Source organism: Phocoena phocoena, chromosome 1 (assembly GCF_963924675.1).
Source record: "Phocoena phocoena chromosome 1, mPhoPho1.1, whole genome shotgun sequence".
Lineage (NCBI taxonomy): Eukaryota > Metazoa > Chordata > Mammalia > Artiodactyla > Phocoenidae > Phocoena > Phocoena phocoena.
Genome location: NC_089219.1, coordinates 58,912,873 through 59,057,051, shown reverse-complemented (window position 1 = coordinate 59,057,051; position 144,179 = coordinate 58,912,873). Strand labels below are relative to the sequence as shown.

General features: G+C 41.1%; 1 protein-coding gene across 2 annotated transcripts; it reads left to right on the top strand.

The window, feature by feature from the left end:
* Positions 1-30,509: 30,509 nt before the first annotated feature.
* On the top strand, positions 30,510-137,647 carry WLS (Wnt ligand secretion mediator). 2 transcript variants are annotated; one of them, XM_065878978.1, is made up of 12 exons: positions 30,510-30,856; positions 67,552-67,824; positions 96,216-96,340; positions 101,168-101,329; positions 103,048-103,184; positions 106,133-106,301; positions 108,421-108,518; positions 108,872-108,935; positions 111,243-111,386; positions 112,612-112,695; positions 119,279-119,432; positions 136,576-137,647. In XM_065878978.1, the coding sequence occupies exons 1-12, from the start codon at positions 30,751-30,753 to the stop codon at positions 136,683-136,685; spliced, it is 1,626 nt and encodes a 541-aa protein (XP_065735050.1). In that variant the 5' UTR covers positions 30,510-30,750; the 3' UTR covers positions 136,686-137,647. The 2 variants fall into 2 exon arrangements, with proteins under 2 accessions (XP_065735050.1, XP_065735061.1); XM_065878989.1 differs by lacking the exon at positions 67,552-67,824 and having other exon boundaries at positions 30,751-30,856; positions 136,576-137,515.
* Positions 137,648-144,179: the final 6,532 nt, after the last annotated feature.

Genomic DNA, 144,179 nt, shown 5'->3' with positions numbered 1-144,179 from the left:
TGGACCGCAATAAGATATTGGTATCGCACAGGAAATGCAACCTCACTTCCCTTATAAAGTGAAAAAGCAGCGTAACACACACAAACATGCCCTTTTTATTTTCAATTTTAATGTATTGTACAATCAATATTTTAATGACAAGGAAAAGAATAAATAAGCCACAGTCTTACCACCAAATGCAACTATTTTGCCAAGTTCTTTTCCAGTCATCTTCCATGTGCGTTAACTGTAAGCCCTTATTTTTAGCTGGTTAATTATCCAGCTTCTCTTGCACAAGGATAAAGACCAATAGGAACTGAAAGCAGTGAGAGAGGCAGGGAAGGGAAATAAGGGAACTGTGCCCCCTGTCTCCATGGAGGCTTGGAGAGAAGGTGTTAACGGTTAATTTATTTCTTCATTTATTCAGTCAATGAACATTATTGCAAGTATTTTAAGTACTTTCCATTTCTTAACATTCTTCAGCTGTGTAACTACTTGTTCATTGGTCTTCTGCCCAATTAGACTGTGAGTTATACATGGCAAGATCTGTTTTTATTCACAACTATTTTTCTAGCATTTAATATAATGCCTAGCACTTTGAAGGTATTAAGTAAATATTAGTTGGATTGAAGCATGGGAATGGCAAGTCTAGAGAATATATTTACCAAACCGGAGATGGAAGGAAAGAAGTAAGGAGGAATGGTGGTTGTTAAATAGTGGGTAAGAGCCTATGTATTAAAAGAAAAACATGCATGGTCTAATGTACTTTAAAATGCGGTCTATTTGATTAATGCTGCTAGTTAGGATTTGGGTCTTCTGGAAAAAAAATGATGAAACCATCTCCAGAGACATTGTGTATTCAGTTCATTTAATATTTATATCGAGCTTCTTAACGCAGCATCCTCAAGGAGACTGAAAATGATCATTGGAATGTGCACTGATACTCAGGAGGATGGGGTAAGAGCACTCCCCACTCTCCCAGTCCCAGATAAATCAACATAGATTGAGTTAAATTTAGGTACTTTCCTGAAGGGCGGAGGAAGCACTATAGAATATTCAGAAAGGAAATATCCTTTCTCATCTCTTTCTCCACAAGACTCTAGCAGAGGTTTAAAAAGTAGGTTTGCTATTACGAGGAATAAAAAATATAAGTTAGGGGTTTCCCTGGTGGCGCAGTGATTGAGAGTCCGCCTGCCGATTCGGGAGACGCCGGTTCGTGCCCCGGTCGGGGAAGATCCCACATGGCGCAGAGCGGCTGCGCCCGTGAACCATGGCCGCTGAGCCTGCGCGTCAAAATTCAGTGGCTTTAAAGAAGATAAACTTTTATTCTGCTCTCTCATAGTAGTCTACAGGTGGGCAGACCAGACCAGTAGACAAATTTGCTCAACAAAATAACTGACATTTAGATTTTTTTTCCATGGATGTTGATCCATCATCCGCTACTGAGGCAGTACTTCTCAAATGTTAATGTGCATTCAAACCACCTGAGGCTCTTGCTAAGATACAGATTCCGGTTCAGTGGGACCAGGATGGGGCCCAAGATTATGCATTTCTAAAAGGCATCCAGGTGATGCCGATGCTGCTAGTCCAAAGACCACACTAGGGGTAGAAAGGCTCTAGGGTGGCACTGTCATTATCTACATTGTCAAAGCTGGGTGGCTGGCATATTTTGATTCCAGTTTTCAGGAAAGGGAAAGAGAACAAGTCCAGGGCAAAAAGTTTCCTTAAAGTGAGCAATGTAGAAATTATATGCATACCATCTGTTTATATTCAAAATCAAAGTCTTAGTACGATGGCCATGCTGGGGTTCCAGGGGGCTGGCAATGTGCTTAGTCTCTAGTTGGCAGCTATGTTGCCAGCAAAAAATGTGGAGTGGAGGAGAAAATCACTGTTACCCTAGGAAAAGAGAGAATGGCTGTTGGGGAACTGTTATCAGTCTACACACAAAAACAAAGGAGGCAGGAACGTGTAATGAAGCAATAGAGATGAAATGGAACACCAAGAAATAGGATGTATGAGCTAGATATTACCCTGAAGCCTATGAAGACAGCTTTAGCAAAAAGCTATTGGATCATAAGTCTATGGACACTGACAGAATCCCATTTTAAGTTTTCAACCCCTGGCATGCTTTGCTTGCATGTCCTCTGTGACTTATTCTTGGGGGGTGCTGACAATATGATAAGTAAGTGGGAATGACTCAGAGACTATTCTATTTTATTTTTGGCTGCAGTGGGTCTTAGTTGCTGTGCGCAGGCTTTCTCTAGTTGTGGCGAGCGGGGGCTACTCCTTGTTGCGGTGCACGGGCTTCTCATTGCGGTGGCTTCTCTTGTTGTGGAGCACGGGCTCTAGGCATGTGGGCTTCAGTAGTTGTGGCTCACGGGCTCAGTAGTTGTGGCTCGTGGGCTCTAGAGTGCAGGCTCAATAGTTGTGGTGCACAGGCTTAGTTGCTCCATGGCCTGTGGGATCTTCCCTGACCAGGGCTTGAACCCATGTCCCGTGCATTGGCAGGCAGATTCTTAACCACTGTGCCACCAAGGAAATCCCCAGAGACTATTTTAGAGACACTGAGTAGACACTGACATCTGCCTATGGTTTGAGAAAATAGATATAAACAAAAATCAAGAACATAGCTAAGATGTCATTAAAGACATTAGGCTAAATATTAAGAAAATCCAAGCATAAATTAGGAACTTCTGGACATAGTTAACATGACTTTTTATCCCTGTGACCATCAGTTTACCCGGGACGTATTTTGAAATTTGCTTCTGACAGCATCAGAAACAAAATTCATTGCCTAGCCCTTTGATATGACACATTTTCTCAGAACATTCAGTTGCATAATAAATTTGAGAAGCTTCCAGCAAGGAAAATTACATAACCTTTTCTGATAGTCCCACCTCATTTCAACATTTAATTACCCTGTCTTACATAAGATCTTGTTTGGATCTAACGTCCTTAGAGTGACCATGTTGGAACACTTCTGAAGTTGATATGGCCATTGTTAACAATTATGCCAGAACAATAGGTATAAGCCAGGACTGTCCTGGGTAACCCAAGGGATATGTAACTTAGTCTAGGTAATACCTATCATATTTTCTCTCTCTCTCTCTCTCTCTATATATATATATATAATTATATAATATATAAAAATATATTATTTCTTCAGTAGAAGTAGGAAACATTAACTGTATTAATAAGGTTCTTTAAGATTGTAATGGATAGTCAGTTGCAGATTGTCTTTGGTAATGAGAGTTTGTTCCAATAAAAATAACAAGAAGGTGTGGCTGGGGAGCTGTGCAATCAGTCACTGTTGACTCTAATCCTATACTTTCAAGAATGGGATGTTCAATATGATTCAGGATATAGTCTGGGTTCCACTGTCTCTTCCTCTCTATGTGCCTTTGTTGGGCAGAGATATTGCCAAGTCCAAAGCACTTGGCCTTCTTCACATCAAGCACATTCAAGTTTGCCTTGTTCAATCAATAGTACCCAGGGAACAAAGACAGTTTACCTCATTGAAAATGTTGTGAACTTTAGGTGGTCTTCTTGTAGGACAAAAAAACAAATCTGTTGTGTTGTATATTTCCACTTATGTTTTTTTGCTTTAAATGGAGGAAGCATACAATTGATTGGGATATTCGGAAAGGAAATAACATTCTTTCCTATCTCTTTTTCCATGTGACTTTGTAGAGGTTAAAAAAGTAGATTGTGGATTGTGGTCCATTGTGACCATAAAGCTTATTTGGTCATTTGATTACTCCTTTGTAGGATTCTGTTACCAGAAGAAGTGGGGAGAGTGAATGTGATGGGCAGACAAAAATACAAATACTATCATGCTGGACAAGTGATAAAAGCTGATAGAGTGAAGTAGAAAATGTGTGGAACTTACCCCAGTGATACTGGCGATCTGAACAGGAGCTGCCCTCCAAGATGAGAGTTTAGATTGTGTCTGGAGAGGAATGCTATGTAGAAGGTGTGAACTCAGAATCACATAGCCCAGAGAGGGTTTCATAATGAAAGAACGCATTATGCAGGAAAGGGAGCTAAGGTTATAACCTGGAAAAAATCAGATGTTGCCTTAAGCCACAGAGACTCAATTGGAAGTATAAATATGGTAATGCATATGATAAAGACAGTTAAGTGAGGGATGAGGGGATGCAGTGTCAAGGTCAGGGATTTTTGTATATGGCTTCTTGAATTTTGCATATCTGGTAGAGAATATTTCTTTTAAATGTGGGTCCTAGCTTGTTTCATGATAGTGGAAAATAACTCTTAAATAAGTTGAAAAGAGCCAAATTAGATAAATTTCTCATTTCAAGGAAGTACAAAGCACTGAGATAGAAATTCCCTTCCATAGACACCCCACTGCCTGGGCGAGGAGCATGAAGCCAGCAAGGAGGCCACGAGTGGGCGAGTATGATGGTATTTTGGAGGCGAGAGCTCCTTGAGCATTCACTCTTTCCTTGTTGTACCAAGTGCCAACACTATCCATAGTTTTTAAATGTGCTGTTCCTCAACAGAGTGGAGACATGCAATAAAGCTTTATTGGATGAATGTATGATTGGTACTATTATTTCCCTTTGCCCCCTTCAAATACAAGCGAAGCCTGAACGTCCAACCTTCCCTTTCTCTAACCACTGTGAAGGAACCAAGCCTAGAAACAGAATCAAACCTAAGGTGTTCCTTTTAGTAGTTTCTACACACTAAATAAACTTTAACCTATTCAACTTGCTAATGTTGAATTCCTTTTTATAATTCCTAATTATATTCCTTTTCAGGGCCAACAGGACCAGTTACTAAGGTATAAGAAGGAGCATGTATAGTTAACCAACTTGAATCAGAGACAGGGATACAGAGCCCAGCTACTAATCATGGGTCAAGGGCTTACTATGGCAGAGACTGAGTTGGTACTCACCAAATCTATTTTCTCTTCTCCCTGAAACATTTTTCAGTCTTGTTTGCAATTAAATGTGATTATGTTTTAGCTAATAGAATGTGAAAAAAGTGATATGTGCAAATTTTAGATCTGCTCAATAACCTTCCATCCTTCCATAGCATACAATCTTTGTTTTCTTTTCTATTCCCCTGGCTTAGTGATAAGAAGCATGGTGACCTGGGATGCCATAGTTTGAAGACAACAGAATCGCAAGATGAAGGAAGTCCCAAATCTTCACTTGGAGGAGAGCCACCTGCCTATCAGATGTCTGTTTTGGACTTTATATGAGTAAGAAACGAACATCTTTTGTATTATGTCACTGAGATGCTGGTGTCTATCTGCTGTAGCAACTAGCATCACCTAACTGATTCCTATACACATGAAGAAAGAATCATGGAAATTAGAGCTGGAAAGGGCCTTAGAAATCATCACATCCAACTCTCTCAATATTCAGAAGTGTGGCCCAGAGAGGTAAAATATCTCCCCAAGACTAATGAGCTAGTACTAGAATCCATGTGTTATTTATTAGTCAGGATGAACTGTAACCGTACTAAACAAAAAGCAGTGATGTATTGGCTCACATAACTGAAAACTCATGGGTAGGGCTTCATCCAGAGGCTGAGACAATATCTTCAGGATTTGGCCTTGCCCCCTCTCTCTGTTGTTCCTTCCACTGGGTGAGCTCTGTTCTCAGGAAGACTCTCCACTTCCGGCAGCAAAATGTCTGCTGGCAGCTCCAAGATACACCCCCAAAAGAAAGAGAGTTTTTCTTTACTGCACTTTAAACAAAAATCCTGGGATAATTGCTTCTGATTGACGTAGCCCTGTCATATGCCAATCTCAGGACCAAATGCTGCAGCCACCAACCTAGATGACTTGCTAGGTGGCATCGACCCCACGCATAAGATCTAGAAAAGCCAGAGGTCAGTGTTCTTACCTTACATAACTAAACACACCATCTCTTCCTCACAAGAGCATTGACCATGCATTTACTCATTGTACATTTGCAGTATGCCAGGCTCTGTGCAGGATGCTATAATGGATACAAAGATAAACAAGGCACAGGTCCTTCACTCAAAGAACTACCAATCTTGTGTGTTTGATAAAACACATACACAAATAATTACCTGGCCACCAAGCAACCATACGAGCAAGCTATCAATCATAAGTAGGATATGCTTAGAGTTTATGATTGCAATTTCCTACCATGGGACAACATGTTTGTTAAAATCCACAATCAGTGCCACTAAAAAGAGGAGAAACAGTTGAACTAGGGAATTAAAGAAAGGCCAATTGAAACATACTTGGGGAAAATAGAATAAAGCTGGTTTTCCCTTGTAATTCCAAATTCCAACTTTAGTTACTAAAACAAAAGCCCAATTCATCAAAAGTAGTTTAAACAAGATAGAAGTGCATTTCTCTCTCATAGAACATTTTAACAATAAATGATAATAAGGCAGCTTCATAGTGTGAAAGGTCTAAATTCCTTTCGTCTGCATCATTCCTGATGGTGCTGTCTCCTCGTGCTTGAAGATGGATTGCCAACACATCTCCTCAATCAGCTTTCGGCAAGCAGGAAGACTGAAAGTTTCAAGGGAAAGACAGGCTTTTTGCTTCTAAAGGTACAACCCAGAAGTTGCAAACATTACTTCTGCTCATATCCCATTGACTACAAGGGAGATTGGGAAATAGCTTTTGTAGCTGAGAGTTCTAATAAGGGACAAAGGGAATGGGCACTAAGGGATGGCTAGCAATCATGCTACACAGTAGAAATAATGATTTAATCTATCCATGAATGATTAGGGAGAACTTGTAAGTATTATTTAGTCAACTTCTGTTATAGGAAACCAAGATTCAGAGAGGTTGAATGATTTAGCTAAGGTCACCCAGCAAATTATTGAGGGAGCCAGGACACAAGTTGGTGTTAGTTGACTTCAAATGGTAAATTGTTGTTATCACCCTGTGCTGCCTGGATTTTATTATTTTTTAAAATACATGCACTTTTTTTTTCTTTTTAATGCTTCTAGTACTCTTTGTTTCTAAATTTATTTATATTTTTGGCTGCTTTGTGTCTTCGTTGCTGCGCGCGGGCTTTCTCTAGTTGCAGTGAGCGGGGGCTACTCTTCGTTGCGGTGCGTGGGCTTCTCATTGCCGTGGCTTCTCTTGTTGCGGAGCACAGGCTCTAGGCGTCCGGGCTTCAGTAGTTGTGGCACATGGGCTCAGTAGTTGTGGCTCACAGGCTTAGTTGCTCCACGGCATGTGGGATCTTCCCGGACCAGGGCTCGAACCCGTGTCCCCTGCGTTGGCAGGAGGATTCTTAACCACTGCGCCACCAGGGAAGTCCTGTGCTGCCTTTAAAAGTGCTTTGTCACATAAAGTCGTAAAAAAGAAAGTAGTAGTGTAAGATGTCAATGAGAGCTTTTATAAGAAATGTTAAAAGACAGAAATACTGATTTTTTTTCATTGCATAGTTGATAGAGCTTATATAGATTTTAAGATATTTGGTTGTGTTATTTAATGCAAATTAATATGCAGTCATAAGAATTAAAGTATCACAGAAGTGGTTAAAAGTAAAAATCTTCCCAGGCATGACCGCTGTTAATTTGTGCAGAGATCTTCTCAGGTAGATTTTCAAAGGTTCTTGTGTCTATTCCCAAAGTGATGAGACTCCCAGCAATATTTTTTTAAGTAGAGTCAAAGGAAAAAGGCAAGTAGATCAGCAGAACCATTCCCAGTCACTGCAAAGTGGGGTGATTCTTTGGTTAGGAGACTTCGGAGGCACCTGGGGTCAGGCCACAGAGAAGTAAAGAGCCAGTATAAGAGGTGGGCACACCTGCAGTTGTCATCTTGCCAACACCAGGACTGGTTGCTTGGCATCAATTCCTCCCTCCATCTCCATAACCCAGCACCCCATCCAAGCTGATATTATCCCTGAGGACACTGCCTTCCTTCCTCCCCAAAGGCTGGCTTCCACAGCCACATTCACTTGGTGGAAAATATTAAGTGTAGGGGCAAAGGGAGAGGAAGAGCATGAGTTTTTTGTGTGATTTTCTGACCATTCAGAGTGACAGCCCAGAACTATATTCACGTTCATTCTGTCTGTCCAAGAGATAGTGTGTGCTGAAAGGCAGAGAGCTCAGTTCAAGACCTTGTGCCACTATTTACCATACATGTGCCTTGTAACAAGTCACTTAGCTCTCTGAGCCTAAATTTCTTCATGGTGACCAGGGACAATTAATCTTACCGGGTTGAGAAAATTAGTGAGATGCTGTATATGAACACTGTTGTAACTCTAAGCCTTTGTGGAAGAGAGGTTTAAGGCCCTGCTATCAATGGGCTACACTACCTTCTTTCTTGATTCAAGTAATTTCTGATATTAAAAAGAGTAAACATGTTCATATACCATTGAAATTTGTGTTGAAAAACCCACAAGTTCTAATTTATAAAAATATTTTGAGAAACAGGACATAACAACAAAAATATTAGACCAAAATCTAATACTTGTAATTCTTTAGGGACTTAGCAAGCCCCAGGTTATAGGTTTGAAGTGCCCTGGATATTTTTAGCATTAATAAAAGGATTCTTCTTAATGAATAGGCAGTAATTCTGTAACATTATTCTTAATCCCAGAACTAGATCAGAGGGGCTAGTCCTTTTATTTTTTGTTTTTATTGTGACTTCTATTACTTCCTTTTTTAGTTCTAAACTTCATACGAAGATTCTCTGGGCCATTACTATGTTGGCAACAAGGGAAATGGATTGAGGAAGCCTAAAAGATAGGGGTGATAGCCAGCAGGTACCATTAATTCAGGCTAAAAGTGGTGGTTTAAGGCTGGCCTTTCTTTTGATTAATACCTGAACCAGTGCTAACAGGGACCTTTTCATTAAAGAAGCAAATGTCAGTTTGAAAATCAACTCATTCTTGAGGAGAGTAGAGTAAACTTAAAGCATCTTTACTTTTGGGCAGAAAGGTTTAAATCAAAGGCAGATATGTTTTTTTCTTGGCAGATATGTTTTTCAACTCCCCAAACAAATGTCATTTACACGTTGACTGAATTGTGTAGATTTGCCCTTGAGATTTGGCCCTGTTTTAAACATAGTTTGGGGTTGCTTATAAAATAAGCAAACAAATGAATCAACCTCCTCCACCGCTCCCCTCTCTGCAAAGAAACCCAACAAACAAAATCAGTGGTGTCAGGAATGCACTAACCCTTTTTGCTCATAGACATAGCAGCATGTGTGTCTTTCTTCCCAAGATCCATTTTCAACCAAGAATACAAGCAAGTGCATACGCCTAATCCTTACCATTCCCTTGAAGATATTCCTGAATCTACATTTTCTGTTTAAATTTGAAAAGCTCTAAGCAGAGATTTTATATCTTCAACCCCAAAGTGTTTGAAGACAGCAATTTGTGAATTGGTATATCTGTTTTCCTTCTTTATTTCTTTCTCTCTTTCTTTCTTTTGAAACATTTTAAGCTAGTGACTAATAAAACTAAGATTTTCCAGCTTTTCAACCAAAGATTAGAAACCCTACCCATTTCCTGGCCTCTGATAATTTTGCTTCCATTTATAGGACACAAAGAAAAGACAGCATGGGGAAATCAGTTAAGTCAGAAATTACTTCTCTGTCAGTTGTGCATATTGAAATAAGATATATAGACATATAGAAACAAACTTATGAGGAAAACAAGAAATTCAGAGAACTCAATCATTTCTATTATGACTGAATCAAAACAATTATTTAAGCCACTATATCTATCAAGTCTAAGCATAGCTTATATAAATGAGGGATAAAGTTTGAATTACTCCAAACTATCAGGTTATTCTATTGATACTTTTCTACAATACACTGAAATATTCACTATCTGTATTTTAGATTTGCGATTGTGGGTGATCAATTGCTTTCTTTTTTCTTCAAAATAATTTTGACTCACATATACTACCAAAATTGGTGTTACTTTTTAAATTAGAAAAGTGAATAAAATAGTCAATTTTTATCATTAGAATACTCTTTTCTGTTCTAAAATGTTGATTCCACTGTGAAAAGTAAGAATTAATAGTTGTTGACTTTGCTGTTGTCCTCTACTGCTCAATTAATCTTAGAATTTTTTTGATGGAATCTTTGTTGGCAAGATACCACAATTCTGAAGTCAGTGTACTTTCATAAAATTGAATATTTCTCTTATGTAATAAGTCTCAGGAAGGTAACAAAATCTAAATTATTCAACCTAGAAAGAGCCTGAATCACCTCTAGTAGAAGCTAAAATTTATAATTTTGTTTAATTTTGCCTTATGCTTATTTTATGAACTTTAGTTTCACCTAAAGAAGAGTCAGGTACCTGATTCTGACCAGAAAATGAAACAAAGACTTAGGCACATTTGCCTTAAACAAAGTAAAGTTTTGAATTTCTGACAGTAATATAACCGTTAATATAATTTATTTTTTATATTTAGCAATCAGATAATTTCTAAAAAAGATTGACTAATGAGTAACCTTAGTCAGAGGAACTCTAATAGTCAATGAAAATTCCCTCAAAGGGGGCTTCCCTGGTGGCGCAGTGGTTGAGAGTCCGCCTGCTGATGCAGGGGACCCGGGTTCGTGCCCCGGTGCAGGAAGATCCCACATGCCGCAGGAGCGGCTGGGCCCGTGAGCCATGGCCGCTGGCGTCCGAAGCCTGTGCTCCACAGCGGGAGGGACCACAGCAGTGAGAGCCCCGCGTACCGCAAAAAAAAAAAAAAAAAAATCCCCCAAAGGAAATATCACAACGTTCTTCCTTGGTTTAATTTATGAAATTGATTAATAAACCTGAAATACAAATTTGCCTCCATGACAAAGATGAGCAGTTTATTGTGACCTCTGAATATTAGCAGTCAATCCACAGCAACATTAGACAAGGAACAGTTAAAACATGTTAGCTTTCAGCAATTTAATGTGTTCCCACCATTAAAATGATTATTTCAAACCAGTATCCCTTCTAATGTTTCAATGTCTTAGGAAAAAAAGCTTCTATTGACTATCTCAACAAATTCAGATGTTTATGATTTTTTCCCAAATTGAGGTTAGGAGTTATTGGAAATTTTTTAGCAGTAAAGATAATAGGTATGACTGCAAATAAATCATTTTTGTGTATGTGTTGCATTTTTTACTAGAAATGAATTCCATCTATGAAAAGCAGAACAGCCTGATGTTTAAGAATACAGATCTGTGTCAGAACCTTGGAGTCAAATCTTGCCTCTGCCAATTACTAGTGGTAAAACGTTCAACAAGTTATATAACCCACCTGACACTCAGTTTCCTCATCTGTAAAATGGGAACATCTCATTGGAATGTTGTAATGATTATACAAAATACAAAACTACAGTTTCTTATCCAAAACCCTAAGGCCTAATGTGTTTCAGAATTTAGATAGTATGTTTACAAAGGAAATGTGGTGAACATACTGTATATTATGCAATACCCCCACTAGAGTCTGGGGTGGCACTCCAAAATCAAACGTGTTGTGTTAGTCAGCTCCTGCCTCAATAATTCCTCATAACAAAACACACCAAAACTCAATGGCTTACAAAAGCAATCATATGTATATGTTTTTTATTTATAGGTCTGTGGGTCAGTTGGCATGACCACTTCAGCCTGTGGGTCACCTGAGCTCAGCTAGGATTGGCTGGGTTTGCTCCAGAAGGGAGCTTGCGGAGGCTGTTCTGCATTTCTTCTCATTCTTCTCGAACCAGCAATTTCCTGGGGCAGGCTTTCTCATGATGAATCATAGGAAGGCCAGAGGCAAATCAAATTCAAACCTCACAAGCAGATTTAAAGCCCCTGCTCTCATCACCTTCACTCCATTCCACTGGCCAAAGCAAGCCACATGGCCAAGTCCAGAGTTAGGGAAATACATTTCAGAATGAAGTAAGTGAATTATTTCTGTAAAATACTCAAATCTGTCATACATATTAACATTTCTTCAGTAAAATATACGAATATACTCATATTAAGTGGAATAAACACTAATTATAAATAACCTCATTATAGTCTGGTTTTCAGAACTTTTTGAATTTTATATTTGTTACTAAGACATTGTGGATCAGTAATGTAGGCAAAGAAAGCACTTTTACAGTGCCTGATAATAGATAGTCTTCTTCTGTGCTCACAGATGATGTATAATCTTTACGGTACCTAGGGACTTAACTATTGAAAACTTTTCCCCATGTCATGCTAAACATATTAAAATGTATTTCTATCCCCTCTTGCGTATATGAATAAAATTGAACTGTAACTAGAGGACATAATTCTAGATTGTAATGATGCCTAAACATTTATTAAGTTTAATTAATTTATTTTAGTTTTCTTCTTGAAGGTTGAAACGAGTAATATGTCTTTAAATCTCAAGTACCTACATGTAAACACAACATAGAGCTTACCATGAGCCAGGAACTATTAAACTTCACATGTAGAGCTAATTTAATCCTTATAACCACTCTGTGAGTTAGGCACTATTGTTATCCTCAGTTTGATATCCCCAGATAAAGAAACTGGAGCGTCTTAGATGCTCTAAAACTTAAATCAAGTTCACATACCTAGGAAGCTGCAGAATTGGGATTCAAATCCAGGGGGGCCCACTCTCTTCTCCTTTCTCTAAACCTTGTGCTAAGTGTTTTTGTAAACACAAAGAAGCTTAAGTTTTTCAACAGTGGACCAAGAATCCGTTGTGGATAAAAAAAGTCCCTGTTTGCACATGAATCTAGGACTTCTCCAGCTATCTTTTAAGATTTGGAAGATCTAGTCACTAGTTTACTTTTTGTCAATACCGTTTATCTGTGAGCTCCTGAAAGGCAGGAGGGCCGTGTGCTATACCATCATATTTCCAGCGTCTGGCATAATGTCTGGCATGTAATAGGCACCAAATATATATTTGTTGAACAAAATGAATGACCAAATGAGTAAGCTATACGTAATTAATGAATTTTAAACATGGACCTTTAAGGTAATAGTGTGTATAATTTCCATCAAATCACATGGTATTTCCACTCATCCTTTTACTCTGCAATTCCTACTCCTGAGACTAAGAGCTGCAGTAAGGATGGCCTCCCCTCTGCTCAAGGCAGGCAAAAGCTACTGCTGGTACCTGATTCCTAAAGTTCTCCATGGCACCTTGGCTCTTTTAGATATCATCTACTTCTTTTGTTGCTCTCACAGGGCCTAACAAAAGCTTCAGACCCACAGGAGGTCCGTAAAATAATGCTTATTCAATTGGATTATAACATCAGTGAAGGCTGTAGATGATGCAAGCCAATTGTGAGAAGACTTGGGGAGTTAAGCCCTAGGGATGTTCCTGCCGTTCAGCTAGTGTATCTCATCCACTCCTATTCTGTAATCACTCTGCTTAAAGAACATCTGAACAATTTTCAGGTGGGTTAATTAAACTTCACATTTTCCATTTATTTACTAATTCATACTGCCATGTTTTTAACCAGAATGAGATAGTTACTTAGACTCCAATAATATTCTCCTAAAATAAAGAAAACAAATCTTGGCAATAAAGTTATACTTAACATTTAAGGCCAGCTAATAATTAGTGACTATACCATTTATGTATTCCCTTAGTTTCCTGAGAATCATGTTTCTAAGGGGATTTGAAGTAAAGCTATGGACTTGTATTTAGAGTGGAATATTTCCCAGTAACAGTGCTATCTACCATATATTTATCCCTAACCCTTTTAGCCTAGATTGTAATTAAAAGAGAAGGTTATTACAACAGCATGGTTATTACTTGTTTCATGTTACAGTAGGTTGGTTGATGTCTTCTTGAAAAATAAAGAACTCAACTTTAAGCTGAGGGATTTTTCTAAATACCCTGATGCCATTCTTGAGTGCACAAAATTATGATTTCTCAGGTTTCAAAAGAAGATAAATAAATCCAAAGATTTATGAAAGAAAAACCATAGAAAACAATACTGCTGAATTACTGGCAATTGAACCAGACAAAAGAGTCAAAATGAATTACATTTATTTTTAAAGCTAAATCATGAAGAAATAGCAAATCAAAAATAAATAAAACGAGAAATTTTTATGCCCACAAAGGAGATTTCTTAGCATTTTTCTGGGACTTCAAAGATTCTCACACACATGCACAATTGACAAAAATTTTCCATTGCTTTTTATTTTTTCAAATTTATTTATTTATTTATTTATGGCTGCGCTGGGTCTTCGTTGCTGTGCGAAGGCTTTCTCTAGTTGCGACGAGCAGGGACTACTCTTCGTTGTAGTGTGCAGGCTTCTCATTTTGGTGGCTTCTCTTGTTGCGAAGCATGGGCTCTAGGGTGAGTGGGCTTCAGTAGTTGTGGCATGCAGTCTCAGTAGTTGTGGCACACGGGCTTAGCTGCTCCGCAACATGAGGGATCTTCCCAGACCAGGGCTTGAACCCACGTCCCCTGAATTGGCAGGCGGATTCTTAACCACCGTGCCACCAGGGAAGTCCTCCATTGCTTTTTAAAATTAACTATTTTATTACAATAGTAATATAGGCTCAATATTTTAAATATTAACAGAATAGAGAGGTATAGGTAAAACGAAATTTCCCTGCCTTCTGTCCTTCCTACTCTGTAATCCCACTTTCTGGAGATAACTACTGGTAACATTTTCTTCCTTTTACAGCCGTTGAAAAGGTTTCACTTTTACTGTTTGTATTAGTTTGCTAGGGTTACCCTAACACAGTACCACAGACTGGGGGCCTTAAACAAGAGAAATGTATTTTTTCACAGTTCTGGAGACCAGAATCCCAAGATTAAGGTGTTTGAAGGGTTGATTTCTTCTGAGGCCTCTCTCCTTGTGTCATACACAGCTGTTTCCTCCCTCTGTCTTCTTGTGGTCTTTCCTCTGTGCATCTCCATCTCTCTGAGTCCTAATCTCTTCTTCTTATGGGGACACCAGTCAGACTGGAGTAGGGCCACCCTAACAGCCTCATCTTAACCTAGTCATCTCTTTAAAAGTCCTATCTCCATATACAGTCACATTCAGGGGATCTGGGGGTTAAGGTTTCTACATATGAATTTTGGGGAGAAAGAACTCAGCCCATAACACCATTAAAAGCAATACTACAACAAAATTGTGAAATTCCTGTACATATATCTTCAAAAACCTTTGCAAGTATATGAGTAGGATAAATTTCAACATGGAGGTCAAAGGATATGCTCATTAGAAATTTGGAAAAATATCAATAAATTTCCTAAAATGGTTTATAATAATTTATACTATCAGCAATACATAGAAATATCAGTTTCCCTTTAGCCTTGAACTGACCTAATCTTTTAATTTTTAATTGAATAGAAAAAAATGACAATTTATTCTTGTTTTAATTTGTACAATTTAAAATATGAATATGGTTGGGTATCTTTTCATGTATTAATTATCTATTAAGATTTTTTTCCATGAACTCCCTTGTGCATTTTCTCTCTTGGGTTATTTATCTTTTATTTACTTATTTGTGAGAATTTCTTGTATATTATGGATGTTTTTTCATATGTATTACAAATATTTTTTCCAATTTGTTATTGTCTATATTTTTGCCCCTTTTTATTGCATAGTCTTAAAATTGATAAAAACTTAAAATATTAAGATATAAATTTGGATATTAAATGTTCTTGAATAGCTTGAGAAGTTTGAAAAATGCTTTAGAAAGGCCTTTCCCATGCCAAAATTGTTTATGTATTACTATTATCTCAAGTTCTCGTCCAGGTATTTTATGGTTTCTTGGTTCACATTTAAGTTTCTTTTCTCACATTTTAATATAGAAGGAGAAGAAGAATACTCAGGTTTATGTATGTCAAATGTTCAGCCATTCTCACCAACATTATTTATTCAACAATTCATATTTTCCTAATTTATTAAAGTTGGCATTTATCACTTATTAAATTCTGAAAATTATTCAAGTTTATTTATGAATTATCTCTTCTGCCTCATTGATCTGTTTGTCTAATCTAAGGTCAGGGAAATACAGTTTTAAATACTTTACTTGTTACTCTCCTCATGATTTTTCTCTTTTAGAATTTTTTCTTATGTGTACATTTTTCACATAAATTCATTTAGTTCAAGTTTAAAAAAAAAAACCCAAAACCTTGTTCGTATTTTTGATTGATTGATTCAAAGATAACTGATGTCTTTTTAAATATTGACTCCTCTATCCAAATTAAGGATGTCTTTTCATTTATTTAACTCTTTTTTTAGGTACCTCAGAGGAATTTTTAATTTCTGTGCCTTTTTTGTTATATTAATTCCTAGAATCTCAATATTTCATAGTAATTGTGAATGAGACTTTCCTTTAATTCTACTTTCTGATAGTTAATCATTAAGGTAAAGTAACTGTCTTTTATATTAAATTTGTGATTAACCATATTAATGAATTTTTATTGTGCTAAATAATTTTTATTTGAATTGTTTGTAATTTTTAGGTTTATAATTATATCAATTACAAATTATTGTAAGTTTGTTTCCTTTTTGCTTCTTTTTTAATTCTCTTGTCCAGTTGCACTGGCTAACATTTCCAAAATAAATATCAAATAATAGTGGTGACTTTTCAATTTTACATTGTACTGAAGGAATTGGCCATAACTATAAGGTAAGAAAACAAAATAAAGCTGTAATGTTTGGAAAGGAAGAAGTAAAATTGTCATTATTTGTACATGACATGATTGTTCATGAAAAATTCAGAAGAATCTACAAATAAATTATAAAAATAACTTAATTTTGCAAGATCACTGGATAGAAGGTCAATATAGAAATATATATATAGGTACCAAACTAGAAAATAAAATTTTTTAAATTACCATTTATAATAGCACCCAAAAAATCCAATATTTAAGAACAGATCTAACAAAAGAAGTGTAAGACCTCTTCCCTTAAAATTAAAATATGACTGAGAGAATCTAAAGAAGACTCAAATCATTAGAAGAGACCCCATGTTTATTGATTGGAAAACTTAGTATAGTAAGATGTCAATTCTTGCCAAATTGGTTCAATGCAATCCTCATCAAAACCCAGTGAGTTCTATTGTGGAAATTGACAAGATGATTCTAAAATTTATTTAAAGTTCAGAGAACTTAGGAGAGCCAAGGCAATTTTGAAGAGGAGCTAATCTGGTAAACTTAATTTATATCAAGTTTTAGCATAAAGCTTTAATAATTAAAACAATCTAGTGTTACCACAAATTGAGATAAATAGACAAATGACAGAGAATACAGATACCAGAAGAAGATCTGCACAAATATGTTTACCTGATTAGCTACACAGCGACTACTGCAATTCAGTGGGAAAGAAGTGGTGCTGGATCAATTGGCTAGACATACAGAAAAGTTAATTTGAGGTGAATCTTAATCTTTTACATGAAAATAAAACAATCGAGCTTATAGAAGAAAACACAGGAGAATATCTTCATAACCTTGGAGTTAGACAAGGTTTCTAAAAATGGAACGTCAAGACAAACTGTAAAAGGAAAGATTGAAACATTGAACTTAAGAATTAACATTAAGAATATCTATTCATGAAAAGCACCATTTAAAAAGAGAAAAGACAAGCCATAGACCAAGAAATGATATCTGTAATACAAATCCTGAAGAAGAGTCTGTATCAAGAATATACAAAGAACTGCAAAAAATCAACCAATTTAAAAATGGAAAGAAGACTTGAACAGACATTTCACAAAAGAGGATATCAAATGACCAAAAGTCAACAGCATTAGTCATCAGGGAAATACAAATTAAAACTCCAAAGATATACTCATACATCCCACCAGAAAGGCTAAAATTAAAGAGCTGATAATGCTAAGTGTTGATGAAAATGTGGAACAACTGGAACTTACACTGCCAGTATATGTTGGCACACCTACTTTGGAAAATTATTCTACAGTATCTGTTAACATTGAATACAACCATATATCTATAGCCTAGCAATTCCACTTTTGCTATATACCTAGCAGAAAGGAATGATTATGTCTACCAAAAGACATATATAAGAATACTTACAGCAGCTTTATCATAACAGTCAAAAACTGGAAGCAACTCAAATATTGTATAAATTGTAACATATTTACACAATAAAATGAAATAAAATACTGCTACATGCAATAACATGGATGGATCTCACAGACATCATTTGGGGGGAAAAACAGCAGTCAAAAAGGTAACAGCCCCATATTATGAAGTTCTGAAATAGGAAGAAACATCAATGGCGATAAAGATGAAAAGGGATTAGCATTGGAGGATTGATTGACTGGAAGAGATCACAGAAGAACCTTTTGAGATTAAGGAAATGTTCTATACCTTGATCTAGGCAGTATCTTATATATGTATTTTCTACAGCTGAATTATGTCCTCCTTCAAAGTCATATGTTAAAGTCCCACCCCCCAGTACCTAAGAATGTGACTATATTTGAAGATAAGGTCTTTAAAGAGGTGATTAAATTAAAAGAGACCGTTTGGGAGGGGCCCTAATCCAATATGACTGATGTTTTTATGAGAAGAGGAGAGGACACCAGGGGTACAAACACACAGAGCAAAGATCATATGAAGAGACAGTAAGAGAGTGGCCACGTTCAAGCCAGGAGAGAAGTCTCAGAGGAATGCAACTCTGCCAGCACTTTAATGTTATATTTACAGCCTCCAGAACTGTGAGAAAATAAATTTGTTACTTAAGTCACCCAGTCTGTGGTATTTTGTTATGGCATCTCTAGCAAACAAATACAGTATTCATTTGTAGAAATTCATCAATGCATATACCTATGATTTATGTAGTTTCCTGTATGTAAGTTATATATACATCAATCTAAATTAAAAAAACAAAGTTTCCTCTGGCAGACAACCTAACTTATCCCAAACACATCAGTCCTACTCATCATTGGAAACCTGTGTCATATTTTATCCAGGATTTTCTGCAGAGCTCATCACTCTATCTGATTATCTTTAGCTTCACCTTAGCCTTTTCAGCTACAATATTTTGCTCTATTTTTCCATGACAAGAAGAGGAATGGGGGGGGGAGAGCGTGGAATTAGCATGATCTTGTTATTTTGGACACTTCAGTGAGCTGCAATATAGAGTCCCATTTCTAGGTCCATCAGTAACTTTTCGTACAACCCTGGATTTCTGCCTTCCCTACCTTGTACTTCTGCTTTCCTGTATGGAAAATGGTGATAATTATAATTGGCCAGACCTCCGAGGTTGTGAAGATTACTAAGATAGCATCTTAAAATTGTACAGAATTGGTGCTATACAAACACGGAAGAAGTGTTATTATTCCCAGTCCAATAATAAACATGGTTTTAAATGATAGCTTTTAAAGATCTATAATCATAATGAGAACACCACTTCTCCACCCTTGTTATGTTCCTATTTCCCATGGCTATAGGTCTCCAAAGCAATATGGTGGAGACACAATGACACATTATACTACCTCTTTTGTATGAGCTTTAGGAGTTACTGTTCTCTGATTTTAATATTGCCTATCTATCTATATATTTTGCCTACTTGGAGAACACCTGCTCATTTTTAAAAACTCATCTAGAGTTATCTTTTTCTCTAAAGACTTATATGAACTCCTTTACTCATTTTTTGTTCTTGCTTCTCAATGCCCATGTTTCCTTATATGGTAATTCCATTAAAACAACAACTACTGCTACTACTACTAGCTACAGCTGCCCTTTACTTAGTGTTGCCATGTTCCAGGCAGTGATCAAAGTTCTTTATATATAGTAAAACTTAAAATCTTGATAGCAATCATATGATGTAGGCATAAGTAATTTAAATGAATTTCCTAAGATCACACAGGAGGTATGTGGCAAAGCCAGGCTTTGAACAAGCTCTATCTTGTTCTAGAGTCTGTGTTTTGTGTTTGTTTTTCTTTTTCTGGCCACACTGCAAGGCATGCGGGATTTTGGTTCCCCGACCAGGGACAGAACCTGTGCCCCCTGTGGTGGAAGCACGGAGTCTTAATCACTGGGCCACCAGGGAAATCCCTAGAGTCTGTTTCCTTAACCTCTTTGTAATTCTACCTGTTATACTTCATTGTACTTGTTGGCTTTAATGTCCTTTTCATTTTCTAGATTTTTATTTTCTGAAGAAAAGAAACATTCTCTGGAGTATTTAGTGTCTTTCATACAGTAGGTATTCAATAAGTGTTTGCTTAATAGGTAGATGGTTGACTGAATAAAAGAGACCCTCATCTCGTACTGGAAAGGTACATAAAAGTTTGTGTTAAATGATCTGAGAAATAGAAAATTCCAAGGAATTCTGAAACAAGCCTTTAAAAGAGTAAAAGTATACTCTTTTGCACTGAGTATTCACTTCAAGGTTTTTATGGGTTTCCAGTTTGAACTTTTATTCAGTTTTCTTTAAGTTTATCTGTATAGGTAATCAAGGAGAAAAATGACACCTACCTCACAGAGGGTGTTGTAAGGACTGAATGAAGTAATACATGTAATATATTCAGAGCAGTGCCTGGTACATAGAAAACCTTAAGGTATGCTACTATCACTGCTATTTGAATCAAAGGCAGAAGAGAGCATCTGTTAAGTGCAAGGACTTTGGTGTTATACTGATTGGGTTCACAGCCCAGCTCCAGTGTTTATTAACTGTGTGATCCTGGGTAAGTTACTAATCCTCTCTAAACCAGTTTCCCCAGTGTCTAAAATAGCATAATAGCATGTATCTCAAATGGTTGTTGTGAGGTTAAAATGTTCTAAGTGATACGTATAAGAGTACATTTAAAACACTTAATCCTCACTACAACTATTTGAGGTATATATTTGTATTATACTCTAGTAGTTCTAAGTGTTATATATTTACACATTCTATCTATCTATCTATCTCCCTACCTATCTCACTTCAAACAGGGTCTGTTTGATATACTCTGATATGAGTATTTTGTGTTATTATAATGATGCATTAGTTATGATGCCTGGCAGGTAATATTGTCAGTATCTGTTGACTACATTTACAAATGAGAAGTCTAGGATAATTTCTAGGTTTCCATTGAGTCTCTGGATAGCCAGCACTTTTAAACAGACAATGCAACAGGAAAAATACCACGAAATCATAGCTTGGTGACATCGCCTTAGCGGTCAACTAGTCTATCCCAATAATTATGTCACAAGGAGAAAGACATAAGCTAGACTGTGAATTATACACAGTGAGGTACAAAGAAGTGCCTTGGTGAGTCTGGGAACAAAAGGTAGTACAAAAGAACTATATCTTAGAGTACTCAGTGGAATTTTGCTAGACAAGGGCTTAAAAAGTAGGCTTTATTTGTAGGCAGTGGGAAGATACCATAGAATTATATTCAGAAAGTGAGCAAAACGGATCTGTGTTTTATAATGATCATACTTGGAAACTGTGTGCAGACTGGATTATCTAGAGTAAGAAACCAGAGATTGGAGAATTGTTAAGGAAGGTCTTCACTAGTCTCAATTTGGAGAGATAATGAGAGTCTGGAGTTGCAGAGAAGTGGGGAAGATGGAGATGAAAAGGTAGCTCATTTTGGGTAAGGAAGACAGAATCTGGTCTGGATAACTGATTGGATGTGGGGTAATGAATCAAGGATTGCCTTGAGACATGTAATTTGGGTAATTAGTTGGAAAGTTGGGCCATTAAGTGAGATACGGGACACCCGGTTGGTTTGGAGATGCATGTAGGCAGAGATGTCTAGGAAGTGACATCTATAGACTCTATGAGTCTATAGTTCAGTCAAGAGGTCAGGGCTGAAGATCCAGATTTGCCCATGGATTCTATGAGAAGAGATGAGGTAAAGGAAAGAATACTCAGGGATATTACCATTCAAGGAGTGGGCAGAGGAAATGGAGCTGGTGAAAGAGAGCAAAGGGGATGTTAGAGAAATAGGAAGAGACTCGAGAAAGCAAAGTTATTAAAGCTGAGGTAGGGAGAGCTTTTCCAAAAGGAGTGTTACATTTCAGAGGCATCAAGTAGGATGAAGACCAAGGAGGTCACTAGTGATATTTGTCAGAATAGAGAAGAGTAGAGTCAGTGGAATATTGGGTCTGGAATCTAGATCATCTGCAGTAAGTCAGGGAGGGAATGGGAAATGAGGTTATAAAGCCTGCAGATATGAACACTCTTTCCAGAAATTTGATTCACAGCCAAAAGAAAGAAGCCAGTGAACATGATGGATTAAGGAGAATGTGAAGGATATATTTTAGGATGGAGATTTGAGAATAAGATTGAAGCAAGGTAGGAAAAAAAGGTCATTAAAGAAGCAAGTTGTAGAAGGTGATGGAAGGTAATTTATAATAATAGCTAACAATTATTGATTGTATACCATGTGCTAAGTGCTCTATCTAGGAAGTGCTTTCCACAGGCTAATTCATTTAATCCTTATTCTCACCCTGGAGGCAGGGGCTAAACAGAGCACACACGCTTAACCCTTAGGCTGTGCTGACCAGCTCTCTAAAATAGGCCGAAGAGCGTAAGTAAAGGTTGATATACATCAGTAAAGTTGTATGCTTTGCCCAAGAGGGGGCTCATTGCTTCTTTGGAGATCAGGCATCGGAAAATATTGATGAGTTTGGAGGCTAAGCATGTTTAAACCTGATGGCTCCTTCCCCCAACTTCCCCAGTAAAATAGAGCAACTGTTTTGAGAGGGAGGTGAAGAGACAAAGATCAGGAAGAAAGATCTATAAGAATCACTACAGAGCTTGGGTTTCTAATAGAATTAAATAAAAAGTCTTCTGAGTAAAACACAGTCCTTTTACCTTAAAAAAATGTGTGACTTAATAGAGTAGATATGACAAGTACCCAAATAACTACAGTATCAGGTAGCATGTGTGAAGGGACATAATAGACATAGCTATATGAGGGTTCACCCAAAGGAGATACTGTATCTGCTTATGAGGCAGGAGAATCAAAAAGTATCTCCAAGTATATCTGTGATACTGGAAAAATAGAGTTTCAGCAAGCAGTCCTAGAGGCTTAGAATCCCATTCTTTCCAACAGACAGCTCCACAGCTCCATAAGAGCAGGGTTGTTCCATGAGAGAGTTTTCAACAAGGATTATAGGGAATTGGAGTTGATGGGAACAAAGCACGGGGGAAGGAAGAGTCCCTGAACAGGGAAGGATGGGAAGGCAAGGGTTGAGAGCACTGAACCTGTTTTCCAACTAAAAAATGTCAGCCACCTCTAAGATTATTCTCCTCTTCTTCCTCCAGCTCTTCCTCTAGTTCCTCGTTATTGAGTGCTTATCAAATGCCTGGTACTTTACAAAGGTCTCTATACATTGAATGTATTCAATCTTCTCCATAGCTTTTGTGAAGATGTGATCCTCTCTACTTCACAGGTGACTTAGCTGAGGCTCTAAGAGGTCATGTTACTTGCCCGGGGAATTCCACTCAGATCCGTTTGATCTTTACCTTGCTTCTCACACTGCCTCCAATAATTATACAAACAGCACCTGGCATATAGGAGATATCCCATACATTAATAATGATGATAATAATAGTAATAATAATTATTAATAGATGTATATCTAACAACACGTGGTGCTTTGGGGATTTATCAAGATGTTAAAGTGAACAGAATCCAAGGTACATTTGTGGGAGTGATAGAAAAGGAAAAAATTTATTTATTTATTTTTAGCAAATCCATTGAACTTAAAATCAGGCAGTTTAAAATACTTTACACAAATTATACCATTTAATCTGCATAATGATCACACTTGGGGAGGGTATTATTATTCCCATTTTACAGGTGAGGGTACTGAGTGACAAAACAATTACCCTAACTAGCCCAGGCACACAACCAATAATTGGCAAAGCAAGGATTCAGATCCCAGGTAATCTGGCCCCAGATCCATGCTCTTCACTGCTTCACTATGCTGACTCTGAAGGTTAAATGGAGCCAGAGTGTGGAGGACCTCGTACATCCAGCCAAGGAAGGCACACCCCCTCTCAGAGCACATTCCCTTTCTCTTTCTCAGATCAGAGTTTCTTCCATGTGTCTTACACCAGTGATTATTTAGGACTTACTATCTTGGCTAATAGAGCCATTGCATCACCAAGATCCTTGGACACACCTGAGATTATAAGCTTTACAAGAGTCAATCTGTCCTTTTTGTATTTGTATCCCAGCACTTGCCAGATGGTAAATGTATAATAAATCTTTATGAAATAAGTGAAAAAAATTATCATCAAATCATTCAGGCTTCAGGTATCAGATTTCCTAGAAAGGTAAGACATATATCAGAAGTAGGAATTTTTACCCATAAAAATGATACAGTAAGATGAATAATATTTATAAAGCAACTTGAAACTTTGTGTAGAGACAACACAATATCAAACAGAAATATTTTAGGACTCAATCTGCAGCTTAGCTAAGCCAAAATTAATTTTGTTCATTGAATGTATTTTCCTAATGTGTATTCTTCAAGGATGTTCTCAAAACACTGTGAAATCACGCTTAACAATTTCTTCCATGAGTCATTTGACTTGAAAATTGATCTTCAACTTGGAAAAGCCTTAGTGGCAGATCCAAGCAAGGAAAGAATTGCAAAGATTTAAGGCTTTATTGGAGGGAGTTTGACCTGAGTGAGAGTAAGGTGCTGAAGAAAAAAACAGTTGAGTGTATGAACTAAGTAGTAGCTGAAAAACACTAAAACAGGGCCTGTCTCAGAATTGGCAGGAAAAGGGGTTTCTGAATGATTGTCTCCTGAGTGAAACATGGGAAAGCAGGAGTTAGGCCCCTCAGCCCAATGACAACATGATTTCTACTCACTTCCACAGCCTTATGGGGTTCTTTCTTTGATAAGTTCAAAGGGCACGGCTGACATAAAGGAGGTAAGAACCTAGGCTCTGAAGTGAGCTTTCTAAAGTAGGCTGCATGAGGGCAAGGCCTGTGTTGGGCTCACTGCTCTTCCCCAGGGTCTAGATCAGCCCCAGCACTTAGAGGAGTTCAGTACATATTTGGTGATTGAATGAATGGAGTGTTGCATCTACTTTAGAATCTTAATTCCTGTTACTAGCTCTGTGGCCAAGGGAATATTCATTACCTTCTCTGAACTGGCTTTCCCCTTTTAAAAATGATAAAAATAGTACCTACCTCAAAAGTTGTCACGTGCATTAACGGTGACAACATATGTAAAGCATTTCATGGAGTGCTTGGTACATAGGAAGCAATATAAGTTCTTGTTGTTGTTGCTGTTATAATTATTGGTGTTATTATTAGGGGCTATTTGCTGCCATGTATCTGACATTTGGGGAATTACCTGCCCTCCCTCACTCCCAGTCATCCCAGTTTCCATTGGCCAGTGGGAAGTAGAAATATGAAGTTCCTTGACTTTCACATATTTTATTCTCATACAACATTTACTTTCCCACATTACACATAGATGCCTGAAGCTGTTTTTATTGGAGATTGTCCTTCATGTTGAGCTGCTTAGTGATGATTCTGAGCTAATTTACAATTAACATGGGGTAAGGACCGGGCTTTGGTCCAAGTCAGGGCCTATTCTCACCCCAGATGGTCTAGGGCTGACGTTAAGTCTGAGCTCCTCTTCTTGCCATTGGCCACCTGTGGGGGGCCTTCTTGAACCCCTGGACAGCCAGGGACTGGGACATGTTCATTGGTCATTCATTCATTCAGCAAAATTTGTGTGCTGATTCTGTGCTACGGTGTTGAGTGCTGTCCACACATCATAAGATCTCTGTCTAGGCTCTCCTCCCACTGCCACTGTCTCTGGGGAGGAGCAGATGGAAAGGAGATTGTGAGCATGACAGAGCACAAGGTGAGATGGGGAGAGCAGTCGTGAGAGGACGGGGAGTGGGGGAAGCAGTCAGCTCAGACCCCATTAGGCTTATACAGGCTATGAAAACACGCTAAGAGAAAAAGCCCTTTCCTCCACCTCTGCTCCAGGAACCCAGCATGTGTGACCTCTGAGGTTTAAACACTGGAGGCATGTCTGCTCTCTGCCAAAGCTTCTTTCAAGCCTGAGAAACAGCAGGGTGCTGGCTGGCTACTTCAAGTTGTCAGCTGCCTCCCACCAGAGGTCTCTGGAAACCTATAAAGTTTCTTACCTGCCATTCCGGGTTGCAATTTCAAAGAGATAATTTCATAAGAGACAATAATTAGGTGTTTCATAGTTCTTTGGGTTTTTTGTTTGTTTGTTTGTTTTTTCTATCTGGGAACAGAAATCTCCTCCTTTATAACATGCAAAATGTTTGTTGAGTGCCCACTTTGTGCCAGGCTCTGTGCTAGGCACTTTGTAACATTATTTTGCTTAATGCTCACCACAAACTATGAGGTTATATTATCACCTTTTTAAAATTTTTTAATAAATAAGAAAAATAAATATCAAAAAGGTAAGTAATTTTCTCAAGTTTATTTACACAATTAGTAAGACTGAATAAGCCTAATGTCTGAAATGTATGAGGAATGTGAAAGAAAAAGTGAAATGGAGAACTTCAGGGCAGGTGCTGATGTGTAAAAAGCGGGTGGTGGTGGGGTATTTATTAATTAAACAAATTCATCTGAAGATCAGGTTGAAATACTGGTCTTCCAAGCTCTGGGTTCTACACAGTTCCTATCCAAGGTTAGCCTGTGAGTGTGTGGGGGGGAGCTGGGAAGGGTCTTGTGTGTATACACGAAACAAGACAATGGGACTCAGAGAAAGAAGGGAAGGGTGGTTCTCTGTGGGAAAAAAAATAAGCATTTTAAAAGAAACTGAATATATATATATATTCAGGGAGTATGTGTATATATATATATACATTCAGGGAGAGAGACAGAGCGAGGGAAAAAAGTGACGCTGAATAATAGAGTGTGAACCCCAAATGCCTGTTCACATTCACAGGCACTAACTGTGAGAAAATACCAACAACGGAGGAGCTGCGGGGATGCCATTTATGGATAAAAGCTATTTATGAGAATGAGAAGCCTCAGAGTGGGACTATTACTCTTGTTAGGTCCCTCTGAGAAGTAAATTACGTGTTTGAGTAGGTAGGTGCAACTCTTTTGTATTTCTATGTTACATTTACTGCGATGACAATAATGATATGCCACCCTTGGCTTCCAAAGGGGGCTTTCTCAAATTGAGGAACTGAGCCTCGCTCTATGCAAGTTGCTGTGCTGGGGCTGTGAGAGACATAAAGGCTCAGGTCATATCTCCTTGTTTTTAAGGAGCTTGCCAGCCACGGGTGACAATACAGCACATATATAGAGATAGCGTGCAAACTTCAGCGCAGGAAAATGTGTCAGATAGGCATTTAGTCAGTGAACGCTATATAGGAATTGAGGGTTGGGAGAGGGGGAGGAATTGCAGTGAATCCACCTTCAGTTAGATATTCATTTATTCATATGTTTGTTCACTCATTCCTTCATCCATTCAATAAATATGCACTGCAATCTTTATGACCTTCCATATGACAAACCCTTCAAATAAATCAATGGATAAATCAGGATCCCCAACTTAAAGTCTAGTGACTTGGAGTTGGAATGATCAGTTTCAGTTGGCAGAGTTGGACTGCATCCTTGGATTATCTGTCTTTTGGACAATGTACCTAATGACTCCAAAAAAGTGTTTTACTGGTGATTGGGCACAGTTTTTAGAATAGAATATCTATATTTAAGGTTCACTGAGTGTTGTTCAGAGTTCAGTACTAGATGTTGGCCTTATTAGCACTTTTGTCAAATAGTTAATCACCCAGAGCGATCCTAAAATATGCTTCCAAAAATAATTACAACATGATAAAATTTTGGAGCTGAGAATGAACCAATTAGTGATCAGTTTCTTCTAAGGGTTCCTAAATATAACCATCATTATCATCGTCATCATATCTTGCAAGAATACCATGAGGTAGGTACTATTATGATCTCCATTTTTTATAGACGAGAAACCTGAGCCTCGGAGTGGGTAAATGACTGTGTAATGGTTTATGGTGATCACACACAGCAAGAGGCAGAGCTGGGATCTAGGCTACACCCCAGATCCAGCGGACTCAAACACTCATGCTCTTTTCTACTCATCTGTGTTATTCCCTTGGGAGATAAGGATCCGATAGTCACTTTTAATATTCATAAAGACATAATCGACATTGTGAATTTTTTAAAGCAGTTCATGGTGATGAATATTGCATGTTGTCTGCCCTACGCTCAGTTTGGCAATATTGGTAATCTCAGGCAAGCTAGAAGCATTTATTAGCAATTAGAAATATCTCTTTTTAATAAAAATGGTTATATAAGTGCCTGTTCAAAATAGGGGATCATATTTGTGGGGAACCAGTATTTTATCCCAAGCCTCTGGTTTCCAGATGTGGACACTGGAACATAAGGAGTTAAGCCAGTTACTCTGAAGAGATGCATTTGGGAGCTACAGGGATGGGGTGTGTTGTAGCAGTTGATAGAAAAATGAGTTGAGGACTCATTAATCTTAAATGAATAAACCAATGCAGCTAGCCAAGAATATCTTATGGATCCAATTCAAACTTGAAGTGCGTGGGACACCCATTTCTTTCTTCTTAAACAGTGAAATGTAATATCAAATGGAGAGTAAATCTTGATATTGAATCCTGTCAACCTTACTTTAGAAATATCCCTTGATATTAAAAAAAGGAATTCTAACCCTAAGGCATTATTATTAAAATGTGTGGAAGTTGCCAGCTTGTTGAGATGAGAACACAGAATGTGGAGTTAACTAGCAGTAAGGTGAGAAGGACATTCTTACTTCTTTTTATGATGCTCTGGAACCAATTCTGACAGGGAAAAAAAATGATGTAAGATTCTGAAAAGGTAAAGAAGGAATGCAAAAATAACCCACGCTGGTCTATCTATGTTTGGGTACCAAAGTGTTGACTTGACCGCTATTGTTCACAAAAATTCTGTCTATTTTTGACCATTTGCCATTTGATCTGCTGTTCTTTAAAGTAAAGATGGTTAATCACTATTCAGTGAATAACAGCTAGTCTGGGGCTCCTCCAGGTCAAGGGCAAGCATCTTCACATCTTGGTATCCTCAAGTACTTAGAAAAGAAAACTTGGGACAAGTTAAGGGCGCAATATATGCCTATTGGTTAAAGGGTTAAAGGAAAGAATAAATAAATAGCAACTGTATCCTCAGAACTGTTAAAAACTGTTAGACTCCAAGGAGATGGAATTTTATATATGTATGGTTTGGCACCTGTCCTTAAGGAGTTCCTGGTCTAGCTGGAGATTAGAATCGAATACTTCTATTAAGTGTAACCTGCATGGCATCTTCTATAAGGGCACTGAGAAATCAGGAACAGAGTAGAGGAGGAGACAGGACTTGGGATATTCCCTTGGCATGAAGAGGGTGTAGGTGGAGGCGAGGGACAAGAAACCAGGCAAGTAAGGGGTGGTGGGTGGTGGAAACTGTATGTGTGAGAATAGGGTGTTACCAAACCAAGGGTCTGTTGGGCAATGTGAGCTATACTGGCCAAGTGGCTAGTTTATGTAACGTGGAACAGCCAGGCCCAGGAATTTAGACTTGATGCAGCAGGAAATCTCTAGAGTCCCGCTTACCTTTCCCCCTGGAAGATAAGCATAAATATAAATATATCCTTACAAAGAGAGGACAAACATTGTAACTTAATTTGTGTTCCCTCTAAGGCAAATAAGGTCTCAGGCTTTTGAAATGCACACCGTGGGCTTGCTTTCACATTCACTTATTTATTCATTCCACAAAACTTTACAGAGGACCTACTAGAGCTAGAATTTTGTTAAGCACCACGGGGGGTACAAAGATGAAGAGCACCCGGTCCCTATCCCCCAGGAGTTTACAGCTAAATGGTGGAGACAAACGTGTACACACAAGTCCTTGCAATAGGAGGTAAGAACATAAACATAGGAATTGTAGGGGCTTAATGTCCGGAGATATTAAAAGGAGGTGGTTTAGAAAGTAAGAAAGATTGTTCAGGCGAGCTGGTTTTTAAATGAGGTTTAAAACTCCGATGGGGTAGAATATATTTTCTTTCAAGGCAAGAGCCAGGGTTAAGGCTCTGGAAACCTATGGAGTGGGGGGATAATGTGGTAATGAACAGTGGCCTGATCTGGCTGGAGCGCAGTGTTCCCCAAGGGGTGCAGTGGGGGGATTTAGCTGGCTATTTGCCCAATAACGAGGCTGGGATCAGGCAGAAGGAAGCCCAGCTGAGACTTTATTCCGCATCTCCGTGCTTTGACCTAAGCATCTATTGGGTCCCTTTAAAAGATTCTCCTCCTCTTTCCTAAAGAGAGTTCTAGCAGTTGGGGGTGGGGACCGTTTCCTAAAGTCAAGGCGTAAGTTAAAGGTCTGCCGAGCTGCCCACGGGGGATTTAAATCTCGCACCAGAAGAAGAAACGTGTGGGAAGCGGAGTAGGGGGAACCCACTAAAGAACAACATCAACCCCCAAACGACACGAGCCCCTGGCGGGACAGGTTGCCTTCCAGACCCGGGAGCGGGACACCAGCACCCGCCAGAGCTCGGAGACCCGCACTGGCGGGCAAGAGGGAGTGGAAGAGCGGGAGGTAGGGAGGGAGGGAGGAAGCGCGAGAGGGAGGGAGGAAGAAAGGGAGGGAGGCGGCGTCATGTGATCCGCTTCCCTGCTCCTTTAAGCGTCCACAGGCGGCGGAGCGGCCACAATCACAGCTCCTGGCACTGGGGGAGCCCGAGCCGGCTGTGCCGGGGGAATCCGTGCGGGCGTCTTCCGTCCCGGTCCCATCCTCGCCGCGCTCCCGCACCCCTGAAGTTTTGCAGCGCCCAGAAAGGAGGCGAGGGAGAAAGGAGCGTGAGAGGAAAGGGAGCAAAAAGCACACCCTAAAACATTTATTTCAAGGAGAAAAGAAAAAGGGGGGCGCAAAAATGGCTGGGGCAATTATAGAAAACATGAGCACCAAGAAGCTGTGCATTGTTGGTGGGATTCTGCTCCTGTTCCAAATCATCGCCTTTCTGGTGGGAGGCTTGATTGGTAAGTGCGAGAGCTGCAAACTTTTCCCCCTTTCTCTCTTTTCGGGCCCCTTCCCTCTTTGCCTCTTCGGCTACTTGTTACAGTATCACTGCCTTGCTTCTATGATCTAATTAGTCCGGCTATTGTGCTTAAGAAAGCAGAGCTCCATGGGGCTCCGTGGGGCACAATCCAGTCTAGTGGCTAAGAGAAAAGGAGGGGGAAAAGTTTTGGCCTAGTTTCAGTATCCACTTGAAAGGAAGGAGGGGGGTAGCGGGGGTGGGAATCTTAAGCATGGCGACGGATCGCGCGAGGAAGCGCTGGGTTACAAAGTTGATTGCCGCTCCCCCCGCTTTTTCCCGCGTTCCCCCCCTTTTCCTCTCGCTTCCCTCCCAATCAGCTCCCGGAGGGCAACGTAATCGACTTTATTAGGAACAACTGAAGAGTCAGAGAACTGCGCCCGGCGCAAACCCAGAGAGCCCTGTTACAGGGCTGTGATCTCTGCATGTGTAAACGCTTTGGGTTGTCTCAGCTGGGGGCTGAGAGTTTGCATTTTGGGTCCTGACCTTCGTGCCCTCAGCTTCCTCGTCGCACTCCCATCCCACGCCCCGCAGTGGCCGTCCGCAAGGTCCGAGCCTTGGCCCGGAGCCTGGATGGGGTGAGGTACGGTGGGAGAGAGTCCTTGGATGGAGCTGCGGGAAGTTGGAGAGGTCGGAGGGGAAAGGCGTATCGGAAAGGTGTTGCTTTTGGCCTCCCGCCCTCTCGCGAATCTCCCCTCCCCCACTTCTTAGAGCTCCGAGAGCCGGTGAGTCTGGAGCCCCGGGTCCTGCCTTGGCGCCTAGGAGGGCGGCCTGCGCCCCCGCCGCAGCCCCCCGCAGGTGACAGCTCCCCCCCTGGGAGACCTCCCCTGGCGTGCATCGCCCGGACCTCTCGAGCCAAACACGCTTCCGGGTGAAGAAGACGGTTTCACGGACCTTCCACTCAAAAATACTCCCTTCTTCTCGCCGTGTCTCCATCTCCATCCATCCTCCCGCCTCTCCGCACACTCGCTTTCCCCTTACCCTCGAGATTTAGGACGGCCCGGCGCAAACTTCAGCGCCAACTTCGCCAGGGGTGCGGATGAGAGGCTTGGCTTCCGTATTTCGCAGATCTGTAAAACTTTGCGGAGTGGAGAGTCTACGGAGGGGCTTTCTGCGCGCGTCCCTTTTCCGGAGCCCGCGCGGCGCGGGTGTCGTCGTGGTCGTGAGAGCTGCACAGGCTTGGGCACCTCGAGTCCTGTGCCTGGCGTTTTGTCTCCAGACTTGGGTTTGATGGGAACAAATGAAAGGGAGTCTGGTTTTGTAAATCACCGTAACATCCAAGCTAATTGTTTAAACAAAGGAGAGTGGGTGAAGCTTCACCAAGGAGAGAAATTTCTGGAGGAGATCGTGCCTTTCGCTGTGTGTGTATCCACAAAGCAGAAGGAGGTTCGGAGTTTTCCAAGCTCATATCCTCAATTTGGGTCAAACAGCTTAATCTTTTTTATTCCTGGAACCCTCTCTCCCACCCCTCCCGTTAGGAGCTCCTGTTTAGCTACGTGCAATCTCCATGTTTCCCTGTATTGGATTTTTCGAGGCTCTTAATACATTCTCTACTGGGAGCTGAAGGCAGCCTTCTCTGTGCCCTCACGGTGATTATGCAGCGGTTACAATTACACCTCTTGTCTCCCTTGATGAGCAGTTGCAGTTAGATGCCATTGGATCTTGTGTGATTTCAGTGGCAGACCATAATTAAAATTTCTTGCACCTTGTGCTTTCAGAATTAAATTGGCCTATTATCCCTGTCTGACCTTCATCCTCTTTGAGGTTTTTGCACAAGCAGTGAACCATTACACATAGTTCCCTGGTATTTGTTGGTGTGTGTTTCTTTTTCTAAAGTTGATCTAGCCCATTATCCACTGTTGTAGGTTTCTTAGGGCACTTCTGGAACTAGCATAATTTCTGGAATCTTAGTACTGTGGAGAAGGTCCAAGGGCACTGGTGAGTGGCTGCTGGACATTGGAGTTTCCATAGGATCAGAACAGTTGTATGTTCAAAGAGGGGTTTGTTTGGAGTAAGTGGTGCCAAGGGTTGTTTTTCCCTGAGAACTTGATTAGTGACCGTATCTGATAACAATCTCAAAAAGTTAGTGATAGGTCTAGATTCCCCTCAGTAAATCAACTGATTTAATTCCATCTTTACTTGAAAAAGAAAACTATCTCTGTATAACACTTGTTGGGGGAAATCGTTGTGTACGTTTACCTCTTACCTCTCCTCCTTCCTCAGTTGCCAAGGCTATGTCCCTAGTTCTGGCCTGAAGGCTGAAAAGATCAGATCCATTTCACCGCAACACTTGAATAGTGGCTTAGCCTTTACCTCAACCAGTTATAGAGTAGTTTTTTTCTTTTTTTGCTGTTAAACAAATCTAAGAACTTAGGTATGCTATAAGACAAAAACATGGGAAATAAATATCAACAAAAGGTAAGTGATATGTTTTCCCACCAAACTTCCCTAAACTGGAAAGCAGGTGAAACTAAGCAAAGGATGGAACTTCAAGAAAGTGAGTGAGTGGAATCAGTAGCTGAAGAAGTGTGTAGGCTGGAAAGTCTAAGTAAAGTCCAGAAACCTCCTCTTCCACGCTCCGCAGTGAGAAGAGAACTTCTTCACTGCTCAACCCTATTGATGCGTAGGAAGTCCGGTATCTTGGGTGTGCAGTGTCTTTCTAATTCATCAGCAGAGGCCAAGTGAGACAGTGAAATCTTCACTTTGAATTGGCCTTGGTATATAATGTTCCTTTTTGATCACTGATGTCCTAGATGAAAGGAAACATGACAGCCTAGAAAGGGGAGGATCCGAATGGCAAAGCTCCTGATGGTAAGGGTGTAAGTACTCCACACATGCAGACGCAAAACAAAAGCAATCAACCACCACCCCCAAACAATAATGACAAACCACGCACCCAAGGTGACAGGCAGTTTTTCAGTTAACCAACAGGCTTCAGTCTCCTCATTGTTAGGTTGATGATTTTGAGATTCCTTTCAGTTGTGAAATTGTATGAATTTTTCAGTGCTTAAGTTTTATGTGGCATTCAGGCTGGTGTTTGGTTGTAGCCTTCTAGAATTGATGGGGAAAAATTTAAACACTAGGTAAAAAGAAAATTAGAGGGATTGGGTTTTGGTTTAGTCAGCTTAAATCCTCCCCTGCTCCAACAGCCTTCTTAGAACCAAGGTTTTTTTTGCTTGTTTTTGTGCTTGTTTTGTTTGTTTGTTTTGTGCCAGGGTCTGTATACTGCTAAGCCTTTAATGGGATTTTTCAAGAAGTCTCTGGAAAGCAATATCTTATGTGGTAGAATTTGGGGTACTTAAGAATTCAATGAATTATGCCATGCTTTTTTAAAAACTTTGAGTCATTATAAAATCATGCATCTGATTGGTTTCTTATGTATTGAGAAGGTTTCTTAAGTGGCTAACTTATTTTGTATTTAGAATTCATTTAAAAATTTAAGAACCCCTGAAGGAAAAGAAAATATTTTTAGAGATATAGCTTAATCTTTAGCCTCCTTAAAAATAAGCCTGCAGAAAATTAAAAAAATAATTTTCCTTTGATTTCACGTTTGGTGAGTTTAGTTCATGGAGAAGCAGCTGCAGGGGTGGTGGAAGGGGGGAGGGGAAGGAGACCATGTGTGCTGAAACAACAGTGCAGCCGACTAAAAATCATGAACTTGATTCCCTGGCCTATTATGCGCAATTTGCTCAGCTTCAAATTAGTCATGTCTGGGAGATATAATGGTTGGAAAAGCAGGTCACCGTTCCCACCTGTTCTAAAACTGGTAAGAGTATAAAGATCAGGGTTGGATGAATAGAAAATTATTGCATTGTTTTAAGCATACCCGTAAATTAGAATATTCCAAACTTAAACCCAAATAAGTATCAACAAATTGCCCATTATTATTATTTTAGGAAGGATTGCTTTCTTTCAAAGGCTTAGTATGTTAGCAGCCTTTTCTTGTTTTTTATTGCTGAGAATATTATATGTGTGTATACATGTATAATACACATACATATACACACATGTATGATCAGTTTTCTCAATTTTAGCATGGACTTTTCTACTGCTTTTCAATGATATAGCCGTATTATTGTTTGAATGGAAACTATGGATGGTTTTGATTGTGGTCCATTCATATGAAGAGTTTTTGTTTCTGCTACTATCACTTATTTGAAAGGGGCAGGATTTTAAGAAATTTAATAAAATCACAGTTATGCAGAGTATATAAGTGTTTGCTTCTCAATATATTAGGTTTTAAACTTGTGGTATTTATTACATTTTAACATATATTAATAATGCAGTACTTGGCAGTCCTGCAGTGTTTGGGTATCTGTTGAGAAAAGAACTAATGAACTTGCTTTTGGTTGATGCTACTCCACAGTTTTCTGTATTTGATTCTTATTTTGTAAAATTTCATATCTGACTAAACCATGTCATTTTTTTCTTTGTTAACTATCAGAGTATCTAATATGGTTTGTAGAAGTACTGTGCAACCTCAAAATTTCTTTTGTAAAGAGTGGGAAATTTTTTGTAATTGAAATTGCATTATTTGACTTTTAAAAAACTATCTAAGCTATCTACTTGGTTATTGCAACAAAGTCATGCTAGTGCTAACAGTCTCTAATCATGCTTTCATCTAATCATTCAGTACAGCCTGTCTAGGCTTCTGTTGGAACTTTCCCTTTTCCCTGTTCAAAGTGAGAAGCATTTCCTTGAGATAATAGTGTGGCTTTGTAAAGTTTTCAAGTCCCCTGCCTGGAACCCAGATCTAGACTCAAAGCCTTTCCTAGCTAGTTGACATTTTGCAATAATGCAGCCTTAAAAAAAAAATTTTTTTTTAATCCATGTAGACTGAGGAAAGATTCTTACCTTATCTTCCTCATAAAGGTGTTTCTATGGAGATTTAGAATTTGGAATTGTGTGAAAGTCCTTAGCTTAGAGCTCATGTGTGTTACCTACCTAATGTGCAAAATATCGATTAGAGCCTAATGTGTACCCAGCGTAGTGCTACGATGCTGACTAGGGCTTAGGAAAGAGGGGACTTGAAGCCTGAGTAACCTCAGGGAGCCAGAGGTAGAAAAGAGTCCCTCTTAATCCAAGTTCACTAGCTAAAGGTTTCTTATGATGAGGTTTTTAATATCATGATAATTCTCACTCATTTACTGGGAATTTGAGAACATGTGAAATGAGAAGCCCTGTTAATTATGTCATCAAATAGTTATATTAGCATTTCATCTTAACATTAATATAACAATATAAATAATACTAAACGTGTTAAATATGTACTGTGTGCCAGACTTTGTTTAATTTGATTCACGCAAAGCCTTGCCACATTGGTACTGTTGTACCCATTTTACATATAAGTAAACTGAGGTACAGGAAGGTCTAGAAAAATTGCTCAAGGTTACCTAGCTAGTCAGAGTCAAAACTCGGATTGGATTCCAGTCAATCCAGAATTATCAACCATTAGGTGCTCCTGACCCCACTTCCCAAAGCCTTGCCTTCTAGGGCTGAATAGAAATGGTTTGAATGTAGACAGACATGATAAGTAACACTGTAAATGCAACTAATTTCTCATTTCTAACCAACAGGTAACATGTTAAGAGAAAAAGTATCAAATCTGATGATAAGTGAAATGGAGTCCAGCTGTACTTAATAAAGCAGAGCCTCGACCCAGCTAAGGGAGGACAACTTCTGAGAAGTCTATATATGTCAGTCCAACCAATTTCTTACAGGTTCTAACCAGTACCCATAATTCTATGAATAATCCAACTGGCTGAGCAGCCAAGTTCATTAGCCACAAAATGTTTGAGTTCTGCTACCTTAAGGAAGATTACTCAATTTTATTTTCTCTAGTTAGTGGTTTTAACATATTTATACAGTTATATAAGTCTGGACTTTTTCAAAGGAAGAGGAGAGAAGAAATCAACTGAGGTTGGAGAGGTTTTTTAGAGAGTGTGAATTGGCAGTGAGAGCAGTTGAAAGAAGAGCCTCTTACTGAAAGTTGAAAATTCAGTTTCCCCAAAGGATAATTTTTGTTTATATACACACCCATGCATAATAATGAGGGCATTTCAAACCGGAGGCTTCCATGCTGACGCCGTGAATAGGCACATGTCCCATTGGAAAAAATGTTGATGGATTTTCTCTATTGAGAGATTTACTACCCTCAGTTTTGATAGAGACTCTAAGAGATGAAGGGAGACAGAGAGCATCAAGACGCGAAAAGATCATGTCTATTTCATTTGTCTTCTGTTTTCTCTGAGGTGTTGTAACGGTGGCACAATAGAATAGACAAGTGTGCCAGATGTGGATGGTTCCCAGAAAAAGTGCCTGGATGGGGATGGGAGTGGAGAGGAGGAGCTTGAGGCACTGAAGTTCTCAAACTTGATGATGAAATGTTTTGCGTTTTTCCCTTTTCATAATAGGGCTAATCAAAAAGAATTGATAAATAACAGAAAAGAGCAGCTCATATGTTTTAGAATACAGAAATCCTAAGGTTCTTTAGCCCTTTAGCACTACCTCTCCCTCCCCTCCATCCCTCCCACCCTACCATGTTCCACCCATAATTAAATTTTGTTGAGGAGTGAAAGCAATAATCAGAGTGTCATCTGACCAGTAGTGAGGGATTTGGCTAATTACGATTTGTTGCTGTTTTGAAGATTTATTGGGTGACTATGGAAAACATTTTACATGTATTGATTCACTTAATGAACATAACAACCTAGAGGAGCAGGTACTTTCTCCAGTTTTCAGATGAACGTGAGGCTCACTTAAGGAACTTTTCAGAGTTAACAGAGATGGTAAATAAGAGGGCTGGCATTCAAGCCCATGATCCTGAACTGAATCAAGCCATGCTCTCAAGTCTAATGCCACTCTCCTCCTATTGTTCCTTCAATTTCTATGGGAAACAAAGAGTCAAGTGTGATGAAACATTCTACACAGATTCAATAGAAGATGAAAGCTCAGACTACTTTTTCTGCTTCTACGCCTTTCCCAGACCACATGCTCCCATCACTGCCTGGGTACTATTCACTGACCTAGTTACTTCCTATACAAATGATCCCAATTCCTAAAATATATTAACCTCCTTCACCAGCTATTGTGAGTGTTGGCCAGTGCTTGCAGGCCATGCTGAAGAGGGCTAAACCTGAGGAAATTACACCCCAGCTCCCCGCCCCCACCAAAAGAAATTATTACACACAGCAAAGAGTAACTGAGAGTTGTAATTGAAAACTTGTCAAAGAGTTGCTTCGACCTGAATGCCAGCTAGACTTAGTATACACAATAGGTCCTGAATATAGCTGTTAAATACAAGAGGGGGGAATGTGGGTGTGGAGAAGGGAGATAGGAGTAGAATATGGATTCAGGAATGGAAAATTAAGGCCCCTATAAACATATGAGAACGTCTCTTTGGGACATAACTTATGCCTGGATTTCCAAAATCTACTTCCTATGTCACCCACTCCCCACAAGCTGAGCTAGTGTTTCTCTCTACTTGCCTGTTTAAATCCTGGGCCTTCAAGTGCAATTTCTGCTCCCTCTTTTTCTTTTCTACTCTATTCTTTTAATATTCCCTGGTAAAGGGTGTTCTTTCTTCACTGGCCCACAGGAATTATAGGGCCTTCTTAATCTTCTAGTTAATTCCCTGGGTTAACTAAGAGGCTTTATCCATAAATACACATTTCCAAGAAAGCAGAAGAAATTGAAAGAAGATGCCAAGTTATTACATTTGTTTTGGCAAGGCATTATGATTTTTCTTTCTGTAGAAGGTAACCGGTCTGTAAATGATTGGTTCCGTTTTTATTTATTTTTTTTCAAGCCCCAGATTAAGGAGGTTAAGCTTATGAGAGCTGGTTGGGGGCCAGTTATCTGCTGCTTTTAGTTTTGAACTGAGCCCCTCCCAGGGAGAGAGTGCCTGGTCTCAGGGCAGCAGCATGTAGTGGAGAGGAACTTGGCTGTAACTCTGCAGACGATCTGTGGTCTCCGTGATCGCAAATAAGTCACAAAAGCTCCTTGGTTCTCACCCTCAACTGTGCTGTGGGGCAGAGGCCTCCTATTTCATGGATGACTGTAGTGAGGAATCCACTGTCATGAGGATAAGGCACCCTTTGGGTTTCTCATTGAGCCAGGCCCACCAGAGATCTGATTCCCAGAGGACATTTTGCTGAAACCATCTGCTTAACTTGTATCTGTTTCTCCTACTTTTCTTTCTCTGTACCTCTCTGCTCTTAGATCTGGAAGAATTTAGCCTTGATGTCATTTATTTTCTATTCTTTTTCTTTCTTGAGTCACCACCACTTTGTCAAACACCTCCAGATTCATAGATCTATTTAGGCAGAGGGAAGTGGATTGACCCAAAGCATTACTCATTTTGGGTTTGAAGGTGCCCAGAGAGGTCATCCTGCTTTCCAACATGAATTCCCATTATAACTGTATGTCTCAGAATGAGCCTTCCCCAAATTGTAGATATTAATATTGTTGCAGATAACTAGCTAAAAAGAACATGAGTCTAAATCATTGTCCTAAAGCATGCACATTTTGTTCCAGGTTAATTACTTTTGCTTTATAGGCAATTTTAATAGAGCTTGGTTATGCCATTTTCTAAGTCTACAGCAGTTGGGACAATTTGCCACAGAAACTCACTGGCAGCAGAGAGATGTAGATGCGTGGTAGGTACCATGAGGACACAGGAAGAGAAAGGGAGCATGCTCCGGGTTCTGGGGGTCTCTGGATATAGGCAAGTCATTTCACACCTAGCAGTAGCACCCCTTCCTCCTCCAGTGGCATCATTACGTTATAGGCTGGGGTATGTTAATTGATTCCACTCTAAAGCTTTGTGATCTTATCACTTGCCATGAGTACAGCTTTTTGGATCCACTGTGTCTGTCCCCTTTGGTGGTATCTGGCCTGAATGGAAGCTGTGAAGCTTGTCGCTATTAAATTGTAAAGATGAAAGGGCCTTGGAGACCGTCTTGTCCTACCTCCTTTGAGGTGGAATCGGAGTCCCAAGAAAGGGAAGGGGCTCAGTTTACACAATTAGAGGCAGAGCCTTGGTTTAGACTCAGGTTCTCATGTCAGTCAGCACTCCAAACATATATCTCTTTCTGCGTTTCAGCGTGAAGATCATCTGATTTCCGTCGTATAGTTGATGTGCAGAAAATTCCCAACTTGTGGTTCTTAAAGCCCTATTGACTTTCCTGTTACTTGAAAATAAAGTAGCAATAACTTTACTGTCTTCTGCTTACCTTTGTGTGCTTAATGTTCTTAGCTAATTTCTGATGAAGCAATAGGATTACATGGAGTGTTAAGCTGTTCTATGTGGATTCTAAAGAATACCACATAATAATAAAAAACAAAAATAAAGCGAAATTTCTTCCTTGTTTGCTGAGCGGGCGGTACATCCCCTTTCTCCTGCTTGAGAAAATGTAAATTTAAAACTTAAAACTGTGCACTATGGTCCTTACCAATCCAACCAAAAGTGACATACATCCTCATGTTTAAAGACTTCCTCAGTCTAAAGCTTCCTTGTCTAAACGTCTGTGACTAACTTTTGTGCTTTCGGGAGATGTTTGTGGCAGGCATAATTCTGAAGTTGTAGTGAGTTTAGGGGAAGTGACATGCCCTGTATTTTCTGGGTCTGTTTTACATACAGAAGAAGCAACAAAGTTGCTCATCCTTTGTGTCTGCCATTTCTTCACTCTGAAGGTAATGGCAAGTAGAAAATTCAAATTGCCAAAACAGGGCTGAAGGCCTTATGCAGTTGTGTCTGACAAGCATATTTTTTGTGATTTCAGAGCTGCCAGTATTACAGGGTAGATTCTTCTATTTCTTTTATTTTTACTGAAACTAAACAGAGTCACAAAGCACTGTTTTTCTGCAGCCTCTGATTTAGCTGTGATGAATTTTTTTTTCTTTTAATTCTCTCTTTAACATGCTTGCCTTCAGGTGATCCCAACCAAAAAGGTGGCATCCATATTTGTGAAACCCAGCCCTCTCTCAAGGCAGATCAAGACTTTTTTCTGTTCCCTTTACTCCGGGTTCTTATATATTTTATCTGCTGTCATTTAGGTTAGAACTCACCTGAGAACGGAATGCCTCAAATGTAGAAAAGACACATCCCCACATTCCTTTCTTTGCTTTGCTCTGTTGAGCTAGTTCTGGCTTGTGTGAAATGGGCTCTGAGTTCAGCCCCTGCGTGCCTGGGCAAAAGGAAGTTGTAGATAAGATTTTTACTGAGGCTTTGGAAAGAGACTGCACCAGGGGCCTTGCTGTCACTTAAAGAACACATCTGTACTTAGAAGGGATCAGCTTCTTCTGAATTGTGAGGTGACCGTGGGTGAGGTGGGGAGGGGCTTGTGACAGGCAACTCCAGGGCCTTGGACATACGTTCAGTCACCCAGTCTCCTAACTGTACAGCGTTTGCACGTTCACGAGCCAGCCTGTGTTAAATCCTCGGCCGGCATTGTTCTTTGAACATGCCCAAATGGAACAGAGTTATGCTCTATGAGAATGTGGTGTTTCTGGATAATAGTTGATGAAAGAGAAAGAAACAGAATAATTTGTAGATGCCTAAGATATTTACACTTAAAGTATGCTAAGGTCCCCTTTCAGTTAGCATCATAGTTTTTTCTAGAGATCGGGAGAATTCTCTCATGTCGCTTCTCTACCCCACCTACCTGTTAAAAAAGACAAAGAGGGCTTCCCTGGTGGCGCAGTGGTTGAGAGTCCGCCTGCCGATGCAGGGGAAATGGGTTCGTGCCCCGGTCCGGGAAGATCCCACATGCCGCGGAGCGGCTGGGCCCGTGAGCCATGGCCGCTGAGCCTGCGCGTCCCGAGCCTGTGCTCCGCAACGGGAGAGGCCACAGCAGTGAGAGGCCCGCGTACCACAAAAAAAAAAAAAGACAAAGAGAGAAAATATAGTTTGGGGGAGGGATGAGCAGTAGGCTTGGAATTTGAACAAAATCGGCACTAGTATATATTTGAGAAGACAACATTTCCAGGTCAGGATGTGGTTAGGTACTGATACCAGCTCTGTCCGGGGAAGCCGCCAACTCTCTGTGCATCTCACGTTAGAGTAACTCTCCCAGCTAAGCAGTGACGTTACAGGAATTTGGAAGTTGCCTTTAATGACTTGGGCTTCTTATAAGATTCCTAGGAAATTGTCACACTGCAAAACAACATGGTGTTGGCTCAGGGTTTTCCATATGATGTTTCTGTTCAAATGATAGACTTAATGATTTAAAGGGATCAGATTTCTAACTGCTGGCATGCGGTTTTTGGGTTGATCAATGGGTGTGATCCAGTTTGTTATCAAACTTGGGCAAACCACTTACATTCTATGAGCCAGCCTCAGTTTCCTCGTCTGAACATTTTTTCCCTCACAGGAGGTTATGGATTTAATTGAGAGAACGTAAGTTACCTGTGTGTATGTGCTAGATCCATCAATGTATGTGAGACATTTCCCTGAATTAGAAGTCGTCACTAATTAACTTTTTAAGGATTTTTTTAAGTCATCCCATGCCTAGTTAGGCTCATGGCAGCTTATTTCTGCCTCTTAGTGAATTACATAAAATTAGAAACCCAGCAACCCTGCTTCATAGCCTTCCCATTAAGCGTAATCCATTCAAGCCAGCAGTTCAAGAAGCATGTCATCCACACATTTGGTGAATTAGAGCAGTTAACTTACTTTTTGATCCAGTTAGTGCTAGTTTTCACCAGGGTTTACTTTGAATCTTAAATTTTGCATTTTAAAATGCTTGCCAGTATTCACCGCTCTTTATAGCATATATAGCCCAGGTAGCTTGGCTTTTAAATGAATACCACTCTATATGTGGAAGAGAGATTCCATCCATGCTTGCTGCATAGCAAATCCCAGTTGTTCAGTTTTACATTATAAAATTGAAGTCATCATCCACTGGGAAATGTTTTTGCTTCTAGATATAATATAAATGACAAAGACCTTTGAAAGTCAACCTTCAAGGAAAGAAATGATCTTTTATAAAATATTAACTACTTCTGAAACCTTAGCTAGAGTTATCGCACTGTATTATAAGGAATTATAAAGAAAAATAAAGTTAAAATATAATCCCTGTAAGACTATAAGCTACATGAGAGCAAGGATGGTCTAATGTGCTCATCTTTATCTCCAGTAGTTACCACAGGGTAGTGCAGTGAAGGTGTTCAGTAATACTTTTTGAAGAAATAGATAAATGCCTTGCATTTTGGACCTGTTGCAGGGGTAGCTAAAATGCTTCAACTTTAAGGTCAGCCCTAAAATTTCTAACACTCTATTCTGGGCTATTCTTTTATAATTTAAATGAGGACAGGTTTCTTATTACTTACTTGAACTTAAAAGATTATGTCACCTTCATGGTTTATATGCTTAGATTTATAAAATTGTAAGTTTGAGGAGTTTTGGGAAGGGACCTTTTCTTGTTATGTTGTATAATAGAAACTAAAGCTCAGAGAAATTGCAATGAAAGAAGATTTGAACCAAGTTTCCTGACTGCTAGGGGAGTGTTTCATTACCTATGCCTAGTGTTACAGCGATTACTACTAGGTCTGATTTATGTATTCGGTCTTTATTTGGCCATAAAGGCAGCAAATTGATTGTGGTTATCCATACTAGCTGATAAAGTTTGCTGGGAAAAAGGAACACACCCTAGTACATGAATCTTGAATATTCAAATAGGAATGTGGAACCATAATGGAATTTTGTGATTTATTATCTTTAAGAAGTAAGTGTGTTTCTTCTGCTCCCTGAGAGCTGTTTTTTAGGGGCTTCTTTAAGAAGCTCACATAATTTGCTTAATTTTCTATAAACTTTTAAAGATGGAAAATTCATCTTTCAGAGTTTCCCTTCTAAGAATTTTGCAGATGTATTTATGGTTCTTGTTAGAGATCAGTAATGTATGTGTGATGTCAGCTTTTATAACTGCCCTTGACAAGAAAGCATAAGACATTCAAATAACCACCTCTGCATCCCATTGTGTTCAGCTTGTTGATCTGGTGGGTGGGAATGAATTCATCCACACATTCTTCCAGGTTCCTGAACTGTACTGAAACATGCTGTGTGGAATAGGTGCCTGCAGGCAAAGAGGAGCCTGGGCCTGCTGACTTTCCAGTGGAGCCAGGTGGAAAGGTGGGAACAGAGATTTAAGAAGCAGATGTACACTGAAAGGGAAGGAAGCAAAAACCAAGGAGAAAGCTACGCAAAAGCTGGACTTGGACTTCTCTTAGCCAGACCTTCCAGCTAGAGGTGGAAGTATTGGGGAGGGGACACAGAGCTGACACAAGAGTCAGGGGAGAGGAGGCGGTGGTGATGGAGAGAAAATGGGCTTGAAAGATGCGACAGGAATTCCTCCTCGGCTGGGTCATCACATCATCATGCAGGCCTTCCCTCTAAAATAATGACGTGTGTGTGTGTGTGTGTGTGTGTGTGTGTGTGTGTGTGTGTGTACGCTATGAACCTATCCACTGCTCTAAAGGCTAGGTAAAACCACAGCGGAAATGGAAGTTTGCTATTCTAAATATAAGCAAGAGTGTTGCGTTCAGAAGGACTGGATAGAAATCCTGGCTCTACCCCTTGGTGGCTAGGTGGCCTTGAACAAATGATTGAAACTCAGAGCCAGAGTTTCCTCATCTACCTCTTGGGTAAAATGGGAGTGGTAGCGCTTGTGACATTGCTGTGAGGATTAAATGAAATAATCTGTGAAATGAAAAGTATGTATACAGTAACTTGCAAATTGTAACCACATAGAATATGCTACATGTTATTTTATTATTAGTCTTATTCTTTTAACCCAAGAATGATTTCCCAGTGTTAAATCACCCAGAGTCCTTTGGGAGCTGACATAAAATGTTTTCTGCCTGCTCCGAACCTGGACACAATGGTTCAGGGAGATGTAGGTGGCTCTAGAGTTGGGTTTAGATTGCTTGTGTGAAATTATAATCTAGTGACTAGAAACATGCATTTTTGTCCCCTCCTAATCTTATTTGTTTTTAAGCAAGAACACAATGATATTAAAGGAATTAAAAGCAAAGAAAAAAGGAAAAGAATCCTCCTAAAATGCACCATTTTAATACAGTTCCGTGTTAATTTTTTCACACTTCTGTGACTATTTCCAATTTTATATAAAAGAAATGTAAAAGCCTAGTTAGCAGAGGCTCAGACGTTTATTGTTTATGCCTCTACCAATTATGTGTTTTCTTTGGAAATTCAGCAGTCAGTTCCTCCTCTCCTTCTAAAACTCTTCTCTCATACTTAACTCAAGATTGCTTGTTGAACCATTGAACCATGGGAAATTCATTTTCAAAATCTGCTTAATTGCTGTGAGACTTTTAATTTGTTCTGGATGATGGTGCTAATGTCTGGGAACTGGGACCGAAGCCCTCCAAAGTTGTTAATTCAATCAGCCACTGTGCCCTTGCCATGCCTAATGAAGGGAGGGGGGTATCCAGACCCCTCTCACAAAGAGGCTGGGTCCCTCCTGACCACCTCGTCAAAGATGAATAAGAGGGACCCCACAGTTAGGTCGAACACTTGGGGCAAATTACCAGGGTGTCAGTCCACATTATCCAAAGCCCTGGGTTGTGATTTCCCCAATAATTATTCAGTTGGTTTTATGTAGGAGCCCAGAGTTTTAAGGCATGGTTTTTGTGTGCATGTGTTCACACCTGCTAATCTGCAAGATTCTTTAATCCCCAGCGTCTATTTGGCTGTGTCTGCGATCTGTAAGATCATAAACATCACCCCCAGACTATTGATATTCCTGTTAACCACTGAAGTTTTCCATGGCGAGACTGGTGAAAGCTTGCTCTGTCCTCATGATAAATTAGCTTGTTTATTCCTCTTCTGCTTATTTCTATCCTGCTGTTGGTTAGTGTAATGAAGCAGAAGTCCATTGTGTATGTTCATTGGGTAGCGATCCTCTGGCACCAAAGGGGGTAATTGAGTAGAAAGGCAGAATGCTGTTGGTGCATGGGAGAAGTTAACACCACATGAGGTCACCAGGCTTCAAGCTTTAATCAATGTGGACACAATGCAATTGAGATTTTGAAAAGGGTTTGTTTATAGTGTGAGAGTAAGGGTCAGTAGTTAATTTGAAATGCTGTAGGTGTGTTTTCCTTGAACCAAGAAGGTACAGAGCATGTGTCATAGAGGATTGTAAATATCCTCAAGGGAGGGATGTAATTGGGGTGGAGGCTTAAAAAGAAGGGAATTTAAGAACTTCAGTGTGCTTATTATTGACCCATCCATGTTTCATTTAAACTTTTACCATTCTTCACAATGGGAAAAAGACTAGGAAAAAACCCTATAAAAGTCCATAGTACAGAGGCACAGCCCTACCAAGAAACAACTTTTTTGGTTTTTTTAAAGCAATGCTTTCCTTTGGGAAGATATTTGGAGTGCTATAAAATATTGCACTAAGAGTACTTAGTAGTACTAATATTACTCTTAGTATTAGCTGCTCATTCTCAAAGAATTCCCACTCTCAAAAGTTTACATCTTTTAGGATTTTTAATTGCCGTGGCTTGAATGAGATAATATGAAAACCCTTAACCCCTCTACTCATTTATGCTGCTGCCTCTTTCCATTTCAGGCTCCAGTCTAAACCAGGCATGTCTGTCTGCTTTTTGGATTATCTTTGACATTTCTCCCCATTATTTAATTACCTAAGTTTCAACAGCTGGAAACACCATGCTTTTATAATCACTATTCCAATTTGAAAGTAGAGAGGGCCCTATCCTTTTGTTGCAGGGAAACTCTGCAGACCAACGTCTGGTTTTCAGAAATGACTACAGGAAAAGAACATGAAGGCTATGGCAGAGCCAAAGACTAGACATGGACTCAGAGATGCTTTGTTAAGTGCATGTTAAACCTAGGTGATGACTTCATACTCCTAATACCTCATATTTGTATAGTGCTTTTATCCTTCTTCAAAGCACGTTCATAGAAATGATCTCATTTGATCTTAATAACAGCACTCTGAGACAGGTCAGTCCACCAGGAATATTCACATTTTAAAGTTATGGAAACAGAAATGGAGAATAGCTGTGTTTGTGGTTAGTTTTGTTTGAGAAGGGTTGATTTGGTAAGATTTATTTGTGGTGGAGTTACTCTGAGGATTTGAAGATTAATTGCTACTTGATGATATAGGATAAAGTGTAGTAAAGAGCTTAGTTTTTAATATAGAGAATTACTTCTTACAGGAGTTGCTGTATATTAACCAAACATTACTTTCTGAGCTATCTTCTAGGACAAGTACATGTCACCTGTGGTCCATCATGTTTAATTTCCCCATGTAACACTCAGCTGCTCCCTTAAACAACTGTTAAGCAAATATGTCAAAAATATCTCTTTGAAGGAACAACAAATTTTAGCCTGTTGAAGGTGTCCAGGTATTTTGACCTTTCCCTGGGCAGATCTGGGTCTTTAGAACCCTATGGAAAATCTTAAAGAAGGAGCCAGGGAGCACCTAGAGATGAAAGTGAAATTAATTTCTTAATTTTCGCCAGTAAATGGTGCTGTGGTATGGTCACCCACTTAGTAACTCTTCCATGGTATGCCTTTCTCCCTTAAAGTCATGCCAACAAATACGCATTGAAAAGCCATTTTTGGTGTTGGTATGATAGCCCATAGAATGGATTACCATAATTAGTTTACCTAATCTCCTACTGTTGGACACTGATGTTATTTCTAGTTGGGGGCTATATAATAGCACTACTGGGAAAACCTCCCTTGTAGTTAAATTTTTATTCATGCCCTTAATTATTTTCTTAGCAATTTCACTTCTGTGAATTTATCTGAGGTCAAAAATCATGCCCATTTTTAAAGATTTTGATAATCTCCATCTCGCCCTTCGAGATCAATGATAACCTCACATATACCTCATAAGTCAATCCTGGGAGTGTCCATATCCCTGCATCTTGGCCAGTACTGGGCATTAATTTTATTTTTAAAAATTTTGCTAATGTGCCAAGAATATGTTTTTCTTTTAATTTATATTTCTTTGATTACTAGTGAGGGTGAACCTATTTTCATATGCTCATTGGCTACTTATACTCTTTTGTGACTTGCCTGGTTGTTTCCTTCCTTTATATACTCTTTTCAAAGTTGATCATCCTTGTAAAACAAATGGTTAGAGATTAGGGAAAAAGAGAAGACTTACGGAGGAGGATGGTTCAGCCTAATTCTGTTGATAGCAGGATCCTGCATTTCCTTTGTGGTACCTCCCCTTTCCCACTCCCAGACCATGAGCTTTAAGAGGATCTTCATCTCTGACTCCAGTTATGGACATGTGACCAAGCCACAGGGGACACGTGGCTCAATTTAGTCTAATCACAATGAAGTCTGAGACTTGTTGTGGAAGCTACCAGGAAGAGATGTCCTCTCTGTTTATTACTGAACCTGAACCCAGATAATATGAGCCTGGAACTGCTGGAGCCCTTCCAATGAAGTCTGAAAATGAAGCTAGTAAAATATGATAGAATTCAGTGACCGTAGAGAGATGAGATCTGTTGATATAATTCGATTTCTCAAAACAACCACTATCTCAAGACCATGCTGTCTCTGGACATTTTTCATCTTCACCTTGCTAATTGATTAATTTAATTTTTGCTCAAGCAGCTTTGTGCAGGGTTTCCTTTCTTTTGCAACCAAAAGACCCCAGACTGATTTACTTACTGTGTCTTTGGTTTAAAGATAGGTCGATGGAGACTGCTGCTATATCGTAGAAGGTGTATTTGGAGAGTTTGCTCATGTTAGGTCTTTGGTAACAATTAAAAAATAAAATTAGGTATGGAACCAACTTCTGTTAGGCACAGCTCTTCCAACTATAGCAATAGTTGAAATGGTGTGTGTGTGTGTGTGTGTGTGTGTGTGTGTGTGTGTGTGTGTGTTGTGTCACAGTTGGAGCACCAACTGCCTGGTGAAGATCATTAGTGACAATTCTTGGAACTTGGCCAGGCTGTTGGCTTCGAAGCAAAGCTCATTGCAACATGTACTCCTGCTGAGCTAGATGTGTGTGTGAAATGGATGGCAAGAGGGTGTCCCAGCAGCTAAAATGAGGTTCTTGATGGCACCACAGGAGAAGCTTAATGACTGCCCAAGCAGGCTAGTATTTGGGGGGATGGCTGGGAAACTTGAGTAGGTATTATGGTGACTCGAGGTTTCTTTGGGGGCATCCAGAAATCTGTGAGGCAGAACAAAGGATGAGCTGGCACATGTTACTACAATCCCTGAGCTGGGTTAGTCATGGGCTACAGAAGGAATGTACACATGGATCATGCCTTTGGGCAGCTTAACTTTGATTAGAGAGATAAGAGCGATAAAATAAGTCTGTTGTCAAGGTCAAAGTGGGTGAAATGGACTAAGTGCTCTAAGTATTTTTTAGATCAGATATAAAGATTTTTTTTGAAGAATTAGGGAGTTTGACCTGGGCCTTTGCAGTGTGGGTGGTCATTGGAAGCACAATTTGATGTACATAATTCAAGACAAGATTCACGTCATTCAGGGCACTGAATTAAGAGCAAGCTTAATAGAAAAAGCTATGAGTAGAGTATCGAGATCTGGCTCTAGCCCCATTTGCCTCCTTAGACATATCATTTAATCTCTCATGCTTCTTCTTGCCTTTGATTATTTGCTGAGTAGATCTGGTAATGCTTTCCCTTGGCAAATAAAGACAGAGGCATGTCTTTCTCAAAGCCAAATACGTTGGCTTTTTCCACCCATTTCTTTTCTTTTTTTAAAGGCATTAAAGTAAGTCCTCAGAGTCTTTAGGTTACTGGCAGATTAAAAGTTTGTTTAGATGGTGATTAAGGTATATCTTAGAACTTTGCTAAATTCTGGGGAACACACAGAGGCAGAAATCATGATAATCTGCTCATCTGTCATGTCATGGAAAGAAAGCGTGAAGTTAATGAGTTGAGATCTCAGGGAACCTATTTCTCACCAGCTATGAGACTAGGTTTGCTTTTAGTATCTTGTCTGTACCCTACCATAGATCTGTAAATCGGTAAATAAGAGGATGTGTATGAAGGCAAGGCACTTATCTTTTGTAATGTACCAAAGACAAATGAGGTGGCACCGTTTTAGCTGAGTAGACAGGCAGGACATACATAAAAATATCATTAATAAAACAGAGCATGGTGTGGTAAAAATATTAGGTAATATTAATTGAGCACTTACTATGTGCTAGGCAATGTGCTAAGTGTTTTATATGCATTATGTTGGCCCACTAACATGGTTGAGCTAGAACTAGAATCTTTGTTTCACTTGCTGTTTTCATGTTTAAAGGTCTAGAGAGACTGAATGATCCTTAAAGCACTGATTTAGACTTCTTTAACTCGATAATTGTATTTTCTTTAAAAACTGTAAGTTCGAAAAGCAGTGGAGTTTTGGGGACAAAACCTGGGGGTGGTTGTAAATTGACCAGAAGGTTTACAAATACCCATAAGGACGGGCATTGTGTTAGACATTGTGGGCAAATCCATTCAGCCTAGGGCCTTCCGTCTGTATTTCCCTTTGTGAACTCTTTTGCTGAATGTCCCATCATCCTTTGTGAGATGAGGTCCTGTTCATCCTGTCTGCTTTCACGACATAAATGTTTTAGGAACTCTCCACAGACTGGCTGGATTGTCTCTTTGGGCTATGAACAGATTGTGTGGGTGATGAGACAAGTAGGAAAAGACTCAACAATCAAAAAAGGGGGGTGGAAATCTCTTTCTCTGGCTCTCAGAATGGAGCTTGGACACAAAGGGAACTTCGTTAATCATGCCTCCTTTGTAATCAGAATGGTGGAGGCATTTTTTTTAAACCACTATTATTTTGTCCTTTGTCTCGTCTGAGTGAAACCAATTGTTAATAGCTAATCGAGGGGTTAAAAATTTCCCAGACATGGCCAGGCAGAATCAACTTCACTTGCTAAAGTAGTGGGTTGATTCTGGTTGGAACACCAAGTCAGGTGTGGTGACAGGCTTCCTGCAGACATGGTGCTGGTCTGATAGGATACCCTTGTCCAAGATCTACATGGTGGCAGCTTTGTGCTTAGTTGTTGAAAATTTCATGCATGTGTGAGAAATGGGGAAGAGATAGGTAAGACTTGGGGGTTTTGGTGAGTTAGGATTCAGTCACTTTGTAGTACTAAGTCCCTAAAACAAGCACTGAGTGGACAACTCCAAACATCTCAATTTACTGAGCAACTTGGACAGCTTACTTGTTTAATCTTTCTGTAGTTGCTTTCTTAGAAATCAAAGGAGGATAATAATCTTTGGTACCCACTTAATGGGTGTAAAATAATGAGAATGTAAATGCTTTGAGTGCCCTGGAGATGAAGAGATAGGGAAAATTCTCTTAATGTATTATTCATATATAATATGGTAAGATGAATCAGTATGGTTTTTTTTTTTGAAAACCTGTTATTATTTTAGCACCTCCTCCCTTTTACAAGGGAGGTTGTGTGCCTTAGCAGAAGTTGACTTTGTCATAATTTTATTTGCCAAGACAGGTCCAGCAAATTTACAACGTGGTGGGTTTTCCAAGAGGAAAGGTTGAGGTTAGCCCTGTCCTATCCATTCCCTGAATCTGGTGGTGAGTTGTTTTATAATGAATTGTTGGTTGAGGGCAAGTCGAGGATAGTGAAACCAAAGACAATATCAGTGTTTAGAAGAAAGCTGTCAACTGTTATTCTAGCTATTCCTTACCTGGATGTTTGTCTATTTTCTTTAAAAAATTGAATGGATTTTTAAAATCAGATACTGAGAGCTGGCTGTAAATTCCAAGAAAGAGGCATCACGGTGTTATTAGGGTTGGAAGACAAAAGAAAGAGCTGCTTGATTCTTGGTCCTTTTTTAAAAACCCTACTGCCCTACCCTATTCAGAAGAGAAAAAAATCCCCCACAAGGCCTTCCCCTCTTATCTGGTACCACCTAAATGATATTTTCTTCCCAGGCAAGATGGGAGTCTGCCTCTCCTATTATGGCGATGAACTAATGCTGGTGCTTTTTGCCCAGTGGAGATCCCCACCTTTCCCACCCTCCATTTGTCTGTTTTCATCAGGAATCCACAATTTCCCAATTCTTTAGAGAAACAGAGATTCTTGTTTTGTAAGGGGCCTGGGAATTTGTCTAGTCTAACCTCACCCACACTGGGGTCTCCCCAACACAGACGACCTCCCTGGCAGCATTTTTTCCATTCCAGTGACGGTTGCTCAGTAGACAATTAAAATTGTTTAATTTTTCAATCTAGTTGAAACACTATGATGGTTAAATGTTCTTTCTTATAATTCAATGGAAAACTGGTTTCCATTACCACATTGTATTTTCCACTCATGAATCCTGGACTTTCCTTTTGGAATAATCTAGAATATGTGCTGCTTCCCTCTTGTTAGATGGTGGCCTTTCAAATAATTGAAGATGACTATCATTTCTCTCTGACTTTCCCTTTTCCAGGTGAAAACACTGTTGTCTGGTAAGATTCCTTACCAGAATCTTGCTGTCCCTGTCTGGTGATTGTATTCCCAGTCAAGATTAAGTTTACCTCTGCTACCATGGCAACCAGCTACTGCTTGTTGTTTCTGCTTAGAGGAAACCACCATTTTCCTGTCTTCAGTAGAAAATCCATAATTCAAAAATCAACTTGTTAGTGTCCTTAGAACAAATACGCCTCTATTACTGGTGATCAGCTTAGTTCAGAGAGCACCGAGTTCTACAACAGTCTATGTGCTGGCCTCCCCATTTTAACTCAGGTAACTCACGCCAAAGGTACTTCGCATATATGTCTGCACTGTTTTTTCTCATTAGGAGAAATAGTGTGACCTGAGACAGAGAGAGACTCTGGACTCAGATGGATTTAGGTTCAAACCCCAGCTCAACCCTTTATTGGCTGTGACCTTGGTTGAGTTATTTACATTTTCAGAGCCTCATTTTACTCATCTCTAAATGGAGATAATGATATCTACCACCTACTGCTGTATAAGAATGGAAACCAATCCAGTTAAATCCCCTAGCCTACTTCCTGGCACATATGAAATACCCAGCGATTGGTTAAAATCATTTACAATTTGTAGATGACAACCTGATGCCCTTTGCAGCCAGTCCAGCATGCAGGCAACTGAGATGGTTATGGATTATTCAGAGCTTGGAATCCCCGTAGTTGCAAATTCTGAAAAGGGAGTGTCGCAAATTGGCTTAGTGGGGTATGAATTTTTCTCCGAAGCCCGAGTGATTGGGATAAAGCTGGGGTTCTCAACCAGGAGTGATTTTGCCCCCCAGGGGATATTTGGCAATGTCTAGAGACATTTTTGATTTGCACTACATTTGGGAGGAGGAGAGAAGATGCTCCTGGCAACTAGTGAACAGAAGCCAGGGCTGCTGCCAAATACCCTGTTGTGCCCAGAAGAGCCTCCACATTTATCCAGCCCCAAATGTCAACAGTGCCGGGGATGAGAAACCCTGGGGTAGAGGGATGGCAGCAGTGTAGCCAGGAGTATTAAGAGGGAATAGGCATGTGCAGCTCTCTGATTGTAAAGAGCCCAGGCTTTGAACAAAATATTGAAATAAAATGATGATGAGATAGTGTAGGTGTAGCTCTGGCTTCATATGGTCAGCCCCATAATCCTAACTTGCTTTTCTAAAATGTCAATCCTTTCCATCTTCCCAGTGTCATGTGCTGATTAAATAAGTCCTGCCAAAGGTTTGGATGACTTTTTTGCACCTGTTAATCTATTTTGTTTGTGTTGCCCCCATGTAAAGACATGACTAGCCTAATAGAGCCATCTTGAAGTACTGATTCTGTCAAAGAAATAGGCAATCCCCCCAAAATGAATTTAAAGTAATATAATAACTTCAGTTCTCTATTCATACTGTGAAACATGGTAAAGAAGACATATAATCTGTAGCACTACTTCTAGAAACCCCCCTTTTCTTCGATGCTTCTAACTTCTGTCTTCCAAAATACCCCTAAAACCTCCTCTGGTAAAATTCCCCCCCAGCCCAAGCCCATCTCTTCCACTTGTCCCTTTTCTCTTGATTGTGTATCATGAAAACTCAAAGAATCCATTTAGCAATAAGTTGAACCCCTGCTGGGGGCTGGTGAGGGCCTGCAACAGAGCAAGCAAAACCAGCATTCTCTCTATCTGCAGGGAGGAGGCAATGGACGAGGGAAGACCCACATTAATACTTTTGGCTGTAGTCATTTTCTAATAATTTATGGAAATACCTGTGAAAAAAGATGTTATTAAGCCCATTTCACTGAAGAGAAAATTAAGAGCTAATCCTGTGTTCAAACCACAGGCTGCTTATGATATCCCTGGGATGTTTCTTAGGGAAAGACATCTTAGATGTTCAAGTTAAAATTCTGATAGAATCATCTCCGATTGCTGAGAACCTCTGTTTTTAATGACCCAAAATTCAGACCTTCTAGTTCCTTGAATGTTTAGATAAACACATCCCTGGTAGGAAGGAGGGGGAGACAGGATAGCGAGCAAGGAACATGTCACCATCTCCCACCAGATTATTCTTTTCCATCTGCTGGCAGCTTTCTTATTATCAGTAGTTAACATTCATTAAGGCCTCACTATGTACAAGGTACTGTGATAGGCTCTTTTTACTAACTATTTTATCTTTACAACAAACTTACGAGGTGGGTACTCATAGTAAACTTTTCCAAAGGAGGAAACGAGCATTTTGTAAGGCCATGAAAATTGCCCAACTAAATTGCTAGTAAGAAACAGAGTTAGATTTGATCCCGAGTTTTTCTGAGTCTAGAGCCCTTGCTTTTAATTTCTCTTGTTCTGTTTTTGTAGATGCCTACAGCAACCGAAAGAACCCTTTCAGTGAAAGCATTTCCCTTGCTGCCCTGTAATTGTCATTTTTCTCTTATGGAACATTTTTTCATAGAGGGTACATTTTGAAATATATTAAGAACCCAGCAGTTTAAATGAAAATCTGAATGAATGTTATGAATTGATGTCTCGTTAGCAAATTTTGTCCATAATCATTTGGCTTAGGGCAGTGTTTGCCATGACTTCCATTTCTTCTGAATAATAGACTCAGCTCTGTTGAGCCTATTTCTATCAACCTGAAAAATAGAGGTTGGACATACTCCAGATTATTTCATTGTGTTGGAATGTCTTTGTGTTGTTATACTGCAAGTGTATGGGCCATTGGCTGGAAGCTGGAATGGAGTTTTGGGTTTTTTTCCCTAAACGTTTTCATTATGATTAGGTTGGACCACCTTCCCATAGTATGTATTACAGGGGTATATTTCATCGTGCTGAATATATCAGTATGAAATTTTACATATACAGTTGGCTCTAGCTTGCCTTTGCTTTCTGGAATAATCTGTTGATGTCAGCAGTTGTTGGAAGATAGAAAACACCCAGAGCCCATTTCGTCCTCAATAAGCACCAGAGAAGAGTAGGAGAGTACAGTCTTTTCCTCTAACAGATGTGAAAATACAAGGAAAATGAGGGGAGAAGGGGCTAGATGGGCAAGGCATGGCAGCCTGTAGTGTTGGCATATACACTGATCCTAATTTAAAAGGGTATTTTTCAACCTTAAAAGAATGACTTTCACCATAACATAGAACATATAAATTCCCTTTACAGTCGAAGAATTTCTAAGTTAGGAATGTCTAGCAGTTAAAATACTGCCCTTTACAGTTGAGAGAACTGGGGCCCGAGATTGGTTGAATACTTTGCCTGCTTAGTGGCATATCCAGTACTAGAACTCCGCAATCCTGATTCATTGATAATTCATGATAATTGATAATTCATTCTGCCAAGGTTCTTATCCTCAACCTTGTAGTAATTCAGGATAGCAGACCAATTTGTGGCCCAGAGTTGGAGTTTCAGACATCTAAATGTCTGAAGAGTGCTCATAGAATATAATGATGGAGAAGGCCCTAAAGGCTGTCTTTCCATCCCCATCCAGTGCTCAAATGTCCTCTGTGCTCTTTGCACTTACCAAGTGTTTCTAGCAGGAGCATTTGTACTCACACAGGTATGAGTAACTCATTGTGTTCAACTGGTCAGGTTAACTTCGGACCATCTGATTTCTATTGCTCTCAGATTTCCTTCCTTAGAACTTGCAACACTGGAACCACCTAGAATAAATCTAACTCCTCTTTCAAATCTTAGTCATTCATGTATTTGACCTTTTATCTGTAACACCCCCTGCATCATACAGACTGAGCTCTTTAATTTAACAAGCTCTACACCTCCAGCTTCTTTATATTCTGCCTGTCATATGACATATCACTCATTTTCCTTTGATTCCTCTCTTAGCTAATGACATTGCCATCCATATGCTGCCCATGCAAAGAACTTGGACATCCTTGACTTCTCTCTCTCACGTTCCGCGTTAACCAACAGGGCCCACAAATTCTTCCTACTAACTAGCTCTTCCCTCCAGTCACAATTGCATTTGCCTGTCACCATTCAGAAGCTCCGTGTGTCATCTCAAGACTTCTGATACCATTCTGTGCTCCACAGTTCCTTCAACACCAGCAATCTTCCATTGCTTTTCTTGGCTACTCTTTTGTGAACTTTCATATGTAATTCATTGGACCACAGAGAAAATCTCATTTAGAGCTGCTGGGTAAATAGATCATAATGCCACAGAAGATTCTTTAGCCCAGGTTTCTGTCTGAGCTGTTTTGTAGATTTGATCTCAAAAGTAGGATTTGATGCCTTTAAAAGCAAGTGACTTGTATAGGGGATGTTAATGAAATGGCCCCAAATTTCCCTATATATGTTCTTAGGAATATAGATTTTGTTATAAAATCTTCAAATTTGCAGCCATTAATTATATACACTTAAGTCTAAGATGCGAATATTTTATCTCATTTTGTCTCCTATTTTTCTTTCCACCATGCAGGCCTTGATCCCTTCAAGGCAGCACTGGTATAGGGTAAATAACTGTTAAGTTCTACCTTTGTGAACCTCAGTTTCCAGGAAATAATGATAAAGAGTGGTATCTAAACATGCTCCCACAATTTTAATATGGGCTGCAAACCCTCATAGTAAAAAGGTAAAGGCTAATAAGTAAACCGGCAATTGAGGCAATGTGGTGTATTGGAAGGCGCAGCAGATGTGAAGTGAGACCAGGGTTCTAGTCCCAGCTCTGCCACTTACTGGTGGGACAAAGCTACCGATCTTCTGCATATGCAGTGTGGACCATTACAATAACAGCTTCACCTGTTTCCTATGAGGATTAGATGATCCAAGTGTCTGAAAGCGCTTTGTAAAATGCAACATGCAGTTCACATATTAGTTAGTGTTCCTGTTTACTATTAACATCGGTAATATTGATAAAAGTAGAATATCTGTACTTTATAAATACATGTCTGATAATAATAAATTATAGGTAATAAACATGTGAAATTATTGTAGAATGTAATAGGTACTTCAGAACAAAGCAGCTATTTCTCCTAGAAGATTTAATTTAGGGGTTTTCTAACCCTAAAGTTTCACTCCAAAGGTGTGCCAGTGGTGAGCTTGCTGGTTCATAGAGCCAGGTGGCCACCTTTGTGTCTTCCTTACCCACATAGCTGCCAAGAGCAGCTTTGGGGGCCTCTACAGGGGCTCTGAGAGATTTTCCACACAAAAGCTTGTTCACCCTCCATGCTGGGTTTATGAGATCATAGCCAAGGTAGTAAATTATAAGATGCTATAATTCACTTTCCATAGGTGGTCTTGGCTGCATTCCACAGCCTTTTGGCTGAATGGTGGCTGATTTTGACGCACTGGCACAAAGTCAGAAATTCAGCCCAGATGACTGGTTTGCTGAGCGATGAGCAATAGTGTCAACAGATGAGCCGTTTGCTTTTTCTGTGGAGGACTTTTGTGTTCACTTTGTGTGTAGTTTCTAGCGTTTTGAGTATTTTTGAAGCGATGGAGAAACAGTAATTGTAGGTATTTTTCAGAGCTAGAGGTTAGGAATATTTGATGTACCTGTCAAGCTTCTTAATTTAATCTCTGTTCGTTGCCAGACACCAAAGTTGAGGGTCAGTTTTTTTAATCTGAATTCAGGGTTGCTCCCCCAATTAGCACATCTAATGGTTGGCAGATTTTATGTGCTAAAACTCTGGCAGGGCTCTTTATGTGCATTTTATTATTTTTTCAAAAAGAGGGAAAAAAAACTGGCACTAATCTTGAGCCTAAAGTAACTTCATGTTTACCACAGCATTTCAAATACTATGTAAGAATTTGGCTCTATGTCCCAAAGCACAGGAATTTTTTTCCTCTTGGTTCCAGCGCTCCTCAATTCCACGGGATCCAAGCCAGACAAGTAATGGAAGCCAAGTGGCGCTTCATGTTTGCTATGTAGATTCTGACAAATGTAGAGTAATTCTTCTATTCCTCAAAGCTGTTGCATCTTTGGCTCCAGAACAATTGAGGTTGCAGGCTAAGCATTTAAAATCCTCATCAGCCTAAGATGTAAACATACACTATTTTTCAATACTTTTTAAGGAAAGAATGAATTACACAAGTGTTTGCTACAATTTCTGAAACTTTCCTGTCAAAATGTCTGTCATTTATTCATAAGTTTATGTTGTAGGGAACTGTTTTAAAATACATGTTTGACTTGTGTGTGTACAGTACAAATTACTTTGCATTCATCTCTGCTATGTGGGGTGTGTGTGTGTTTGTGTGTTTTGGTGGTGGTAGGTTAGTGTAGAGGAATGTTCTGCTGTGTTTAAAAATTTAGCTTTCTTAGAACAGATGTTAGCATAATTAACTACTACTTACTGAAAACGGCTGGCAAGAATGACTTACACGTCACTTAGTATACCCCGTTACGCCCACTGGGGCAAAGCTAGGATAATTCTGAAAATTACTTCTCCAGATCTTGGCCCTGCACACCCACTTTTGGTTCTCTAGTGACTGAGATTGAATCATGAAATAATATTTTAGTTAGTAATCTAGTAAGATTTAATTGGTATGGTTGAAATATAGGAGAATTTTATCTTCAAAGTCAATGGCATAGGTAGAGTGAGTGTCTGACCATTACAACTTCAGAGCAATTTATGTGAAGGAATTAACAGACTGAGTCAGTTAATTCTGAAGCACTCAGTTTAACACAACTATTTACACTTTCTTTAGCTGAAAAGTTTTGAAGTGGTCATTATTAAGAGACATTCTAAAACTTAGGTACATGCTGTGGTAGATACTAAGAAATCTTTTTAGGAACTGACCTGGAGGGAACAGTAAGCGGAATTGGTCAAGGAATTGCTAGTTGTCTAAAATCTCTCAACTCAACCAGATAATATGATCTGGCTACTTCAGTTGTATAGTATATCCCACATGTATCCTTTTAACTAGAATTAAGGTAGAAGGTTTCTGAGCTTAAGAAAGGCAGGTGCAATCTCTGAGGGAATTCAATTTAATACATTTAAAAGCTAATTTTTAAATTTAGCTGAAGATTCCTTTATGTTAAATGAGTGTTTGGGGGGGTGGTTTGAATAAAACTTGTAGTTGTATAAATAACAGGTGTTCATCTGGTCTCCTTGGTTTCTGTGGCCACCTATGTTCCTCTGCCCCTCTTTTCCCCATCCCCTTCCTTGGGAGGGAATCAAAAAATTCTAAGCAAACCCTGGAATTGTCCAAGGGCCTTAAAGGCCCAATGCATTTCATATAAATTCTCATTTAGGCAAGCATAGATATTCAGGTAGGCAAAGCTTAGAACCAATTTGAGTATATAATCTTTTATGAACATCTTAGACATACCATCCATGATGAACATCTTATACATACAGTTCATAGCCAGGAAATGGAAGTTTTCTTTATATTACAAAGTGAAATGGATATTGAGCCATTTAGCTTTGTAGTTCCGCTGAAAGCTGCGGGGCTTACATTATCCAGCTATTGCTTTTATTCTCTACTTTCGTAGATACAGACATAGGCCAAGTAATTCTTAGTGCCCCAAACATTAATTCCATGCTTTTAAATCAGCCTCAACTCGTTTTAAAAAATAAAGTCTAATATTCACTTCCTAGTATCCAAAATCTTTTAGGGAACAAAGTAGAGAACAAATAAACAAATTAAATTGTAAAAAATAAATAAACCAATTATTCATGTTTATACAGGTCAGAGATCATGACAACAGATTTTGAAGTAAGACCAGATTTAAAGAGTTAAATCAACCTCCCTCTTGGGTCAGTAGAAAGTATCTGAGAGCAATTGTCTGTGTTTTAATTAATTAATTTATTTTCACTTTAATATTTTAATACATCTCTCTTCTAAATATAATTCTGTCACATATTTTTACACCTATATAAACAGCTTAATAAGTTATTTTAAGAAATGGGAATGAAATGAAAGGAAATAGCACCTTAAATTTTTATTAATTAGCAGAAGCAAAATAATCAAAAATAAGAGTAATGAACTCTTATACAAGTGCACCATTTTCTACAACAAAGATAACACTTTCAAGAAAATAAATAATTGTAAGAATATAAATAATGTACTTTGTTTAAACAGCTCTATAGTTTACCTGGATCAGACTTATTGCGTATATTTCATAACAGTTTAAAATTTTATCCAGATTTAACTGTTAAGTCCCCAAATTTATAACATTATATATCACATTTCATTCCAGAAGAGAAAATGACCTGGTCTCAGGGATAGTTGCTTACAGCTTGGATATTTTGTAAACTTTTATATGAAGTATTAATACAATTTCTTTCATTCAGACAATTAAAACAATTTTCCTGGAATACAGTAGGGTACAAAATGTGTAGAAATCTTATAGTTAAATGGGATCAAATCAGACAGCAAAGATTTCCCAGACCATAAAATCTATGAAGACAGGAAGCAAGTGATTTAACTTTCAAGATGTTAATATACAGATCTAACTATTCATTTATGTTTAACATTAAAACAAATTTTGAATAAGTACTGTTACAGCATTTTTTTTCTAGGGACAATCTTATACTGGTTGGGTTATTCTGTCAGTTATTAAATATTCATTATTAGATCATATAATTAATGGGAGTCTACTCAGCTTTGTTTCATTTCATTAATTGTAATGGTGTGTTTTTATTTTTTAAAAATGTTTTTCTTCCAGTTTTATTGAGATATAGTTGACATACAGCACTGTATAAGTTTAAGGGGTACAGGATAATGATTTGACTTACATACATCATGAAATGATTGTGGGGTTTTTTTGTTTTTTTTTTTTTTGCGGTACGCAGACCTCTCACTGCTGTGGCCTCTCCCGTTGCGGAGCACAGGCTCCGGACACGCAGGCCCAGCGGCCATGGCTCACAGGCCCAACCACTTCGCGGCACGTGGGATCCTCCCGGACCACGGCACGAACCCGCGTCCCCTGCATCGGCAGGCGGACTCCCAACCAATGTGCCACTAGGGAAGCCCGATTGTGTTTTTAAATCAGTGTGTATAGTTTTGTTTTTCATTTTTGTTAGCTAAGATGCTATTATAAAAATAAAATTCTCTAAAATATTTCTGAAATGTTTGACCATTTTTAATTAAAATCGTTACTTTTTCAATTAGAGAGGTTCTGGTTATTAATGCTTGTAAACATGAATTACCCTTTTAATTGGTCTGTTTTCCACATTCCTTCCCCTTGGAGCCCAAGGCACATTAATCCTGAAATATCATTTCTGTTGCAAGGAAGACAGTCTTCCTCTAATTTAGGTGAAGGCTGTTCTGATAATGGAGACTGCACGGGCTCTTCGGAGACCCCATTGCCTTCTCCCTTCCTTCCGGGGCACCGTGTTGCTCATGTCTGGCCTTGTGGCTACCTATAAGATACCAACAGTGTCTTAGAAGGAAAGATTCCCCCAAATAAAAATTCTTTGTTATTTGCGGGTCTCTTCATGTCACTGTACAAAGTGAAGCTGAGACTGTTGGGAACAGAAGCCAAGGCCCCCTAGAGAACTAGACCCCTCGTCAGAGAAAGCAAAGGGCTGTAACAAGGTTAGGGCTGTGCAGCATTTTCACCTAGTAAATGATCTCTTCTTAAATTTGATGCTCAAACACAGACCGTACGATGGGCCTTCGGTATCCTCAGATCAAACAGCCAGGGATTGATCTGCCGATCAGGAGGACCGACTATATTGTGCCATTTTATAGAAGGGACTTGAGCATCCTCAGAATTTGGTATCCATAGGGGCCGTGGAAGCAGTCCTCCACGGATACAGAGGGACGACTGTATTGTGGTTTTCGAGATAGCCTCTGACCCAGCACATGCTCTTCTTCAGCGCCTTCCCTACTCCTGTCCCCTTTTCCACCTGGCTAACTAACACCTGCTCTCTTTGAAGTCTAAGTCCAGGCCTCGGGCAGGCAGCCCTCCCAGCCCCCTTCACAATTGATGCCTCCTGTGCAACCTCTGTAAGGGCACGTTTCAATCAGGATGGGCTTCTCTGCCAACTTCTCACCCTCCCACACTCGACTGTGAGCAACTCAGGGTCTGGGACTGTCATTTGTCTCTATCTTTAGGTTGCAGTGCCCACATAATAGTAATACTCCTAGATAACTGCTAAAGGAAACTTCTTTACTTGTAATAAAGCAAAGAAATAAATAGTCTGTTGGCTTAAACGGAGACCATGTGTCATGTCAGCATGTTGTTTTAATTTTATTTTAACTTTTCTAGGAGGCAACCAAGTCTTGTGTCTCTGTCCAACTCTCTAATTAAAGGTTCTGGCGGGAGTAGGGGCTAATGATTTGATGTTGACTCAACTTTGAGCATGATAGCGGTAGTGGTTGGCCAGATAGTAATTTGTAAACGGGACAGCCATTTGAGATGCCATAACAGGAAGCTGACTGGAGTCAATGAATATTCTTCCAAAAGAAGTACAGGTTTAGTCATTGTTCACTTACATTTTTATTCAAGGTTGCATTGTAATGATGACTGGAATTTTTGCCTCATTCTAGTGAATTCATTTCTCCTGCCTTCCAAATATCTGACTATGGCCCTTTCTCAGGTAATGTCAGGGTAAATATAGTATCACCACAACTATAATTACTTTTTCCTGTAATTATTTATGTATTGTCTGTTTTCCCCATTATTTTTACATTCCACATGGCTGGTGTCTGTTAGGTTCCCTCAAGCACCTAACAGTGCTTCGTGCATAGTAGGTATTCAAGACATATTTGGTGAATGCAGTATGAGCCTTAGTGATGTATGTCACTGAAGGGTCACTGAATTTTTAGAGGCTTCACGTTGTGTTTGTACAGTTTTTCACAGCCTCGAATTAGAAGTCTTATTGATTTCACATCACTTTAAAATTAAATGTTGTGTGGTGTCAGATTTCACAGTTCTCTGCTCTTGTGGAGAGACGGAGGCCAAAAATACTGTGTTGAAATACAGATAAAAAAAGGAAAAAAAATGGCCTATGTTTGACACGGTAAAGAGAACTGGCCTCAAAATGGGGTGGTGTTTTCAAAGAGTGGCTTGTGTTTTATAACTTCTGTGCCTACTCCAAAATTGTGTTAACCTACCATAAACTAACCAGTCCATGGTGCCTGGGCATATTCATTTTGGGCCAACCTGCTCTGTCTATGAAATTGTACTGATGTAGAAGTGGCTTTGGGCCACTTGTTTTCAACTAAGTGCTACGAATGGGTAGAGGGGACATTTATAATATGTGCCGGAGCAGCTGGGTGATATTACATCACTATCCTAGGAGTACTGAGGAGTGGTTATTTTTAGCTTTCACCTGAGCAAACATGACTCAGTTTGTTGACCTGAATCCATCTAGTTCCTTCTTAAGTACACAAACTATTAATCCCTAGAACCACGCTGGCGACTGAGGCCTTCCTTACGTATAACTGTTGGTTAGTTGACTGTGGCTTGTTCAAAGGTCACCGATAATTTCAGCTTCTCCCATCTCATTCTTTTCTCTTACAATAAAATCCCTCACACTTTTAAAAAATTTAAAGACAGAAATCGAAGTTCGTTTGATTTTAGACACCGCTTTGTGATCTACGTAGTCACGTCGTTGGCTGTAGCTGATGAAAACACCTTCTATAGTAGGCAACCAGCTAAGAGCTATAGACTTTGTTTTTGGCTTACTTTGATGTGCTTTCTACATAAGAAACACCTGGAAATTCACTTTAAGCTGGAGTAGGAAGTTGTCTTGAACTGTAAACATATTATTCAGGGAACATTAACTGTCCATGTTTGAATAACAGAATGTCTGTTTACTTTCTCAAATGATACAAGGGTTTCACCTTTTGAGTACTATTAGAAATGGAAAATGTTGAATTCTCTTCAGGTTTTTAAAGTTAGACAAAAGGTTTTTTAGACTAGATTTATTCAAGTGAAGAAAAATACTTGTGATTCTTATAAGTACAGCTTGAGATGCACTTGCGGCTTCCCAAGTTCATTGCCATGATATTTATGAAAATATTAGTATTCCTGGGATTTTTTTCTTTATGCAAGAAACACTAGACTAATGAAAGAATGAAAATAATTCAGGCTGCTACAAAGGCAGGCGTTCACCATGTCCATTAAAAATGCAGCCTTTGTGCCTGTAAAGTGTTCAGCTTCTCTGTGATTAAGTTTGGAATGCGGTTTTGGAGGTTAACTAGGAACTCAGATAGTTATTTTTCATTTTGGTCTAAGGAGGGAAAGACTTGTTTTTCAAAAGGAAAAAAAAATAAAGAAATGAAAAAAGGGTAGGTTCATTTTGGAAGAATAGAAGTTTTAAAATGTAGTAACTATTTTCTGCAACAAATAGTCAGTTTGAGTATGTTAGCCAGAAATAGAATTCATGACTTTTGTCTCCCTGTTTATTCTCCAACCACATTAAAAGGAGTTTAGTTAAATGTGCCAGTTGGTCTTTGTAACGTTGGTGGGCCATTTAGCAGAGTCAGGATAACCCAAGTTTGATTGGTTCGTATTTCTAATAATAAGTGAGATGTCTGATTTTAGATGGATTAGGTGTAGAATGTATTCATGATACAGTTTTGAGTTTTAAAGAGAAACTTCGCTGGCCTGGATTAGTGGTGGCTCTGTGTTGTGGTATTCAGGATATTACACTGAAGAACTTTCAGCCAGAGTTTAGCAGTACTGTGTTTTCTGGTAAGTTTTAGTAGGCATCATCCCAATGTTCTGGGAATATAACATTTTACTACTCAGAATTTACTGTTAGGATTGATATTTAGGGGTAGAAAAATGTGTATTTGAGCACTAGAAGTAGGGCAAAGTATTAATAATACACACCCTTGCGTCATAAATGACTTTTCCTCTTGCTTTACATATTCCTCTAGTTGCTATTTGATCTCTGTCAAGTAAGAGATGATTTCTGTTCATAAAGGGTCTGAAAGCACTGTGTGTCAAGTATCATATGTGCAAAATTAAACATATTTAAACCATGCACATAAACCAGATTTATGTTTTCCTTCCACTACTTTCAGAGAAAAGTTTTATAAATAGGTTTAAAAATATATTGTAGTAGAAGGAGCCACATGAAGAAAACTATGAAAATTTTCAAAGAGATATTAAAATGGACTGCAGTTAATGGAGAAATGATCACTGTTCTTGGGTGGGAAAACTAAATGTCAGGAAAGGATGCCAACCCTGTCCACATTAATTTATAGATGTAATTTCAATCAGATCCCAGCAAAAAATATAAACATGAAATGGCATGGGGGAGGGGTTTTACTCTATCAGATATTGATATAAACCATCAGTTTACGTGACTTAAAACCATGTTGTGTTAGGCCATGAATTTACAGTCCAATACATGGAAATAGACTAGATTGTCCAGAAATATCTATTTGTATACATAAGATAAAGGTGCTGTCATAAAGCAACAACAAAGGAGAGTTTGTTCAGTAAAGAATAATTTAAATATTTAGAAAAATGAAACTAGATTCTCACCTCATCCCTTATATCAAAGCAAATTCCAGGTGGATCAACTATTTAAATATTTAAAAAATGAAATTGTTAAAAATGACTAGAAGGTAAAAGTTTATTGAATCTGGAGATTAGAAAGTCTGTCTATACACAGAAGAATGGGAAAAACATAAAAGTGTGATTGTACATGGAATCTGGGCTTTCTCTGTATTAAAATATGCCGTAAACAAATTGAGACAGCAGAGGGAAAAGTTGAGGTAAATCACTAACAAAACATATTAGGCAAAGAATTATTCTTATTTATAGACAACCTTTACAAAACAAGGGGTGGAGGGTTATAGGTAAATTAAAAGAGTGTATCGTGTGATTATTTTGCAACCACTAGTTGAAAAATTTTAATTACATAGAAAATATTTATAATATAATAGCTAAAATTAATTTTATATTTTTTCATGTACTTTCAAGCACTGTTCTGAATACTTTTCATATGTTAATTTGTTTAATGTATACAACGACTCAGAGAGTGTGACATCGAGGAAGTGATTCCAAGGGAAATCGAAGCCAATGACATTGTGTCTTCTGTCCACAGTCCCCTCCCCTCCATGGAGATGAGTCCTTGGTTCCAGTTCATGCTGTTTATCCTGCAGCTGGACACTGCATTCAAGCTATTATTGTTGCCATTTAAGAGATAACAAGACTAATACACAGACAGGTTTAGAAATTCACCCCAGACTTTGCTAGCTTGGATTCATGGTGACACAACCAGAAATGAGAGAGCCAGGCAAGTTGGCTTCACAGCTTGTGTTATTTACCACTGTTCTACTCTACTTTGCTAAGTGATTAAAAAGAAGAAGCTACAAATAGGTATGACCCTATTTTGTAACGATATGTGTTAATATTAGTATGTATTTTAAAGTTATACAAATTAATTCCTCCATAGATTTGTATCTAGTTACACACTCATAGAAAAGACAGATAATACTTTGATATTTTTCCAACAGTGGTTACTTCTCTTTACTGGGATTTTGGGTAAATGTTGTTTTGGACTTCAACATTTCTGTATTTTGCAGATTTTCTGTTATAATTATGTGACCATTTTATAATCACAAAATTGTGTTGTCAATGTTATATATTTCACATTTGATGATCCCTCTTGAAATGCATGTATCGTATTTTAGTATACCCTTGAAGTGTCAGTCAGTGTTTGGGTTCCATCCTCTGATAGGTACATTAAATGGGGGCCCAAAGTCAGAAAAATTCTTTCTCTCAATCAAAAGCAGTGTTGTAGAATTTCAGAGTTAAGAAGAATCTTAGAAACCAGCCACCTTGGTTGAATTTTAGAAGCCAACCATCTTAGTTCTCAGATGAGGATCCTAAAGCTACTATAGATTTGACCAATTTACCCAAAGTTACCTGAGAGTAAGTCATTCAACCAGGCTTCAGACCCAGGTCTTCTGACTTCAGACACTGTGTTCTGTGAAACCCCAGAGGTCTCCAGGCCCTCAGGCAGGTGGAAAGTGAAGCACAGTTGATTTTTGTGACATTTGTTTGGAATGATGAGGGAACTGAAGAAAACAAATGTATTCTTTCAGTAAATAACCGTCACTGAAAACAATGGGAAGGCTCTTGGGGATGCTTTATGATGCCTCTGGAGGTCACTGAAGGATCCTCACCCGGATTTTGGAGATCTCTTGGTATTAATGACCTCAAGTTATAGAAGGTGGTGTGAAAAATGGAGAGAGGGCAGTAGTGGAAAGAGTATTAGATAGAAATAGGCACTTCCGTGGATGATTCTTCTAAAACAGGAAAATATTCTCTTTTCAGCTCCAGGACCCACAACGGCAGTGTCCTACATGTCAGTGAAATGCGTGGATGTCCGTAAAAACCATCACAAGACAAAATGGTTAATGCCTTGGGGACCCAACCAGTGTGACAAGATCCGAGACATTGAGGAAGCGATTCCAAGGGAAATCGAAGCCAATGACATTGTGTTTTCTGTTCACATTCCCCTCCCCTCCATGGAGATGAGTCCTTGGTTCCAGTTCATGCTGTTTATCCTGCAGCTGGACATTGCATTCAAGCTGAACAACCAAATCAGTAAGTGCATTCTCCCCATCCCTCTCCTATCCTGGAGAATTTCTCTCTTCAGGCTTTTCGGAACCAGTTATAATCACAGTAAAATAATAGTATTACTAGTGACAATTATCGACTGCTTTCTACTTACTAGACACTTTTCTGAGTACTCTACCTGAATTAACCCGTTTAATTCCTAGAGGTAGGTCTCATTTCATTTTACACATAGAAAACTCAGGCATCAGTGAGACTGCCCAAAGTCCGAAGGCTAGAGAGTGGAAGAGCTGGAATTCAAAGTCAGGTGGCCAGAGCCCTGCCCTAACCAAGTTTTATAACCTCTCTAGTGCGGAGAGGGGGCTCATCCTAGTGGAGTGATTTGAGGGTTTCTGAAAGGTCGCATCTTTGCAAATGTCTTTTCTGGCTGGGCTTTGAGTGAAGCCATTGCCTTAGAAAAAGATACCTGTCAAAATGGGAACACCAACCCACAAGCACCTATTTTCCCACAAATTGGGTTATTTTTCTAGCTTACTCAATTGTGATTCAAGACTCTGAGGGCGTGAGGCATATAAACATTTTGTGAGGAGGAGATTATTCGGTGATTTTGGAGAGGAAGATCCACTTGTGGCATCTGAGGACAGTATAGGGAATCTGAAATTGAGAAGGAAGAGAACATTTTTTACTGAAGCAGGATCAGGGGTGAGAGTGAAAGAGAAAAAGGTGTGTTGAAGACAGCTCTGCCTAGGGCCTGTCCATGGATTAAAGCACTTTTTCAATTCTAATTTTCCTGTATCAACAATTATCTTGATATACAATCACATTGATTTTACTCTGTTTAGGAGTTGGAGCAGTATATGTGCCTGGTTGACATTTTATCTGGAACAGATTATGCTAAGATAATTTTTCAGAATGTAGAGTTTCCACCCTACCCCTAATTCATTCAGTCTCTTACCCATTATTTCAAACTGTTTTTGAGTACCCACTACGGCCACATACCAAATTGATGGCTAGACATGTGGTTACATGTGAAGACACTGTCCTTCAAAGGGCTTATAGTTAAGTGGCAATGACAGGCAAGTAACAAGTCATTACAGTATAGTGTGCTAGGTGCTGTGACCAAGGTATACCCAGGATCTGTGGGAGCATAAAGAAAAGGCTTCAGAGCAGAGAAAGGGAAGGCTGCCTTGGTGCGCATACACACACACACGTGTGTGTGTGTGTGTGTGTAGAGGTGAGCAGACACATCTTTGAGGTGAGTGTTAAATAGTGAAAACCCTGACAAGGAGTTGGGGTGAGGGTGGGTGCAAGTGAAAGAGCATTTTAGGTAGAAGTAATGGCTGATGGGCACATCTGGACCTTCATAACAGCATTCAAGCGGTACTTCCCACATCCCTATTCTCTTGCCTATTGACTTGCTTACTCATTCATTGCTTGCGTAACACATTTGTTCATTCAAGCTTTATTAAGTCTCAACCATGTGTTAAGCAGTAGGTACTGAAGATACAAGATTGAACAAAGCACTAGGGAAGAAGTGGTTGGGAGAAAGACACTTAAACATACCATAAGGAAAGATAAGTGCTATAACGAGAGGAATATGCCATATAATGTGTGAGATTCGGGCAGGAAACTTTGCTATGAGGTTAAAAACTGAGACTAAAGCTAATGTATATATCTTGAGGTTTGGGTTTTCATATTCCTAATTCTAAGAATGTATTCAAGAAAAGGAGAATTACAACAGTTAGAGGAGCCATGGTAGGCTGACATGGGTAGGTTAACTGGCTTATTTATGTTTTGGTGTGAAGGTCAAGGACAGAGTTCTCTGTTATCTGGTTGCCTGTTGTGTATTTCAAGAATAATGTTCCCAGACAGACTCTTAGCTCCAAGTATAAAGGAAATGATTTACTCTGTAGTAGAAATTAAATAATTGCTCCGTATTGACTGTATTAGTGCTGGGTATAACAAATTATCCTGAAATTTAGCAGCATACATCAATAAGCATGTATTATCCCCCTATTTCTCTGGGTCAGGGATCTGGGTACAGCTTAACTTGGGAGTCTCCAGCTGAGCTTCTCTTTCGAGCTTGCAGTCAAGCTGTTGTTCTGGTCTGCAGTCTCATGAGAAGGCTTGGAGGCTCGACTGGGGGAGATCTGCTTCATGTGGTCACTCATGTGGTCATTGGTAGGCCTTGTTCCATCACCACATAGGCCTTGCCATGGGGCTGTCTTACAGTAGGTCCCCCCCCACCCCCCAATAAGGGCTAGTGATGAGAGAGAGGCAGAGAGAGAGAGAGAGAGAGAGAAAACGCAGGTGCCTAAGACAGAAGCCACTCAGTCTTAGAAGTGACATCTCATCTCTTCTACTGTATTCTACTGGTTAGAAGTGAATGAGTAAGTCCAGCCCACACTTGAGGGAGATTACATACGGCATGAATATCGGGAAATGGACATCACTGAGGACCAATGAGTTGATCAATCAAGCCTATATGATGAAGCCTCCATAAAAACCCAGAAGGAGAGCTTCCAGGTTGGGGAATCAGAATGCTTCCATGTGGCACCATACTGGACCCCAAACTCCATGAGGACAGAAGCTCCTTTGTTAGGGATCTTGCCCTATGTATCTGGATGTTGATTTGTATCTACTTTAATATCTTTTGTAATAAACCTATAATCTAATGAATAAATGGGTTTCTGAGTTCTGTGAGCAGCTCTAGCAAATTAATCAAACCTGGGAAGGGGGTTGTGGGAACCTCTAGTTCGTAGCTACTAGGTTAGAAGTACAGGTAACAACCTGGACTTGGCAGCTGGCATCTGAAGTCTAAGGAGGGGATCATGGGATCCTCCAATCTGTAGCCAGTAGGTCAGAAGCGCAGGTAACAACCTGGGCTTGTGATTAGTGTCTGAAGAGAGGGGCAGTTTTGTGGGACTGAGCCCTTAACCTGTGGGATCTGATGATATCTCCGAGTAGATAGTGTCAGAATTGAGTTGAATTGTAGGACACCCTGCTGGCATCAGAATTGTTGGATGTGTGGGAAATTTCACACCCCATCCTTACTGGTGGTCAGAACCTATCACATATCTTAATAACTTCACAGATGAATTGTTTCCCATCAAATATTAATTCTAAACATCAAAAATGCCTATGTTGGGGCTTCCCTGGTGGCGCAGTGGTTGAGACTCCGCCTGCCGATGCAGGGGACACGGGTTCATGCCCCGGTCCGGGAAGATCCCACATGCCGCGGAGCGGCTGGGCCCGTGAGCCATGCCTGCTGAGCCTGTGCGTCCGGAGCCTGTGCTCCGCAACGGGAGAGGCCACAACAGTGAGAGGCCCACGTACCGCAAAAAAAAAAAAAAAAAATGCCTATGCTGGTAAGGCTTTAACTATAACATTGCTATATGTAAATAAAATGTGAATGCATCTTATAGTTTTTTTTCCCAAGTACATCTTCAGGTTCCAAAATATATTCTATCTTCATCTAGAAAAAGAGTAGACTAAAGATTCTTTATCTTAGAAACATACTTTAATTTCTTATAATGTGAGGGTCTGCACTTAATAGGGGCACACAAAAAAATTATCTTCCAAGCCGGGGCTACTCTTTGTTGTAGTGTGCGGGCTTCTCATTTATAAGACGTGGTAGGTCTGGGTTTTACCCTGATCCTTATATTAAAGAGTATGTACAGCTGCCGGTCCACTTTTTATATTTTATCATTGTTTGGATGCCTTTCTGACAGCAAGAGATGGGGCAGAAGAAAAAAGATAAGTGTGGTGAACAAGATCCTATTATATGTGGATGGCTTTCTGTTTATCAGAGATTCAGCTCTAGCAATATTACCTCAAATGGAAGGAAAAGTCAGGCCAATCCTGTTTTTTCTTTAAACTTTCCTAGACAGTCTGTGAAATAAGTTTCAGATTTCAAGTAGTAAGAGATTTCACATTTGGACTATGAAATTAAAGTTAGGATTATATATATATATATATATATATATATATATATATATATATATATGTATTGAGAGTTTTCCTGTATCTTTGAAGGGTCTTTGAGCAGATAAAATAATCTAAGGACTATATATTTTAAAGGACAGTCATTTGGTGCTAAATTTTGTTCATTTTATTTTCAAATTTATTTATTTATTTAAAAATTATTTATTTATTTATTTTTGGGTGAGTTGGGTCTTTGTTGCTTGGCGCAGGCTTTCTCTAGTTGCGGCAAACAGGGGCTACTCTTCGTTGCGGTGTGCGGGATTCTCATTGTGGTGGCTTCTCTTGTTGTAGAGCACCAGCTCTAGGCATCGGGCTCAGTAGTTGTGGCACGTGGGCTCAGTAGTTGTGGCTCTCGGGCTCTAGAGCGCAGGCTCAGTAGTTGTGGCGCACGGGCTTTGTTGCTCCACGGCATGTGGGATCTTCCCGGACCAGGGCTTGAACCCATGTACCCTGCACTGGCAGGCGGATTCTTAACCACTGCGCCACCAGGGAAGCCCTGTTTATTCCTTTTAAACTTTCAATTTGGCTAGGATTTGAAATCTTGACAATCCATCAGAAACTGAAAAAGCATTGACATTCACTTTAAAAACTGGTCATTGTTTCATCAACTTCAAGATTTCATCAGACTGATGTTTTTTGGAGGGAAATGATGATATTATAGGGTAATGTATAGTAATAAAAGTGTTTAGAGAATGTGTATATTTTATTTGATTGTTGAGAAATACGATATTCCATGCTTATTATTCAACAAAAGTAATCCATACTTGGAAAAGCAATTTTTTTTTTTTTTTTTTTTTTTTTTTTTTTTTTTGTAGTATGCGGGCCTCTCACTGTTGTGGCCTCTCCCATTGCGGGGCACAGGCTCCGGACGTGCAGGCTCAGCAGCCATGGCTCACGGGCCCAGCCGCTCCGCAGCATGTGGGATCTTCCCGGACCGGGGCACGAACCCGTGTCCCCTGAATTGGAAGGCGGACTCTCAACCACTGCGCCACCAGGGAAGCCCGGAAAAGCAATTTTAAACAGAATCCCTACTCTCATTGTTAAAGCATAAACATTTCAAAAACCTACAGTTGTCATTCAGTAATAAGTATGAAAAGTAGTAGCCAGTTCAACTTGTAAATGGTGATAGTTTTAAAACTATAAACTGCAGGATCTGGGAAGGGAAAGCCAGTTGAATAGAATCTAGTTCTAGATGCTTAGAAAGTGGGCCTTTCAGTAAATGCCAATTACAGGTGGCCCTCCATATCTCATCCTTGGATACTGAGGGCCTATTGTACTATGGTACTTTGTATAGGTGACTTGAGCATCCATAGGTTTTGGTATTTGCTGAGGGTTGGGGGTGGAGGGTGGTCCTGGAAACAATGGATAACGAGGGATGACTGTACAAATTCTGAGCACACCTTTCTGTTGAAATCTGTGTTTGGGTCACTGCTGACTTTTACCTAAACATTTCAGAGGCATGGAATTAACGTGTTTGTCAGGGCACAAACGTGGTGCTTCTATAGAGCTGAAAGAGACAGAGAACTTCAGTTTTTGCTCTGGAGAGTTAGAAAATGGAGGGAGTGTGAGTGGACTAAAAAGTGTCAAAAAAATTGTCAACCTAAACATCTGGTGTCTGGATGGTTGAGCACTGAGAAAAATGAATGCTTATCTATGTGATGGGCTTAGATTGTTCTGTAACAGCACATTCTGTTATTTGAAAATATCCTCTAGAGTGGGTGTATGTCATTTTTTTAAAAGTGTTTTATGAGTCACTTAATTTATGTATGTATTTGTGAAATATAGGTTTGAGTTGGCTAAAATGGTACCCACTTGTAATGGAATGTCGCTCTACTGATTACAACTGCAAGTCACATACTTAGCATAACCTCAGACCCTACATGGGGCTTCTTTTGAGGAACTTGGGTGGAGAGATCAAAGAAGGAGGGTTTTTTTGACATGTCTCTACCCAGCTTTCAAATCTACTGTTGAAATAGAAGCACTGAAATTCTTTGGCAGAAAGCTTCAAGGTGGATTGATCTGTCTTGAGTAGTAAATCTAGGATTTCAGGGGTCTAAAAATCCCTTAGGCTGAAGAAATACTGATAAATGGTGTGGGATGGGGAAAGCCAGAGCGTTTATTCTGTTCTTAGGTAATGAAGTCATTATGTTTTGCTTTAAACCCCGTGCTGTACGCTATAATTGAGTATTGTCTTATTTGCTTGTTTCATTCTTGCAAATGACTACATGTAATGATGGAATTATTTCTATAACAAGTGATTTTTCTTTTCTCAAACTGAAAACATTTCTGTACAACATTTCTAGTAAAAAAAAAAAAAAAAAGTAGAATGATATTATTACCCAGTCATTTTTCAAGTTAGATGGCTGAGTGTCCTGGGAGGAAATTGCCTAACTTTTTATGAAATGATTGTGTGCTTCCATTTGTGTATCGATTATAGAATGTTAGTTAGACACCACATGAAGACAGTTAGAATAAAGCAACAATCTGCTGACTGTAAAAAATAAACTGTCATGTTATCTAAAATGATTAGGGGCGAATTTATAGAAGGAAGAAAGACAGAATCCTATTGTGATCTTATTGTTGACCATCAGCAAGAGTCATGCTTCTTAATTCTATTATATTTTGAGATGCCTCTTGGGAAGAGTCCACAAAGAGAGCTTAATGGGGCAGAGGATTCTGTACACCATAAAACTACAACTACTGTGATGGAACAGACCATTGGTAATATGGTATGCACATAACTGGAATTCCATGCTTCATCAGATAATCCTCTTTAACAAACTATACTGAAGCAAGTCACTGAGAAGAAATCTAATTCTACCCTCCCACTCCCATTCCCCCACCTCCCCTAATAGAGACCTTCTTTGATTCATGACCATGTCACAGTCTCTATAAGAAACATTTCTGGTTGGACAGTTTTTATTACAGGCTGGTGACACCAAGATTTTTTAAGTTACCTTTTAAATTTCTTTACCTGCCCCAGAGTCAATGTGAGCAGAAATAAAAACTTCAAATTTTTCCTCTCCTCTCTCCCCTCCCCCTTAAAAAAAGATAAGCTGAAAAAGCTCAAAACACACCAGAAAGATGTGGCAGACTTAAATGGAGTGGGGTTTGAGGTGGTGGGTAAAGGTTAAGAGGTTGTCACTATTTGAGATGGATTTACACGGCCAGTCCTTTTTCTTATGGAGTGTGTTTCCCCTTCAAACAAAGGCTAGAACCTAGAACTTACAAGCATGACTCAGTCTTACCTACTGACTTGAAATAGAAGGAAACTAAAATCATGGGAGAAGACCATATTTTGTTGATTAACCCAGGATAGTGAATATTAAGGACATCATGTTTGTTTACTCTCATTGATGGATTATCTTTCCCTTTGTGGCAATCATCAGGCACAGCTTTGGAATTAACCGTTGTGAACGTGTTTATATTGGCAGGAGCGTGGAAACCTTTGGCTTTGTTTTATTTGGGTGTGATGGGTGTAAGCGCGTGACTTGGACAGCATCACTACAAAGCTGTCTGGATCTCTATATCTGGCTCAATGGTTTCGTGTTATGTATTTCCAAATGAAAAAATCCAGTTGAAAAACAGAGTTGGCCTCTCAAAACCTTCCCAAGATGTTTTATTAATGTTTATAGTTTGCTTATCCAGTCCCTCCCACTTCCTTCCAGTCATTCATTGATTTACCAGTCAATTTAACATTGGAAGCTAGATCGTTTTGGATTGGTCTTTAGTCTTAGCAAAACACTCATCTATGGTGTTGAATAATTTGCAGTAATTGTTACTAAACATCAACTGTGTGATTGCAGACTCTGAGCACTGGAAGATAGGTTAGAGTGCTGCTGCTCTAATTACCTTCAACCAGGAGTCTATGGGTAGGGTTCAAGAGCCACATGAGCCCCTGATACTGTGTGAAATTTTAGTCATATTTACTTATGTGCATTTTGGGAGTAAAAGGGTTTGTGGCTTTTGTCAGGTTTTCAAATGGGTGTTTGGCTCCAAAATGTTAAAGAACTAGTCCTTTAGTTTACTAGATGAGGAAACCTTACAATACTTGCCCACTGTAGCACAGCTGGCTGGAGACAGAGCAGGATCTCCCGGTGTATATCAGCCATGTAGGCAGGTGGATGGTACCTAGCAACAAGTAGCTACCATATACAGGGCAGTGAGCCTTCTGCCAAACAGCGGCCTCTAAGATTCTTGGACAGAAGTTGTGCTGGTCTTTCTAAAATGGTGTATTCTCTCTGTTTTTTTTTTTTTTAATCTCCCAAGTTCAGGAAATGTAGTGTAGTCTAGAATCTAGACTAGGAGGTAGGCTGGTCCTGTTTATAGTGCCACAGCTGCAGATCACCCATGTGTCTCATTTCCTGCTCTGAGTTTAGAATATAAATGAGGAGATTCTCTTTGCATCCATAACAAGTATATCCTGGTTACTAAAATAAAAGCCTGGTGACATCAATGAAAAATGGGAGCAGCAGAGCCACCAGCGGCAGCAGATTCCTTGTTGGTGCTCCACTATATAGAAGGTGTCTTTGTGCTTTTACCTCCTCTTCTAATTTGGGGTATTTTTGTTAATATTTAAATGCCAGCCAATCACCACATAGCTAATATGAGGTTATTTTATGGGGAATCATACCTTTATTTTGGGTAACCTAAGAAAATATGAAGTAAAATTATTTTCTGGATGATGCTTTTCAAAGCAAAAGAAAGTTAGATGGGGAAAGAAAATCCTTTGTTAAGCAAAGCAGAATTCTACTTGCAAAGGTGCCAGGGATTCTACAATGGAAAAAACCACTTTCTTCAACATCTACCTACTGTCTACACGCTGATGCTAGAAATGGTTCCAGTTCCTCTTTTGCTTTAGTAAGTTAGTGCTAATGGTATTAGTAGGAGAGGTAGTAGTAATTCTTTAAAGGAAGAAGAGGTTCTGGTTTTTTAATTGTTCTGGTTTAGGTTGTTTCCTAAAGTAATTGTCCAATGAATCTATCTTTCCTGCCCCACTGGTTATTCATATTATGACCACAAAGGAAAGCCCAGGCCTGACCTAACAAGCAAGATTATGTGTTCTTTAAAGGTAAGGGTTGGGGGAAGATTGTAAACATTTAAATTTAGTATCTTCTAAAAAGTTACTGTCAATGTAGAAAAGAGTTTTAATACTTGAAGTTGTTCAGCAATGAAAAGGCTGTCTCTTCAAGTAGTGAGCAGCCTGTCATTGATAGTAATCAACCAGAAGCTGGTTGAGGGGGGAATCATAATGATGACCCCAAGTGATAACTTGCATTTGGTGGTGATTTCTTTACAAAGTACTTTTGTACTAGGGGTGCTGGTGGTTGTGTGTGTTGCCAGCCATTTGCTTTGGCCTCATGTCATTTTCCTGCAGAACTTGTCTATCTCTCCTCTCTGAGTGTGGGCTTCCACCGTGCCTGCTGAGTGGGCACCTGGCCACATGATCAGTCCCCCAGCCACAGCTGATTGGATTAGGATGGGCCCTTGCCCCAAGGGGGAACAATCAGATTCTCTCTTATAACAAATCGGGATTCACTATTTCTAGGCCCACCTTCATTGGCATTTAAACTGAAAAGTCCTGGGGGCTACCTGGGCAGGAGGTGTTGGAGATGTTGGAGAGAAAAGTTGTTTGGCAGATTGGGAAAATCAGATGCAAAGAGAAAAATGGAGACAAAGGACCATAATTATGGGGTATAATTATGATCAACTGCAAATGATGAATCTCTCTCTGACAGTTTTCTCTTCCTGGTTCTGGTTCCTCAAGCTTGTCAGCACTTTGTGTCCTGAGTTTCTTGAGATACCTTTGTATCCTTCCAGCTAATTTCTGCTTAAGCTAGCGTGCATAAAATCCTGTTACTTGCAAGCAAATCATCTCTGATTAAGACAACTTTATTTTATTTCATCTGATCATCTTAATAGTTCTTCTCCCTTATAAAATCAGAGGAAACTGAGGATGAGAGAAGCTAAATGATTTGTCCAAAGTCCCCCAGCTGAGAAATAGAGGGGTTATAAGTGAAAGCAATCTTGGAACTCTAGTGCCTTGATCCCACTGAGTCTATGGCGTGAACCCATCCATAGTGCTCTGGAGAGGCTTCCTGATCTGAGTGGGAAATCATACGAGATGACTCCTAAGGTTCCATCCACTCTACATCTCTTTTGCGGAAGAGTCCATGACTCACTTAAGATTCTTTGGCTCTATAAAAATCTCATGAGTATCCCTTCAGCTTTGTGAATCAGTTACTTCAAAGACTCTTAAGTGTAACCATTTTAGAAGATGCTGCTCAGTGGGGATGGATGCCTCTTTGTTAGTGGGTGAACTTAGTGTTGAAATGAGTGAGTTTTCTTGTCTTTTATTTTGTTATGTGTTACCTTGTGTTCATTTCTAGTCCTTGGGTAGGCAGACAGGGTTGGTGTACTGGAAGTGTATTTTTAGTCTGACATTAAAAAATGTATCATAGACACCAACACAGGAAACAGTTTTTAGGTGAGTCAGTATACAAATAACCTCAAAGAGTTTTCATAAAGGGATGGTAGATCTCTTAAATTTAACAGTCCAGTTTCTGAGGCCCCCCTCCCAATGTCCTGCATTCATTTATTGCTTATTTATTGGGCTTCTACTATGTGCTGGCATTTTTTACTCAGGAATTAAGGTATAAAGATAAGTCCTTATCTTTCATAATACAGTTTCAAAAAACATCATGACCCTTCTTTGTTTACTTCTCTCTATCCTGAAAGACTGAATTTTGAGGGCAAGGACTGTATCTTGTTCATCTTTGGGTCCCTAGCACAGCCCCTGGCACAGTAAATACTTGAGATGTAGTCAAAAGAATTAGGTGCTCACTGTCTAGTTCAGAGAGAAAGAAACAAAAAAATCACACTAATGTGTTCAGTGCTAAGTGCCCAGAATATTCCGTGAACACAGAAGGGGCAATGATGAACTAACTTCGAAGACAGTTTTTTAACTGAGTCTTGAAGGGTGGAGTCCTAAAGGAGATGTTGGAATTTGTGACTGTCTACTATCTGATGGCAAAGAAACAATCCAAGGGCAGCCTTATTTTGTTCTGGGAAGCCAGAGTTTTGGGGCCAAATCCCTGACCTATCACTTATAAATTATATGACACTTTTGGTAAGTTTGTGAACTTCCTTATACTTCATTTTCTTTATCAGTAGAATAGATATAATAGTAGTACCACCCTTATTAGGATTGTTTTAAGGATGAAACTAGAATAAAATACACGTGAGGCCTCTACATAGTAAGTGTACAGAGTAAATGCTCAGTAAAGGTGAGTTATTATTCTTGGACTTGAGCAGAGAGAAGAAATGTGAGTTCTGGAGAGAATATAGTAGCCCAGAAAGGGAGGAAGCAGAGTCAAATGTACAAAACAAGAACCTGGGTGGATGATGGCCTTAGGCCTTTCATTACTTCAGGACAGTGGTTCTTAACTTTGGATCAAGGACCTTGACCTTGGGAGAAAAATGTGCATAAGCCCCATTCAAATATTATGTATTCATACTTCAACAGAAGACCTAAGGTCGTCTGTGGAATTTAGAGGTTTATGAATCTCAAGGTAAGAGCTCCAACTTCATGGTATAGGTAGACCCCATGAGTGCCAAATTTCATGTTGATCACCACCTAAGCAATTGGAGAACACCCTAAAATAGAAGTTATGGGAAATTCTCAGCATCCTTGTAGGAGAATATGTCCACAAGGGATGATTTAATCTTATTTGACTGTAAACATATGAATATGTAAATTAAAATGTTTGGGAATAGAGTAATAGGTCAAGATGGGAGCAGAGGTATGTGGGTGACAACCTTTTAGAGGTCTGCAAACTGAGATTATAGAAGGTATGTGACTTCTCCAAGGTCGTCTGGTCTGCAGCTGAGAAAGGCAGAACTAAGACCCATATTTTTCCACCGTGAAATACTGTGAAATGACGTGTTGTATGCAAAGGACAGTAAATTTACTTGTTAGAAGAATTCTAGATTGGAGAGAAAAGATAAGCTCCTGAAAGATAGAGGGCCAGTCGGTGAGTTGCCTTGATGACCGGGCTAAGAAATTTGGAGTTTGATCCTTGAGAAAAGGAATTGAAAATCACATATTTAGGGCTGAAATGAAATGTGGAATTCAGGATTTGAGACTCATAGCTTGTCCTTTGAATTATACAGCAGCTGGAAATGGAATTTCTTTTTTTTCCATCTGGACTTCTCGCATGGTGGTCTTCCCGACGGGAGGGCATCTGTGAACTTTTTAATGGGAGAAGTCATAAAGCTGTGTTAGGGCTGTGTTCGCACAAGGCTGGCTTCCGAGGCAGGTAAAATCGAACTCCCCTTTTTCTTTTCAGTTACAGACACAGCCATTGCTGCCACCACCAGCTGAGTGACTCGGAATCTAGGGGTTGCCAGTAATTGTGGGTTTTAAGTCACAGAGGAGAAAGATAAGAGGCAAGCAAGGCTGGTTTTTTCACAATTAAATGTTGCCTCTCGGGCTTCTCTGTCGGCAGGAATCCAAGAGGTCAGGACCCACCAGCCATATTATTTTTCTCCCTGGCTGCCTGCTGTCATTCTTATCCCCTCCTCATTCATGGGAACGAAGAAAAGGTGGGTTGGAAATAAAAAGCGTGTTCTAGCCTACTTTTTCCTTTACGAAACTTGTCGGAAACAAAGCTTTCCCGTGAAATAGAAGGGATCCCTTCTGGTAGAGCTGGCTTTTCCTGCCAGCAGCACAAAGATATTTTTGGGGGGGGGAGAGAAACCATTGTTGAAATGCACTTTTGTCCTTTTATAGTTATGACTTTGTTTTTTCTCAAGGACTACCATGGACTCTGGTATTTTTGTATTTGTTTCTGTTTAACTCATGTTAGTCAAAATCAAGGTTTTATCCCCGGTTGCTCCAACTCCATTATAAGTGCCCTGAGGATAGGAATTGTTCTACTGTTCTTCCTTTTTACTGCAGTGCCTCAAAGGTAGAAGGCAGTTAAGCTAGTGGTTTCGTTTTCTGCATTCAGGAGATGTTAGAACCGGAAGGACCTTAGTCATCATACGTTCAACGTCAGGATTTAATGAAAGAATACAATGTGTACAATGACTTACTCCAATTGTACAGCTAATTAGTGGCTTTTCTAGAGCAAGAAACAGGCCTCGTCCCCGAACTCATGACATGATAGGAGAGGCCTGGAGTGGTGGAGGTGGGCAAGCCTGGTTCATAGTTTGCCTCCTTCCCAGTTTCCTCATTTTGAGATTGCAGGTGATCATTGACATCTGGCTGGCATCTATGTGCTGCTGAAAATGTCTGCACATAATAGGCGCTCAAAAGTGTGAGCTTTAGGGCTTCCCTGGTGGCGCAGTGGTTGAGAGTCCGCCTGCCGATGCAGGGGACACGGGTTCATGCCCCATTCCGGAAAGATCCCACATGCCGCGGAGCGGCTGGGCCCGTGACCCATGGCCGCTGAGCCTGCGCGTCCGGAGCCTGTGCTCCGCATCGGGAGAGGCCACAACAGTGAGAGGCCCGCGTACCGCAAAAAAATATATATATATATGTGAGCTTTAGAGAATCATTGTTTTATTTCTTTTTAAAATACAAGACCTCCTTTATAAGAAAACACATTTCTTTTTTAAATTTTTATTTTTTTATGTCTTTATAATATCCTTTTATTATTTTTTAACATCTTTATTGTAGTATAATTGCTTTACAATGGTGTGTTAGTTTCTGCTATATAACCAAGTGAATCAGTTATACATATACTTATGTCCTCATATCTCTTTCTTCTTACATCTCCCTCCCTCCCACCCTCCCTATCCCACCCCTCTAGGTGGTCACAAAGCACTGAGCTGATCTCCCTGTGCTATGCGGCTGCTTCCCACTAGCTAGCTATTTTACGTTTGGTAGTGTATATATGTCCATGGCACTCTCTCACTTCATCCCAGCTTACCCTTCCCCCTCCCTGTGTCCTCTAGTCCGTTCTCTACGTCTGTGTCTTTATTCCCGTCTTGCCCCTAGGTTCTTCAGAACCATTTTTTTTTTTTTTTAGATTCCACATATACGTGTTAGCATACGGTATTTGTTTTTCTCTTTCTGACTTACTTCACTCTGTATGACAGACTCTAGGGCCATCCACCTCACTACAAATAACTCAGTTTCGTTTCTTTTTATGGCTGAGTAATATTCCACTGTATATATGTGCCACATCTTCTTTATCCATTCACCTGTCGATGGACACTTAGGTTGTTTCCATGTCCTGGCTATTGTAAATAGTGCTGCAGTGAACATTGTGGTACATGACTCTTTTTGAATTACGGTTAAGAAAACACATTTCTGGGATCTCTTTAATGTCAGAAAACGTAGCCCGATTGCTGTTGTGAGAACAACTTAGGAGGGAGAGCAGGTTAATAGGGCTCCTGGTTGGATGCAGCGTAGAATTGCCTACAAGTGGAAACTGGTCCTGCCCACAGATAAGAAAGGCCACAAGTGCAATACCTTTGCTCGGGTCCCATCAGCCCTCGCTGGAAGGGAGCTGGGTTGCTATGTTCAGCAGTTAGTAAGGAATGCCTGCTGTGCCTGCCTTGCTGAGCAAGAGGCTCGACTGTAGGGGGTGGGAGGGCACGAACGAGAGTCCACGGGCCCAGCTTGCGTCAGGAATGAGATAAACATAAACGACGGTAGGCGGTGCAGTGGGAGAGGGGAAGGCCAGGGGTTGAGGGAACACAAGAGGCACTGGCACAAGGCACGCAAGAGGACGCTGCCCAGGCCTAGTGTTGTTCAGAGGCAAGTTTGCAGAGAGGTGCACAGACAGACCGACAGAGATGAAGGGGGTGCCAACATTACATGATAGGAAAGAGGCTTTCCCAGGAGAGACTGAGGGAGACGGCTGGAGAGGAAGAGCAGAAGGAACCTCCTTTCAGTACTGGTGGCTTTTATCGAGGGAGGGGCCATTGAGGTCTTCGGGGCCCAACCCAGGGTCCTGGTTTTCTTCTCTCTGTCTCACAGACACACACGCCTTCTCCACACAGACACACACGCCTCCTCCACCCTCTTTGTGGTGTTATGAGTCCAACCATCTCCCGGAAGCCTGAGCAGCAGCCCAACATTGTCCCGTTGCTGCCCGGAGGTCAGGGAATGCCGTTGCTGATGATCAAGGGGAGGACCTGCTCTGCAAATAGCACCCCAGTCCTGTGTGCAATAATTCCCCACCTAAGCCACATGAAGCACATGCTCTGTGCAAATAACACTGGCCTGACTCCAGCAGTGACACAGCTGTTGAAACAGCTTAGTCACCGGGGCGATGGAGGTGGTGTGGCTCGGGAATGCGGGGTGCAGCGATCTGACATTTAGCTGGCTGGCAGCCGCCCTGAGAGCCAGCACAGATCTGTGGGAGAGCTGCAGAGAGAGTCTGCTTCCTGTCCACAAGCATTCCCTTGTTTCTTTTGAAGCCCAACCATAATCCCCTCCCTGGGCAGGACAGACTGGGGAACAAAACGTTTTGGGACCAAGGAGAGGAAAAAAGAAAGGGTGAATTCCTTTGAGACACCTGGTTTCTTTCCCTTAATGATCCATGTTAATTTACTGGATAACTTTTTTTTTTTTTTCCTGCCTCAGGCTAGGCAGGGTGTGATTTAGACTTCCTGAAGGTAGGGTGAGGCAGGGGGGAAGAGCTAATTTATCTAGAAAATGGAGTGACTTTCTTAGCTTTTAAGGTATCCAGGTGATGTAGGAAAAAGTTAAGAAGACAAGTCCTGGCCCTCCTGCCTGATGTTGATTGCATTTCTTCAGCCGTTTTGTCTGCCAGAGCTCCTGTCTGAAGGACTCTGGGCAGATCTGGGCACACTACTTCACTGGTTTCATCAGGATTTGAGGAGGACTAATACACTGCCACAGAGTGACCCCATTCCTCTTCCAGCCCTTTGAAGAAGTGACCTTTGTGTTTTCTCTTTATCCTGGACTTCTACTGGCTGTTTGTTTTAGGAGTTGTTAAGTTAAATTAGCCATCCCTTTCCTCTCCTGGTTACTGTATGAGAATGCAGCTGTCAGTCTGTGAATTCCGCTGTTGTCTATTTTTAGATTCAGTGTGAATGAAGCTCTCTTCTCTAATTGCATGGGGGGGGGGAGAGAGAGAGGGAGAGAGAGGGAGAGAGGGAGAGGGAGAGGCAGGTAGATTTTCATAACCATCACACTGGCTATTATTCTAGATGCTCTGTGCACTGATGGTGTCCTGGGGAGAAAGCAAAGAAACCCACTGTGTGTTTCCCTCCCTTGGCTCTCAAGTTTGTTTTCACTCCACATTTATGTTGATTATGGTCAATAGGAAAGAGCAGTGTGGCCACATTTGCTTTCCAGTGTTTTAACACTTGCCAGCTTGGATGGTTCTGATTTCTCTAGCTTTTTTAGGAAAAGATTGGCTCATTGTTGAGTTCAAATTCCTTGGAAAATGGGGAAGGTCCTTCTGGTGACCTTTACTATGAGATGAAATAATCTTAAACATGCTGAAAACTGTGTAAGTGCAGCGGGCCACAGTTTCTTCTCGATCTCTCTACCCCTTCCCCCACCTTATCCCAGTCAGCCTTTCACACAGCTGCCAGATCTCTTTGCTTAAACATCCTTCTAAAGAAAATGCTGGGACTTCTCTGGTGGTGCAGTGGTTAAGAATCCGCCTGCCAATGCAGGGGACACAGGTTTGATCCCTGGTCCGGGAGGATCCCACATGCCACAGAGCAACTAAGCCCGTGCACCACAACTACTGAGCCTGCTCTCTAGAGCCAACGAGCCACAACTACTGAGCCCACGTGCCTAGAGCCCGTGCTCTGCAACTAGAGAAGCCACCGCAATGAGAAGCCCGTGCACGGCAATGAAGAGTAGCCCCCGCTTGCCACAACTAGAGAAAGTCTGCGCGCAGCAACGAAGACTCAACCCAGCCAAAAAAAATAAATAAGTAAAATATTAAAATAAATAAAGAAATAAAATGCAGTGTTCAGAGCATGTTTCTTCTCTTTGTCAGAAAATCCTTTCTCCTCTCAACCTTGTCTGTTTTCTCCACTCCTTTTCCCATTCCCTGCCATATTGAATTAGTTGATTTCTCTGACCACACTGTCCTATTTTTTGCTTCCGTGACTCTTTAGGCATGCGGCTCCCTCTGCCTGTAATTTCTTCTCCTGCTTCCTTACCTAGTGAACTCTTACTCATCCTGTGATTCACAGTTAAACATCATCTCTTCTAGATGAGATAATCTAGAAGATCGTGCATTCCATGCTGCATTTCTTGTCCCCCTACCTAGCACTCTTGACATCTTTGTGCTGACTACAGCCATCCCTCGATATCCCTGGGGGATTGGTTACAGGATCCACCTGAATATCAAAATTCATGGACGCCCAAGTCCTTTATATAAAATGGTGCAGTACAGTCAGCCTTGTATATCTGCAGGTTCTGCGTCTGTATATAGAGGACTGACTGTATATACCTACTTTAGATGTACTACCCACATGAGATAATACTTATTTATGTATATGCCTGCCTTCCCCACCATACTGTGAACAATCGAGGGCAATGACTTTGCCTTGTATGTCTTTTTCATCCCCACTGTTGTGCACAGAAACTAGTAGGTGCTTAAACATATTTGGTGGAGGAAAAAATGAATTGGATTGGATGGTCCATTTAGAATTAGAGGTTTCAGAGGTACATTATTCCATCTTGGTGGCCACACCAGCTGTTATGACATCCTGTTATGAGTTCCTGATGGGCTTCTTTTCTGTCCTGGAAAAATAGGCTTGAGTAGATTACCAGAGACCTGACGTGTTATACCCAAATGGGTGCTGTACAGTTTTTCTTCTCTGAAGTCTCTTGCCAGTAGTGCCACCTATTCTCTTATCCCTATAGACTTGGGCAGGCATGGTACACACCTCAAAGACCCATCTTTTTATTGCTTTACTTAAATCTTGAACTCTAGAACAGGTCAGAGGACTATTTGGTTTCTAGTCCCTGTGGCTACATCCTTTCTCCTCCTTTACCCCTACTAGCCCTCTGAAGCAGAACACCTACTGCAACCCCATATTATAATTCAGATGGAGAGGGAGGAAGGAGACCGTGCCTCCCTCAGGCTCCCTCCCCTTCCACCCAGTCCTGGGAACAGGCATATTGCTTCTTGATGGGACCCTTGGCCAAATTTGAGGAACATCCTTTTTTCTGAGTGTGTGTGTGTGTGTGTGTGTGTGTGTGTGTGTGTGTGTTGGTGGGGGCGGGTGGGGGGAGAAAGGAAGCAGGCAGTGGGGAAAAGAAAGTGAATGCCACCAGAACACAGCAAACTATAGACTACACACGTTTGTTATAGAGGTGATGGAGTGATGGAGGGAATTTTGGATTGTAGGAATATTCGGAGGAAGAAGAATGACATTCATTAATTTGGCAAATATTTAATGACTATCTGATTTGTAAAGACATGGGTGATATAGCTGTGAGCAAAACTGAGGTAGTCCCTGGCTTTCATGAACCTCTCAGTCTAAGTGGGAGGTGGGTAGGGAAAGAGATACAGGTAAATAGGTAGCTGAACTGCAGTAGGACACGTGTTACAGCGCTGGACACACAGGGTACTGTGCGAGCAAGAGGAGGGGCACTTCATCCGTTTTAGTGGGTGAGGGAAGGCGGGAATGAATCTGTAGAATTCTAGAGGATGAGCAGGAGTTGTTCTGGCACGAGTGGGAATGCCATGCACTACCTGCCGAGTACTGTCTGCAGCCCAGAGGCAAAGAAGCTCTTTTGTAATTCCTCCTCTCAAAGGGGACACCTATTAAACACCTGGTATGCAAGCAGGGACCCCAAGTGCAGTAAGTGTAGGTAACCTTGAGTAGCAGACTTAAAAAAGCAGTCAGCGTTTACTGAGTGCTTACTGTACGCCAGGGCTGTGCTGAGTGATTAGCACGTTTAGTCCTCACAACCATAGGACATGGGCATGCTGTTCTCCCCCTTTTATAGAGAGAGAAGTTCAGTGGCTTGCCTACTGTTGCACACCTTGCCTACTTGGCCACCAAGTGGCCAAGGTGGGCCGTGATTCCAGGCTGCCTCTCTCCAGAGCCTGAACTCTTACCCATCTTCCAGGCTGGAGGCAGGATGGCGGGCTAAGGTGACTAGTCTGGGGAGGCAGGAATAGGGAAGAGTTTGCGAGATGAGACCCTGGGATGCTAACCAAGTGTCAGATCTTAGTCTCCTGTGCCATTTAAGGAGTTTCGACATTAGACTGAGGGTAATGTAAAGACATTGAAGGTATCTCAGAAATCATCTATCTGGCTACAGTGTGAAACACAGGCATGGGGCATGTGTTTGTGTCATCTAGACCTGAAATGATGGTGACCTTGAGCACGGGGAGTGGTGGTGAGGATAGAGATGGGGATAAATCTGCAAGACTTGATGAGCTGAGAGAATTGACCAGATTTGGTGGTTTGGCTTTCTTTTCTGAACCACAGAAATAAAGCCATCCAGTGGGTAGTGAGCGTGCAGATTTGAAACTTAGGAGAGGAATCTGAACTTGAGAGGTGGCTGGTGTCCCAAGAGCAGATGAGACCCCTCAGGGCAAGTGAGCTGAGTTGGAAGGGGAAGGGACTATTCTACAGCCCAGTGAACACCAGGATGTATTTTTTCTATATTCTGTGGTCCTGCAGATTCATTTGTTTACAAAACATTTGATGCCTCAGCTACTTTTCCAAATGTATAGCCTTTAAGTAGTCCAGTAGGGTGCAATATGCGTGAGTGGATGTTTTCTAACTGCAAAGGACCTGATGTGTGGAACATTCCCCTATGCCCTAGTCATGTTTCATAGACAGCTTACTTCAATTAGGAGATACTGCTTCAGAATATAGCAAGGGATCATTCTGATGATGCTTAGAAAAATGTCTTCCTACATGTGGAAAATATTTCTCCACAACGCAAATGCTTGACGTGATGGGGGAAAAATGAGAGAGGTGGTGTGAACTAAACTGTTAGGCTGGTTCGGGAAATAATTGTACTCATTCATTTTATAACTGCTTACACCCAGGCCTCTAGGGCATCTTAAGAAAACAGCGCAGACCAAATTTATAATTAGCTGAGTCCTTTTTTGCCAGACCTAACCGTGGATATTGGACAGGGCTGGTTTTGTTATTTCCTTAATTGAAAACGTCAAGAAAATACAAGCCAGGTCAGGGAGTTTTTGATCAGGGTAGGAATGCTGGCATAAATAATCTCAGATTATATGTCTGCAGGAGGCTGGGAGGAGGCTGGTCTGCACGGCCTCCTTCTGAGGTTACCCAAACAAACCTGGTGACTGGTAGCTCCCCTATGTAACGTGGGAATGCATGTGAGCATTTTGAAATCTCTTTAATTTTTTTCCCAGAACAAGGGCCCAGGGAAATCAAGGTTTCTTAGGGAACTGAAAAGCTTTTGACAACCATAAAATACTTCTTTAATAGCTCTTAATGTAACTTGTCCTCCCCCTTTTCCCCTTTATTTCCAGTTAATTGATCAATAATATAACATAACCATCCTAGGACTGGATGGAAAGGGAGTGAGTATTTTTAAGTACCTATATGCCAAGTGGTCTTGTCAACAGCCTTGAGAAGTAGGTCCCACTATTTCTATATTGCAGAGGTGGAAACTAAGACATTTCAGGTCTCTTAGCTAGGAAGACATAAAGATTAAATTGAAAAGCAGATCTGTTTGGCCGCCAAGCTCTTTGTACTATCCTGGCTGGCAAATACCTGTTTCTAAAAGTGTAAGTAAGAAGCATTTTGATTACTTTCTTTCTTTTTCCTCAAGGAAGGCTCATCTTTCATCACTTTAGCCCCTCCTCCCACAGGGACCATTCTTACCTTAAGCAGCGGCCCTAGGTTTCTTGAGGTGCTCACACTGTTTTCCTAGCTATTTGTCCCCCCACCATTTTTGGCTTATGCTAAGGACTGGCTCACCTCTCTGGCCTTCCACTTGTCTTCAGAAAACTGATTGGCAAACACTTTTCTCATGAAGGGCAGGGCGTTGTTTCCCTCCCCCGTACGCGGGCCTCTCACTATTGTGGCCTCTCCCGTTGCGGAGCACAGGCTCCGCACGCGCAGGCCCAGCGGCCGGCCATGGCTCACGGGCCCAGCCACTCCGCGGCATGTGGGATCTTCCCGGGGCACGAACCCGTGTTCCCTGCATCGGCAGGCGGACTCCCAACCACTGCGCCACCAGGGAAGCCCAGGGCAGGGCGTTTTAACTCATACAGAGATAAATGCTTCTTAAGGATATGATTGGTCTATACTTCCCAATATGGAAAGGCACAGATCTTTCTGCTTGTAATGATACTCTGCAGTCTGTGTCTGCTTCTCCGGAACCCTGGAGTGCAGGTTCCTCACATCAGAGCACTGCTCCCATAACAGGATGGAAAAACCGAGTGTGCCTTTCCACACCTCCCTTCCCAGTATTGAGAATGGATTTTCCCTGCAACCAAAATGTGTCTCCAAAGCCATTTGAGAAACGCGAGGCTCCGACAACCCACAGGATAGCAAAGCTGCTCGTCTCGTTTAGGTGTGGAAAACCATGCATTTCAAATCTATAAATGCCCTATGCTGATATACTTCACAGCTTTACCCCATGGAACTGGTATAACCAGCATCCTTGTTTTATAGGGAAGGTTCTCCAGGTGCCAGAGGTAGCCTTGGCCTTCCTGCCATTCTCCCTGGGAGTTCAAATTGGATGCTTTACTTTCATTATCTCTGTGGGGAGGGGAGGGGTGTCAGGAGACCAGTGTTTTACTACATGCAACATAGTCATTAAAGCTGAACTTTGTTTCCGAGTCCATTGGAGACAGAAGAGGAAGTGATTCTGGTGGCTGACTTCAGAGCTTTGCTGTATTTCTCTGCCCAGTGTTTTCCTTTTTCTGAGTTTTGTGTTCCAGGTTTGGATACGGGTTCATAGTGGGAGGTTCCATGTCCCTGAAACCCGGTAATTATTTTGAATTAAAGTAAGTATAAGACTGACTTTCACTTCCCTAATAAAATGATAAAAACAATAGCTAACCCTTCATGCTTTCTGCACTATTCTAAGGATTTTTCTTGTAGTAACTGATTTAATGATCACAGAATCCTAGGAGGCAAGTCCTATTCCAACAGGGTAAGGAACCTGAATGTTCATGGCAGGGTGGGTAGGGGAGATCACAGAGTCCAGCCAGGGAAGGCTCGAGGGCCACTTGAACTGGCCATTCTCCCTGTGGTTTCTGTAAGAATTATACGCCATGAAACTCTAGAAGCTTGAGTGTCTGATGTTTCTAGGGGTGAAGCTTTCTGAGTCTTGGCTTCTCTGCCTCACAAACAGGAATGATAACACCTGCCCCCAGATGGCAAAGGAAGTAAGGAGGTGATGTGTGAGGATTAGGCAGGGTATGTGGTAAAGTTCATGAACCAAAATAGAAAGCTTTAGAAAGAACTTCGCCTAATGCTGAAATGGAAAGAAAAGAACGGTGGTGTGGGGGGAGTAGGAAAAGTGTCCCCCCAAAGAATGACACAGCTTGCCTGATGTCTTATTAGCTGACCTGCGCAGAGATTTTGTTTCCTTTTACTTCTAGCGAATTGGTTATTGACATTTAAAGATTGAGAGATGTTGTATAACCATCTGCATTTCTGGCTTCTCTTGAAAGAAGCAGCAGGTCTGGTCGGAAGACCTGTGCTGCCTTACGATGATGGCTGGAGCTGAAAGCAGCTGCCCCCAGTCCACGGGGCTCACTTCTGTCCCTGACTGCACACCTGGTTAGGGCCAGATCCACAACATGAACACAAGCGTCGCCAGGCTTCCAACTCCACGCTGGGGCGGGGGGGGAGGGGTCGCATCACACTCCTCCAGTCAGTTTTCTGAAGTAATGGTGTGTTTCTCTCCTGTAGAAAGTTGTGTTTAGTCGGAGTTGAGTGGTCTCTGCATGCAGTGTGTTTGATTCAACTGTTAAGTTTCTTTTGAATTCTGTTTCTACCAACGAAGGTAACAGAGGGTGGTGGGGTCTGGGGTGATCCGGACTGAGGTTTAAGGCCCAGCTCTGCAATTACTAGCCATGTACTCTTGGACAATTTATATAACTAACTTCTTTATAGGACGGGTGTGATGACCGAAGGGGACAGTGTACACGCGGAGACTTGCTTTTATTAAAGACCTACCTATTCATAGTTTGTGACTAGTTTGAGGGGCTTCTTTCATCACAAGTTACCCAGTTTTCTTTAAGCCATACAAATAAGATGGTTGTCTTTTAAGACAGTTTCAAAATACTTCTCTTTCTCATGTTACCAACAATAATACAACTTTAGGCAAGTCACTTCATATCTGAGGACCTCGGTTTACTCACTAATCAAAAGGAAATATCCATGCCCACTTTATAAGTTGTTTCATGAGGTCATTTAAATGAAAGCACGGAAGTCACGAGGACCTAACACAGAGTAATTGTACACGAAAACAGTGTTTAAAATTTTTTTTTTTTTTTTTTTTTGTGGTACGCAGGCCTCTCACTGTTGTGGCCCCTCCCGTTGTGGAGCACAGGCTCCGGACGTGCAGGCTTAGTCGCCATGGCTCACAGGCCCAGCCAGCCGCTCCACGGCATGTGGGATCTTCCCAGACTGGGGCACGAACCCGTGTCCCCTAGCATCGGCAGGTGGACTCTCAACCACTGCGCCACCAGGGAAACCCCTTTTGTTTGTTTTTAACAGCATATTTTAAAACAGTCTGGGGATTCCCAACAGGTGGCAATAACTTTTAAAGCTGGAGCAGGCCAGGAGGCCAGTCTGTCTGGCCCTTTCTCTCCCAGAGGCACCAGGCCCTGTACCAGGGCCTGTACCCTGTACTCTGTACCAGGCCCACTCCTAACATTTGTGGGGTACAAGGTAAGAGTACCTATGAAGGCATGGCTGCCACATGTCTAAATATTTTTAAAGTGATAAACTTGGCTTACCAAATTATTAAGCCAAATAAGTCTTATCATCCAATTGTAACAAATTTACTTTTGTAATGCACTGCAAGTCTGGATGTGAATTTAAGATTCTTGGATGCCTTGGAATTCTGTGCCAAAAATGTGATGGACCAGCGAGTGTGGGCTTCTAGATGTCTTTTCTTCCCACCCCTGGCTCCATCCCACACAGAGAGTGTGTTTCTGTGTGGACACCCCACCCTCCAAGCTCAGTCTCTGTCTGTATCCTCCTCCAAACAGCAGCCCTTTGAGCACTCCTGAGCCCAAGGGTGCACAAGTAGTCGTGTAGTTCCCTCTGGGAGGCCAGATCTGGGGAAGAGGTCCCCCCCAGTCCCACGATGTGGAAGTAGGCTCAGAGCTGTCTGGGTATGTATTCTGGGATCCTGAGTTCCTGGACTATGTTCTAAAAATTGTGGAAGGGGTTAGGCTCTTGATGGACATGTCCTCTTCACTTCAGGGTCTTCTCATCTGGAGAGGAAGAGAACAGCTGGAAAAGGGCCAGACCGAGCGGGACCCTTGAAAAGTGTGGCGCCCAGATTCAGGGCCCCTCCTGCTGTGCTGTGTCTAAGGCCAGTGCTGCTCTGAACCCTGGTCCTCCAAGGAGCACAATATGAGAATTGATAACTTCCTTTATACCTTTCAGATTTATACTGTTGAGTTCTGTGGTTCTGGAAGTGCCCTTTCGACAGAGTTGAAAGTCCCAATTCCTAATCACAATGTTAGAAATGAAAAGGAGGTACCCTGGTGCCTAATATTCAACTCACAGATGGGATCTCTGCTCAGTTCTTTCTTTGGACCACTGAGGCTGCCAAGTGACAAACAGTTGTAGCCATTCTGGTGCCTAACCAAGAGGATACACAAACTCTGAGCATTGCTTCTGCCAAGCCAGGCATCCCACAGTTTCTTATACAGACTCTTATTATCCATTCTCAGCCCTGGGTCTCTGCACAGCCTGGTGTCCTCAAGTCCAGAGTCTCCTGGACTATGTGGAGATGGGAAGATGGATGAGAACTAGGGTTCCAGTGATTCTGTGTACAGACTTTGACCCCACTACTCTGTTGTCAGCATCTTGCCTCTTCTGTCTTATGTCACACCTAGTGCTTTCCAGTTCTGAGTGGCTTGGGGGTCTGTTGGACATGTTGGCTCACTTTTCCAAAATATCCCTTCTGTGGAGTTTCGGCTGTGCCCATCTCTGGCTGTCAGGAAATCCTACTCCATCTGTTTTTCATCTTCGAAAAAATTGTTGCAGTCTCTGGTTTGCTCATGTCACTACCATTTTTTTTTCCCCTTGTGATTTAATATCCTTTGTGTTCTTTTACTGTTTTTTTGTTTGTTGTTTGGTTTTTTTTTTTGGAGTTTCAGGAGTGAGAGGAGGAAAACATAAGTAGCCAGTTCACCATGTTTGAGATTTATTATCTTTTGTTAATTTTTCATTGAAGTGTAGTTAATTTACAGTATTATATTAGTTTCAGATATACAGCATAGAGATTCAGGTTTTTTTTTTTTTTTTACAGATTATACTCTATTAACAGTTATTATAAAATAATGGCTGTAATCCCCTATGCTATACAATATACCCTTGTTGTTTTTTTATTTTATACATAGCAGTTTGTATCTCTTAATCTCATACCCCTTACATGCCACTCACCCCTTCCCTCTCCCTGCAGGTAACCACTAGTTTGTTTTCTATATCTGTTTCTATTTTGCTATATACATTCGTTTGTATTATTTTTTAGATTCCACATGTAAGTGATATCATATAGCATTTGTCTTTCTCTGACATAAGCAAAGCATAATATTCTCTAGGTCCATTCACATAGCTGCAAATGGCAGAACTTCATTCTTTTTTATGGCTGAGTAATATTCCATTGTGTGTGCTTATGTGTGTATGTGTGTATTTATATATGTGTGTGTGTGTATATATATATATATATATATATATATATATATTTATACCACATCTTTATCCATTTGTCTGTCAGTGGACACTTGGATTGCTTCCATATCTTGGCTACTGAAAATAGTGCTGCTGTGAACATAAGGGTGCATGTATCTTTTCGAATTAGTGTTTTAATTTTTTCTGGATATATACCCAGGAGTGGAATTGTTGGATTGTATGGTAGTTCTATTTTTAGTTTTTTGAGGAACCTCCATACTGTTTTCTGTAGTGACTGCACCAATTTACATTCCCACCAACAGTGTACAGAGTTCTTTTTTCTCTACATCCTCACCAACACTTGTGTGAGGTAATATCTCACTGTGCTTTGACTTGCATTTCTCTAATATTAGAAATGTTGAGCATCTTTTCGTGTGCCTGTTGGCCATCTGTATATCTTCTTTGGAAAAATGTCTATTCAAGTCTTCTGCCCATTTTTTAACTGGATTGTTTGTTTTTTTGATATTGAGTTGTATGAGTTGTTTGTATATTTTGGATATTAATCCCTTGTCAGTTGCATCATTTGCATATATTTTCTCCCATTCTGTAGGCTGTCTTTTTGTTTTATCATTGCTTTCCTTTGCATGCAAAAACTTTTACATTTAATTAGGTCCCATTTGTTTATTTTTGCTTTTGTTTCTTTTGCCTTAGGGGACAAATCCAAAAAAATATTGCTGTGATTTATGTCAAAGAGTGTTCTGCCTATGTTATCTTCTTTATGGTGTCATGTTCTACATTTAGGTCTTTAATCAATTTTGAGTTTATTTTTATATATGGTGTGAGGAAATGTTGTAATCTCATTCTTTTACATGTAGCTGTCCAGTTTCCCCAGCACTACTTAATAAAGTGACTGTCTTTTCTCCATTGTATATTCTTGCTTTCTTTCTCATAGACTAATTGACCACAGGTGTTTGGGTTTATTTCTGGGCTCACTGTTCTGTTCCATTGATCTATGTATCTGTTTTTGTGCCAGTACCATGCTGTTTTGATTACTGTAGCTTTGTAGTATAGTCTGAAATCTGGGAAGGTGACACCTCCAGCTTTATTCTTTTTATCTCAATATTGCTTTGGCAATTCTGGGTCTTTTGTGGTTCCATATAAATTTTAGGGTTATTTGTCTTAGTTCTGTGAAAAAGGTCATGGGTATTTTCATAGAGACTGCATTAAATCTGTAGATAGCTCTGGGTAGCATGGCCATTTTAACAATATTAATTATTCCAATACAAGAGCATGGGAGATCTTTCCACTTCTTTGTATCATCTTCAGTTTCCTTCATCAGTATCTTACAGTTTGCAGAGTATAGGTCTTTTATCTTCTTGGTTAAGTTTATTCCTAGGTATTTTATTCTTTTTGATGTGAATCTAAATGGGATTTTTTTTTTTTACTTTCTTTTTCTGATAGTTCATTATTAATGACTGAGGGTTTAAATGATACTAATAAAGGAGCGGGTACTGATGTTAATGAAGGTTTGGTCTATATCAGAATGGCCTCAAATTCCTTCTTTCCTGCATTATTTCCTTCTCTTCCTAGATTTCCTCAGAGAACCAGGGATTCACCGCACTGTCAAATTGTCTACAAGCCACGCTGGGTCAGTGGAAAGAACAGCCCTAATTTTCCAGACAGCAGTTATTCTTATCTTTCCCTTGTGACCTGATATTCAGGTTCCAGAGCCTAGAACTGAGCCCAGTCTCATAACCCCAACCAAGGTCATTTTGGAAATGTAGTCTGTGCTTTTTTTCCTCCATTAAGACTCCTCTGTTCTTGAGCTTGCTCAACAGAGTATAAAACAGACAAAATGGGTAGAGGCAGTTTTTATTACTCTAATTTCCTTAATGAGTTCTGTGGTGAGTTAAACCCATTCATGGTCCTTATTGATATGGAAGTGTATGTGAACGTTCCTTTGCACAATTATGAACTTATTATTATATTCCTGTCTGTGCATAAGTCTTTAATTTGGAAAAACCCTTTACCTCTTATATTAACTTCGTCCATACTCTGAAGAAGGGGTTTTGAGAAGCAGCAGAGCCTATATTTGAGAGCTTCTTGGGGATAATTTTTAAAAAGGATGCTTTCAGACTAGATTGTGTCCTGAAGAAAGCACCCAAGGTACTTAAATCATGTCTCTGAGGGGTGGCTGAAAAAGTTGGTCATTTTTATCAGAGAGGAGAGGAAACACAGGCAGATGAGTTGCAGGTTTCAAGTGCCTAAGGAACTTTTGTGGAAAAAGGATCTCATCTGCTGTGGGACTCCTACAGGCAGACCTAGGACCAGTGGTGCAAGTTAAGGAGGATGAATGCTGACCGTGAGTTGGAATCTGACCATTTGAACTGCCTCAGAGAGAGTGAGACCCCCGCCTCTGGAGGACTTTAAGTGGATGCTCTTTGACTCCTTGGCAGAGCAGTTGGTTATGGGAGGGGACCCAACGTCCAGCTTAGACAGTCATCCTATGACTTTTAAGTCCTCCGGTTTGGAGAGTCACGTTTGGCATTTGGAATTTTTAAACTCTTTCCAAAGTATCTTCCCAGAAGCTGTTTCTGAATTGTGCATCCTTTCTCTTGCAGGAGAAAATGCAGAAGTTTCCATGGACGTTTCCCTGGCTTACCGAGATGATATGTTTGCTGAGTGGACTGAAATGGCCCATGAGAGAGTGCCCCGGAAACTCAAATGTACCTTCACCTCCCCCAAGGTAGGGTACCTTGAAGTCTCAGTTGACGGGATTTTTTATTTGGTTTCCAGGTATGTGGGAACATTTGCTCAGACACATTTCTTCTAAGCATGCATGACCCACAAAGGTTAGTAGTCACCGTCCTTTGTCCTAGAAGAGGGTAATGTAGATATTTCATGTCCCTGCAAAGGAGGAAAGAACAGAAGAAGGAATGTCTGTTTGAAGTGATTTAGTTGTTTCTCTGAAATACCTCCATAAAAATAAATTCTTGGTTCTTTGGATATTAACAAAAAGTGTTTGAAGATCATTGCTAAGTTAATTTTAGATGTACAAATCTGTTCATATTGGTTCAATGCATGTGTCTGCTTCTCTGTTTCATCGGCATCTCTGTTGCCAAGTCAGTGTGCAGGTGTGGAGACTAACAATCCCAGAGAACAAACACTACAGACAAAAAGAGGACCTGAGGGAGAAATCTAGTTTCCTTTGAGACCTCTCAGTTCTCTTACATACTTTTAGGACTCTCCCTTCTTTGTTTCTTCCAGGAAGACTCATTTAACCACCAAGGGGAGGAAAGCCACTATCCTTCATTGAGAGTAGGGAGACACTTTCTCTTGGACAAAGGCCTTAGATTCTCCAGGTGTTAAAATACAGGCATGGACTCAGTGACCCTCAGAGGATAGTGGGATTTGTCTGTATAAGGACCAAATCAGAACTAGTGAGGGGCCCTTTTCCAGGGCCACATGCTGCCCTCACACATGCCTCCCCAAGATTCTGTCCCCCTCCCCACTCCCCACCCCCTTCCCCCCTTGAAAATCTCTGTGAAGTTGAAATGGAGCCGTAGTTACTGTTACTCATGGCTACTCACATTCCTCAAGAGTGTTGACAAGGAGTACCACCTGCTAGGTGATCTCTGATGTCCCTTCACAGACATAAATAGTCTTGTTTTCTTTGCATGAAATGCACGAGAGGCCAAACTGCACTGAAGCACATTCCTGATTATGTCATTTGTCACTTGATATCTTCAGGTCAGTTGCTCCTGAAAGATTTGGGCTACTTTGTAGTACTCGCTCTGTTGACTGATTTAGTTCCTCTCTTCTCCTAACATTGGCCTTTCCTAACTTCACTTTTGCCTATAACTGGAAAATTGGGGTTCCCTGTGGAATGGTAAGAATGGCAGGTTGAAGCCTCTGAGGACCATGCCCCTGCCCTGTCCGTCCTGCCCCGAAGAGGAGTAAGATGGGGCTGGGCAGGTTCATGAACATTAGTTAAAGGCCTGGATTTGGAGCAAAACATACTTGGCTTCACTTCCAGGCTATTTCACTTACTGACTGCATGACCTCAGGCAAGCTTGCTTCAACTGTCCAAGCTTCAGTTTCTCCTTTGCAAAATGGGATAATAATACTTGCCCTGGGAATTTTTATAAGGACGAGATGAGATAATGAACCTTATCACTTAAAATCAAGTCTGGGACATGTTTCACCAGTCGGGCCAACAGGACAAAAGGTATAAATTAAAGCTCTCATGGGCAAACCATGCACCCTACACATAAGCATCTTTTGGGGCACCTAGTGTTTGTTAATTCTCCCTCCCCAGGTTCCCTATACAAGAGCTATGGAAAGTGTGGTCTAAGGACTAACAGCGTCAGCATCACCTGGTAGCTTGTAGGAAATGCAGATTCCCAGGGCACACCCCCAAACCCATGAATCAAAATCTCAGCATGTAGGACCAAGGAATCTGTGTTTTAACAGGATTTCAATTCCTTCTCTTAAGCTTGATAAAGTTTGAAAGTCACTTCAGTAGACCCTTTGCTGAATGGTCAAATATAGGGTTCCCCCCACCCAAAAGCCATCTGGAATTGTTTTGGGTAGGCCTTTGGGGGCAATCTATAGGTAAAAATGAATGGTCAAGAGAAATTGGAGGTAGCAGGAGAGAGATATGTAATATTTCTAGACCTTTGTATGCAATGGAGGAAATTAATTAAAAGTTGACCTCATCATTCAGAGGTAAGACTGGTTGGCTGTCTAAGCTAAAGGATATAAAGCTTTTGGATATGGAATATCAACCTCAGAAAAGGGAAAAGTCATTTCTCACCTTACGTATACACTTAGAGGGCACTGAGAAGCAGAGTCGGGGGAGGCCGTTAAGAAGACTGCAACTGCTTCTTAATGACAGTTGCTTAATTATCTTTAGGATGTGTTGATCCCTTTCAAGAAAGATATTAAACCTTGCAAAGTGTGAAGGAAATGAATCATCAAATCTATGCTTTTTGATTGCAGTGAAATTTAGACTTGAGTTTGAAGATTAAATGAGAAATTGCTTTAAAGCTTTTTAGTCCCTGGTGGATTGTGAAGTTAAAAAAAAAAAGTCAAGTTGCCACCTGCTGTAATTTGTCCTAATTAGCCAGGCTTATGCTGGATTTGGGGCAGGGCGGAGGGGCGTGGGGCAAAGGAAAAGGAGGCAGGAAGAGAGAGAAGGAAATCTTTCTTCCTAAATGCCCTAAATACTGGCAGAGGCAGAACCTCAGTGAATAAGGAAAAGTCCCCAGCAGGATACAGTGAATTTGTCTCTGAGACAGGTAGGCCAGGCCAGGATCCCAGTACCCTGTGTGTCTCTCTCATTTGTTGGACTTAGGTAAATTTATCTCATGTGATGGTGTTACCCTCTCTGTAGGGACAGGGAAGTGGAGGACACACAGAGACCCATGACGGGGCATTAGAAGGAACCCCAGAGATCATATAATCAAACCTTCGTGCTTTACTTAGGAAGAAAGTGAGGCCAAATGAGTTGGATGACCTTCCCCGGGTACCCAGCAAGGGGTGAGGGCAGGACGAGAATTTCAGCCTCCTGGCTTGAAGTTCAGTGCTCTCCTTATCAATGCCTGCCTTCAGGCATGTCTGAGGCAAAACAGCATTCCTTTCTTCCTGCTGCACTCACCAGTCCTCCTCTGCATCAGAGCTGGAGGCTGGACTTGGGAGACCCACGTCCTCAACCCAATTCTGCCATGACTTTTGGACTTTGGGTGAGCCCCATAATCAAGTCAGTGGCATTAGACTAAATAAGTTTTGTTTCCTTCAAACTCTCAGTTTCTATAAATAAGACCCTGACTGGAAACACATCAGAAAAACCCACCTCCTGCTGTTACCATAGCAGGTAATCAGCCTCCTGAGTGCAGCTTCATCTGAGCCTGAATTAGAGCCTGTACTGTATTTTCAGTAGTTCTGCAGAGTCCTAATAATAGCCTTGATTTGTAAGTATAAGAGAAAGGAGCAGAGGGGAGAGGAAGACAGATCTATACAGGAAAACTCATCCAACCCGAAGCTGGGGTTTGGAAAAGAAGGATCCTTTCTACAGAAGAATTTTTAAAATCTTATATGCCGTGTCTAATCAACTGGTAGTTCTGATAAGAGCCCCTTAGACCTTAGAGGATGAAAAATTATCATGATTGATTAGTGATGTCTGCCATGAATGGGAAAGGGAAAAATGGAAGTGCATAAGCAAGATATTTGCCTGCTCTACCTCTACTTATGTCATGTGTGTCTTCCGTTCCTGTACAAAGGTCTGTTTATTGCACTCTAAGCTCTGACTGTCCAGTAAAGAGCCCTCCCTCCCCATCCCCTGCCCCAAGATCACAGAAGAAACAGATTCCTTGGTATCTTCCGTTTGATTTCTCCACTGGACTTTTTACTCTGAAGATTTACAAAAAATTTTGGAGGCCCTGAGAATTCAGGCTTAGGAACACCAAATCAGTCCCCCATCACTTCATCAGGAGGTAACAAGCAAACATTGAAGCTGGCATACAAACCCAGCAGTGAAGACAAGACACTCATTTGCTTTATCAGGGAAGAGTCCTCGGTTGCTGAAGCTCCTGCCTATACCTGTCCATATTTACCCGCTTCCCCCACCCCTCAGCTGGGACACATAGCCATGTGTCCTGTGAAGGTAGAGCAGAATTTAGTTTTCAAAAGCAAGTTGTACTACTTGCCAATCTCCCACTTCCATGTGCTGGCTGGTACCTTTTAAATTGCTTGGCAGGAAGTCCAAGAGGCTTTTCTAGAAACTGAGCTAAATTTTTGTTTATTTAATTTCTGCTCCCTCTGCCATCTTGTCTCTTGGGCAGTTAGAAAGCTTTAGAGGCAGAGAATTACGAGTGGTCATCTCTAGCAAGCTAATCTCATTGTTTCCTTTCATCCCCCTATGTCTTCCCCAAATTCCAAGGGCTCCTTGGGTAGCTTCTTTTTTTTTTTTTTTTTTTTTGGTCAAATCAATAAAAAGTAGATATTTTCAGCTTCTTGTAGCTTCTCCTGCAGGCCAAAACCATGTAAATAAGTAGTCATCATCCAAGAAAGTGATGAACATTAGCAAGGGCTTCCTCCTGAACGTTTGAGTTGACTGTTCCACAGAGCCTTAGAGGTCTCCGATGGTAGGCTGCAAATAAAATTGTAGCCCTGCTAGACCAGGTTAGTCTGACGTGAGGCTCTAATGAGGACTGAAGAGCTGAGAAAGGTGTCGAAATAGAAGAAATTTCTGCTTGTTACCTAAAATTTCTGGTTCTATCTCGAATGTGGCTGGGTTTTATTTTTATCTTTTTATAAATTTCTTTCTTTTTGGTTGTGTTGGGTCTTTGTTGCTGTGCATGGGCTTTCTCCAGTTGCAGCGAGTGGGGGCTACTCTTCATTGTGGGCAGCTTGTAGATGCCATGCCTCCAGTGTACCCTATTATCTGTACCTCTGAGGTATACCTTTAAGCATTAGCTTTTTAGAATTGGTGATATGAGGCAAAAGCAAGACAATTCAGACATAGTCTATTGGAAATAGTGACCATGCCTCAAACCCTCCACTCTTCTTCCAGACCGCAGAACATGAGGGCCGTTACTATGAATGTGACGTCCTTCCTTTCATGGAAATTGGGTCTGTGGCTCATAAGTATTACCTTCTAAACATCCGGCTGCCTGTGAATGAGAAGAAGAAAATCAATGTTGGGATTGGAGAGATTAAGGATATCCGGCTGGTGGTAAGTGAATCTGATTGATCCAGGTAGCCTGTCACATCAGAGCACTGGCTAAGAACACTGGTTGTGAGCATGTGTATTGGAAAGACGCTCCATCTCAATCTTGAATTTTCCATGTCTCTACTATTTCATTAAGAAGTAAGAAGAATAACAAACCCATGGAAATGGAAAGTAATGCAATTATTGTGTCCATTTAAGATTTTATTATGATGATCATGATTATATAGTGAATAACACCAAGATAAAAGTAATTTTTTTTTTTTACATGTTTCACCTTGCAAGCACAAATGTTAAAGGGAGCAGTCGTGATTTAGGTTCTTTCCCTTTTATCTCTTTAGTGGGGAAAAAAAAGAATGTGCAGCATGACTTTTTATATCTAATTTAGGTTTTTTTACATCTAAAACACAAATACATATTTACTCTAGAAAATTAGAAGCACAAATGAGCACAGAGTAGAACATAAACGTTACCTGTAACATCCTGCCATCTAGAGAAATAACCACTTTGAGGTTATGCTGTATCTCCTCAATTTTTTTCTCTGTGTATATAATCCTTCCCTTACAAAAAAAAAGACCATCATACTCAACTGACTCTTTCATTCCTTGCTTTTTAAAATTAATTGTATATATCTTTCCTTGGAAGAAATTTTGAGAATATTTAAAATGTCTTAATTTGGGATTATTCTACATGAAACCCAGAATTTCAGTGTTTCTGTATCTTCATTAGCAAATACTAAAAGCACTTTGATACAGTGGTTTTCAAGAGTTTCTTCACTGTGAAATATGGTGGCTGGTGCTTATGTATATACCAACTTTCATGGGCATGCTATGTCAGTAGGCACCCACAAAATCTTTTTCATTTCTTGAAGAGAGAATGTGTTTATATGCAACTCCTGTGGCAATGACATCCATTCCACCCCTTTCTCTCCACTAAAGGAAGGATATTGTAACACAAGTAAGGTATAATGAAATTTTATGGGAATAACCTGAAAGCCATTCTAACAAATTAAAAAAAAAGTTGTTATCATTAACAATACTGTATTAATAGAAACAAATCACATTACAACTGTATTTCAACTGTTGGCACAATGTAGGCACTCAATATTTGTCTAATGAGTGTATTAACCAGACACGCACATATTACTGAATGCCCACATATTGTTAAAAACGTGATGGAAAATATTTGTGTTGAGATCTGGGATTGATTCACCAATGAATGACAAGGGTATGTGTAAAGTTACATATGTATTCAAGATGTTGATAATATAATACATTTCTCTGAGTTCATAAAGAGTTTGTGACCAAAAAAAAAAATTAATGGTATATTGCGAATAGAGTATAAATATACTTTGTAGTACTGCTTAGCATTCCGCAGTACGGGTTTACCTTAACACGTTTTACCAATGCCGACATTTTGGGCATCTAAGATAGCTCCAATTTTTCAATGAAGACCTTATAGACAAATCTTTGATCATGTTCTTAATCGTTCCCTTAGGATAGAGTGAGTCTATCTTTATGCCTTTTAACTTATATTTCTACAGTGCCTGAGGAGGGGCCCAGGCGGGTAGGATGAGGACAATACATGCTGTGAATGTTAGCGCTCATTGATCTTGAAAGTTCAGCAAAAAAGATCTCCATTTACCTCTCCCCGGAATGCATCTGCTGGTAGAAAATAACACTAAGATACATTGACCTTCAAAATTATGATTGGTCTCTATCTAGGGAATTCACCAAAATGGAGGCTTCACCAAGGTGTGGTTTGCCATGAAGACCTTCCTTACACCCAGCATCTTCATCATTATGGTGTGGTATTGGAGAAGGATCACCATGATGTCTCGACCCCCCGTGCTTCTGGAAAAGTAAGAGCTGATTTTGGAGCACCCTTAAGGAGCGCGGACATCCTGTGATTTGCCTGCCATGGACCTGGTTTTGCTGGGGGCCTAGTTCAAGTGGTCAGTGTGTTATCAATACTTGGGCTGGTGATTTGACCGCAAATCAGCCTGGACTCCTTTATCTCCTTCAGCTTTCATGTGCAAATTATTATTAAATCCTAGGGGTTCTGCTGCTCTCATATTTCCAGCGCTCTGTTGTATCTTTGCTCTTCATTCCCATGTTCTGCATCAGATTCTTCTATTACAGTGGACGAACTGCCTTGCTGCTAACTGATCCCAACCCCTCTCACTGCCAGACGGATGATGTTTCTGTAGACATAGCCCCTTTCTCTCCCACATTATTGACATTTTCCTTTCTGCTGGATTATTCCCATTAATACACAGACACACTCTGCCTTCTCCCATTCTTAGTCAAAACTCTTTGTACTTCCCCCTGAAGCCACCACACCAATTTTCTGCTCCTTTTTACAGCAAAACTCCTCAAAAATCTTGTCTGTATATCTTCTCCTGCTGCTTTTTCTTGAGCTCCTTCAACCCCTTATTAAAATTGCTCAACAGAATCACCAGTGACCTCCACATTCCAAATCCAATGCTCATTTCTCAGTCCGCGCTTTTCTTGACGTGTCATTAGCATTTGGCATAACTGATCACTCCCTTTTTCTTCATAGAGCCTCCTCCACATTCTCATTGTTATTCTCCTTTGCTGACCACTCAGTCTCCATGGCTGTTTCCATCAATTTTTCCGACCTCTTCAACTTTGGAACCAGGGCTCGGTCTTTGGACGTCTTCTTTTCCTTAGCTACGCTGCTTTCCCTGGGTGATCTCATTTAGTTTTCTGGTCTTAAAAAATCATCTACACTCTGATGACTCTACATTTACATGGTCAACCTCAGCTTCTCCCAAATCTAGACCCAAATATTCTACCTGTTTACGTAACATCTTCACTTACACAGAAATGTAACACATACGAAGAACACTTGTTTTCCTCTCACTTCAAACTTGCTCCTCTTCGGGGCCTCCTGGTCTTAGGAATTGGCAACTCTATCCTTTCAGCTGCTCAGAAGCAGCTGAGCAGACATGTAGGAGGCATCCTTTACTTCTCTTTCTTCACACGCCTCTGCCAACACACCAGGAAATCTCACCATTTCCATTCCTACCACCCTAATCTAACTAACCATGATTTCTCATTTCTCACCTGGATTATAGGAAATAGCCTCTCATTTGCTATAAGATGCTCCTCTTGTTTCCATCATTTTCCTTCCTGAAACCTATTCATACAGCAGCCAGACTGTTCCCTTTTAAGTAGAAATTGGATGATGTCAGTGCTCTGCTCAAAGCTCTCTATTGGCTTTTCATTTCCTTTGCTCTGGCCTATAAACCCTCGATGATCCCAGCTCTTCACCACCTCTAAATTTTATCTCCTATTCTCTGCACCACCTACCATCCACCTTGATGGTTCTCAGACATGCCCAGCATGCACTCACCTTAGAGCCTCTGCACTTGCTAGTCTCTTCATCTGAAGTGCTCTTTCCCAGGTATCATTGTGGCTCAATGCCTCATTTCCTTCAGGACCTGATATAATTTCTGTCTTAAAGGCTTCTTCCCATCTACCTTATTTAAATCGCACCCGATCTCTCTCCATTCTCCTACCTTGCTTTATTACACTTCTTCATAATACTCATTCTCTATTTATTTATTATCATTCCTCCCATACCCTCCCCCTCACCCCATCTGGATACAAGCATCACTAGAGCAGAATTCTTGCCTACTTTGTTTACTACTATATCCCCAGCATTTAGAATAGTGACTGGAACATAGTAGGAGCTCAATAAATATAAATTTGTTGAATGAATGAATGGAATGATGTCACTCCATTACTTAACCTTCTTATTGGATCCTCAGTCCTTTCAAGATAATTTTCAAATTCTCTAATGAGGTATGCAAGTTTCTTTATCAGCTCAGCCTTTTTTATTTCTCTGGTATCATGTACTGTCATTTCCTGATATGTGCCACATACAGAACCCCAAATGCTTCAGGCTGTTCCAGACTCCCGTGCCTCCCTCCAGGCTCTTCCCTCTGCTTGGAATGCCCTTCCACCTCCCTAATCTTGACTCACAACTCAGTTCCATTTCTGTCTCTACCAAAGTGAGAAGTCCTGGTAGCAGCCTGTGCACACTTCTGTCACATTACTTATCACACTTTGTCTGGCTCAGCCACTGAATATACCTCCTTGAAGGAAAGAACTGGTGCTATTCATTTAGGTATGTATGTCCCTAACAAAATGCCTGGTACATGATTTGTGCTTAATAAACATATCATGGGTATGAATGAAAGTGTGAATAAGTCAGTAACAAAATGAATGATATTTTGATAGAGAAGTGGAAATAACAGAAAGTCAAAATAAAAATGAAACAAGCAGCTAAAATAATTTGTATTTCGTATTGTTTGGAGTCACGTATCATTGAAACAAATATGCTTGCATACTTTATAGTTGCTGAGGATATCATAATAATGAGTGTTCTTAACGAGCAGGTTAATGATAACCTGAATAGGTAAGAGCAGATAATTGTATTCAGTGAGGTCTGTTTAAGAAGGCAAGGGAGGGTGAAAACACTAGAGGAAGCTCTCGATCTGAGGTGGCACCAAGATAAAGTGCAGAGCATTCAGGAGGTTAGGTTCAGTTACTGTGTAGAAAGATTAATTTAACACTCCTTCATTCTGCAGTGGTGCCAGTGAAAGAAGACATTTAGCATCTCCGTGTAAAGACTCATTATGAGAGCAAAGAAACTGATCATATGGCTTCGGTCCCAATATGTAACATCTCAGTTCCCAAAACTGGGTTTTGATTTTTAGATGAAAAATGTTTTGCCTCCCAGATGAATAAAGTCGTTTTCCTGATATTGTCTCACCATCAGAGTCATCTTTGCCCTTGGGATTTCCATGACTTTTATCAATATCCCAGTGGAATGGTTTTCCATTGGGTTTGACTGGACCTGGATGCTATTGTTTGGCGATATCCGACAGGGCATCTTCTATGCAATGCTCCTCTCCTTCTGGATCATCTTCTGTGGTGAGCACATGATGGTAAGAGCGCCCTGGGGAAGAGGCAGTGGGTGAGGCAGAATAAACTAGCGGTTACAGGAGTAGTGAGCTCAAGAGCCCTGGAGTCAGACTCGTGGTTCAGGTTCCTGCATTACCACTTATAAACTAGCTGGCAAGTGACTTGACCACTCAGAATCTCAGGTTCCTCAACTATAAAATGGGTTTTAAAGGCTAATGTGTAGGTTTTTCATGAGGTTTAAATGAGATAACATAGATAAGTATTTAGCAGAAAGTAAACGCACAAACACTAATGATTATCACTCTTTCTTGTCCTTTGGCTTCAGCTCTGCTTGTCCCTAGGACCAAGGTAACCTCCAGAGAATGTGGGCCGGGCTGTTTCCAGCCGGCAATTTGTCCAGGTGGCCTAGTAACCCCTATTACCCTGAAATACTGACCTCCCTGGTCTCAGTTTGCACAGACACCAAATCACATTTCAAGAGGGATTGAAGATACCGTGGATAAAAATAAGAATGGTGCAGTCATCGCGTTGTGGCTAGGAGGATAGGCCAGCTGGAGCTTGGTCCTTGTGTCAGGCACATGGGCCTCATAGTAGAGCGGACCGTTTTCAAATTCCTTTATGGTTTGATCATTGCTTCTGAAGCCTCGCAGCCCTTCCACAAGAGCAGTGAGCAGAGAGAAAGGCTTTTCCTTACAGCTGGGGTGGGCATGAGGGGTCCTTCAGCCCTCCGCAGCAGGGATGGGAGCTGAGGGGACTCAGGTGCAGCAGCAGGACAGCCAGTCTGGGTGGCTGTAGCCTGGATGTTACGACATGTCTTTTACCTTTCCCTGTCTTCTCACTTTACATTCCTTCATTTTCTGTCTCTTAACATCTTTGTATGTCTATCAAGAGGAATCATTCTTCTTTTTAATGAAGATAGACTTTATTTCTATTTTCCTAACCATAAGAGACCTCTTACACTTGACGTATTTTAATGCATTTACGTCTTTATTTTGTCCTCTGGGAACTACCCCACCTGAAAAAACACAAGTGGTGAGTCACATAGGAATTTAATTCTGAATGAGTTATTTTGTGGATCACAGAACTTCCACTATCTAAGGTATGTAGGGGAGCAAAATTTGCCACTCAAAACCAAAATATCTCTTTGATGTGTGAATTATTTCTAACTGAAACAATCAAGGTTCAGAAGACTCAGGAAGAAACTTGGACCTTCCCCCTAACTGCCTAAAAGAATTTCAGTAGAGGCCCGGTTGCCTGAATAGAGCTATCACCAGAGACATCTGCAAGAATATGGGCTGGGTGTGGTGGGGAAAACTCTAGGCAGGGCCTCAAAAATCAGTTTACTCCATCTCATTGCGTCTGGAGGGCCCAGCAAACATTTATTTACCAAACATTTGCTTTTCCATCTCCATGTGAATTGCCTTCCTTCCCTTTGAAGTCCCGAACCACCACCCCCAACAGCCTCTTTTGTCTTTAGCTGAAGATGGTATTTAAGAGGTGAGGGTCAGCGGTCTGGTGATTAGGTCAAGGTCTTTATAAAAGCTAAGCAAAGTGTGGATCTATTTTTTAGATAATTTATGGAAGGTGTCAAGAAAGAGTTGATAAGGCTCTATGATGTAATTTTTTTTAAAAAAACAAAAAGCTGCAACTTAGAGAAATGTTTTCCATTTGTGAACACTATGTTTCTTATCTGTATCATGAAGGAATTATGGAATGGGTGCATTTTTCTCTAAGTACATTTTCCACCCATTTGTCGCTATCAAAAAAAAAAGGGAGGTGAGGGTTTTGGCCATTTGGGCAAGTTACTCAGTTTTCCTGGGACTATCCTATGTTATTAAACTTTTGTTTGATTTTCACCTTGTTAATCTGTCTCATGTCAGACCAGCCAGAAGAACCTAGAAGGGTAGAGGAAAATATCTTCCTCCCTGACAGGTACAAGGCCTTTCTTTGTGTTCCCTCCTGTGGCATCCTGTCCTTATGAGAACAGGATGAGAGCCCTCATGGATGGGCTCGTATGCTGGTCTAGCACGATGCTTGATACACAACAGGTGGCCAGCAAGGATTGTTGGATGACTGAGTCACCTACAGAATTGCTTTGCTCTCCCACATCTTTATCTCACTTTTCAACTTGGTTTTCCTCAGGATCAGCATGAACGGAATCACATAGCAGGGTATTGGAAGCAAGTCGGACCAATTGCTGTGGGCTCTTTCTGCCTCTTCATATTTGACATGTGTGAGAGGTGAGCAGGGGGATCGTGGGACTCTGGGCTGAAATGCATGTCACCAGGTCCACTCCCAGCTCTTTTGAAAAGGAGAGGGGGTGGTCGGGAGCCTGTAGGATGAAAGCACTGGACATGGTCACATCCTCAGATAAGCACTGGGATTAAATCAGAGACAGAGTTCTTTATAGATAACAAAATATTTGAGCTGACTGTATTCTTCAAACTCCGTTTCTCTTTTAAGTCCTCCGTGACTTAGTCTAAATACAGTCTCCGCCCCTCTGGCTGAAAAGCTGAGAGTATGTAAGGAGGAAAGTTCCCCTTTGCCTCTGTATTAATTGTTTCTTACCTTTCCATCTTGTTTCTCTTTGTAGAGGGGTACAACTCACGAATCCCTTCTACAGTATCTGGACTACAGATGTTGGAACAGAGCTGGCTGTATCCTTTCTTGATGGGCTCAGGGTTTTATTTCGTCCCATAGCGGCCTGGTCCCCAAGATCATTTTCTAAGTCCCGCTGATGCTCTCCATATGTGCTCAGCCAGGGCTTTGATCTTCAGACCAATGATAACGGCACAATTAAGGCAAATAATGAGGAGAATTAATGCTTGCTTTCAAGCCTGGGTGACAGCAGGCCAAATGAGGAGGTAGCAGCGCATCTCCACGGCAGAAGAATCAGAGTAGCTGGTCTTACTGCTGCCTGTCTAAATGATCTGTTATACACTTGTTTACTGCAGACTGAAGCATGACTAGCTTTTCCCTGGAGCCACGGAGGTTCATCTCTGGGCCCCTGTGGGAGAGCCTGTTTCTGAAGTCGTCTGTGTGCAAGGCTTCTTACAGTGACTTTGGTGTGCTGGCTTCCCATGCTGCTGCCATTCATTTCCAAGACCAAGTGGAGATAAGGCTAAGGGGATTAGTTCCAGAGGAGGTCGCCCAGGCTTCTGGTTGGTTGGCATAAAGTGTCTGAGTCATCTTTATGAAGCAGAAGCGACGGTCTTAGCTTATCCCTTTTAGGATGCTGGATTTAAATATTTTATCTTCCTCAACAATATGTTAAGTGCTTCAGGAGAAAAAGACTGTCCTCTGGAGAGGGGGCTTGAGTTGTATTCTTTCTTGATAGGTAATATCTTGTCATGTGCTGGTGAATATGCTTTGTTTGGTCATGATCAATAGTATCCTTGCTTTAAGGACGAGAGAGTTGAGCTCCGCCTTTCTGCTCCGCACCCCCTCAAATGTGAGCTGTGCAACACCAAGGATATTTATAGTGTTGAGTCTGCCTCAACCCCTTCATTCTATAGATGTGATAGAGGTCTAAGGAGGCAAATAAATTGTCAAGTCTTGCAGGAAACAACTCTTCATCTAAGGGTACCACTGATTTTAGGAAAGAAAGAGAAACTGCATTAAATATATTATTTAATGAAATATAAATGCTGAGTTCACACTTGTTAAAATTTTTTAAAATATGCAACTTGGCATGGAGTTGGAGCAGAAAAATGTTGGGAGTCTGGTCACCTGCCTCCCAAGCCAGCTCACTCTACCCCAAACCTGGTTGGTTCTCAGATTAAGCTTTGAAGATCGGCCTCAGAGTATATGGCTCCCACCCTCAGCTCCCACTTTGGCCATGCGTTCTTCTGCTCCCCGTTCCATTTGACAAGACTTTTCTCGTGGTGAGAGAAGATTGCGACAGAACTTCATCCCTGGTTTTACTTGAAGACCTGCAGTCTCAGGCCCAGGATCCCTTGCAGCAGCCGCTGCTGCTATTGCACCCAACCCCACTCCATCCCCTTCAGATTCCAGGGTATCCCAATCTCCTTATAAAAATCCAGGGACGGGCTTCCCTGGTGGCGCGGTGGTTGAGAGTCCGCCTGCCGATGCAGGCGACGCAGGTTCGTGCCCCGGTCCGGGAAGATCCCACATGCCGCGGCGCGGCTGGGCCCGTGAGCCATGGCCGCTGAGCCTGCGCGTCCGGAGCCTGTGCTCTGCAATGGGAGAGGCCACGACAGCGAGAGGCCCGCGTACCGGAAAAAAAAAAAAAAAAAAAAAAAAAAACAGGGACTAGCCCTATGGTTCCCAAACATGGTTGTACTTGGTTTCCCAGCCCTTGGAAAATCTGCTCCTGTAGATCTGCAGTGAGACCTAGGCACCTGTATTTTAACTCTTGTGGTGATTTTAATGCAACTTTCCACTCGATCAATATTTTACAACCAATATCCAATATTTTAGTGCTTTTCAAATTTACTGTGCATATGACACTCCTGGGGACCCCGTTAAAAGGCAGATTCTGATTCAGTAGGTCTAGGGTGGAACCCTAGAGCCTGCATTTCTGAAAGCAAGGCTCCATTCCTCTTCTTACTCAGCTTAGAAAGCAGTTTGGAACATACCACACTGGTACTTTTGTGTCCGGAAACCTCTCTATTGTTGATATTAGAGTGCCAGGTTTTAAGATTTTTATCCTCCCGAGGGCTTCCTTGGTGGCGCAGTGGTTGAGAGTCCGCCTGCCGATGCAGGGGACACGGGTTCATGTCCCGGTCCGGGAGGATCCCACATGCCGCGGCGCGGCTGGGCCCGTGAGCCATGGCCGCTGAGCCTGCGCGTCCGCAGCCTGTGCTCCGCAACGGGAGAGGTCACAGCAGTGAGAGGCCTGCGTACTGAAAAAAAAAAAAAAAAAGTATCGCCCACAGAGATGGGGAGAGAAGTACTGAGTCCTTGGCGATGAGCTGGCCATTTCCTTGACCGGACGCCGTCAGATGGCCTTCATCATTGTGGCTGGCATCTGCCTCTGCCTCTACTTCCTGTTTCTGTGCTTCATGGTCTTTCAGGTGTTTCGGAACATCAGCGGGAAGCAGTCCAGCCTGTCAGCCATGAGCAAAGTCCGGCGGCTGCACTATGAGGTGAGCACATCTCTGGGCTCATTCAGGAACTACTTGTGAACACACACACACACACACACACACACACACACACACACTATACCTGGAGATATAGGGGAGATGGAAGCTTTTATTTCAAATACACAGTGAGAGATTCTCATGTAATGTAGAACCTCTAGGCAAAATAAGAGGCTAAATCCTACTCTGAGAGGCATCTAGCTTTCTGGCTTATCTAGATCTTGGAGTTTTCTGTGGTATAAATGTCTTTCTATCCCCAATAAGGAGTAAACTTGTTCAGCAGGTTCTTGAGCTTTGGAATGGAATGTGGGTGTGTGCTAGATAGGAGACCTGACTATGGTAGAATTGGGATTTGGCTTGGAGTGAGGCTTTATTTAAAGTTCTCTTGCTGAGAATCAAAGCCTTGAGAGTGGGGTTCAGACCAGGTGATCTGATTTCCGGACTTCAATTAACCAACTTTCCCCTAAAATATCCAGCAGGTGCTCGCTCTGTTTATAGATCATGTCCCTATTAAAGAGAAACACACGATAGCCTCACATCTCTAACGCAAGGCAACACATTCTTAATTTTTCAAGGATCCCTTAGGCTCATGCCTAAGTGGCTGTCCTTGGAGACATGGGCCTAATTCCTTTGTGCAAAGAGAAACAGAAACTGCAGAACCACAGGGTTTTTATATGCAGCGGAAATAAGAGCCCCTGAATAAGAGACGTCTCTCCCTGAAACACAGGTTCCCTCCAATCCCCTCAGGAAAGCAGGGGCACTTTCAGAAGCTTTGCCTGTGTCTGGAGCTGGAGTGACACGTGAGAAAATTCAACCAAATCCACTTCATGCTGATTACTATGCACATTTCTCTTTGTTCACTGGAGCAGAGTTTTATTACAACCGCAGAAAACTTGGATTTGGTAACTTTGAACCCTTGCAGAGAAGCATAACTAGCTTAGCAGGGAAATTAGCAGCCTCATGACGTGCCGTGAATATAATTTCCCAGGCTCTGGTATCACTGTTTCATGACAGATAAGAACGTTGGAAATACCGGACCCAGTAAATTTTCCAGCCATATTCACCTCTACAGGAGAAACGTTACTTTGTGAAATTATTTTACTGTTACTCCTAGGGATTTGGTTTTACAGATTTCTTTAAAATTAGCTTTTGATAGATTTATATACTGAGAAAAGGATTGGCGGTAGCTGGTAGAATGTTAAACTGCTGTTTCTCTCTTTCCTAATAGGGGCTAATTTTCAGGTTCAAGTTCCTCATGCTTATCACCCTGGCCTGTGCTGCCATGACTGTCATCTTCTTCATCGTTAGTCAGGTAAGTTGACCCTGAGAGGTCAGGATGAGAATGTCCTGAAAAGGTGCCTCTGCTTTGCACAGAAAATTCTATGGAGCTACTGTGAAAGGAGCAGAGAGGCTGTTAAGCTGGGCAGCTGATCAAACCATTGCTTTTAGGCAGCTCTAATCTGGGACTGTTATCACCTGGCCAGAGGTAGACTGAATTTTTCTTTCAGTACAGCCTCCTAGGAGGGAAAAGTTGCTAATTAAATTAAAAGCCTGCAGCTAGACTGAAGGGCACTTGTTTCATTTACTTAAGAGAATAACTTTTCAAGCCCCGTAGCAGATCACCAACAAGCAAGTATTCATTTGATTTGATCCTTATCTAGCATTAACATAGATCCTTTTACAGGCCATCAGCCTTTCTTTGGCACAATTATATTGCCACTTAAACATGAAATGTAATTCAAAATTCCCCTTGATAGAGCTTTATCTTTCTTCTGGTTATTTCTAAAGCTCTACTTGAAAATCTCAATAATGGTAACGATAATGATTTTTAAATATTGGTAACTTGCTTTGGAAAGTACTGTTTAAATCATACATATTACGTACCTATCATGCTTTTGAGCTTCACAAAAATCTGATGGGTAAGTAGGATAGGAATTGCTATGCCAGTTTGCTAGAATATGAAGTCTAATGGCCTCAGAGACATTTCTCATTTATGCTGTTTTCCAACTGGGTGGGACTGTGGATGGATTACTGAACACTTCTAAGGTTTAATTTTCTTATCCATAAAATGGATATAATAACAGCACCACCTGAAGAAGGCGGCTGTAAGGATCATATGAAGTAATGCTTGCAGAGTGATTCGCAGAGGGCCTGGCAAGCTGTGAGCGTGGGTAGCTGCGCTCTTATGAATAGCAGCAGGGTGAGTGCTGTACCAGAGGACATACAGTGAGTTAGGCACCAGAATCCAGTCTTTTGATTTTCTTTGCCAGCTGCTCTGTCATCCCTATATTTGATTAAAAGTGAGAACGTTAGTAGTGCAAATAGAGCCTTAGGACAAGACTTGCCCCATTTTGCTAGCAAGCTTCCTTTTAGGAGAGGGGCTCCTAAGCTTTTTTGTGTCCTGGACCCCTTAGGTAACCTTAGGTGAAGGCCATGGCCTTCCAAACATCCAAAGGCCTCTTCTTTGAATGTTTTTAAATGAACAAAATACTTTGGATTTCAAAAGGGAATCATACAGATACATAGATAGATAGATAGGCGATGTATATTTGCAGTTATACATATTACAGAGATTTCAGATATATAAGTGTAATCGATCCGAAAATATAATTTCTATTGGTGACAGAATTACAGATATTGGTAACAGAATTACAGGTATTGCTCATATTATGGGGATTTGTTTCTTACATTCATAATTGAAAGAAATGGTAACTTTCAGTTAGAGACTGAAAAGACGTAATTATAAAAATTTTATAAAATTTTTTATAAAAATATTTTTTATAAAAAATTTTTTTATACAATTTTAATTTTATAAAAATAAAGACGTAAAGAAAATAAAGACATAATTTTTTCCCACTCTAGTTCATGGACCCCTTGAATTCTATCCAAGGATGCCCAAGGGTACCTCTAATCCCTAGAGCCCTGTTGGCTACGCCCACTGAGCAGTGTTAGGGCTGCTGCTGAAGGCTGATGTGAATAGAAAAAAATACAACAAATATACATACACATCTTCAGAGGTTCTGTGCACCACCTCTGCTTTGACCTATAACAGTGCTGTGTTTGTATCAGACTGTTTGTTTATAAAGCCTTGGAAACTTCACCCTCCACTCCAAATGCAGTAAAAATATTTCGGATTCTGAATGAGTTTTTTATTCAACCAGCTGAGGCTCAAACAAGGGTGTCTGAGGCCAGACTTATCCCTTGGCTGATTCCCTCATGTGCCCAAAATGCTTTCCAGTCCTCAAGTCCCTCAGTAATGCACTGTGACACTTAACACAACCAGCTCTGCAAGGCTGCGAGAGCAGGACACACTCCTTGGAGAAACAGAACCTCGAGGAAGATGGGCTGAGGAATAAAAGGTAATACCAAGACACGTTCTCAGGGAGGCAGAAAGAAAGGACCCCTTTTGCTCCTAACACGTGCTTCTGCTACTTTTGAAAGCTGAAGTCATTGCCCCATGGCCCCATCCCATCCCACTTACTCTCTTGTTTCTGCAGAGCGTCTCTCCCATCTGAAGGCAAGAGGGATTTTGGGCTGATCTTTAAGCTGGCTACATGTTGCCCAAATTTAATCTGGTACATGTTTTATTAGTACACCTTTCTGAAGCAAAGGAGGCCACCCTTCCAAGTCGCAGAGTTTGTGGCTTTTCTCCGGAGAAAAAGATTCATATTCTGCTGCCCAGTATTTTCTAACACGGCTGCAGCCTGTGGCTGGCTTTTTATATCTGCTGCGACAGTTGGCCTGGAGTGGATTTCAACTCTAAGGGGGTAGCCATGAGGTCTTTTGGATTCCATTAGCTCTTTACAGTCCTCCTGCTGGGTTATTTTTTTTTTTAAGGTTTATTTATAGATATCTAAGACGTTTTCAGGCATAACTCTCAGTGTCCCAGGTACTGTATTAATACAATCATCAGAGGATTTATTTTTTAATGTCATTTTGGAATGTCTCAGCAATGAGCTCACCTGAAAGAAAACCTATTGGGTAACTTTCTGAAATAGATCCCAGCCTTAGGTAAAAGGAATGTATTAAAACTCCCATTATACTCTCAGGCTTGCTGGGAGAGCTTGCATTTAAGCCTCATGAAATATAATGCGACAGGATCTCTCCAGGATATTGAAGCTCTGAGGCCAGGAATGAAAGGCCGACGGAAGCTGTGGAATGCAGTGACCTTGAGGCTTTGTAGTTGGGTACTGAGGTGCAGTCTTTTAATGCCTGCCATTTAAATGGCCTCAGTCATAGCAACCAAGTGATGGCACGTCACAGTCTGGTATTTTAGCCCCTTCCCTCTGGAAAAGAAAGAAGCATTCCATTTAGGGATGGCAGGCAGTAGGGAACAGAAGTGCAATGCAGGAAAGATGGTCACTGACCTTCACTAAGGGGATTCCAGGTGCTTGACATTTAGGTCGAGCCACATGCAGCAAACTCACAGAGAGCCTTCCCCAGTTCTTTTTTTGTATGTGATCACTTCATTCTGTTACTTACAGAGGAAATGTTTCCAGTAAGAGAGCCTGTGTCTGGGATTTGGAAATCTCGTTGTAAAGTGGAATGTTGGTTGTCAAGACTACTGGGTGTAAAGGGATTTGACCTTCACTTGGCTACAAGGGTATAATTGGGTGGTTTCACACAAAAGTAAATTGTTCAAATGTGAAATCAGGAAAAACGGGGACTTTTAGAAATAAGACTTCAGGCAGAGGGGAGATTCTTTTCTTTTTTTCTTTTTTTTTTGGTTGGGGCTACCTGATTTTTCTCTCTGGAAGTTTAAAGGGGGTGACTGTCACCTCTTTGCCTTGCCATTAATAAGATTTTGGATTTACAAGGCCTGCTCTGTTGAGGCTGCTTATTGTGGTACATATTGGTGGGAATGTACTCGGAGCTCAGGATGTCTCAGGCATGAGTAATTGAGAGAGAAGAGGGGAAAGCACAATGGGGTCTCCAAACAGTAGAGTGACATTATGTATACAGTCCGTTTATGCAAATTCAACTCCTTGCCCTCAGCAGGAAGTAATGCATTTAGAGATTACAAATCAAATAGTATGGGTAATTCTGCAACTGCATTTTAAACAAGTGCAGGTGTCCCAAAGCAGACATTGGATGGGGGCTTGAATCTACTGTTTCCTCAGCCGGTCCTGGTTCCAATGCATCTCTCATAGTATAAGCATCTCATTTCAGTGTTTCTACTGTAAAACTGTATTTTGCATATATATCTAGTTTGTTATATACCAAACATTACTACATCTGGGATACATAGTTCATATAATTACAGATTTGAATATAAAAACCTGTGTATGTGTGTATATATATATATATATATATATATACACACACATACTGTATAAATATTGTGCTCAATTAAGTGAATTTCAAAGGAAATTTGACCTAATAGTTGCCTCTTCGTCTCTCTAACTAAGAGACTCATCCTATTTAAGATAATATTCCTACTCTTGTGTTGTATAATGGTTAGGAACACCCACCTTTCTGGTGGGTCAGAGCCACAGCTTTCCGGCTGAGCAATCCTGGGCAAGATACTGTGTGTCACAGTTTACCACCAGTTGCGTGCAGATATTACCTGCCTACCTCACAGAATTGTTATTAAGACTAAATGATATCTTCCACATACGGTTCTTAGTATAGTGCCTGACACACCATTAGCACTGAATAAACGTTAACTATCATTATCCTTGTTATTATTTCTAAACGTCTTAGCTTTGTTAATATCTACGTTGACGATTTGTTTTAAGTGATAATAAAGGAATATAGTAGAGAGCACTATTTAAATGATTTGACCTATTGACTACTCATTAGGTCATTGACGACTCCTTTTACTTTTAAGTGTAATTATTATGGTTTACTATGGACTGCAATATTTTCTTAGATATTTCCTAAAAGTGACTCTTTCTATACACCCTTTCTACCTCCCTGTATTTGTGCTGGCATTCTTGCACTCATCCCTGTGCTTTTGCCCATATTGATTCAACAAATATCTGTCTGTAGAGCGCCATGGTGTACCAGGCATGCAGGGGAGTGTTTCCTTAGATGGATCAGTTATGCCAGTCCCAGCAAGAATCAATTTCAGCAAAGTTGTCAATACTGAGTATTCCCAGCTTGTATTATGGGAAGTAGGCTCTCCTGCAGGCCCTTCCCCTAGCTGAGGGGCCCACTGCCTTAACAGAGTAGAAGAAAATAAGAACTGCCTTACTGCACATTACCTTTAGCTCTCCCAGCCTCATTTCCCCTCTTTGATCACATAAAGAAGAGTTCCCTTTGTTATGATAGCAGGTACATGGATTTCCAAAAACTATCTTAAGGCTACTTCTCCCCTTCCATTATGTGCATTAAAAATCATCTTAAGTATGCTCTAAGTGCTGTAATTTTTATAAAGTTAGGATATTCTGTACTTAAAAGTAAGAAGAGTGACATTTGGAGATGTTTCTAAGAAGCAGTCCTAAATAGCTTGAATGCTCGTACATTTTTCTAAAATCATTGATGGTTATGAAATCATTCTTTGCCATAAAAACTTTCCTGAGCGTGTCATATAAAGTGAATTATTTCCCAAAGTAAATAAGAGTTAGTGGTGGTGGTTTATGAATCACAAAAATGAAAAATTATGTATTAACAAGGCCAAACTAAAACTGGCAAGTCTATAATCCATTAACCTGGTTAACTGACACTCTAGGTCTTTCAGAAGGAAATACCTGTCCTTATAGCTTTATTCTGCCTGGGGCCCCTGTGGGTCATGGGTTATACAGAGGGTACCAAATAAATATAGACCCACTGCCTCATAAACAGGAGGTGAAATCAACCTGATTGTTTAAGTCATTAACATTTAGAGGTAGCTTGCCATCTTACACTTTAGCTCCTAGAAGGAGGGGCTCCTAGATATGGTTTATATAACCCAGCCTCATCACAAGAACATCAGTTCAATACTTTCTTTTACTCCCATTTAAGATTTCCTGGAGCAAGGAGAAGTGGTCAAAATCATTTCATTGATCTCAGAGCTGGCACAAATTATTAGTTCCTCTGCTCAGCAGTTTTCTTGACCGTTCTTAGTGCAATCCATATGTCATCAGCCCTTAAAACAATTACCAAGTCATTAACATAGACAAAACCAGCCTCAAAACGTTCTTGCCAAATTGTAAAGCATATGAAAGCTTCGTAAGTACCTTCGTGAGTGACTTACATAGGGTGACATTATAAAATAAGATTTTTTGAGTGTTTGCTGTGTGCCAGGAAATTTCTAGAAATATTTTTACTTAATTCTCCTTAGTAACCCTGCAAGTTTTTGTTTTGCACTTCAGAAAACTGAAGTTTAGAGTCTTAATCCTACTTCTCTTACATTAAACAGAAAGTGAGTGGTAGAGCCTGGACTTGAATCCAGGTCTCTGACTTCAAGCCTGTGTCCTTCTGCTTCTCCATACTGCCCCACTCAGGAAAACTACTCACTCCGAGGACCCATTTGTATATTTCACCAACCCTGTGGTATATCAGGTGCTGAAGATACGGCAGAAAACAAACCAGAACTGGTCTCTGCCTGCAGGGAGTTTACATCCAGCTGGGAAGACAGGTAGCAGAGGAGGAACTATAATTGTAGATAAGCGTTAAGACTCAAATGCCGTTTCATTAAATTAGGGATAATTATGTGCTGCTGTTTTAGGAAGAGACGCTACCCAGGTGATGCTGATGCAGCCAAGATGAGAACCACTGACTTTGTGCCTGACACATAGTAAACCCTCAATTAACCTTAATTCATACTAGTACGATTCAGATTAAAAGATGGAACCTTACGTGGCCCTTCACTTTCACATATATGGAAGAGACTTGGTGTTTGTGTTAGTTGGTTCCTATGTTGGAGTTGTTTCTTCTTGGTTCCAATTGAATGTCACTCCTTTATCCTGTAGGTGACTGAAGGCCACTGGAAGTGGGGCGGCGTCACGGTCCAAGTGAACAGTGCCTTTTTTACAGGCATCTATGGCATGTGGAACCTGTATGTCTTTGCTTTGATGTTCTTGTATGCACCATCCCATAAGAACTATGGGGAAGACCAGTCCAATGGTGAGTTCCAGCCTCTTTGGCATAGCTTTAATCAGGATAAGTAGGCTTCTGTCTCTACAAGACTTAGATAGCAAAGGCTCTGGGTTCCCCAGTCGAATGTTCCCTCCAAGTGTGAATGAACACCTCCAGGGACTCTGGGGCCATAAGACAAAACGCCAGCATAGGGCAGACATTTCTATTAAGTCCTCATTTAAAAAAATCTTTAAAATACATTGGGAATATTGCATTCTAGTCTACAATATCTCCCAGTCTTAGTACAAAAATTAAATTTACTTTCCTCAATTTTTTGAACAAAATTGACTGTTGGAAAGTGTGCTACATTTATTCTTCTAGTTTGAGAACCACAATCTGAGATATTGGGTGGATGGAGACTGAGCCCTGAGTGGAAGTGGAGCTAGCTTTGTTTTTCCTCTGCTCATTTTCCTGCAAGCCTGTTGACACATCCAAACTGGTAGCTATTCTCCTGTCCCCATAGCCTCCCTCCCCTTAAGTGCTAGTATGTGCTGTCTTTGGTGCTGCTGCAAGGAGCCTTGGAGAACTTAGTCAGTCCAGTCATTTTATAGATGAGGAAACTGAGACCCAGAGAAGGGAGAGGCTTGCCTGGGGTTTCTCTACCAGCCATGGCAGAGGGAAATGAACATTACTGCCTGGGCCAGTGCTGTTAACATGGAAGAGGTGACCTGGTAAACAACACATCTGAGAGCTCCTTTTTCTTTGCATACTTAGGCCTACGTTGTCTGGCTCCACCCTTATTCTTTCTTCCCGTTTTCATGCCTGCTTTACCCTGGCCATGTGCCTCCTATTCCCCAAACAAAAGATGCTTTTTGTCAAATCAGGGCCAGTGCCCTTCACTCTGCCCTGAAGCAGAGATCAGGGCTTTAAGGTCTGCATGTCTGCGTGGCACCAAGGGTTGGCCTTGCTCATAGGAAGTGCTCAGCAAGTGTCTGCTGAGTCGATGGATTCATATCCCCCCTCCATCTGGGCCTGATAAAGCCCTACTCGTCTTTTGGGTCCATTCAAAATGTTTTCTCCTCCTTCAAACCCATTACTGATCACCCCAGTTGGAGTCTGGCAAGTTACATTCAGTAGAATATTGTTGCCATGGGATGTTGGTAGGCTTTAGTAGTCAGATGAGTTTGAGAATCATTGGGTTTTTAATCAGCATTAATATGATTTTACTGCAAGATATCTTAATGCCTTTAGCACATTAATTTGTACTATGTATTCTAAAATGGGTGGGGGAAACAGCACTTCCAAATTATTATTTTTTAAAATTATTTATTTATTTATTTGGCTGCGCTGGGTCTTAACTGTGGTGCACGGATCTGTAGTTGTGATATACGGGATCTTTAGTTATGGCATGCGGTGTCTAGTTCCCTGACCAGGGATCAAACCTGGGCCCCCTGCATTGGGAGCACAGAGTCTTAACCACTGGACCACCAGTGTAGTCCCACTTCCAAATTATTAAATCATTTGGCCCTGGAAACCTTTTTCCAGGCATGGTATCTTTTGGAACTGGTGTTCTGAAGAGCAGGCCTGGGGGAACATGACTACACTTTTCACATGACACTCACCGTGTAGGTGTAGTAGATGAGTTTGCCTGTGCCTTCTCTCTCCTGCTGGAACACTTAACTCCTTAAGGGCCAGGATCAGTTCTTAAGGGTGCTTTGAAAATGTTGAGTGCATTAATGTTTTAGAAATAAGAGTTCTATATTAGCTTCCTTATTTCACAGATGGGCCAGTGATCTTGAGATAAGTCATCTTGAGATGAACATGAGGGATGGAGCAGGGAGAGGAGAGCATCTGTGCTGAGGGTCAGGGGTCGTGGAATGGTCTCAGCCACCATCTGTCCCCAGTATTACACCTGCCTCTTCTGTACAAAAGCATCCTAGACACCAGGCCTCTCTTCCTTTCTACTCCATGGCTTCCTGTCACACTATCAAGTCCATCTCTGGCCATGGGTCCTGGGCAAGAGTAAAGACCTTTGGCTCACCTACCCACCTGCCCAACTCTTGGTTTGATTGACTTCCCTTCTACAAAGCTTGTGAGCCAGGTAGCCTTCAGCTTCCTTTCCACTGCTAGCACTCTGTGTTTTACTATATGCATGGTAATGGGAGCATGTAGTCTCTTAGTGGCCCTCCATAATGCCAAAGGAAGGGATTCTGGGCTTGTGAACAAGAATCTTGATTTTATTTCATGGCCATCCTCTTGGACTTTGACAGAAACCATATGGACTTGTCCTTGACTTGAGAGTATTAAGCAGGAACCTAGTAGGTGGAGTTCCTGCCTTCCAGGGAAATACTACCTAAAGCAATGGCTGGACTTCCTGGGATGTTGGAATAATAATCCTAGCGGGTAACAGTTATTGAGTACTGACCGCGTGCTACAGCACTTTATGGACATAAACTATTCTGGTTGTTTTTGCTGTGGGACTAGTGGCGAACTGCTTCCCTCTCTGTGCACCACTTCTCCCACCTGTACGTGATCTCTTAAAATCTTTTGGGACCATAAAATTCTATGGTTCTCTCCATTCCCGTTAGCGAGGAAGTGGCAGAAGAGCACCTCCTTTCATAAAGTGGTAGCCCAGAGGGTGATTCCGTCACACGTAAGGGATTTCTAAACACTGGTGAGAATTTGCCCAAGCCCAGCACTTTCAGGCACATGGGAGACCAGTGCTGTGGCCAGGCCTGCAGAAGCAGGATGACTGCCTGCCACCCTGTGGCATCAGATGCTTGAGCCGCGAGCCAAGTGTTAGGCAGCTCCCATGAGGACGTCTTACTCAGCACAGCAGCCACCCTCCTAGGCTTCGAACCTCGCCATTGAGAATAGAACTTGATTTGTTCCCCAACAGATTTGTTGTTGTTTTTGAAGTCTACACAACACACAGACCTGGAATTTCACCGAAAGCTCAAAAGCTATTCTCAACAGGAGGTCATATGCACTGAATCCCTTGCAAAGAGGTGTTTGGAAATGTCCATGGCTGTCCTGGATTGTCATTTATGACTGGGACGTGCCACTGGCATTTAGTGGCCAGATTCTAGGGATGCTAAATGTCCTACAAGGAGCAAAACAGTCCCTTATAGTAAGGAGTTATCCTGCCCAAAATGCCAATAGGGCCCTCGTTGAAAAACATTCAAGCAATCTAGCAGGCAGACTCCTTTGGGACCCTGTTATGATCATAAACACAATTTTTAGTCACACGATTTAGCAGCCCTGCAGTGGTGACATGACCCACTGTGACTTTGCAGAAGCCCGTAAGCCCCTAGCAGCTTGTTGTGCCCTTAGCTTACCTGGCTGGTGCTGTGCCCTGTGCATTTGGAAAGGGCTCTTCCAAATTGGGTGTTCCGATCATTTTCCTTCTCTGCTCTCTTCCCTTTTCATCTCTTCATCCGCCGCCAGATCACACAATGTATCGTAGGAATTACGGAGCGTTTGTCAAAATTTTTTTTTTTTTTTTTTTGTCAAAATTTTGAAGCTCCTTGGAAAAAGCTAATTTGGAATATTACATGGAAACCTAGAAAATGAACTCTCAGAGGGATACACTGTATTTTTTTAAATGTATCTTTATTGGAGTATAACTGCTTCACAATACTGCGCTAGCCTCTGTCGCACAACAAAGTGAATCAGCCACGTGCATACATACGTCCCCATATCCCCTCTGTCTTGAGCCTCCCTCCCTATCCCACCCCTCTAGGTCATCACAAAGCACCGAGCTGCTCTCCCTGTGCTATGCTGCTGCTTCCCATTAGCTATCTATTTTACATTTGGTAGTGTATATATGTCCCTGCTACTCTCACTTTGCCAAGGCTTCCCACTCCCCTCCGTGTCCTCAAGTCCATTCTCTATGTCTATGTCTTTGTTACTGCCCTGCCACTAGGTTCGTCAGTACCATTTTTTTGTTGTTGTTTTTTAGGTTCCATATAGATGCGTTAGCATATGGTATTTGTTTTTCTCTTTCTGACTTACTTCACTCATATGACAGTCTCTAGGTCCATCCACCTCACTACAAATAACTCAGTTTCATTCCTTTTTATGGCTGAGTAATATTCCATTGTATATATGTGCCACATCTTCTTTATCCATTCATCTGTCGATGGACATTTAGGTTGCTTCCATGTCCTGGCTATTGTAAATAGTGCTGCAATGAACACTGTGGTACATGTCTCTCTTTGAATTATGGTTTTCTCAGGGTATATGCCCAGTAGTGGGATTGCTGGGTCATATGGTAGTTCTATTTTTAGTTTTTTAAGGAACCTCCATGCTGTTCTCTGTAGTGGCTGTATCAACTTACATTCCCACCAACAGTGCAGGAGGGTTCCCTTTACACTACACCCTTTCCAGAATTTACTGTTTCTAGATTTTTTGATGATGGCCATTAGGACCAGTGTGAGGTGATAACTCATTGTAGTTTGGATTTGCATTTCTCTAATAATTAGTGATGTTGAGCATCTTTTCATTTGCCTCTTGGCCATCTGTATGTCTTCTTTGGTGAAATGTCTATTTAGGTCTTCCATGCATTTTTAAATTGGATTGTTTGTTTTTTTGATATTGAGCTCCATGAGCTGTTTGTATATTTTGGAGATTGATCCTACTTCCATTGTTTCATTTGCAAATATTTTCTCCCATTCTGAGGGTTGGCTTTTCATTTTGTTTATGGTTTCCTTTGCTGTACAAAAGCTTTTACGTTTAATTAGTTCCCGTTTATTTTTGTTTTTATTTTCATTACTCTAGGAGGTGGGTGGAAAAACATCTTGCTGTGGTTTATGTCAAAGAATGTTTTTCCTATGTTTTCCTCTAAGAGTTTTATAGTGTCTGGTCTTACATTTAGGTCTTTAATCCATTTGGAGTTTATTTTTGTGTATGGTGTTAGGGAATGTTCTAATTTCATTCTTTTTGTTTTTGCGATACATGGGCCTCTCACTGTTGTGGCCTCTCCCATTGTGAAACACAGGCTCCGGAAGCGCAGGCTCAGCAGCCATGGCTCACGGGCCCAGTCACTCCGTGGCATGTGGGACCTTCCTGGACCGGGGCACGACCCCGTGTCCCCTGCATCGACAGGCGGACTCTCAACCACTGCGCCACCAGGGAAGTCCTAATTTCATTCTTTTACATGTAGCTGTCCAGTTTTCCCAGCACCACTTATTGAAGAGGCTGCCTTTTCTCCATTGTATGTTCTTGCCTCCCTTGTCATAAATTAGGTGGCCATATGTGTGTGGGTTTATCTCTAGGCTTTCTATCCTGTACCATTGATCTATATTTTTGTTTTTATGCCAGTACCATACTATCTTGATTACTGTAGCTTTGTAGTATAGTTTGAAGTTAAGGAGCCTGATTCCTCCAGCTCCGCTTTTCTTTCTCAAGATTGCTTTTGCTATTCGGGGTCTTATGTGTTTCCACACAAACTGTAAATTTTTTTCTAATTCTCTGAAGAATGCCATTGGTAATTTGATAGGCATTCCATTGACTCTGTAAATTGCTTTGGGTAGTGTAGTCATTTTGACAATATTGATTCTTCCAATCCAAGAACATGGTGTATTTCTCCATCTGTTTATGTCATCTTTGATTTCTTTCATCAGTGTTTTATAGTTTTCTGAGTACAAGTCTTTCGCCTCCTTAGGTAGGTTCATTCCTAGGTATTTTATTCTTTTTATTGCAATGGTAAATGGGATTGTTTCCTTAATTTCTCTTTCTGATTTTTTTGTTGTTAGTGTATAGGAATACCAGAGATTTCTGTGCATTTATTTTGTATCCTGCAACCTTACCAAATTCATTGATTAGTTCTAGTAGATTTTTGGTGGCATCTTTAGGATTTTCTATGTATAATATCGTGTCATCTGCAAACAGTGACAGTTTTATTTCTTCTTTTCCCATTTGTATTCCTTTTATTTCTTTTTCTTCTCTGATTGCTGTGGCTAGGTCTTCCAACACTATGTTGAATAAGAGTGGTGAGAGTGGACATCCTTGTCTTGTTCCGGATCTTAATAGAAATGCTTTCAGTTTTTCACCACTGAGTATGATATTTGCTGTGGGTTTGTAATATGTGGCCTTTATTATGTTGAGGTAGGTTCCCTCTGTGCCCATTTTCTGGAGGGTTTTTTATCATAAAGAGGTGTTGAATTTTGTCAAAAGCTTTTTCTGCATCTATTGAGATGATCATATGGTTTTTATTCTTCAATTTGTTAATATGGTGTATCACATTGATTGATTCACATATTTTGAAGAATCCTTCATCCCTGGGATAAATCCAACTTGATCATGGTGTATGACCCTTTTAATGTGTTGTTGGCTTCTGTTTGCTAGTATTTTGTTCAGGATTTTTGTGTCTATGTTCATCAGTGATATTGGTCTATAATTTTCTTTTTTGTAATATCTTTTTCTGGTTTTGGTATCAGGGTGATGGTAGCTTTGTAGAATGAATTTGGGAGTGTTCCTTCCCCTGCAGTTTTTTGGAAGAGTTTGAGAAGAATCAGTTTTAGCTCTTCTCTAAATGTTTGATAGAATTTGCCTGTGAAGCCATCTGGTCCTGGACTTTTGTTTGTTGGAAGAGTTTTAACTACAGTTTCAATTTAATTACTTGTGATAAGTCTGTTTATATTTTCTAATTCTTCCTGGTTCAGTCTTGTAAAATTGTACCTTTCCAAGAATTTGTCCATTTCTTCCGTGGTTGTCCATTTTATTGGCATATAGTTTGTAGTAGTGTCTTATAATCCTTTGTATTTCTGTGGTGTCAGTTGTGATTTCTCCTTTTTCTTTACTAATTTTATTGATTTGCATCCTCTCCCCTTTTTTCTTGATGAGTCTGGCTAATGGTTTATCAATTTTGTTTATCTTCTCAAAGAACCAGCTTTTATTTTTATTGATGTTTGCTATCGTTTCCTTCATTTCTTTTTCATTTATTTCTGATCTGATCTTTCTGATTTCTTTCCTTCTGCTAACTTTGGGGTATTTTTGTTCTTCTTTCTCTAATTCCTTTAGGTCTAGGGTTAGATTGGTTACTTGAGATTTTTCTTGTTTCTTGAGGTGAGATTGAATTGCTATAAACTTCCCTCTTAGAACTGCTTTTGTGTTCCATAGGTTTTGGGTCATGATGTTTTCGTTGTCATTTGTTTCTTTGTATTTTTTTATTTCTTCTTTGATTTCCTCAGTGATCTCTTGGTTATTTAATAGCTCACTGTTTAGCCTCCATGTATTTGTGGTTTTTACAGTATTTTTCCTATAATTGATTTCCAGTCTCATAGCATTGTTGTCAGAAAAGATGCTTGATGATTTCAATTTTTTAAAATTTACCAAGGCTTGATTTGTGACCCAAGAGGTGATCTATCCTGGAGAATGTTCTGTGTCTACTTGAGAAGTGTATTCTGCAACTTTAGGGTGGAATGTTCTATAAATATCAATTAAATCAATCTGGTCTATTTGTCATCTAAAGCTTGTGTTTCCTTATTTATTTTCTGTTTGGATGATCTGTCCATTGGTTTAAGTGGGGTGTTAAAGTCCCCTACTATTATTGTGTTACTGTCGATTTCTCCTTTCATGGTTGTTAGCATTGGCCTTATGTCTTGAGGTGGGTTTATGCATGCTATGTTAGGTGCCTAAACATTTATAATTGTTATATCTTCCTCTTGGATTGATCCCTTGATCATTACATAGTGTCCTTCCTTATCTCTTGTGACAGTCTTTATTTTAACATCTATTTTATCTGATATGCGTATTGCTACTCCAGCTTTCTTGTGATTTCCATTTGCATGGAATATCTTTTTCCATTCCTTCACTTCCAGTCTGTATGTGTCCGTAGGTCTGAAGTGGGTCTCTTGTAGACAGGCATATATATGGGTCTTGTTTTTGTATCCATTTAGCCAGTCTGTGTCTTTTGGTTGGGGCATTCAGTCCATTTATGTTCAAGGTTATTATCGATATGTATGTTCCTATTACCATTTTCTTAATTGTTTTGGGTTTGTTTTTGTGGGTCTTTTTCTTCTCTTGTGTTTCCTGCCTAGAGAAGTTTCTTTAGCATTTGTTGTAAAGCTGTTTTGGTGGTGCTGAATTCTCTTAGCTTTGGCTTGTCTGAAAAGCTTTTGATTTCTCCATTGAATCTGAATGAGATCCTTGCTGGGTAGAGCAATCTTGGTTGTAGGTTTTCCTCTTTCAGCACTTAAAGTATATCCTGCCACTCCCTGTGGCCTGCAGAGTTTCTGCTGAAAAGTCAGCTGATAACCTTATGGGATTTCCTTTGTATGTTATTTTTTTTTTTCCCTTTTAATATTTTTTCTTTGAATTTAATTTTTGTTAGTTTGATAAATATGTGGTTTGATGTGTTTCTTTTGGGGTTTATCCTGGATGGGACTCTCTGTGCTTCTTGGACTTTCGTGACTATTTCCTTTCCCATGTTAGGGAAGTTTTCCACTACAATCTCTTCAAATATTTCCTCAGACCCATTCTTTTTCTCTTCTTCTGGGACCCCTATAATTTGAATGTTGGTGCATTTAGTGTTGTCCCAGCGGTGTCTGAGATTGTCTTCAATTCTTTTCATTCTTTTTTCTTTATTCTGCTCCTCGGCAGGTACTTCCACCCTTTTGTCTTCCAGCTCACTTATTCGTTCCTGTGCCTCAGTTATATTCTATTACTGATTCCTTCTAGTGTATTTTTCATTTCAGTTATTGTGCTGTTCATCTGTGTTTGCTTGTTCTTTACTTCTTCTACAGCTTTCTTAAACATTTCTTGTATTTTCTCAGTCTGTGCCTCCATTCTATTTCTGAGATTCTGGATCATCTTTACTGTCATTACTCTGAATTCTTCTTCAGGGAGATTGCCTATTTCTTCTTCATTTATTTGGTCTTATAGGTTTTTACCTTGCTCCTTCATCTGTGACATATTTTTTTGCCATCTCATTTTTTTTTTTTTTTTTGATGAGTGGGATTGTGTTCCTGTCTTACTGGTTGTTTGGCCTGAGGCTTCCAACACTGGAGTTTGTACGCTGTTGGGTAGAGCTGGGTCTTGGTGCTGAGATGAGGACCTCTGGGAGACCCCACTCCGATGAATGTTCCCTGGAGTCTGAGGTTCTCTATTAGTCTAGTGGTTCGGACTCGGAGCTCCCACTGCAGGATCTTTGGCCAGACCCCTGGCTCATGAACCAAGATCCCACAAGCTGCCCAGAGCAGCCAAAAAAAGAAGGGGGGAAGAACAATAACAAAGTAAAAAATAAAATTATACTAAGAAATTAATAGATATGTTAGAAAGAATGTAAAAATAAAAATAGAGCTGAAACAACAGCTGGAAGGCTAAACAGAACCACAATAATAAAAAAGAGGAGGAGAAAAGAAGAAAAGGTGGAAAAGGCCTTGGCTATGTAGGGCGGGGCCTAAGCAGGGGTGGGGTTTGGGCAGTGGGCAGGCCCTATGCTTAGGACCCACAGGACTGGAAAAGGCCCTGGGGGTGTTGGGGGTGGGGCTTAGGCTCAATGGAACAGAAGGGGCCCAGGTGTGCCTCCCACCTCTGGTCTCAGAGCACTGGGGACCCCACCTGGGAGCTCAGTAGGTTTCCCGGACTCAAGTGGGTTGGGCCAACTCCCTCTGCTCCTCTCCCGCTCCTCCCGGTCCTGGAGGTCCCCTCCTGCGTGCCTCTCCTGATCTCCTCCCCGTCTCCCTCCTATGCCCCCAGGACCCACGCAGCCTGTAGTGGGCCTCTGAGGGCATAGGACCTGGCCCGAGAATCAGGCAGACTTCTCTGGACGATTGGGCAGGTGATGCGCTGGGCGTGCTCCCCCTGATCCAAGCCTCCAAGGGTGAACCCCTTCTCCCTCTCAGCCACCCCTCAAGGGCACCTGTCCTGTCTGGCCTCCACTTCTCCTACCTCCTCAGTCCCCCCACATCCTACCAGTTCGCTTGGGTGTTCCTCCTGTCACCTTGGGCTTCGAGGTACCCCACCAGCATCCTGCCGGTGCCCACGTTGTGGGGAGATGCAAACTCCTCATCTTCCCACACTGCCCTACAGTGCATTTTTAAATTCTCCGACTCTCTGGATGGCATTCCTCCTCCTTCCTCAGCCTTCCCATGCTCCTTTTCCTTTCTTGTGGAAAGTTTTTATTTTTAAATGGCTTGGACTCCCTCCCCACTCTAGCTTGTAAGGTCCAGAGCCAAGAATTTGGATCTCTTGCTATGGAGAATGAATCCTAGGTATGTGGCTCTTCTTGCCTTCGTGAGATGGATCCTGAGTGGAGCTCTGGAGAAAGCTCATTTCCAGGAACTTGGCAAGCAGGTTCTGATGCAGCAGAGGCCAGAGGGGCTAAGGAAAGAGAAAGGACCACTGAGAAGTGTTGTTTTGTTTGGGAGATGGAGAGAGATGCTGAGAAATGTGTGTGCAGGACAACTCCAGCCAGGGTGTCCAAGCGAGAATGTTTTCATGTTGTCAGCAGCTGATTGGTGCCGCAGGGGTGTGGTACTCCAGGTTCCTAACTGTCGGTGGATCCACCATAGCTGCAGTGTTGGTATAAACACATTCAAATCAGTCTATATATATATGGTCGTAAAATTAATTTACGTCCATGTTTACTAAACGATTACCCTTAGTTTTGTAAACCATAGAGATCCCAATTCTCAGATTCTTATATCAGAGGAACAGGAATGTTTGTGAATGCTTGTAATCTGTATTTTGATTGAGGATCATACAGTGGATTTTGAAAGGCTTTATTTAGACTATGTGTGTACTTAATATACGTTAATTAATAAAACTGAATAGTTTTTAATGTGTTAAAAATATATATAATGAGGGCTTCCCTGGTGGCGCAGTGGTTGAGAGTCCGCCTGCCGATGCAGGGGACGTGGGTTCGTGCCCCAGTCCGGGAAGATCCCACATGCCGCAGAGCGGCTGGCCCGTGAGCCATGGCCGCTGAGCCTGTGCATCCGGAGCCTGTGCTCCGCAACGGGAGAGGCCACAACAGTGAGAGGCCCGCGTACTGCAAAAAAATAAATAAATAAAAATAAAATATATATATATATACATATATATATATAATGAGACTATCAATGTATACATATGTATCTGTTTACATATAGTCATCTTATGTGTATATATGTATATATGTGTATACATATATATAGATATACATATACTTTTTTTTCTTTAATTTAGCAAAGATACTTTAGACCTTCTCTTTCAAGGACCATTCACATTTTCTGCCGTGCTCCTGATGCCTTTTCATTAAAGCTTTTCCTTTTACCTGTTTCCATAATCAATCTGCGAATCATTCTGGATGTCTTCCCAGGCAGAAACAAACTGCAACACAGGCTGATGTTAACCCTCAGCCCGGAGCAAAGGCTTCATCTCTCAGGGGTACACCATTGATGCCCTGCACACAGGACACACTGTCCAGATCCCCTCAAGTCACCAGTTCATGTAGGGAAAAAAAGTTGGAGTTGCTTATGAAGTCAGTTCTTGATACTAGCTTTCATTTTTGTGTTATTTCGTTTATAAAATTCTTATCAGAAGGTTTTAGAAAAAAAGTGAGAAATGGTATTCCTGACTAGATGACTATGACAGAGGGAACAGGAGACACTCTAAGTGCCAACAGGTTCCTTTCTATTTCTATTCCCACTAAATGTCTTCTGTCTGACACATTCTTTCTGCTGGAAGCCACAGCAGCAACTCCAGGTCCTGTGTCTTGGTAGCTACCGTTCAGTGTCAGTTTTGCTTCTGGAGGCTTCTGAGATCTCCTGCTGCTTGTTTCACAGGAAAGGTGGCTTAGGCTTTTGTTGCCTCAGTAAATGTTTGGTTTGAGTCATGAGGCTTTTGACAGTGGCTGCCTTTTGTTGCGATCTTTCCCCTGCTTGTGTTTTAAGTGACACGCACCTACCCGTGGCCAGGCTGGCTTCCCCTTGATGTCTGTGAGCAGCGATGGAATCGGTCTTCCCTCCAGGGCTGGACTCAGATTCTGAAGTGGGTCTTGATAGCCTGTCTCTTCACATGGTCTTCCCTCTGTGCATGTCTGTATCCTCATCTTTTTTTTTTTTCTCAGAAGGAGAAATTATGGTTATATTGGATTAGGGTTCACCCTAATGACTTCATTTTAACTTAATCACCTCTTTAAAGACCCTGTGTCCAAATATAGTCACATTCTGAGGTACTGGGAATTAGGACTTCAACAAATGGATTGGCGGGGAGGTACAATTCAAACTACCATGCTAAGATTTCATGCAAAATGTCTAGGATTTATTGTTCCCCTCCTTAGAGGTGCCTGGCACTGAGTGTCTGGAGGCACCTTGGAGGTAGATGGGAAACGGCTCACTTCAAGCCTGGTATAAACCAACTTGATCGTTGAAAGGGATTGAGAGATCCCTGAACCCTTCCTACCAAGGCCACTCTGCCTTATCCCCCAGAAGGGATCACAAAGGCTGAGTCATCCCAAAGCACACCTGTTTTTTGTTTTTTTTTTTTTTGCGGTTCGCGGGCCTCTCACTACTGCGGCCCCTCCCATTGCGGAGCGCAGGCTCAGCGGCCATGGCTCAGCCGCTGATAAATAGTGATGTGGGGGGGCTTCCGCTCAGCGGCCATGGCCCAGCCGCTCCATGGCACGTGGGATCCTCCCGGACCGGGGCACGAACCGGTGTCCCCTGCATCGGCAGCCGGACTCTCAACCACTGCGCCACCAGGCAAGCCCAGCACACCTGTTTTCTAGCTGAGTGTTTGTCCCTAAACCCCAGTGGGGAATTCCAGTGCTGGGGTGCTGGACTAGATAGAACCGTGTAGAGCAGAGCAGGGAGGAGCTGGACCGGCCCATGTGAGGAAGTATTGGTGGGAGTTTTTAATGATCACTTACTACATAGCAGATACTGTGCTGGTGATTTACATTCTTTAAAAATTTTTTTTTATTTTTAAAGATTTAGAAAACCCACCATCCCGTATTTTGTTAACACCCAAAATGTAGAAAGGATATAATTGTAAACAACAGTCTTTGGCATGGAAATAATTTAGCTTTACTAACAATACACTCTCCTTGATTTTCTCATTTTCCATGAACCAGAGACATCATTACAGAGAGTTATCATTTGAGCTTAGCGTTGAAGGTGAAAATGGGAAGAGGTTTGTTGTGGGACTGGAAGAAATTCCACAGAAAAGTAAGGAGTGTTATAGAAAGAACATAAACTTTGGAGGTAGACACAGATGGTTTGGAATCCTGGCTCCAATATATACTGTGTATGACCTCAAGAAATAAATATAAACTCATAGTATGAGAGCTTTCTGGCTTCCACATCTGGGTAATGAGGTACTAATTTGCCTTCGTGGTTGTGAGGACAGAATTAGGTAGCCCTTATTAATATTAGAAGAATGTGGATCTCTCCCAAATTCTGTGAAACAACCTTGGAATTAAATTAGAAGTTTCCCTTCTTTGACTAAAGTAGCCACATTTACACAAATAATTGTCATTAAAATGCTGCCAGTCTTAGGAAGCTGTGCTCATCATTATATCATTAGAGTGCAGTTTATGTAGCTTTCTGCATCCCCGGTATGCATCCCAGCAGTTAAAATCAAGCAGCAGCTGCATATCTGTGGATGTCATACCATAGATGTGGATCCATTGATAGTCCTTTGAGATTAAATCCCATGGCAGAGATTGGTCTCATTTCACAATGGTTAGAAAGAAGGGCTTCATCATTTTTTTTTTTTTTTTTTTTTTTTTTTTTTGCGGTACGCGGGCCTCTCACTGTTGTGGCCTCTCCCGTTGCGGAGCACAGGCTCCGGATGGGCAGGCTCAGCGGCCATGGCTCACGGGCCCAGCCGCTCCGCGGCATGTGGGATCTTCCCAGACCGGGGCACGAACCCGCGTCCCCTGCATCAGCAGGCGGACTCCCAACCACTGCGCCACCAGGGAAGCCCAAGGCTTCATCTTATTGTTAATTAGCTGAGATGAACTGACATCATAACTAGGAAGAGAGACTTACTGCAAACTGAAGAATTCTTTTCCTTTCATAATTTATTCTTTTCCACTTATTCTGCTCCTACCCCCTAATAAGAAACATATCACATTTTCAGAAGGGTTTGTTTTGTTTTGTTTTGTTGTCTTGGAAGGGAAGAGACTTGAACATGTTTGTGCACCAAGCAGCAGAAGCTGGGAGAGGGAGGGTAGCAGGTGGAGTGAGACCTTGGCAGAAGAGGAAGTTTGTGGAGTTTGGAGACAAATGGCGGGATCCCTACTCCTGCTATGTCACTGTCATTTTCCCATCCGTTTCCTAAGGGGGAAATGTTGGTCTTCAAGGTACAATGAAACCACACATGAATCATGGATTTTCCTAGCCAGAGTCCCATTGATCCAGGTCCTCATTCCGGCTCTGCTGGGAGCAAGCCTGGTCACATTAAAGAAATTCATTGCCTATTTGAGCCTTGGTGTCTTCACATCTTATTAGGAAATACAGGGCGCGCTAAGCCCCTAAAAGTGCATATGGTAAATACTCATAAATAATAGCTCTCCTTACTATCAGTGCACTGATGTTGTGTGCTATAAACTTCCTTTCATCAGATGCAAATGCAAAATTAATATGCTGAACAATTCATCCAAATTACTGTATGTATATATCTATGACAGTAACGTATTGTATGTGGATTTGTACTTCACCGGCAGTCTCAATGGGTGTTGGAAACTTGAATATTTACATAGAGTCAGCATAACCTAAGGTTGAGGAGCCTCATTGCTCCGGTTTCAACCCCACATCACTATTTTTTGTCGTTGTTGTTGTTGCGGTATGTGGGCCTCTCACTGTTGTGGGCTCTCCTGTTGCGGAGCACAGGCTCCGGACGCGCAGGCCCAGCGGCCGTGACTCACGGGCCCAGCCGTTCCGCGGCATGTGGGATCTTCCCGGACCGGGGCACGAACCCGTGTCCCCTACATCAGCAGGTGGACTCTCAACCACTGCACCACCAGGGAAGCCCCCCCACATCACTATTTATCAACTTGGGTCTTGGGAAAGTTACTTGACCTCTCTGTGCCTCAGTTTCTTCTTCAAAAGAATGGAAATGATGAAATGGTACCTCTCTCAAAGGGTTGGTAACGAGTATTAAATGCATAAATATTTGTAAAGTGTTTAGAATGGAGTCAGACATAGGACAAGCACTGTAACATAGGTACCTGTTAAAATTAAAAAGCCCAAGTAATTTTGGCTGTTTTGTCACATGATGTGATCTGTAACGGTCATACACATTTTCCAGGACCTGCTAATTGGAATCACATTTTACGCTTAAATAATTGGTGCCTTCGGTTCAAAACCTGAGTAGAATTACAATCTAGTATCTATTTCTACGAAGTCTTCAGTGAAGGGGATTCCTTAGGTAAACACTTGGAGGTACTGATGGGTCTACTGGGGTGCTCAGGACTCTCTTTGAAATTTTGATGACTCTCAGACATGCAGATCATGAAATTGGCTTTGAAGTTTTGGTTGGCTCACCCAGATATGCGAATCCAGAACTAGCTTTGACCAAGAAATTTGAGGCTTGAGCCCGTTCTTGACTGAGGAGTGGACTAGAAGTTGCAGCAGTGAGAATGTAAGTTAGTGACCTGGGAAAACTTGCTCATTGTATAATTAATGGTTCCACGTGGCCCCAGGCAGCTCTGTGTAAAGCCTTTAAGCAGCCTTTGCACTCTATTGGTGCATGCCAAGTGCCGTACCATTGGAGTCTGGGCTGATACCCCTTTGGTACCTGCTCTGCGCCCTGTCCTTGGATTGGACACTTGCTAGAACAGCCCCAAAATGCTATTAACAGTTTCTGCAACAGCTAATGACGCCGCTTCTGGGACTAGAGATTCTTCTGGGTAGAGAACTGCAATTCCAGCATTTCATAAGAGTGATTTAGTTGCACAGCTGCTGAGGGTCTACAGTGAAAAGTGAATACCCCGTGGCACACACGAAGGGCACCAGCCAAGCAGCCTGCAGGGTGACCCCTAGAGTCCTAAGGCCATCAGATTAATGGATGCCCAGCAATTCCTAAACTAGTGACAAGATATTAGTTGGGCCAGCGCTTTCTTCTAAGTAATAGCATGGAATCCCAATTGAAAACAGCGCTTATGGGTTTAATTCCATGCTTTGAAGTAGGAAAAATGTCAATTCCAGAAACTATGAAATCATCTGTGTACAATGTAAGTAAAAAAATAATCCCAGACATAATCTTAACCTTTTGTTCTCCAGCATCCCTCTCTGCAAATATGCCTGTACATGTGCACCCCACATACAGTCTAACTGAGAACCACTGGGTCTTGGTGTTTTTCGTTTTCCCTTTGCCAGCTATATATTCACTTGATGGTCTTACGGCACATAGTAGACTCTAAGAGTTTAACAGGGAAACTTATTTTTCTCCTGCTAGTTGAGAAGAGGCCACATTGTTCCATTTTAGCAGAGGAATACCTTTGTCCACTGGTGATGACTCCAGAACACTGGTGTTGTGTAGAATCCTGGGGGCAACAGAAAATTCAGAGCACATTTCTTATGTTTTATTCCTGGAGGAGAAAACCCCTAATTATTCCTAAAGGCATTACATGTAGTGCCCTGTCCAATCTGTTGGTAAATATAGGCAGGTCGTCTTTACCTTCACATGGCCGTAGCTGCTTTGTAAATTATTCACAGCGAATGTGTACGTGATTTTGGAGTCAGACCTACCTTCCTTGGCCTAGTTCCCGGCTCCATCGTGTGTCTGCTCCTCTTCCTGACCCCCCTCCCAGCTTCCTCACCTGTAAAGCTGGCAAGACCAGAGTTCCTGCCTCGGAGGGCTCTCGTGAGGATTAAATACGGCAAAAACCGCATGGTCGTGTCAATAGACGCAGAAGACGCATTTGACAAATTTCAACCATCACGTATAAAGCATCAAGAATAGCGTCAGGCACAAAGTAAGCTCTATTAAATGTTAATAATATTACGAATAACGTAGGCAGTAAGCTGACTCATCTATCCTTAAAATGTCTTCTCTGGGAGATGGAAATGCTAAGAAATCACTGGCAAGTCTGAGTGCAAAGGGTGGGAGTCAGCCCTAGTTTTAGGTGTCTGTGCCCTGGTTTTTGCTCTAAGCTCAGAATGTGAAAGAGCTCTGGTGTTGGGCGGTTGTTACTGAGACGAATCCCAGCTTTCTCCTTCCTCCTTGACCACATCTAACACCAAAAACCCTGTTTCAGGAGATCTGGGTGTCCACAGTGGGGAAGAACTCCAGCTCACCACCACTATCACCCACGTGGACGGACCTACCGAGATCTACAAGTTGACCCGCAAGGAGGCCCAGGAGTAGGAGGCTGCAGCACCCGGCTGGGACTATCCCCCACGCCCCAGCCCCGCTAACTAGAGTGGGGAGCGTGCCAGAGAGCTCCACGTGCAGATGAATGCTCTGTCTCTTAGCTGTGGTTTACTTGGACCAGCAGCGTGGATGTTCGTCAGCTTGCCTTCTGATGGTAACTCTTGGAGGAAGATCCCTGCAGCCACTAATGCATTGTGTATGATAACAAACCCTCTGGTACGACACATGTTCTGTGATCATTGTTAATTAGTGACATAGTAACAGCTGTAGCAGGTGGTTAGTCAACCTCATGTGTTGGGGGTGCACTCCTTGGGGGATGGTTTGGGCCAGATGGGGTCTATATGGAGTGGAATATTTGATTCTTTTTTTTTCCTGTTTTAGATTCTAGGATAGAGTTTAACATTCTTTGCTGTCCGAGATGGGCTGGTGTCATAGTCTTCTTAGTCCGTGACCACTTTTTTTTTTTTCCCTATTTATATCACCAAGTAGCCTATCGAGTTAATATTTAAGTTGTCAATAGATATGTGCCCTTATTTTTTATGGCATAATATAAAATAACTGAATTTCATGAGAAGGTCTGTTACACCAGGGGCATTTCAGCTTTGAAACCAAATCTGTATATCCAATACTAACCAGTCTGTTGGATGTGGGTTTTAAAAAATGTTTGCTAAACTACCCAAGTAGGATTTATTGTATTAAATGGCCTCTGGGTCTGAAAAGCTTTTTTAACCTCTTGCTTAAAATGTGTTTTCTTTTGATAAGATGCTTCAAACAGCCTCCGAAAGTGTAGATCCGATCATTTAAATAAACCTGTATGTATATGCGTGTATGTATATGCACACCTTGTTCTCATGCTCAGCCAGAAAACGTGCATGCAGATTCTTTTCCGTGTTGCGTCTATGAGGTAGGGGGAAACAGCTCTATGAAAAATTAAAATATTTTGCCATCAACTCAAAGTGTTTGGGGGTGGTATATATTTCTGGAAATAGGGTAACATTTTCTGCACTGGATGGTTAACCTACCTAGGCTGGCATGTGTGACAGAAAGGGTCGTGGGGGGGGGGGGGGATATGTACATGATTTAGAAGTAAATTATGACCCTCCTACCTATGCCCACTTCCCCAAATAGCCTGTTTCGTTGTATTTTAACTTTGCCATTGGAGAGACAACATGGTACAGCAGAGAGAAAGAATACTGGATCTGAGATTAGAAGGCAGAGTTTCCTAGCAGAGGCCCAACATTTATTACATAGCGTGACCTTGTTGAAGTCACCTGACCTGGCTGTTCCCTCACCTACAAACTGGCATTCATAAACTTTAACTGCTTCATGGGGTGGCAGTACAAATTAAGTCAGTTAATGTGTATGGAAATGCATTTTAAACTCTGAAGCTGTGTAACTATGTTCTTTCTGGATTTTAAAGACAATTTCGTGAGTGTCCTGTTTTTCAGACATTGATGCCTGGAGGTTTGGGGCACAATCCATTTAATTCACCTACTCTGCACTCCTTCTCCATCCTTTCTTTTCCCTGATTTTGGCTAAAACCATGGTATACAGTGATGGGAGGAATTACTTTGGCTTTGGCTTTTCTCTCAGGCCTTTTCCTGTCCTGGTAAACATTTGATGGTGTTTAATCCAATGCACTCAACATCCACTTCTGATCGACCACTGTGGTGCCAGGAATTAAATGTAGCCCATGCTTCACAGTCTGGAAGGGAAGATGAACTTAAAACACGACAAGTAATCTCCTGCCCCAGAGGATGGATGAGAGTTTCTCCTAAGGAGATGTGGAAAGGGCCTGAGATAGGCCTTAAAGAAGAAGAAGTAAGATTTTACGAGGGCTGAAGGACAAAGGGAACGACAGTGAAAAATCATAGAGGAAGTGAAGAAGAGAGAATGTGTGGACAAGGCTGGTCATCAGGCCTGATTGGCACATAAAAGGAGTGGATATGGCAGAAGATGGTCCCATGCATCTGTGAGCCAGAATGAGAAGGGTCCTTAATTCTATGGGAAGGGCTATCAGACTCAGCCTAGAGTTTTAGGCAGAAAAGTGATATGATCAGAGTTACTGCTGGAGCAACAGAAAGGCTGGACAAGCCCAGCAAAAAGATCACAAACCCTGGAACCAGGGCAATAGTAGAGGACATGGAGAAGAGGGGATTAATTTTGGAGATAAAACCGGCAAGGCCTGAGCATTCTGAATGTGGGCCTCATGAAAAGCAAGAGCAGAATCAAATTTCAAGCCCTCCTAGGTGAGGGAACGTTAGGGACCTTGACAGAATTAGGGATTTTTGGAGAGAAAGTATCAGTGAAACTATTACCTAAGGGTCTGTAAGTACTAAAAGCCAAGTCTAGCAAGCTTAACTAAAAGAGGGACTTTAGTAGAACTTTCCGAGAGCACCCAGCACCAGGAATTCATGGACCTTTCCCCTAAGACACTACCATTAACTAGTCCAAGTCTTTGTCTCTCTCGCTTCAAAACTAGGGGAGGGTGCGTGAGTGGCTCAGTCTCAGGCAGGTGGCTGCCTCTGTGCAGATCACCTGTGATCAGGAAGCCAAGTCAAATGGCTGCTAGCAGTGTACCCTGTGGATTGACATCAGTTTCTAAAGAATGGAGAATCCATTTTGAGCTGGGCACACAATCAGAAAAGATGAATTACAGTGGGCCAGATGAGGAGTTTGGAGTTTTGGGTTTTAAAAGCCATCTTCTGGAGGAATTGACAAGCTAGCAGTTGGAAACAAGAGAAGAAGCGGACCAGTCAAGGCAGGAGGCTTTGCAGCCATCATCACTGAGAACGAAGTTCAGCTTGGCAGAGCAGCAAAGCGTCAGATAGCTGTGAGCGATGAACCGGGCACAGCCCATTCAAGAGGTGGGAGGAAGTAACTGAGGTGCATGACTCACAGGAACGCAAGGTGTCAAAGAAGCCAAAGAAAGAACCAGACCCAAGGGAAAAAAGTTCAATACCCTGAGAGATTCAACAGCATTTAAAGATTGAATAAGTCCTGTTGGATTTGGTGGTTTGGACATGTGGGACCTCATGGCAAGGGCAGACATTAGAGTGCTCATGATGGGAAGGAAAGAGGTAGGACGGTGGTCCAGGAGGAACCAGAGTCTGGGGAGAGAATGGGACTGAGTTTGTAAACTCTGAGGGGGTGAGAGTCAGCCATGAAGTCAAGACAATGATGAAGTAACATAAGCCCCAAGGAAGGTCAGAGACTTGGGATAAAGGACACAAGCTGATGAGTTAACTCTGAAAGAGTGAAAGGGTCACTTTTATCCAGAGACAGGAGAGAAATAACCGATGGATGTTAGAGGAGAAACTTTAGGTCAAAAGGAGAGAAGTTGCAGCCTGTCCCTTTGTGTGTTCTGCTTTCTCCATGAACATGAAATGAGCTTGGAGTTCTGCTGAAGAAGTTCTCCGTTTCAACAATGCAGGTTGAATACAATTGTTTTCAATCAGTTGGAGACTTCAAGAAACCCTTCAAGAGGCAAGAAAGAGCCTTTATTAAGGACTATCAACCTAGAGCAAAAGTTAATTATTGGCCATGTATGCATTTTACAAATTGTCTTAAATTTTTAAAGTAGTTTTGAAGAATATTATGGAGGAGTATAAAATTCCCCAACTATCTGCCTTTAAAAAATAAGAGAATTTACGATTATATTCATCAAACAAGTAAGGTACAATTGCTATTTCCCATAGAAAACAATCGGTTTTATGTTGGTTAAGCCATTGGGTTCACGAGGTGTTAGTCCTTCATTTTCCCCTTAGGGGTAGAAAACGTCCATAAAAATGAAATAAGTGGTGTTTCTCACGACCTCTTGGTAGTTCTAATCATTTCTCAGAACTGAGATGATGTCTCAATTCTGATACCTAAGAACTGGTGAAGCCTTTGGAAGTCAGACCCCTCGGGGTTCTGGCAGGTACCTTGAGAAGCTCTACAGAAGTATCAGAAGGGAAGTTGGTCTTGGGTCTCATCCTCATCTTGGCAGTTCTAGAAACTCTATTTTGTCAACTTTTTCAAACTGATCCAGCTTTGAGAGGCTGCCTGGTCACATCGGGGAGTCTCAGTGGATGGCAATTCCCATGCAGTCTCAACAGTGAAGCGTTCGACACGCCTTGTGTCTCCATCATCAAGGACATGTTCTTCCTTGCTATTGTTGGGTAACCATGGAGGCTAAAAGAGGAAATGGGAGGTTTTCGGTGCACAGGGGATAAAAGCACAGAGAAATGAGAGCCCTTGAAAGAAATAGCATCTCAACCATGACGAAGCCGTACCTCCAAAGGAAATACACACAGCTCCCTGAAGAGTGCTTAGCACAGTGTGGGAGTCCAGCTGGGGAGCATTGGTGGGTGAGCCAGTGAACGCACCTCAGCTCATCCCATTCTCTCTGACTGCTGGGGATGCCCTTCTTCCCTTGATTCAATCATACCCTGCTCCTTTCACTGCCGTTCAGCATCGGGATACATTAGTGCAGTTGATTAGGCTTCATGTGTGGGTGTAGCCTGACTTCCATGAGCCTATGCCTCACCCTGTATTTCAAGGTCCTCTCGTACTTTTGTGCTACGGGAACCATTCTGACTTCGGCGGCTTGCTCTTGCCCGTCACATTTTGCTACAGGGATGACTTAGTTTCTGAGACGGTGTCAGTGGTGCGTTTCTTTCCTCCTGACATCAGAGGGCTCTGCGGGCACTCCTGGATCCACCCCAGTGCCCAGAGCTTCCTGTGTCTATGATCATGCACTTAGCTTCGGTGGTCGAGAAGACCCTTCAGTATTGAGACCCGACCCCCTTTGCGACTTTGGCCTTTTTTGTTCTGACTGCAGTTCCTCCCACAGGTCCTGTCCCACCCAGGACTGCTCTCCTCCAGGCTCACGTCTTGATTCCTCAGCTCCTCGTCCAGATGTGGTTTCTGGACCCTTGCCTCATGACTGCGCGCCTATTAAGTGCCTTCTAGTTTCTCGTTGTTCTAGAATTTGATGCTCAGACTGCAGCATTGCTCCGGCTGGTACAGATTTGTGTGAAAATACTTCTACTAGGGCTCGACATCCTAAGAAAATGGCACTGGATTTGAAAACTTATCCACTTCTTACCTTTTTGCTTCTCATGAACATGTGACCACTAAAACACTTAAGAGTTTTTAAAATTAATACAGGCATACCTTGTTTTACTGCACTTTGCAGGTACTGCAGTTTTTACAAATTGAAGCTTTATGGCGACCCTCTGTTGTCAGATGATGTTTAGCGTTTTTTAGCAATGAAGTGTTTTTTAATTGAGGTATGCCCCTTGTTTTTTAGACATGATGCTACTGCACACTGAATAGACTATAGTATGGTGTAAACATAACTTTTACATGCATTGGGAAACCAAAAAATCCACGTGAGTCCTTTTATTGTGGTATTCACTTTATCACAGTGTTCTGGAGCCAAGCCCACAGCATCTCCAAGGTATGCGTGTATCGCCAATACCCGCCTTTGTATTCAGCAATATTTTTCAACTAAATTGTAGGACTTTACAAGTGTATCTGTGAATTTCACTTTTTTCCCACACACAGATTCAATAGGTAAAGCACATCTGTAACTTTTAACTAAGCACAGTTTGAAATGTAAATAAAAGTAGTTAAGACGTAAGTGCAAAATGGGTTGGTTTCAACTGCTGGAGAATTTCCTCCCTCAGCCTGGATCTCTCCTTTGTCCAGCTCTCTCTCTCTCTCTCTCTCTCTCTCTCTCTCTCTCTCTCACACACACACACACACACACAAACACACACACACCCCATTACTGTTAAACTCCTTTTTTCATGTGCCTGTGTTTTGTAATATGGAACTTTATAATTTACATATTTTTCCTTTAATATCTCCTCTTCATAGTCACATAGTGACTACATAATAAAGGAGTGAGGTTCAGAGAAGTGAAATGACAAAGTTGGTACTAAGAAGAGATCTTCAGTCTCTGAACCTGTCTCTTCAGTGCCATATTTGCAGCAGAAGAGTCAAGAATTTTCTTTTGAGCTGCAACTCTCATTAGAGCAGAATGACCTTATTGGGAGATGTTATTCCAGCCTAAAAAATATCTGCTTCCTCTCCACTTCCATTGATGGCAAGTGTCTGCCCTCTTCCGGCCAAAGGGAGGATGACAGCTACCACTGAGCAAATTCAAAAACAAAAGTCAGACCTTGGAATGGGGGAATTTGCAGTTGCTCCATGATAATTATTGCTTTTTAGTGAGTTCTTGTCATAGCTTTGCATATGACTTTGCTCTGGGACCCTTAGGGCAGTTGCCTACACCCCATCCCCCTTGAACTAGGTGATCTCTGAAGTCCTCACCAGCCCTGATTCTAAGAACGGTAAAGGAGGCTATGTGTTAATGACATCTTACAGCAATGCAGGGCACTTGATCCAGATCCGCTGTGGGCAGATGCGCTGGCATCAAAGCCTGAGGGGGTGCTAGTGTAAATAGATCCCCTGCATTTATTGATTCGGAAGCCCCTCCGGTCCTTCTCACTGTTCTTCTGAGCTCCTCTGAAGCTCTGAGCTCCCTCAGGTGGCTGCTCTACCCAGCAACTCTTTCCAGGGGGATGAGTCAAGGTCAGGATGGTCTTCACTCCCATGATGAACTCTTCTCAGTTCAGGGACACTGAGAGACTGAAAGTGGGCCAAAGACAGGAGCGGCCAACACATGAGATTTTTCCATCGCACGTGCTTGGCGGACGTTCCTCACATGCTGACCGGATGGAAACTCCAGGCCAGCACAAAAAGGCCAGAAGCCGGTCAAGACTCACTGCGAACTGAGAATCCCTTTTAAAGAGACTCTTCCTTTGTTTGTGAAATGCTTCACAAAGGGAGCTGTCCCTAGGAATGGGCAGGAGTGTTAAATCACGTTTGTGTGGCTTAGCCTGGTCCCCCGAAAGGCAACTGCTGAGACAAGGATTCCTGTGCAGGTTCATAAGGCGGTCCGAGGAGACACTGAGAGGGAGCGTGGAACTTACACTGAGAAAAGGGAAAGCTCGGGACCGCCACCACTGCGCTGCTCACTCAGGCTTCTTCGGACTTCCGGCTTCAGGCTTCCGGCTCCCTAGAAGGGTGAGCGGCAGCCCCGCTGAGCAAGTAGGCAGGGCCTAGCCAGCACCTGCCCTCTGTTGGTGCAGGGTCACCCCTGAGCTGTTAGCTACCTGGAACCAGAGTCAGCTTGAGTAATATGGGTGCTACGTTGTGTTCTTACCTGATTCCCCAAAGCAAAACAGGCTTGTTGTAAAAACCTTGGAAAGATGCATGAGTCAAGAAAAAAAGGCAAACTTTTCAATTCTTGATCACACCAAGTATTAGACATAAATACTTAAAATGTCATTGTTCTTACACAAGTTTTTATATGCATGTATGCACGTGTGTATATTATATGCATAGATCATATTTCCTATGTTTATATATGCATGAATATATCATGTGTGTATATATCAAATATATGTGTATATATATAACATGTATTTTTTATAT

What these genes read in the sequence shown, in the direction of transcription:
- WLS (XM_065878978.1), top strand. Translation starts at nt 30,751, where the DNA reads ATGGCTGGGGCAATTATAGAAAACATGAGCACCAAGAAGCTGTGCATT. An exon ending in TTAAGGATATCCGGCTGGTG is followed by an intron (nt 101,330 to 103,047) that starts GTAAGTGAATCT and finishes GTCTCTATCTAG; the next exon opens with GGAATTCACCAAAATGGAGG. An exon ending in TCTTCTTCATCGTTAGTCAG is followed by an intron (nt 112,696 to 119,278) that starts GTAAGTTGACCC and finishes TTTATCCTGTAG; the next exon opens with GTGACTGAAGGCCACTGGAA.